This window comes from Ranitomeya imitator, chromosome 8 (genome assembly GCF_032444005.1).
Source record: "Ranitomeya imitator isolate aRanImi1 chromosome 8, aRanImi1.pri, whole genome shotgun sequence".
NCBI lineage: Eukaryota > Metazoa > Chordata > Amphibia > Anura > Dendrobatidae > Ranitomeya > Ranitomeya imitator.
This window is the reverse complement of record NC_091289.1, coordinates 42,542,214-42,686,392: the sequence shown is the minus strand read 5'-3', so window position 1 is coordinate 42,686,392 and position 144,179 is coordinate 42,542,214. Positions and strand designations below refer to the sequence as shown.

Here is a 144,179-nt window from a genome sequence, read left to right as displayed (position 1 = left end):
GGATGGAGCAGCACATAAGGATGGGGACGCAGGATGGAGCAGCACATAAGGATGGGGACGCAGGATGGAGCAGCACATAAGGACGGGGACGCAGGATGCAGCAGCACATAAGGATGGGGACGCAGGATGGAGCAGCAGGATGGGGACGCAGGATGGAGCAGCACGATGGGGACGCAGGATGGAGCAGCAGGATGGGGACGCAGGATGGAGCAGCACATAAGGATGGGGACACAGGATGGAGCAGCACATAAGGATGGGGACGCAGGATGGAGCAGCACATAAGGACGGGGACGCAGGATGCAGCAGCACATAAGGATGGGGACGCAGGATGGAGCAGCAGGATGGGGACGCAGGATGGGGACGCAGGATGGAGCAGCACATAAGGATGGGGACGCAGGATGGAGCAGCACATAAGGATGGGGACGCAGGATGGAGCAGCACATAAGGATGGGGACGCAGGATGCAGCAGCACATAAGGATGGGGACGCAGGATGGAGCAGCACATAAGGATGGGGACGCAGGATGGAGCAGCACATAAGGATGGGGACGCAGGATGGAGCAGCACATAAGGATGGGGACGCAGGATGGAGCAGCACATAAGGATGGGGACGCAGGATGGAGCAGCACATAAGGATGGGGACGCAGGATGGAGCAGCACATAAGGATGGGGACGCAGGATGGAGCAGCACATAAGGATGGGGACGCAGGATGGAGCAGCACATAAGGATGGGGACGCAGGATGCAGCAGCACATAAGGATGGGGACGCAGGATGGAGCAGCACATAAGGATGGGGACGCAGGATGGAGCAGCACATAAGGATGGGGACGCAGGATGCAGCAGCACATAAGGATGGGGACGCAGGATGGAGCAGCACATAAGGATGGGGACGCAGGATGGAGCAGCACATAAGGATGGGAACGCAGGATGGAGCAGCACATAAGGATGGGGACGCAGGATGGAGCAGCACATAAGGATGGGGACGCAGGATGGAGCAGCACATAAGGATGGGGGACGCAGGATGCAGCAGCACATAAGGATGGGGACGCAGGATGGAGCAGCACATAAGGATGGGGACGCAGGATGGAGCAGCACATAAGGATGGGGACGCAGGATGGAGCAGCACATAAGGATGGGGACGCAGGATGGAGCAGCACATAAGGATGGGGACGCAGGATGGAGCAGCACATAAGGATGGGGACGCAGGATGGAGCAGCACATGACAGGATGGGGACGCATGATGGAGCAGCACATGACAGGATGGGGACGCATGATGGAGCAGCACATGACAGGATGGGGACGCAGGATGGAGCAGCACATGACAGGATGGGGACGCATGATGGAGCAGCACATGACAGGATGGGGACGCAGGATGGAGCAGCACATGACAGGATGGGGACGCAGGATGGAGCAGCACATGACAGGATGGGGACGCAGGATGGGAGCAGCGCATGACAGGATGGGGACGCAGGATGGGAGCAGCGCATGACAGGATGGGGACGCAGGATGGAGCAGCGCATAACATGAAGGGGAACGCAGGATGGAGCAGCGCATGACAGGATGGGGACGCAGGATGGAGCACATGACAGGATGGGGACGCAGGATGGAGCAGCGCATGACAGGATGGGGACGCATGATGGAGCAGCGCATGACAGGATGGGGACGCATGATGGAGCAGCACATGACAGGATGGGGACGCAGGATGGGAGCAGCGCATGACAGGATGGGGACGCAGGATGGAGCAGCGCATGACAGGAAGGGGAACGCAGGATGGAGCAGCACATGACAGGATGGGGACGCAGGATGGAGCAGCACATACCAGGATGGAGACAATATACCAATATAAATGCTCGCCACCCGGGCGTAGAACGGGTTCAATAGCTAGTACTTTATATATGTGGGCTGGGGCCATCATACTGTATATATGGGGGAACTGGGGCCATCATACTATATACAAGGGGGAACTGGAGCCATCCTACTATATTCATGGGGGGAACTGGAGCCATCCTACTATATACATGGGGGAACGGCGGCCATTCTACACTATACATGGGGGAACTGGGACCATCATACTATATGCATGGGGAACTGGGACCATCATACTATACACATGGGCAACTGGAGACATTCTACTTTATACCGTACATGAGGGAACTGGGGCCATTCTTCGATATACATGGGGGAACTGGGACCATCATACTATATGCATGGGGAACTGGAGCCATTCTACAATATACATGGGGGGAACTGGGGCCATAATACTATATACATGGGGAACTGGAGCCATCCTACTATATACATGGGGGGAACTGGGGCCATTCTACGATATACATGGGGGAACTGGGGCCATCATACTATATACATGGGGGACTGGAGCCATCCTACTATATACTGTACATGGGGGGAACTGGAGCCATCCTACTATATACATGGGGGGAACTGTTCTGCTCCGTTATCGCTGTAGTAAACTCCATTCTGCTCCATTATCTATGTAGTAAGCTCGGTTCTGCTTCCTTATCTCTGTAGGAAGCTCGGTTCTGCTTCCTTATCTCTGTAGTAAGCTAAGTTCTGCTCCCTTATATCTGTAGTAAGCTCGGTTCTGCTCCTTTATCCCTGTAGTAAACTCCATTCTGCTCCCATATCTCTGTAGTAAGCTAAGTTCTGCTCCCATATCTCTGTAGTAGTAAGCTCAGTTCCTCTCCAATATCACTGTACTAAGCTCTGTTCTGCTCCCATATCTCTGCAGTAAGCTCAGTTCCTCTCCAATATCACTGTACTAAGCTCTGTTCTGCTTCCATGTCTCTGTAGTAAGCTCGGTTCTGCTCCCATATCTCAGTAGTAAGCTCGGTTCTGCTCCTATATCTCTCTAGTAAGATATTTTCTGCTATCTTATCTACGTAGAAATTATTGATGAGCGAGTATACTCGTTACTTGAGATTTCTCCAGCACATTCTGGTGTCCTCCGAGTACTTTTTAGTGCTCGGAGATTTAGTTTTCATCCCCCAGCTGAATGATTTACATCTGTTAGCCAGCATAAGTACATGTGGGGGTTGCCTGGTTACTAGGGAATCCCCACATGTGCTTATGCTGGCTAACAGATGCAAATCATTCAGCTGCGGCAATAAAAACTAAATCTCCGAGCACTAAAAAATACTCGGAGGACCCCCGAGCATGCTCAAGAAATCTCGAGTAACGAGTATATTCACTCATCACTAGTAGTAATCCATCCTTCTCGTGTCTATGTAGTCAGTTTGCTTCTGTTACAGTATCTATGTAGGCAGTAAGCTTGGTTCTGCTCCCATATCTATGCAGCAAGCTCCATTCTATTTGTATATCTATGTACAAGCCTGTTTTTAAAGCCTGTTATCTCTGATGCTTTAATGCAACAGCCAGCGATAAGTAGGGCAAAGGTGGGCAACTGCAACTCGAAGGCCACTGCCTTGTGATTGCCCCCCAGGCTAAAAAGTCCCAGCCAGCCCCGGATAGTATTATGGAGAAATTTACGGAACAGGATATGGAATTAAAAGAAAGATTAACAAAAAGAGGCTACCCAAAAATGAAGTCACAGAAGCTCTGAAGACACGAAGCTCCATATTCTAAAGATGAAGAAAAAAGAATAGAAAATGACTTTTGCTTTTCTTTTAAACACAGTCCTTTACATGCAGCTATAAAATCAGATATTTATATAAAGAAAATGTCATATAATTGAAAATTATCCAGATTTTAAAGTAGTGGCCTGAAACGCAATCACAATAAAGAAAGATATTTCAGTTAGGAACCGCTTTAGTTATAGGAAATCCACCTGGTTAGAAAATTCCACACAAAAAGGAAATTACAGAAGGGGCAATTGCATAATTTATACTGACGCCATGATAGAGTCGGGCCAGATGAAGCGTCAGTCAGTGCGAAACGGCGGTTGCCTCTTAATGTTATCTGCATGCACGTCCCATCTACCGCTGCACATCAATAAAGTATAAGTACATTTTACTTCCAAGGTGACTGACACTCTTTTCTCTTTTCCTTGAATATCCGGTATGTGGATTACACCTTATTCAGTGTCCCGCACCGCCCTTATGGTCTTATATCATGAGAGATCCATTATATACATGACACAGCCGCTCTTCTAATGCAGCCAAGTGATTCCTAGCACCGGACAGTTTCTTTTCAATTTTTTCCCCGCAGTAATAATACAGTAACATTACATCCATAGTGAGATAAAGTCATGCAACTACGTCATCCTATGGCTTCTGCAGGGTATAATATCACTGTGGACAAAACGCCACTAAGTATAAAAACCACTGGAGAATGTGGAGATTTTATATACTCTAGAATGTAGATGAAATGTCACTGTGGCCTCTACACAACACAGGGCTGTGGGATGGAGGCGGCGGGGGCACAATGTGAAATATAAGGATTTGTTCCTATTTTCATCCATGTGCATCACTGCAGATTTGAACCCATCAGCCATAACATAAAAAACACCTGTCTAATATTCTTGGTACTCTGGAGACCTGAGTCTCCAATTGTTATTTTAATATGTTTTTCTTCATATATTATTTTAATGAGATCATGTCCAGCAATTTTGTATATTGAATAAAGAAATATTTATTTATTTATTTGTTTATTAACCTCTGTATTTGTTGCTGCACCAGTTCTTGGTTTTTTTCCAAGTGTTTGCAGTTTTTTGAATAGTTAGATACAAAACCTCAAGTAGGATATTGAAAAATGCTAAATATGTACCTATGAAAAAATAAACTTTTCTTATACTAGTTAATTTGATTGTGCCAAACTTAGTCCTGCAGCAGCAGATGACATCATCGCTTACAGTCTGGCTGATGATGTCACAATGGTGATGTCACAATACTAGTTGATTGTTTTGTTAAGGATTCCGATGTCTCTTTTCTTACTTTACCTTCAACTGTTGGAGAGTGAAGACAACTTTTGCGCACTTAGCAAATTCGTTATCACTGATATTAACTTATCATGGAACGAAAAAGGAAGTGTGGTGAAAAGAATAAGAGGAGGGCTAAAAAGAGATGCACGGAAGAGAGTTTTTCTCAGAGAGGAGAAACTTCTCAGGACATTGTACAGGACGTACCTGTGGAGAAAACAGATGATCCCTGTACAACATCTTCTGAATATCCACCAGAGATGAAGACCCTTAAAAAGGGGAAAAAAAGAGGGAACTCATCTCCAGAGAAGGGAGATGAAACCCCAAATAAGAGAGGAAAAATTGTGGAAACTTCTCAGGACATTGTACAGGACGTACCTGTTGAGAAAACAGATGATCCCTGTACAACATCTTCTGGATATCCACCAGAGATGAAGACCCTTAAAAAGGGGAAAAAAAGAGGAAACGCATCTCCTAAGAAAGGAGATGCAACCCCAAATAAGAGAGGAAGAATGGTGGAATCTGAGAGTGGAAAGGATGTTACCTCTGATAAATGGTTTAGCGGATCAACTAAAACTAGGAGCTCTCACATACATCGTGAGAGAGCTGAAAATCAAAGTTGTAGAGAACAACTTAAGAGAAAGAGGACATCTGACACTGAGACCACCACAAAGAGAAGACGTGAGACTGACAAATCCATCGATCAAGCTCCAGAAGGTAAAGTCTATAGTCATTTAGTCACAGGCCACATCCATGTTTTATATACAGTGTTCATTTATTTTGCAAAATGTAACCTAATGACATAATCTTATCCTATACATCTTACCGTGTACATCAGAGCTCTCCACCTTCTATACTTGGGGCTCTCGAGCCAGAACATGGAGGTAACCAGATTCATCATGGTTCAAAGTTCATGAAATATTGAAAAAAATTGCCAACTTATTGTAGCATTATATGTGAGTGTGACTGTAAGATTAATTGTTGGTTCTTATATCTGTTTTCTTTTCTAGGTGTAATCGGTGCTGAGACCACCAGCCCTTCAGAGCAAGTGACTGCCTGTCTTTCCCTGGAGAGTTTCATCTTTACCAGGAAGCTTGGAGAAGGCAGTTTTGGCAGGGTGATGCTGGCGACACATCAACCCAGCGGACATCAGCTGGCTGTCAAGATGGTCAAGAAGAGGGAGTTGTTGGAGAACTCTAAAGACACACTCCGCGTAGAGAGAGAGGTCCTCGAAATCACTGAAGACAGCAGATTCTTCACACATGCCTATGGCACCTTCCAGACAGCGGTAAGAGACTCCTCGCCTTCTAAAAATTCTCTCTTTTCCTCCAATCATGTCCAGTTGCTTCCATTAGATTGCAAATTCAATCTTTGCCAGTGCAAATGAATAGCCCTGCTGCATGGTCTGTGTGCCTGTATGCCCTGGGCGCCATTACTGGTGGCTATCATTAGAGGATTTTGACTTAGTTTTCACCCTGGACACCTCTCCAGTGTGTGCAGACAAGGAGACATGTCTTCTGGACACACAGTAGAGGTCCCAGAACCATAGTAAATGTTATCAGGATGGATAAAATCTGCATTATTTACAATCATCTTCCCTCCTCTCGCACAGGACTATGCATTTTATGCCATGGAATATCTGAGTGGTGGCGAGTTGACTGCATTTATCAATTCCAGAGCCCCCCTGGATGTCTGCACGACCAGGTAAGAGAACAGCCGCTCTGTGATCTTTGTGGCCACTGTCTCCCCTCATAGTTATTAGTGGTTCAGTAGAACAATTGATGCTGATAGGATTTTTTTTCTTCCTTATTAGGTTCCTTGCAGCAGAAATCTTGAGTGGAATAGAGTTTCTCCACAGTCGGGGGATTATTCACCGGTAATAAGTCATTTCTTCTTTTATACATAGGGAAAGATTTACTATGGGAAATAGTTAAATGTGCCAGAATTGTGGTGTTATTTGTGCCATAAATCTGGTGAACATGACGTGTACCACATTTATGAAGTGTTTTAGACCCTTTTTGGGGCTCACTCGAAGAGGGGTCAAGGCTTTTATGGAAATGGGAATAGTTTGATAGGAATCCATGTGGCTTACAATGTCACAACGTGCAACTAAACTGTAACCAGATTTTTGTGAAAATTATTGGCTGTAAGTAATGAAAACAATAGTGGTGTAACATCAGACAAAATTCTGAAGATGCTCCTAATTTGTCAAACAGCCACTGTGATGAATGTGGCGCGTATTCAGACAGCCTGGTATATGTCTACACAAGATAGGATTAGTGAATCTGCCCCCAGTGTTTAGTGAGTGGTCCTGTGAAGCCCCCACAGTAACCCCAGCACTACAGCTCATCTATGTCTGATTCACAGAACTATTTTTCTTTCTTTTTTTAAGGGATTTAAAACCAGACAACATTCTTCTGGACGGAGATGGACACGCTAAGATTGCTGATTTCGGCCTTGCTGCTATGAATGTATTTGGCTCTCAGAAGATGAGAGGATTGTATGGCACTAATGGCTATATGGCTCCTGAGGTGACTATGTGACTGCTAATATCTCATATTTTATTATCCACCTGCAATTATCACTTAATGTGGAGCTTGTGGAATCACAGATCTATCACCACAGCGGCCCACATTTAGTAACGCTAACTAATAGATGTACTGTGTAAGGGCCCCCATACATATTAGACTAAAGTCAGCCGAACTGGACTATATCGGAAGGATCAACCTAGAGCAGCACGGTGGCTCAGTGGTTAGTACTGCAGCCTTACAGCGCTGGTGTCCTGGGTTCAAATCCCACTAAGGACAACATCTGCAATGAGTTTGAACTCTTGTTTACGTGGGTTTCCTTCGAGTTCTCCAGTTTCCTCCCACACTCCAAGGACATACTGATAGGGAATTTAGATTGTGAGCCCCATTGGGGACAGTGATAATAATGTATGTAAAGCGCTGCGGAATAAGATAGCGCTGTATAAGAAAAGCATAATAAATTATCAGTCTAATGTGTACTGGGGCTTCTCGACTTCAGAGGTAGCCATCAACCAAATGATCTTTTGGCCGACATGTAATACTCTATGTATGGGGGCTTAGGTGTGGAAAAACACTACCAGTAAACATGGACCATGGTTGTTTTCTCTCTCCCAAGATGGACAATAAACTAACTTACTCTTCTAATCTTATGTTTCCACAGATTGTTCGTCGACAGCCCTTTAATTACACGGTCGACCTGTTCGCGTTTGGGGTCATAGTCTTCCAAATGGCCACAGGATCTTCCCCGTTTTACTCTGGTCCGTGTTTACGAAGGACTGCCCGTTCAGTGAAATGTGACAAACCTTGCTATCCGAACACCATGGATTCTCAGCTCAGGGATGTCATAGAGAGAGTGAGTAAATAGACACTTATACCTGGAGACATAGGAAGGATAGATCAGTCATGAGTTTTGATAATACACTGTACATTTCATCACCACTGTGTTGGGTATTTCAGCTTTATCCAATAGAAGAAATGGGACAATGCTGGAGCCCCAGGACAGCCTCTCCTATATGTACAGTGTTCTCATCTACAGGCCAATCTATACAATAAAGAGGCTGCGGCGCTCACCAAAACCTCTCCACACAGCTAATCATCAGGATTATTGGGTATCGTTCCCTGACTGATCGACTACTGATGGCCTATCCTGTACTATCCTGTCCTGTACTTTAATATCCTATCCTGTACTATAATATCCTATCCTGTCCTGTACTTTCCAGTCTTATCCTGTCCTACCCTATCCTGTCGTGTGCGGTATTATCCTGTCCTGTCTTATCGTATTTCTTTTTAGCAATGGTTGTTTTCAATAATTCATCTTTCTGTAAGAAAATTAGAAAATAATTCTGTAACTGCTTTTTTCTGAGATTATTTCTATTATTACTTGTGATATAATAATGGTTCTTATTTATTTGCAGCTCTTGTGTAAAACACCAAAGAAGAGGCAGGATGTTTGCAGCAATTTAAAAGGACATCCATTCTTCTCGCCCATAAACTGGGAGGAATTAGAGGCGGGAATGTCACGTCCACCATTTACAATGACACCTGTAAGTGCACAGCGTTATTTTATTATAATGTCACCTCCTCGTCTGTGTAATGTGATAATATGTGTAAGAAATACTCAAATAATGAGTAACAATCCTACATAGTGTATTCCAGAATGTGTTTATCCTCCCCTGCTGATAAATGGGTGGAATTACAGTATGGGGCAGGATGGACAGGCTTTTACATATTTCTCAAAAGTGTAATTATTGTCCCCAATTCTTCAGAAGGCCACTTAGGGAATAACTTGGATCCGTTAGGCTGCGTTCACACTGTGCTTTATTGCGAAAAAGCCATAGTGCTTTCCCAGTTTGGGGGAAAAAAACATGGCAAAAATATGCATTTTTGTTGATACTGCGACAAAATAACCTAATGTGGCTGCAACGTGTGAACACGGCTTTATGGTGCAGCTGTAGCAGATGTGGATACCGCAGATTGCCGGGCAGCACCAGTAGTTGACTTGTTCTCAAGCTGCAGGTAACGATGCATCATGGCGATTAGCGGTAATCTGCACACGGTTACCACGGCTCATCCACAATCTGTACAGGTGCCCTCAGGAGGGGACGGATATAATTAAATACCTAATGAAGTAACCATACTGATTTGTCTTTCTTCTATAGATCCCAGGTTTGGAAACCAGCGAACAAATTGAATTGGACCAAGTGATGTCTGGCACTGAAGCTCAGAAACCACCTGTAACCCCGGAGGACCAGCAGCTGTTCTGTGGTTTCTCCTATATCAGCAACAGGTGGAAGAGCATTGGAAGCCGCAGAAATAACAGCAATGGAAATATAACGTAGTCCCCTCCCCCCAATACCTGACTACTGGGTCAGGGAGGCGTGGACCTGGGTGTGGTCTGAAGAAACAGGCGGGGTCTGTTGGAATCCCACCCCGAGTTCTTCCATCTACTCTGTTACATATCAGAGACCATAGTGTCCTGCATTCTCTATTGCTGCCCCATAACTCACCTGGCTGGCATGCTGCTTGGAGATGTAGGACCATAATACTACAGGACGGCACGGTGGCGCAGTGATTAGCACTGTTGGCGAGCAGCGCGGTGCTCCTGGGTGTAAATCTGGGACACCACCTGCACAGAGTTTGTATGTTCTCCCCGTGTCTGTGTGGGTTTTCCCCGGGTACTCCGGTTTCCTCTCACAACTCAAAACATACTGATAGGAGAAAAAATAAAATTATTAATTATTGAATATCATCATCATGTATCTCATGTATTTCTGTATTTGTTACCAGTATGTGATATATATAATACATCTGTAAGAATTAAGTGATGTTCAAAGTGACATAAAACATACATCTGTAATATAACCAAAGATCAAAGCAAAAGGTGGCTACTTTGAAGAACCTGGAATATAAAACATAATTTCAGCTGTTTCACACTTTTTTGTTAAGTATATAATTCCACATGTGTTAATTCATAGTTTTGATGCCTTGATTGTGAATGTACAATTTTCATAGTCATGAAAATACAGAAAAATCTTTAAATGAGAAGGTGTGTCCAAACTTTTGGTCTGTACAGTAATGGCCAAAATTTTTGAGAATGACACCAAAATTATATTTTCACATGATCTGCTGCCTTCTGGTTTTTATTAGTGTTTGTCTGATGTTTATATCACATACAGAAATGTAATTGCAATCATATTATGAGTACCAATAGGTTATATTGACAGTTAGAATGAGTTAATGCAGCAAGTCAATATTTGCAGTGTTGACCCTTCATCTTCAAGACCTCTGCAATAGAGTTGAGCGACCTTGACCTTTTTAGAGTCGAGCCGGGTTTTGCGAAACCCGACTATGTCCAAAGTCGGGTCGAGTGAAATCGGCCGATTATGACGTAAAGTCGGGATCGACCGAAACACGAAACCCAATGCAAGTCAATGGGGCAGCATAGTCGGCAGTGAGTGGGGGCCAGGAAAACACCTAGAGTACCCATTTTAATGTCAAAACCATCCATTCTTCTTAATGAAGCTTGTCAAGCGTAATTTACCTTATAATAATTGGAAGGCATTTGAAATTGGGGGTCATTTGGCTAAAGTTGTGGGGGGTAGGGCTGGTTCAAGTAATTAGTGGGCCCAGGAAATCTGGACCACGTCACGGCAGTGGAGCAGGGAGAGGTAAGTATTTCAACTTTGCAAGTGCTGTGAACCTGAGCAAGCAGGGGGGGCCCACTCGTTGGCATTGGCACTGGCACAGGGCCCCTCAAAGTACAGCGGTGTGTTTGCACGGCGGGGGCGCCTCCCACCGGCAGCAACACTTTTGCGTACTATGAGAGGCCCTGTGCCAGTGACGTCGCCAACTAGTATTCCTCCCCCCACCTGATGAAGGAACCTGCACTTTCATCTGCACCTTCCTCTTTGTCCCCGTGTAAGGTGGTATGGTATGCGGGAAGAGCAACCTGACTTTCAGCAGGGTCACAATGTTGTTGTGTAGCGTGCACGGGGAATGTTGCGTTATGGGTCAATGTACCAGCAGACTCATCTATCACTGGCTGGGCAATGGGCACGATGAAGTGGAAACACAGATATAGGCCCAAAGAAGAAAGTGGGCTAAATGCAGTTCAAAATTGGTAACACAGGAATAACCAGGGGGCATTGCAGTGGAGGACAACTGGAATGAGAGGCTGACACAGAGAGTAGGGCCAAATCAGTAAGTAGTCGAAATGCAGTTCAAAATTGGCAACCGTAGTAAACAGGCGGCACAGCTTTGTTCAGTGGAGGAGAACAGCAAGGAGTGGCAGACACCGATAGTAGGCCCCAACCCAACTAGTAGGCCAAATGCAGTCTAACATTAACAACTACTTAACGAGAGGCTGAAAATGGAATTTCAGGACAGGAAACCAGGAGAACAGCAAGGAGTGGCAGACACCGATAGTAGGCCCCAAACCAACTAGTACGCCAAATGCAGTTGTTCCATTTAACCACAATTTAATGAGAGCCTGAAGATAGAAGCTCAGGAAAGGCAACCTGGGGAACACCTTGGAGTGTAACACACCATCTCTCTCCACCCCATACCCATTTTGTAGGCCTAATGCTGTGTACTTTTCTACAACTACTAAACGAGAGTCGGAAGACCGAAGCAATGGCAAGGAAACCTGGGGAACACCTTGGAGTGTAACACACCATCTCTCTCCACCCCATACCCAATTTGTAGGCCTAATGCAGCCTACTTTCCGACACCTACTAAACGAACGCATGAAGATCGAAGTTCAGGAAAGGCAACCTGGGGAACACCTTGGAGTGTAACACACCATCTCTCTCCACCCCATACCCATTTTTTAGGCCTAATGCAGTGTACTTTTCTACAACTACTAAACGAGAGTCGGAAGACCGAAGCAATGGCAAGGAAACCTGGGGAACACCTTGGAGTGTAACACACCATCTCTCTCCACCCCATTCCCCATTTTTTAGGCCTAATGCAGCCTACTTTCCGACACCTACTAAACGAGAGCATGAAGATCGAAGCTCAGGAAAGGCAACCTGGGGAACACCTTGGAGTGTAACACACCATCTCTCTCCACCCCATACCCATTTTGTAGGCCTAATGCTGTGTACTTTTCTACAACTACTAAACGAGAGTCGGAAGACCGAAGCAATGGCAAGGAAACCTGGGGAACACCTTGGAGTGTAACACACCATCTCTCTCCACCCCATACCCAATTTGTAGGCCTAATGCAGCCTACTTTCCGACACCTACTAAACGAGAGCATGAAGATCGAAGCTCAGGAAAGGCAACCTGGGGAACACCTTGGAGTGTAACACACCATCTCTCTCCACCCCATACCCAATTTGTAGGCCTAATGCAGCCTACTTTCCGACACCTACTAAACGAGAGCATGAAGATCGAAGCTCAGGAAAGGCAACCTGGGGAACACCTTGGAGTGTAACACACCATCTCTCTCCACCCCATACCCATTTTTTAGGCCTAATGCAGTGTACTTTTCTACAACTACTAAACGAGAGTCGGAAGACCGAAGCAATGGCAAGGAAACCTGGGGAACACCTTGGAGTGTAACACACCATCTCTCTCCACCCCATTCCCCATTTTTTAGGCCTAATGCAGCCTACTTTCCGACACCTACTAAACGAGAGCATGAAGATCGAAGCTCAGGAAAGGCAACCTGGGGAACACCTTGGAGTGTAACACAACCTCTCTCTACACCACGGAAGGGCTGATTCTTAGGAAGGAAGGCTGTTTTAAATAAGCATTGCGCGTCCGAGGGTGATTATATTCTTATTCGGTATCTACTCACCCTCGGACGCGCCATGCTTCTTGATTTGTAATTAATGTTTATTTGCAATGTGCTTTTGACTTACTCAATTATTTTTTTAATTATTGATTTTATTAAATTAATAGTTTAACATCTCATTGGAAATAATTTAAAGGAGACGCGACAGGACAACACTCGGTGGATGCCATATCTGTGTTAACAACTCCAAAAAACTTTCAGTTAACTTCTTGCAGGAGAAAGAAATTGTAGCTGTTGGACCTTTGTAGTACAGTTCCAGATATTTGTTGTGTGTTTGTTTTGATTGTTAAAATGTCTGCATTTGAGATCTCAACACGATCTTATTTTTTATAATCAAATTATTTTTTTTTATATTTAATGATGTTGGTTCAAGGGGTACACGGGCAGCAATAGACAGGTCAGTGGAGGCCTAGTGGAAGGAGTGACGGCAGACAGGCATCAAAGGCCTAACATTGGGCTGGCTGTAGGCAAGTTAAAATTGGTTCCAGGGGAACACGGCCATCAGTGGCCTGGTCAGTGTAGTTGTAGTTGAAAGAACGGGACGCAGACAGGCTTCGAAGGCCTAACATAATAACATAGGGCTGGCTGTAGGCAAGTTAAAATTGGTTCCAGGGGAACACGGCCATCAGTGGCCTGGTCAGTGTAGTTGTAGTTGAAAGAACGGGACGCAGACAGGCTTCGAAGGCCTAACATAACAAACTTGGGCTGGCTGTAGGCACTTTTAAATTTGTTCCAGGGGTACATGGGCAGCAGTGTATGGTCAGTGGAAGTCCAGTGGAAGGAGTGACCGCAGACAGGCTTCCAAGGCCTAACATAACAAACTTGGGCTGGCTGTAGGCACTTTTAAATTGGTTCCAGGGGTACACGGGCAGCAGTGGTCTGGTCAGTGGAAGTCTAGTGGAAGGAGTGACCGCAGACAGGCTTCCAAGGCCTAACATAACAAACTTGGGCTGGCTGTAGGCACTTTTAAATTGGTTCCAGGGGTACACGGGCAGCAGTGGTCTGGTCTGTGGAAGTCTAGTGGAAGGAGTGACCGCAGACAGGCTTCGAAGGCCTAACATAACAAACTTGGGCTGGCTGTAGGCACTTTTAAATTGGTTCCAGGGGTACACGGGCAGCAGTGGTCTGGTCAGTGGAAGTCTAGTGGAAGGAGTGACCGCAGACAGGCTTCCAAGGCCTAACATAACAAACTTGGGCTGGCTGTAGACACTTTTAAATTGGTTGCAGGGGTACACGGGCAGCAGTGGTCTGGTCAGTGGAAGTCTAGTGGAAGGAGTGACCGCAGACAGGCTTCGAAGGCCTAACATAACAAAATTGGGCTGGCTGTAGGCACTTTTAAATTGGTTCCAGGGGTACATGGGCAGCAGTGTATGGTCAGTGGAAGTCTAGTGGAAGGAGTGACGGCAGACAGTCTTCGAAGGCCTAACATAACAAAATTGGGCTGACTGTAGGCACTTTTAAATTGGTTCCAGGGTAACACGGCCAGCAGTGGCCTGGTCAGTGTAGTAGTTGTAGAAAGAAGGGACCGCAGACAGGCTTCGAAGGCCTAACATAACAAAAATGTCAAAACAATGGTATTGTCAGTGCCAGGCATTGAAGGATGTCAGCGCCTAGACTACACATTGGTGAAGCTGTGAGAGATAATTTTGCTAGTGGTAGAGCACTGTTTGAGCTGGGGGGGGGAACTGTCTTGTGGCCGGCGGTACAGGCACAGGGCCCCTCATATTACAACGGTGTGTCTGACGTTGGGTGCGCACCACCACCGCCAGAGACACTTTATTGTACTATGAGGGACCCAGTGGCAGTGCCGTCGACCAAAAGCGGCCACACCCACCTCTTCAGACAAACAGCACTCTCAAGGGTCCAAGCGCAAAGTGGCGATAGCACGGCCCCGTGTGGGGAGTTTGGCCATTTCGTGAGGTGGAAACATGTCGTATGCTGGACAATCAGGTGAAGAAAATTACGAGATTGGAAAAGTCATTCAGAATAGTCCACAGGCAAGACCTTTTCATAGGAAAGCTAGGTGTCAGCCGGGCAGGGTGGGGCAAAAGATTTTGAAATCCAGTTGTGGTTCATTTTAATGAAGGTTAGATCATCTACATTTTGGGTAGCCAGACGAGTCCTTTTTTCTGTTAGTATTGAACCTGCAGCACTGAATACTCTTTCTGATAGGACACTAGCTGCCGGGCAAGCAAGCTCCTGCAATGCATATTCTGCCAATTCTGGCCAGGTGTCTAATTTGGATGCCCAGTAATCAAATGGGAATGACGGTTGAGGGAGAACGTCGATAAGGGATGAAAGATAGTTTGTAACCATACTGGACAAATGTTGTCTCCTGTCACTTTGAATTGATGCTGCAGTACCTGTCCTGTCTGCGGTCATAGAAAAATCACTCCACAACCTGGTCAGAAAACCCCTCTGGCCAACGCCACTTCTGATTTCTGCCCCTCTAACACCTCTGGTCTGCTGGCCCCTGGAGCTCGTGTGAGAACGATCACGGGCGCTGTGTGCAGGGAATGCCAGAAGCAAACGGTCAACAAGAGTTGATTGTTTTGTTGCTAATATTAGTTCCAAGTTCTCATGTGGCATAATATTTTGCAATTTGCCTTTATAGCGAGGATCAAGGAGGCAGGCCAACCAGTAATCGTCATCGTTCATCATTTTTGTAATGCGTGTGTCCCTTTTGAGGATACGCAAGGCATAATCCGCCATGTGGGCCAAAGTTCCCGTTGTCAAATCTGCGGTTGTGCTTGGTTGAGGGGCAGTTGCAGGCAAATCTACGTCACTTGTGTCCCTCAAAAAACCAGAACCCGGCCTTGCCACGCCACCAATTTCCCGTGCCCCCGGGAAAGCTTCCTCATTAAAAATATACTCATCCCCATCATCCTCCTCATCCTCCACCTCCTCTTCGCCCGGTACCTCGTCATGTACACTGCCCTGACCAGACAATCGCTGACTGTCATCAAGGCTTTCCTCTTCCTCTGGTGCAGACGCCTGATCCTTTATGTGCGTCAAACTTTGCATCAGCAGACGCATTAGGGGGATGCTCATGCTTATTATGGCGTTGTCTGCACTAACCAGCCGTGTGCATTCCTCAAAACACTGAAGGACTTGACACATGTCTTGAATCTTCGACCACTGCACACCTGACAACTCCATGTCTGCCATCCTACTGCCTGCCCGTGTATGTGTATCCTCCCACAAAAACATAACAGCCCGCCTCTGTTCGCACAGTCTCTGAAGCATGTGCAGTGTTGAGTTCCACCTTGTTGCAACGTCTATGATTAGGCGATGCTGGGGAAGGTTCAAAGAACGCTGATAGGTCTGCATACGGCTGGAGTGTACAGGCGAACGGCGGATATGTGCGCAAAGTCCACGCACTTTGAGGAGCAGGTCGGATAACCCCGGATAACTTTTCAGGAAGCACTGCACCACCAGGTTTAAGGTGTGAGCCAGGCAAGGAATGTGTTTCAGTTGGGAAAGGGAGATGGCAGCCATGAAATTCCTTCCGTTATCACTCACTACCTTGCCTGCCTCAAGATCTACAGTGCCCAGCCACGACTGCGTTTCTTGCTGCAAGAACTCGGACAGAACTTTCGCGGTGTGTCTATTGTCGCCCAAACACTTCATAGCCAATACAGCCTGCTGACGTTTGCCAGTAGCTGCCCCATAATGGGAGACCTGGTGTGCAACAGTGGCAGGTGCGGATGGAGTGTTTGTGCGACTGCGGTCTGTGGACGAGCTCTTGCTTCTGCAGGAGGACGAGGAGGAGGAGGAGGAGGAGGGGGTGCGAACGGCTACAGACAACTGTTTACTAGACGGTGGGCTAGGCAGAACTGTCCCAAACTTGCTGTCCCCTGTGGACCCTGAATCCACCACATTTACCCAGTGTGCCGTGATGGACACGTAACGTCCCTGGCCATGCCTACTGGTCCATGCATCTGTTGTCAGGTGCACCTTTGTGCTCACAGATTGCCTGAGTGCATGGACGATGCGCTCTTTAACATGCTGGTGGAGGGCTGGGATGGCTTTTCTGGAAAAAAAGTGTCGACTGGGTAGCTCGTAGCGTGGTACAGCGTAGTCCATCAGGTCTTTGAAAGCTTCGCTTTCAACTAACCGGTAGGGCATCATCTCTAACGAGATTAGTCTAGCTATGTGGGCGTTCAAACCCTGTGTACGCGGATGCGAGGCTAAGTATTTCCTTTTTCTAACCATAGTCTCATGTAGGGTGAGCTGGACTGGAGAGCTGGAGATCGTGGAACTAGCGGGGGTGCCGGTGGACATGGCAGACTGAGAGACGGTGGGAGATGGTATTGTTGCCGCCGGTGCCCTAGATGCAGTGTTTCCTACTACGAAACTGGTGATTCCCTGACCCTGACTGCTTTGGCCTGGCAAAGATACCTGCACAGATACAGCAGGTGGTGCGCTAAATGGTGGTCCTACACTGCCGGAAGGGATGTTGCGTTGATGACTAGCTTCATTGGCCGAGGGTGCAACAACCTTAAGGGACGTTTGGTAGTTAGTCCAAGCTTTCAAATGCATGGTGGTTAAATGTCTATGCATGCAACTAGTATTGAGACTTTTCAGATTCTGACCTCTGCTTAAGGAAGTAGAACATTTTTGACAGATGACTTTGCGCTGATCAATTGGATGTTGTTTAAAAAAATGCCAGACTGCACTCTTTCTAGCATCGGATACCTTTTCAGGCATTGCAGACTGAGCTTTAACCGGATGGCCACGCTGTCCTCCACCAGGTTTTGGCTTTGCCACGCGTTTTGGGCAAGATACGGGCCCGGCAGATGGAACCTGTGGCGATGTTGATGCCTGCTACGGCCCCTCCTCCTCCTCTGCTTCAGAACTGCTGCCGCCTGCACCCTGTTCCCCCAATGGCTGCCAATCGGGGTCAAGAACTGGGTCATCTAATAACTCTTCTTGTACCTCCTGCGCAACTTCGTCTGTGTCACCGTGTCGTTCGGTGGTATAGCGTTCGTGATGGGGCAACATAGTCTCATCAGGGTCTGATTCTTGATCAGCACCCTGCGAGGGCAATGTTGTGGTCTGAGTCAAAGGACCAGCATAGTAGTCTGGCTGTGGCTGTGCGTCAGTGCACTCCATGTCAGATTCAACTTGTAATGGGCATGGACTGTTAACTGCTTCACTTTCTAAGCCAGGGACGGTATGTGTAAAGAGCTCCATGGAGTAACCCGTTGTGTCGCCTGCTGCATTCTTCTCTGTTGTTGTTTTTGCTGAAGAGGACAAGGAAGTGACTTGTCCCTGACCGTGAACATCCACTAACGACGCGCTGCTTTTACTTTTCCAGTTTCACGAGAGGAGGCAAAAGAGCTAGAGGCTGAGTCAGCAAGATAAGCCAAAACTTGCTCTTGCTGCTCCGGCTTTAAAAGCGGTTTTCCTAATCCCAGAAAAGGGAGCGTTCGAGGCCTTGTGTAGCCGGACGACGAACCTGGCTCCACAGCTCCAGACTTAGGTGCAATATTTTTTTCCCCACGACCACCTGATGCTCCACCACTACCACTACCCTCATTACCAGCTGACAATGAACGCCCCCGGCCACGACCTCTTCCACTAGACTTCCTCATTGTTTTAAAAACGTAACCAAACTAACGTTATTTGTTGCAGTCACACAACTTACACGGTGAGCTATAACTTCAGTATGATTTAGCTACCCCTTTACAGGTTGGTGAGACCACAGCGAAAATCAGGCCCAATGTTACACACTCTTTTTTTGGTGGCTGCAAATTAGAGAGATGCCCCACACGCAGGACTGTCACTGAAGCACAAATGTTAATATTAATGTCACACTATTATTTTTTTTTTATTTTTATTTTTTTCAGGAACACTTTAGAAACCCCAAAAAAAAAAAAAAATAGATTTTTGCAGGGAGAATTTAGAAAACAAATGTAACAAACTATATGCTTTCTATGGGCCACTGAGTGAGAGATGACGCACACAGGAATCAGGAGTGGCACACAAGCCCAGAGGCCAATATTTTTCTACCAATGATTGATGGAGTTATTTTCTCTGGTAGATTTTGGAACCCAAATCAAGGAAAAAAAATATAGGCTTTCTATGGACCACAATTGGAGAGAGAGAGAGAGAGAGAGAGAGAGATGGCACACCCAGGAGTCAAGACTGGCACACAAGCAGAAAGGCCAATATTAATCTCCCACTGTTTTTTTTGTTTGTTTTTTTTTTTTTTTTTCAGGGAGACTTTAGAAAAAAAAATAATAAAAAAAATATGATTTTATCAGGAAGAATTTAGAAACCAAATAAAATAAAATGATTTTTTCAGGGAGAATTTATAAAACAAATAAAAACAAAAATAGGCGTTCTATGGCCCACTGACTGAGAGATGACGCACACAGGAGTCAGGAGTGGCACACAAGCCCAGAGGCCAATATTTTTCTACCAATGATTGATGTAGTTATTTTCTCTGGTAGATTTTGGAACCCAAATCAAGGAAAAAAAATATAGGCTTTCTATGGACCACAATTGGAGAGAGAGAGAGAGAGAGAGAGAGATGGCACACCCAGGAGTCAAGACTGGCACACAAGCAGAAAGGCCAATATTAATCTCCCACTGTTTTTTTTGGTTGTTTTTTTTTTTTTTTTTCAGGGAGACTTTAGAAAAAAAAATAATAAAAAAAATATGATTTTATCAGGAAGAATTTAGAAACCAAATAAAATAAAATGATTTTTTCAGGGAGAATTTATAAAACAAATAAAAACAAAAATAGGCGTTCTATGGCCCACTGACTGAGAGATGACGCACACAGGAGTCAGGAGTGGCACACAAGCCCAGAGGCCAATATTTTTCTACCAATGATTGATGTAGTTATTTTCTCTGGTAGATTTTGGAACCCAAATCAAGGAAAAAAAATATAGGCTTTCTATGGACCACAATTGGAGAGAGAGAGAGAGAGAGAGAGAGAGATGGCACACCCAGGAGTCAAGACTGGCACACAAGCAGAAAGGCCAATATTAATCTCCCACTGTTTTTTTTGGTTGTTTTTTTTTTTTTTTTTTCAGGGAGACTTTAGAAAAAAAAATAATAAAAAAAATATGATTTTATCAGGAAGAATTTAGAAACCAAATAAAATAAAATGATTTTTTCAGGGAGAATTTATAAAACAAATAAAACCAAAAATAGGCGTTCTATGGCCCACTGACTGAGAGATGATGGACCCAGGAGTCAAGACTGGCACACAAGCAGAAAGGCCAATATTAATCTCCCACTGTTTTTTTTTTTTTTTTTTTTTTTCAGGGAGACTTTAGAAAAAAAAATAATAAAAAAAATATGATTTTATCAGGAAGAATTTAGAAACCAAATAAAATAAAATGATTTTTTCAGGGAGAATTTAGAAAACAAATAAAACCAAAAATAGGCGTTCTATGGCCCACTGACTGAGAGAGAGAGAGAGATGGCACGCTTAGTACTGGCACACAAGCCCAAAGGGCAATATTAATCTCCCTTTTTTTTTCAGGGAGAATTTCTAAAACCCAAAAAAAAAAAAAAATAGGCTTTCTATGGCCCACTATTTGTGAGAGAGATGGGACGCTCAGGACTGGCACAGATGGCACGCTCAGGACTGGCACAGAAGCCCAGAGGCCAATATTAATCTCCCTTTTTTTCTGGGAGAATTTATAAAACCAAAAAAATATTTAAATAGGCTTTCTATGGCCCACTATTTGTGAGAGAGATGGCACGCTCAGGACTGGCACAGATGGCACGCTCACAACTGGCACACAAGCCCAGAGGCCAATATTAATCTCCCTTTTTTCAGGGAAAATTTATAAAACCAAAAAAAAAATTAAATAGGCTTTCTATGGCCCACTATTTGTGAGAGAGATGGCACGCTCAGGACTGGCACAGATGGCACGCTCACAACTGGCACACAAGCCCAGAGGCCAATATTAATCTCCCTTTTTTCAGGGAGAATTTATAAAACCAAAAAAATATTTAAATAGGCTTTCTATGGCCCACTATTTGTGAGAGAGATGGCACGCTCAGGACTGGCACAGATGGCACGCTCACAACTGGCACACAAGCCCAGAGGCCAATATTAATCTCCCTTTTTTCAGGGAAAATTTATAAAACCAAAAAAAAAATTAAATAGGCTTTCTATGGCCCACTATTTGTGAGAGAGATGGCACGCTCAGGACTGGCACAGATGGCACGCTCACAACTGGCACACAAGCCCAGAGGCCAATATTAATCTCCCTTTTTTCAGGGAAAATTTATAAAACCAAAAAAAAAATTAAATAGGCTTTCTATGGCCCACTATTTGTGAGAGAGATGGCACGCTCAGGACTGGCACAGATGGCACGCTCACAACTGGCACACAACCCCAGAGGCCAATATTAATCTCCCTTTTTTCAGGGAAAATTTATAAAACCAAAAAAAAAAATTAAATAGGCTTTCTATGGCCCACTATTTGTGAGAGAGATGGCACGCTCAGGACTGGCACAGATGGCACGCTCACAACTGGCACACAAGCCCAGAGGCCAATATTAATCTCCCTTTTTTTAAGGGAGAATTTATAAAACCAAAAAAAAAATTAAATAGGCTTTCTATGGCCCACTATTTGTGAGAGAGATGGCACGCTCAGGGCTGGCACAGATGGCACGCTCAGGACTGGCACACAAGCCCAGAGGCCAATATTAATCTCCCTTTTTTTCAGGGAGAATTTATAAAACCCAAAAAAAAATAAAATAGGCTTTCTATGGCCCACTATTTGTGAGAGAGATGGCACACTCAGGACTGGCACACAAGCCCAAAGGCCAATATTAATCTCCCACTGTATTTTTATCAGGGAGAATTTATACACCCCACAAAAAAAAATACAGAAAAATGAAAAGGCTTTCTATGGCCCACTATGTGAGAGAGATGGCACACACAGGGATGGCACTCTAGCAGAAATGCCAAATTGCCAATCTTAATCTCCCACCAAAAAAAAAAAAAAAAAAAAAACAGGGAATGTCCTACAATTACTATCTCCCTGCCTGCAGTAATCTCAGCCAGGTATGGCAGGCAGCTACTATCTCCCTGCCTGCAGTAATCTCAGCCAGGTATGGCAGGCAGCAATAAGGAGTGGACTGATGCACAAATGAAATAAAAAGTGTGGACAAACAAAAAAGATAGCTGTGCAGAAAGGAAGGAACAAGAGCATTTGTGCTTTGAAAAAAGCAGTTGGTTTGCACAGCGGCGTACACACAGCAATGCAGCTATCAGGGAGCCTTCTAGGGCAGCCCAATGAGCTACAGCGCTGAGGGGAAAAAAAAAAAAAACTTCCACTGTCCCTGCACACCGAGGGTGGTGTTGGACAGTGCAAATCGCTGCAGCACAAGCGGTTTTGTGGTTAATGGACCCTGCCTAACGCTATCCCTGCTTCTGACAAAGCGGCAGCAACCTCTCCCTAAGCTCAGATCAGCAGCAGTAAGATGGCGGTCGGCGGGAACGCCTCTTTATAGCCCCTGTGACGTCGCAGACAGCAAGCCAATCACTGCAATGCCCTTCTCTAAGATGGTGGGGACCAGGACCTATGTCATCACGCTGACCACACTCTGCGTTTACCTTCATTGGCTGAGAAATGGCGCTTTTCGCGTCATTGAAACGCGACTTTGGCGCGAAAGTCGCGTACCGCATGGCCGACCCCGCACAGGGGTCGGATCGGGTTTCATGAAACCCCGACTTAGCCAAAAGTCGGCGACTTTTGAAAATGTTCGACCCGTTTCGCTCAACCCTACTCTGCAATTCTCCCTGGCATGCTCTCAATCAACTTCTGGACCAAATCCTGACTGATAGCAGTCCATTCTTGCATAATCAATGCTTGCATTTTGCCAGAATTTGTTGGTTTTTGTTTGTCCACCCGTCTCTTGATGATTGTCCACAAGTTCCCAATGGGATTAAGATCTGGGGAGTTTCCAGGCCATGGACCCAAAATCTCTATGTTTTGTTCCATGAGCCATTTAGTTATCACCTTTGCTTTATGGCAAGGTGCTCCATCATGCTGGAAAAGGCATTGTTGGGCGCCAAACTGCTCTTGGATGGTTGGGAGAAGTTGCTCTTGGAGGACATTCTGGTACCATTCTTTATTCATGGCTGTGTTTTTAGGCAAGACTGTGAGTGAGCCGATTCCCTTGGCTGAGAAGCAACCCCACACAAGAATGGTTTCAGGATGCTTTACAGTTGGCATGAGACAAGACTGGGGGTAGCGCTCACCTCTTCTTCTCCGAATAAGCTGTTTTCCAGATGTCCCAAACAATCTAAAAAGGGATTCATCAGAGAAAATGACTTTGCCCCAGTCCTCAGCAGTCCACTCCCTGTACCTTTTGCAGAATATCAGTCGGTCCCTGATGTTTTTTCTGGAGAGATGTGGCTTCTTTGCTGCCCTCCTTGAAACCAGGCCTTGCTCAAAGAGTCTCCGCCTCACAGTGCGTGCAGAAGCACTCACACCAGCCTGCTGCCATTCCTGAGCAAGCTCGGCACTGCTGGTAGTCCGATACCGCAGCTGAAAGTTTTAAGATACGGTCCTGGCGCTTGCTGGTCTTTCTTGGGCGCCCTGGAGCCTTTTTGACAACAATGGAAGGTCTCTCCTTGAAGTTCTTGATGATGCGATAGATTGTTGACTGAGGTGCAATCTTTGTAGCTGCGATACTCTTCCCTGTTAGGCCATTTTTGTGCAGTGCAATGATGGCTGCACGTGTTTCTTTAGAGATAACCATGGTTAACTGAAGAGAAACAATGATACCAAGCACCAGCCTCCTTTTAAAGCGTCCAGTGATGTCATTCTTACTTAATCATTACTGATTGACCGCCAGCCCTGTCCTCATCAACACCCACACCTGAGTTAATGGATCAATCACTAAAACGATGTTAGCTGCTCCTTTTAAGGCAGGACTGCAATGATGTTGAAATGTGTTTTGGGGGTTAAAGTTCATTTTCTGAGCAAATATTGACTTTGCAAGTACAGTAATTGCTGTTAAGCCGATCACTCTGACATTCAGGAGTATAGGCAAATTGCCATTAGAAAAAATGAAGCAGTAGACTTTGGAAAAATTAATATTTGTCTCATTCTCAAAATTTCTGTCCATGACTGTACTGTATATACTATGTATAATTCTCATCACATTTTTATACTGTGTATATGTAAGGAGGAGCGTCGGCCTTGGCATGTCTTGCCGGGACGAGTCCGGAACCATCGGTGCTATCACCTGAGTTGCAGGGGGGGGGGGAAGTTTAATTCAGACCGACCTTTGAACTTAGGACGAGGGGACGAGGAGAGCTTGGAAGACCGACAGTGCGCGGGAACAAGGAGAGTGGTGGCGGGAAGCTGTAGTGTGTGGAGACTGAGCGTGAGTCCATCCGTCCCTTTGTGGAGTAACGCTGTTATATTAAATACCTCTGTTAACCCTTGCTCTGCCGCCAACCATTACTGCATCCTGATACCTGCTTTCATATATACACTGCACAGTACAACTTCTCCAGTCTTATATACTATATATAATTCTCAGCACATGCTTTTATACTGTTTTACTGTATATATACCATACACAGTACCACTTTTCATTTTTTTGGGGGGGCTGTGAGGCATAGGACTTGGGGCTATAATTTATGGGCTGGTGGGGTTTGTGTACTAGGGCTGCAGAGCAGGATATTAGTCAAGAAGCAGGCAGTGATTACAGCGCTAACTATTCATTACGACAGTCCCACAAGTAGAATATTATGTCATTTTCTCCCTGTAGCCGCTCTTCCAATCAGACTGCAGCACATTTTAAATTGTTATTTTTCTGCAGATTACATCTATAGCTACAGTTAAATACTATTTTATATATTCTTTAAATCTGTATCTCTGTGCTTTGAGAAGAAAATAAGTAATGGTTTTCATTGTATTCTGATCTTTGCTCCACAACCTAGGATTTGTCTTGACCATCCATTTGCCTAGCCCTTTTGTCCTGATCCACTACCTTCTTAGAATATTGGCCTCGGACTGTTTCCTGACAGCACCTTTGTCTCACTGCTCTGTCTATGACATACGCTCTCGGGTTTTGACCTCTAACCTCTTGACTACCCAGTCTCACGGCTTGTTTGGGAGCAGTTACAAGTGTAACAGAGGTTAGAAATAAAGTACTTTATAAAAAAACACAAGTGCCGGAATAATAACTGAAGAGAAATCAAATCACACCACTTCCCATGTGTAGGTTCAAAACACAGTATTTTCCATCTTACTGCTGTCCTCACATGGCCTCAACAGACCTCACACGGTCAGCACACGTATCAATGTTATTCTATAGGGCTGTTCAGATAATACCATTCTCTTTGGTATTTTGGATGAGACTCACCTTCTCAAGCCTATGGCTGTGCAAAAAATCAGTATATCATATGGATGTTTGGCATCCAATTTTAAGGATACATTGGTCTTGTAAATTTTATTTACTGCTGATTTATCATATGGAAGCCATACCAATGGAAAATGGGCGCACAGATAACATACGGATAACATACAAGGATATGAAAAAAGGATAAAAATAATCATCTTTAATGGATTGAAATCACATGAAAATCAGATGTTTTTTATACAATTGTGTGAATTTAGCCTGTGCTAAGCTCATTGAGTGATTCGGAACAACATTGAGAAAAAATTTGTTATTTTCCTGGGACTTTGGGTGTTATAAAAATAACTTCTATACAGGACCTTAAAATTCTCCTTTGTCACCCGCTGCCCGAATCTTATGACCCTTAATGATGACTTGGTGCAGTGACGTACCGTCCTATATAAGGGAAACAAACTATTTCTTGAGCACTTTTAAAGACTTTACATGGCAACCTGATTTCCTTTAGGCTTCCAATGATGTTAAAAGTCTCTACACCAGGATTCTCTATGATGGGGATATTCATGCGGTCCAAGACATCCTGTGTAACACAAATGCAAATGAACAATTGATGGAACTTATCAGTGAAGCATTATATTTCATATTTATTGATAATGCTTTTAATTTCAATGAAAATAGGCATCATCAGGAGATCGGCACCGCGATAGGTTCCCCGTCACATGTATTACACCAATCTTTTATGGCCTTTTTGAAAAGAATTGTATTTGAATCTAATGTAATCCGTTCAGCAAATTTATTATTTTGTCATTGTGTTTATGTTCTGGTACTCACTAACGATTCAACCAGTTTGGTAATGATTTAATTAACTTAAAAAAATTAATATGAAATTCACTAGACAGGTTATTGAGATCATCATAGAATTTGTATACATTTCACTCTATAATTAACAATGAAATCACCCTAAAAACTACAGAAAACTACTCTTTTTTGCTTTAAGAAAGTGCCCATCCTCCACATGTAAAAATCCAATTCATACAATCAATTCTTGAAAATAGGATGTATAAATAACCTAGGACGCAAACCTAGCTGACACTGGGCACTATATTGCAACCCAAAATCCTTTGGTAGCCTTCAGATTTCATGACGCTTTACACACAGCCAAGTGTTGTGAATTCTGTTGTCGAGCTCCCTCCTGTGGTCGTGAATGGTACTTCGGCGAGTTCTGTCCATGGACTTCCTCTGGTGGCTGTGAGTGAGGCTGCTGCTTCTGAGGATCCTTACACAGGTGACGTGGTTTATCCTTTGGTTGGCTGCTCTATTTAACTCCACTCAGATCGTTACTCCATGCCAGCTGTCAATGTTCCTGCATTGGTTCAGTTCGCTCTTGGATCTTTCTGGTGACCTGTCTTCACCAGCAGAAGCTAAGTTCCTGATAGTTATTATTTGTTCATTGTTTCCTTGTCCAGCTGGTTATCATGATTTTGTCTTGCTAGCTGGAAGCTCCGGGATGCAGAGTGGCATCTCCGCACCGTTAGTCGGTGCGGAGGTCTTTTTGCACACTCTGCGTGGTCTTTTATAGTTTTTTGTGCTGACCGCAAAGATACCTTTCCTATCCTCTGTCTGTGTAGTAAGTCTGGCCTCCCTTTGCTGAAACCTGTTTCATTTCTGCGTTTGTGACTTCATCTTTACTCACAGTCAATATATGTGGGGGGCTGCCTTTTCCTTTGGGGAATTTCTCTGAGGCAAGGTAGGCTTTATTTTCTATCTCTAGGGCTAGCTAACTCTTAGGCTGTGAAGAGGCGTCTAGGGAGAGTCAGGAACGCTCCACGGCTATTTCTAATTGTTGTGATAGGATTAGGGCTTGCGGTCAGCAGAGCTCCCACATCCCAGAGCTTGTCCTGTGTGAGTTTAACTATCAGGTCGTGCTGGGTGCTCCTAACCACCAGGTCCATAACAGCCAAGGCACCCAGTGCCAGAGGCAGAAAAACAACCTCAAAATATCCTTGAATCTCCAAGATATTTGACTGTAAGTAATGTATTCTTCTCTTTGTAGGCCTCTTTCCTTTTTCGAAAATAATACAATGATGGGCTTCACCAAAAAGTTTAGTCTCATCTGTCCAAAAGACGCTTTCCCAGCAGGATTTAGGCTTACACACATACATTTTGACAAACTGCAGTGTAGCTTTTTTATGTCTCTGTGTCAGCAGGGGTCCTTCTGGGTCTCCTGCCATAATATTTAATTTCATTCAAATGTTGACAGATAGTTTGCTTCTCAAGTCCTCGGACAGTTCTCTTTTTCTCTTTCTGTTCTCCATGCTTAGTGTGGGACACACAATGCAAACATTGGGTCAACTTCTCTCCTTTTTATCGTTTCAGGTGTGATTTTAATATTGCCCACACCTGTTACTTGCCACAGGTGAGTTTGTACGAACGTCACATGCTTTAAACAAAGTTGTTTACCTACAATTTTGGAACGGTACCAACAATTTTGTTCTGCTAATTTTTAGGGTTTTGTCTGAAATTATGTCCAGTTTGCCTCTTTTCTGTTTTTTTTGTGTTGTCCCAATACACATAAACATATGTAATTGCAATAATTTTCTGGGAGAAATACTTCAATTTCTGGAACAACGTCAAGGATGCCAACAATTTCGGCCATGATTGTATATAAATGGTTCTGCTGCATAAGTGATGCAAATGGACGCAGTGGGACCCTATTGTCTAACCATTTTTAGAAGGAAGAAAAAGGGCATCATGCAAAACTTTTTTGCATTAAAAAACTGGCACAAAATGAAATGCAGACGGACCCCATAATAATTGAGTAATTAGTGGATCCCTCTGGTCAACTCAAGCAGTCCTTGTAGCAAAAGTACAGTAAGCCCATTCATCTTAATGGCCGCCATGAAATACTACATTTTTAATGTAAGTGTAAGTAAGCGAACTGCAAGGCTTGCCACTGCTTCCCCCGGCAAAATCAGTTTACAGCGGTGCTAGGACATGGTCCAGCGGCATCCAGCTCATCATCCCAGGGGCTACATTCTCAAAAAGTTAGTCTTTTTTAAGACACCCTCTTAAAAAAGACACATCACTTGCTATAAGTGTGCATTTTTACCAGGTCTAAATGCAGTTTTTCTCCTGATTCTGGTGTCATCTTTGTATGTGTTACTGTGCCTCTACATCGCTGAGACATGGCTCTTTCTTCTCTGTATGTAAATCTAGTCTTTGAAGCCAAGGGTGCGTGTTCCTCAACTCTTCTCTATGGGTGTCTTTTTTATAGAACAATGTTCCATTGGCTAAGAAGATTAAAAGGAACAGATCACTACAGTATATCTCAGTAAGGCCTCATTCAGACGTTTTTTTTCACGTGTGAGTGCTATCCGTGGTTCACGTGTCCGTGATTTTTCGCCGACAGAGAGATCCTCGACAAATCTTGGAGACATGTCCAATTTGCATTTGAGGGTCAGATCAAAATTGGCAATGCAAGTCTATGAGTCCGTGAAAAAATTGGACTGCATTTCCGTGTGTCAGAGAGAAGGTGGAGCTTTTTTTTTTTCTACGTAGAAGAAAAACAGATGACACTTTTACTACACTCTGATCAAATTTTGATCAAAATAATCAGTCGTTTTTTTTCGTAGGTAAGAAAAACGCATGTCTAAATGAGGCCTGATTTAGAGGAACAGAAACAAAAGCAACAAGTCCAGGTTCAGGAGAAAAGCTGAATTTTGACAAGCTAAAACCAATAACATGTAATAAACCTGATTTATTTATTTTACTTGCTTATATAGCACTTTACATACATTATCATCACTGTCCCCATCGGGGCTCACAATCTAAATTCCCGATCACTATGTAGTTGGAAGCCAAAGAACCCAGAGGAAACCCTCGCAAACACGGGGAGAACGCACAGACTCTTTGTAGATGTTGTCCTTTATGGGATTTGAACACTGGACCCTAGCACTGCAAAACAACAGTGCTAACCACTGAGCCACCGTGCTGATTCACTTCTGGTTTACGTGTCAATAAAATGATGACCTATGACTACCATTTTATTGACTTTTTGTGAGGCTGCAGCGCTTTAACACAACATGTACTTATACATTTTTTTCAGCATGTTTCCCATGAACATTCCCGGGAATAACACGATCAACTTACATGTATTAGCAGTAGCACGCATCCACTTTGTTATACAGGGTAAAATAATTGAGGGGCTTTATGGCAAAAGCCACGCATGCAGCTTTGTTTCAGTGTTTTGATGAAATAGTGGAAACAAACTAAAAGTTGGTGGAATGAAGACAAGCTCGTCAAGAAGGGACTTTATTGATATTGGACAGCACTATGGAATTTATAAATAATAATAATATTGGACATGGATGTGGCAGACAATAGGAGCAGAACCCTGGCCAGATCTGTCTTGTGTGAGTCGTCCTCCTCCTCCTCCAGGGGAGGTACCAGGGATGATCACTAGGAGGGCAGCCTGTTCTGCAGGAGGCTGGAGCACACCCCACACCCCATCACACAACACTACAACACACAGGACCCAACACACACTGACTACACCTACAGCAGCTTGCAGGAAAGTTCTTCTACGCTCAGAAAGTTTTCCAAAAGTTTTTCAGAAGAAATCACATTCCATCAGGGGTCCAGCAGATACCCACAGAAGATGCCCAGGAGACCCTGAGCTAAGCATGGAGCTCCTGGGTGACCAGTGTAGCCCCCTGCGCCCAGCCCGCAGGACCCAGTGGCTGGTGAGTGCCCTCGCCCATCACTACGGGCTGGAGCACGGGCTGGATAATGAGATCCTCGTCCTGGCCACCGGCTTGGATCAGTACCTGCAGGAGGTCTTCCATCACCTGGACTGGCAGGCACAGGGCACCGTCTCCAGGGAGGAGTTCCGCACCCTCTGCCTGGTCCTGGGGCTGGAGCCCTGCACCGAGGAGTGCGAGGAGCTGCTGGACGATCTCCCGGAGAGGGTCACTTTTAGGCAGTTCCATGCCCGGCTGTGCGGGTACTTCAGCTCCAGGGCTGGCACTGCCCGGCTGCCCGTGGGGAGGGAGAGCGAACAGATCCAGGAGCAGATCCGGCGGAGGAGCCCGCAGATGGCGAGGAGCAGCCGGGCACGATCCGCCAGCGGAGACCGGCTCCGGAGGCTGGAGGGGGACAACCTGCATCTGCGGCAGCTGCTGGAGGAGCTGAAGGGGGCGCTGCAGAGCAGTGATGCCCGCTGCCTGGCACTGCAAGTAAGTGGCAGGAAACTGGGGGGCTAGTTAGTAGAAGGGACACTAGAGCAGACCATTGGATTCCAATATTGTGACCAATTTGATATATATCTATATATTATATATCTCCACCATTAGTATTTCCAGGTCAGAGATGCTGCTTATGTGCTAAATTATGTTTTTTTGGACATTACATGCACCTAGTTACACATCCCCTTTATTATTTGCCCAGGATTGGGGACATACTATTCTAGCAAACATCATTGCAATACTCTGTGATGGTGAGTGCAGAGCCTGCAGATGCCCCTATGCAGCTTTAGGGGAACAGATAGGGACACTTTGATGGATATGAGAAGACCTGTGATCATAGATGGGACCTGTTGGAGACTGCTTTCTGGTGAACATCAAGCATCAAGTTATGTCACTGGCTATTGCCTTTATTTCGCTGGGTAAACTTTCCACCATTGAGGGAATGCCTGGCCCCAGGAATACAGATCATGAACTCTGCTATAGCACACATGTACCATGTCAGCAGTGGGAACTACAAGGCTGTATGGAGACCGACCCCCTAAAAACTGACCTTCCAGTGGATTGTCTTCTGGTTGACCTTGTAGGTTGTGTTTATGGTTGTAGCAGATCTGTAGGTGATGCCGTCCGATCCGGAGCGGCAGTGATCTTTGGGGCAAATTAGAACAAAGTTTTGATAATACACAGTCCCGGCGAAAAGTTTTGAGACTGACACTAAATTTGTTTTTAACAAAGTTTGCTGCTTGGGCGTTCTAAGATCTTTTAGTCGGATGTTTCTCTGGTTACTGAAGCGCAATCGTCATAATTTCATACGTTTTTCAACTTTTATTTACAAGTACATCAAATTTATGCAAAAACTCAATATTTACAGTGTTTTTCCTTATTTTGCAAGACTTCTGCCCTTCACCCTGACAAATTGGGCCAAATCCTGACTGACGACAACTTACCTAATCAGTGCTAGAAGATTGTTGCATTTTCTGTATTTTTTTTTGTTTGTCCTCCCGCTTTTTGATGATTGTGCACAGGTTCTCACTGAGGGTAAGATCTGCAGAGTTTCATGGCCACGGACCCAAAATCTCAATGTTTTGTTCACCGAGCCACTTAGTTATCACTTTTGCATTGTGACATGATCTCCATTATGCTGCACAAATTTCTCCTGGATCGTTTTGAGGAGTTGCTCTTGGAGGATGTATAGATCCCATTCCTTATTTATGGCAGTGATCTAAGGCTACGTTCACATTTGCGTCGACGCATACCGACACATGCGTCATGCACCCTTATCTTTAACATGGGGGGCGCATGGACATGCGCCGGTGTGCGTTGTATTGTGTTTTACGACGCATGCGTCATATTGACGCACAGACAGGGCGCAGAGGACGCTACTTGTAGCGTTTTCCCTGCGCCGAAATTCCTGCTCTGTACGATCTTATGACAACGCATGCGTCGCAAAACGCTGCGTTGTGTACATGCATTGTTGGTTGCGTCGCCGACACTGCGCCCAACAACGCAAATGTGAACGTAGCCTTAGGCAAAATTTTGTGTCAGCCCACTTCATTGATGAAAAGCATCTAAACACAGTTGAGTCTTTACTTAAAGGGAATCTGTCACCCCTTGATGATTTTGAGCTATTACTTAGGGCATACAGGTAATAGAATGGTTTAACTATTCTTACCCGTGCACCACCTAGTTTTTGCGCAGTGACTCGCCGGCACATGAGCAGAAGATTGATGAAGATTCTGCCCATAGAAGCGCGGATAAGGTTCACATAACCGAGTGAGGGAACGGCGCATGCGCGGGATTACAGTGCCACAACTGCATGTCACAGGTCGGTATGACGTGCATGGGAGGGGGGTGCCATTATAATGAAGTCAGGAGGCAGGGATTTCTTCCAGACACAACATGCCCCGGAGCCTGGACGAAATCATTAACATAAAACATTATAACTGCATTTCTCAAGATCTACCCACCGCCATGAGGCATACAGGTAAGCATAGTTAAACCATTCTATTATCTGTATGCCCATACTTATAGCTCAGAAATGTCCCAGGGGGTGACGGATTCCCTTTAAACTTGATGTATTTGTCAATAAGAGTTTAGAATGCTATGAAATGCTGACCATTGTAGTTTAGTAACCAGAGCAGTATTTGACTACAAGATCTAAAAACAGTGACCAGCGCAGTTTGTGAAAACAAAAACAACATTTGTGTCAGTCTCAAAACTTTTAGCCATGATTGTATAGCTTATATTCATTCCCCCAAGCCTACAGTTTACCCATGGATCCTTTCATGGGTAAATGTGTTAAGCTGTGTCACACAGCAGTTTTGTGTGATTGAACAAAACCTGACAAGGTCACAATTGAATTAATTCCTACGGGATCAGGAAAGTTTTTTTGCCAGATCTAGTTGTAGTAAAGACCTTCTTGATGTAACTGAGCGAGATCCAATCAAATATACAGAGCCGTAATACTGCCGCCTGCAAGGAAAATCATAATACCAGGCATGTTAATAAAAGGAAAGGCGATATGATAATATAGACATTATATATAAATGTATATTACTTCCTATGAATAATTAAATGTCAAGCTGCCCCAAAGTGGGAAAAATTCACTCCCCTAAAGGTGAAGATGTAGTATGTTGCTGCACATGAATGTCATTTTTCGCAACTTCTGTTATGTCTTAAGGTGCCACCTATTGGAAGTAGCAATCCTAAAAGTCAATATCAACCCTGTAAAGGGCCTTCCTACATGACTTAGAATATAAAGCATGTTTAAGGGTGTTTGCCCCTGATCAGTGCAAAGCAGGAGAACTGGCTGGGCTGAGTCAGAGGCATCTGACAGGGTGCCAGAGGGGTGATGTTTCTCCGTGTTGAGTGCCAAGCTGGAATAGAGAGACTCTTAAAAGCCCCAACACATGTTTCTGCAATTGAAGGTTTTGGTTTGGCCTTTTACTCTATGTCATTGCACAAGGCGTTTTAAAGTATCGATACTAACTTTTACCATTGCCACTTCCACTAAGCGGCACTAAAATTCATGTCTTCTTCTCTAAAGAGGCAATTTGCATATTTAAATTCCTAAGGTACTATTGCATGGCCTATAAGTCTCCCTATACCACAACTTATTTCTCTCTACAAGAAGAAACTTTACTCCTTAGAACCCATTCAATAGAATTAAATTAGTGGTGGGAACACCATAAAACACACTTTCGTTCATTTTGGCTATTACACTTGTGTAAAGAGGACCTTTCACCAAATGTTTCATACTGAGTTGGACATACGCTTTAACAGTGGCCGCAGAACGGAATAAACATTTTTTTTTTAATTATTTTATTTTACTTTTCCATTGAGGAGATATTAGCAATCAAAGAATGTGACACCTAATAAATTAAAGGGAACCTGTCACCCCCAAAATCGAAGATGAGCTAAGCCCACCAGCATCAAGGGCTTATCTACAGCATTCTGGAATGCTGTAGATAAGCCCCCCGATGTATCCTGAAAGGTAAGAAAAAGAGGTTAGATTATACTCACCTGGGTGGGGGCGGTCCGCAGCGTGAAGACAAGAAGAGGGCCTCATCCTATGAAGATAGGAGGCCCTGGAGCGGACCGCGATGCCCATCGGATCGGACTGCCCCCCCCCCCCAGGGGAGTATAAGCTAACCTCTTTTTCTCATCTTTCAGGATACATCGGGGGCTTATCTACAGCATTCCAGACTGCTGTAGATAAGCCCCTGATGCTGGTGGGCTTAGCTCATCTTCGATTTTGGGGGTGACAGGTTCCCTTTAACTTTTCTAAGTCCAAGTGGGTGTTATCAGTTCTCACTGGGGGTGTGTCCTTTTAGCCTGTATGATGCTGATCAATCATAAGCAGGCAGGTAGACTCAAAGGAAAGAAGAATGACCCCCCCCCCCACCCGACCTCATATCTTAGACTTTCTTAGTGTGAGAGATGGTATGACAGGCGGCCCTGATCTCCTGGTCTAAACTCATGCATGACTAGGATGCACAGATGACCAACTACTTTCAGATAAGATCCCTGTGGGGAAGGGGCAGCGCAGCTGAGTTAAGCTGTGTCACATTACAAACCTGTCTATCAGCTCTCCTCGTTGCACTGTCATCTTTGCTGTATTGATCCTCCCCTCACACTGCCTGTTGGGAATGTGTCAATAATCACCCTTATGTCTGCTGTGCTCAGGCAAGTTGTACTTCCTCTGCAGTGAGATCAGACCAGGGTGTCTTTACACCTCACACAATATTACCACAGAACAGACTGCTCCTGTATGAGATGACAACTTTCAACTCACTGCAGAGCGATTACGAATTGCTTGTGCACAGCAGACACAAGTGTGATTAGATTTCACACACTGAGAAACCGGCTCTAAGCTTTCATTTGTGTGTTGCTGCCTACTTATGATTGGTCAGCATCATACAGGGAGGAAAAGTACTCACCCACAGGGAAAAAGGTCTGATAACACCCACTTGGACTTAAAAAAGTTAACTCAGTAGGTTCCAAATACTTTTATCGCTAATATCGCTGCAATGGAGAAGTGAAATAAAAAAAAAAAGCTTTATTCCGCTTGTCAGCCACTATTACATCGTGTTTCCAGTTCGTCAAGTGAGGACGGACTAGGCCGCAGGCCTTGAGGGAGGACGACATGACAGGGTTGAATGGGCCTATAGGGGGTGAGCGGAAAGGTGGGGGCAATATTGTGGAGTGAGATCAGGGTATTATTTGAATTGGGGTTTACGGATTGGCTGAGGGCAAGGTAGGCAGGAAGGTGGGGGCAGTAAAGGGGGGGTTGAATATAAAAGGGGGCACCCATCTTAGAGGAGCAACCATTTTGGTGCCCCTCTGACTTAGATAGCAAGCGCTGTGGGTTTAAGGATAATGGAGGTAGAGGCAATTTTACAGCACCTCCGTGATGCGGCTAAGACCAGGGGCGCAGGTTGGCTACAGGCGTCGCTGCAAGGCCTGCTTCCTGAGGGGGGACCTGGGTCATCTACTTCCCTGACTGAGGGCCGCTGGCCTAGGAGGTCTCGTCCTCCGGAGCGCCTGAGCCCAGAGGTCACCCCTAGGGCCCGTCGCCGTGTGAGGAGCCCCTCAAGGGACCCTCCGGTTCCAGCAGCTAACCGCGGCTCTAGCGAGTGCTGCCAGGGAGCCGGGAGGAATCCCATTAGTCGGCGGGGCCTACAGCGGGGGGAGGTGTCGGCCTCCCCTTCATCTGAAGGATCGTCTTCGCATGTGGATCCAGGGATGGGAGCGGCCGGTGCTCAGCCAGGAACGGGCCCGGCTCAGCGGCGACAAGTGGCACAGAGGAGAGGACGGGGGCCTGCGCGACGGGCTCCTCAGCCAGCGGTACGGCGCGGGGGGTCGGCGCACTTACCGGAGACTGCCGGAGCACAGGAGCCAGGTACAGGAGTGGCGGCGAGCCCATCCATCCGGGCCGCCGCTCAGCGTGGAAGGGAAGATTCTCGGGCGGCAGCAGCACAGGCCCAGGAGCGCAGAGCAGTCAGTGATGGGCGCCGGTTTAGCCCCGCCCACTCGCTGGCTGCTGCTGCTAGTAACCGTTGCAGTGCTGGAAGCACTGCAGTTAATGTGGATCTTTGGGATTGTCAGAGGGGGGTACAATCAGGAGCTGTAGAGGGGCAGAGGGCATTAGTGTATGGGGGGGTTGAGGCAGGTAGTGGGGGCAGGTTGGCGGAGCGTCCCGCTGCGCGCCTTGATTCATCGCGGGCAGCATCTATGGATCGGGACCACCCAGTGGATTCTATCTCTGCAACGACATCTCAGGACTGGCCCATGGAAGTTCGTGGAGCATCAAGCCCGCCTGGACACGGAGGAGCACGGACTGTAGGAGCGCATCTGGACCCGGGATCAGCGGCTGCTGGGATCACAGCGCCCAGGCAGCCAGGTGAGAGTGCCGTTTTACCTTCTTTATTACCATCACTAGCTCCTAGTGTTGATTCGGGTAGAGGGGAGGTTTCTATAGGGGGGGTTAGTGTTGGTGCAGGTATTTTAATGCAAGGGTTAAGAGATTTGTTTCAAATGTGGGAAACAAGGGGTAGGCAAATTGAACCGTCGCCGTTATCGGCGTGGTTGGGGAACGTTCGGGAGAGGGCAGTCCCCGGGGCGGAGGGAGTCGGCGACTCTTGCGGACATGGATCCAGTATTTCACAGGGGGCTCCATTGGCACCTGGGTTGACATCAGTTGGTAGTTGTGAAGTAGTTCAGCAGGGGGGCTCGGCGATAACGGAAAGTGGGAATAAAGAGAAAGACGAATCAACTCGGGTGGATGATTCGGCAAAGGGGGAGGTGTACATATGTTTTGAGGGGCCTTTGGGCGCGCATTTGAAACCTGAGGTAAAAGAGAGAATTTGGAAAGGGGAGTATGTTGAAATTTTCTCGCTACTCCCTTTAGAGCGCTTCAATTTAGACAAAGCCCGTAGGGATGATTCCAAAAAAGAGGACGAGGAGAAGAGAAGGTTTAGATTAATTCCACGTACTTTTTCTAACTGGTTACAGGCTTTTGCGATTTTTGCTAGTGTCATAGGGGAAAAATCGCCGGAAACTTGTGCCCCATTGTTTTGCTATTTAGATATCATTGGGGAGGCATACAGGGTTTATGGGGGTCAAGGGTGGATTAGATACGATGAACAGTTTCGTCAACGTAAAGCAGTACGTCCAAATATTCGGTGGGATCACAAGGATATTTCTTTGTGGATGAGAGTGACAGCACCGGTCAGGCCGAGTCTGGGTTCTCAGTCATTTCTTGGGGGCTCCGGGGGTTCAGGACAGTCGGGGCACTCGGTGGTCATGTAGAAGGGACTGTGTTTTGCCTTCAACGACGGGTCATGCAGATTTGGGGCAAAGTGTAAGTTTAAGCACGAATGTTCATCATGCGGAGGTACCCATGGGGCAGCTAGATGTTTTAGGGGCGGAAAACAAAAAGGGGCAGATGGATTTGAAAAAAGGGGTGACTCCGGTGCGTCTAGCAGAGATGGAGCGGTTCCTAAGTAGATATCCTGATGAAAGGGCAGCGTCAACTTTGAGAAATGGTTTTAAGAATGGTTTTTCAATACCTTTTGTGGACGTTAAGGTGCAATGGTCCAAAAAGAATTTAAAATCGGCTTACGATTTTCCTCAAGTGGTCACGGAAAAATTGAATAAGGAGGTGTCGCTTGGAAGAATGGCTGGCCCATTTCAGTCTCTCCCTATGGAAGGATTGAGAGTTTCCCCATTAGGGGTGGTGCCCAAAAAGGAGGCTAACAAATTTAGGCTAATCCATCATCTTTCGTTCCCAAAAGGTTTGTCAGTGAACGACGGCATTGATCCACAGTTGTGTTCAGTTCTTTATACGTCGTTTGACACAGCTATGGAGTGGGTGAGACATTGTGGACGGGGGGCTTTGTTGGCAAAAACTGATATTGAGGCCGCTTTTCGTTTGCTTCCTGTCAATCCGGATAGTTTACATTTGTTGGGGTGTTTCTGGAATGGGGGTTTCTATGTGGATCGTTGTTTGCCGATGGGCTGTTCCCTGTCGTGTGCATATTTTGAATTGTTCAGTACGTTTTTGGAGTGGACGGTAAAAGATGTATCCGGACTTCGATCTTGCATCCATTATCTGGATGATTTTTTGTTTGTTGGTCCAGCGCTCTCCGCGGACTGTTCAATTTTGCTTCATTCAATGGAGAGTGTGTCAAGCAGGTTCGGCGTTCCGTTAGCCGCTGACAAGACGGTAGGTCCGGTAACATGTTTGAGTTTTTTAGGCATCGAGATAGATACGGTTGCGATGGAATGTCGGCTACCTATGGATAAACTCGTGAGCATGAGAATGGACGTGAGGAGGGTGTATGAGTCAAAAAAGGTGACGTTGCATGTGGTGCAATCCTTGTTGGGGAAGTTGAATTTTGCATGCCGTATCATGCCAATGGGTAGGGCTTTTTGTCGCAGACTGTCTTTGGCTACTGTTGGAGTTCAGTCTCCGTCTCATTTTATCAGGCTTCGAAAGGCCTTAAAGGATGATTTGAAAGTATGGATGCTTTTCCTGGATTCTTATAACGGGAAGTCACTATGGATTGCACCGTTGGTGCCTGCGGAGGATTTGGGTTTTACGATTGGTCCAGTAGACGAGCAGGGTTTTTGTTTGGTCTTTCGAGGAAGTTGGTTAGCGTGTCGATGGCCGCCTTCATGGGTTGACAACGGTTTTTCTACTAATCGATTGCTGTGTATGGTTTTTCCCATTGCTGTTGCTTTATCTTTATGGGGATCAGAGGTCGGTAACATGAAGATTTGTTTCGGTTGTGAGTCGGAAGGCGCCGTGAGGGCGCTAAATTCACTATCATCCGCAGATTCGGCGTTGCTACGAGTTTTGCAGCATATCGTTTGGTTGGGCTTACGGTTTAACTTGTGGGTCACTGCGGAATTTCGGCTGTCTAATGAATCATTGACTGGTGACGCTATTTTTCATTCACAGTGGGATCGGGTTCCAGATGGCATGTCTCAAGTGGATCTCGTGCGAGTGTTCTGCCCGGAGGAATTATGGAAGCTTCCGTTGGGGCAGTAGGAGGGTTAATGTCTAGGTCATTGGCGCCAGGAACTTGGTCACATTATATTAAGGCTTGGGATACTTGGGAGGATTGGGACTTCTCGCTTGGATCAGATATGCATGACGACGAGAAATTGCTGTTGCTTTTGGGTCAAAAATGGGATTTAGGTTGGTCGGTACCTAAAGTCAATCAATTTTTGGCTGGTCTAGCATTCGGTTTTAAATTTAGGGGGTTACAGGACGTCACTAAATCATTTATGGTCCTCCAGGTGATGAAGGGGTGGCGTAAGGGTTGGAAAAGTTTAGATGGTCGTCGCCCTGTTTCCTATGAGATTTTATTGCAGTTAGGTGAGCAATTACCAAGGGTATGTGCTACTCAACCGGAGGTGGTTTTGTTTAAGTTGGCATTTGCTTTGGCATTCTTTGGAGCGTTTCGTTTGGGGGAGTTGGTCAGTCCCTCTAAGAATAAAAAAGGGGGGCTGCTGGGTCGGGATGTAGTTTTACATGGGGATAAGCTGGTGATTTGGCTGCGTCAATCAAAAACTGATTTGGCTGGAAAAGGGTGTAAAATTGTGCTATTCGAGGTGATGGGTTCCCCATTGTGCCCTGTATTATGTTTTAGGGAGTTTTCAGAGGGGAGGGTTTGGGATGATGAGCCACTGTTATTACACAGAGATGGATCGTTTTTATCTCGGTATCAGTTTGTCACTATATTTAAGCGCTGTTTGACGCAAGGGGGTATTTCGGCTGAGAATTTTTCGGGTCACTCATTTAGGATAGGTGCAGCCACGGAAGCGGCGAGAAGAGGTTTAGGGGAGGACGTGGTGCGGAGGATTGGTCGTTGAGAATCTGTGAGGTTTAGGTCTTATATTCGCCCGTCATTGGTTTAAAGGTGGTCTTGAGTTGGGTGAGGATTTAATCGGGTCGTGCTTTGTGATTATTATGTTTTGGTTTGTTGTTTTTTCTTTTCAGGAGAAAGGCCTTTACTTGCATGGATTATGGGCCATTCGTTTGTATTTTGGGCAGCGGTAAGAGCGGACGTTCGCCCTCAAGGGAGACAGCTCGGTGTGGAAAAGTCATCAGCGACCATACGTTGGATTGGAAAACGTGGAATGTATTGGAAGCAGCTTTTACCGGAATTTCATAAGTTTGGGCGTTTGGACCGGGTACCGGATTTACTGGTGATTCATTTGGGGGGCAACGACCTTGGTAAACGCCCCTGTAGAGAACTGATCAACGACATCAAATTTGATGTTTTAAGGTTGTGGGCTATGTTCCCGCGTTTGTTGGTAATCTGGTCGGATATTATTCCCAGGAAAGTTTGGTTTGGAGCACGATCAGTGCAGGGTATCAACAGGGCCAGAATAAAAGTTAATAGGGCAGTTTCCCGTTTTATGGTGCGGAATGGGGCTCTTGTAATTCGCCATTTGGATTTGGAGTCGGGAACCGGCGAGTATTGGAGAAAAGATGGAGTACATTTGAATGCTATCGGTTTGGACTTATGGTGTCTTGCGGTGCAGGAAGGTATCGAGAAAGGGCTGCGGGTGTGGCGGGACACAAATGTCTGAGGGGTCAGGACATTGGTGTTGGTGGCGGGGGGAATGGGGTCCTCGAAGTTGGTGGTGTTAAGAAATGGCGGATTGGAGGGGGGGGGATGTGTGAGATCCTGGACTCCCCCTGGTGTGGCTTAGAGAATCGGTGGTTATACAGTCGAGAAGACTGGGGACGTGGGATTTTTTGGAGGATATTGGCCGGGCGAGTCTTTAAGCGTCTCTGAGCTGGTGCCTAACGGCTGGGGGCAGGGACACGACCTGGAGGCCAAATTTATGGAGATTGGATACGAGTTGGTTGACTCTTGGGGGCTTCGAGGACCGCCTTCCCTGGGGTTTTTCAATGTTAATAAATGTTATGTTTTAAATGTTAATAAAAGATGGCTGCTGTGGCCAAATTTATCCAAATGTTTTACGTGTAGTTATTGGGTAGGGGGGCCACGACAGTGTGGGAAGTCAGTAGATACTAGTAAATAAGGTTATTGGTCAATTTAAGCGAAACTCACAGGCATCATGAATACCTAATGTCAAGTGAGGACGGACTAGGCCGCAGGCCTTGAGGGAGGACGACATGACAGGGTTGAATGGGCCTATAGGGGGTGAGCGGAAAGGTGGGGGCAATATTGTGGAGTGAGATCAGGGTATTATTTGAATTGGGGTTTACGGATTGGCTGAGGGCAAGGTAGGCAGGAAGGTGGGGGCAGTAAAGGGGGGGTTGAATATAAAAGGGGGCACCCATCTTAGAGGAGCAACCATTTTGGTGCCCCTCTGACTTAGATAGCAAGCTCCCACCCACCCTCCCTTTTTGAATGGGGTAATTACTGGTTGGATCACAATTTTGGAACTTTAAGGTTAATTTAATGATGGCAGCGAGGGTTAAATTCATGGCGCTAAAGGGAATTAGTTATGCTTCGTCGCGGCAGCAGGGCGGGGGGAATGGGGTCCTCGAAGTTGGTGGTGTTAAGAAATGGCGGATTGGAGGGGGGGGGGGATGTGTGAGATCCTGGACTCCCCCTGGTGTGGCTTAGAGAATCGGTGGTTATACAGTCGAGAAGACTGGGGACGTGGGATTTTTTGGAGGATATTGGCCGGGCGAGTCTTTAAGCGTCTCTGAGCTGGTGCCTAGCGGCTGGGGGCAGGGACACGACCTGGAGGCCAAATTTATGGAGATTGGATACGAGTTGGTTGACTCTTGGGGGCTTCGAGGACCGCCTTCCCTGGGGTTTTTCAATGTTAATAAATGTTATGTTTTAAATGTTAATAAAAGATGGCTGCTGTGGCCAAATTTATCCAAACAAATGTTTTATGTGTAGTTATTGGGTAGGGGGGCCACGACAGTGTGGGAAGTCAGTAGATACTAGTAAATAAGGTTATTGGTCAATTTAAGCGAAACTCACAGGCATCATGAATACCTAATGTCATGAAAAATTTGGTGAAAGTCCCTTAATCAAACTGGATGAAAGACAAAAGATCCCCCTGGGCTTATCTTGTAAATCTCTACATGCAGGCACATCACGTGCTTCTTTAGCCTCTTGTATTAAACCATCGGTGGGAATCTTCTCTCATTAGTGGATGAAGCAACTTTCAGAAGAATGAAAGGTCTTTTGGTAAACTTGTTGTTTATTATGCTTGAAATCGTCCATTTCCATGAAATTTAATTTAGTGTGTACAGACATTGTTAGGCCTCTTTCACACTTCAGTCTTTTGGCGTCAGTTTGAATCCGCCGTTTTCATCAAATAGCGGATCCGCCATTTCTTTTGGGCGGATCCGCTATTTTCCCATAGACTTGCATTAACGACGGATTGTAGCGGATGGTCGTCCGTTCCATCCGCCATGTGACGGAGCCGATGAAATTTGGTAGAAGTCATCTAGACATTGACGGACATTGCAACGTTTTTTGTCTGCGCCGAAATGGTGGTTCATGACGGATCCGTCGCGTCCGCCATTTCCTAGAATGGCCGCCTATGGGTGACCGATCCGTCGCGACCGCCATTTGTCGGATCCGTCACCCCAATCCGCTTTTTCAATTGAGCATGCTCCAAAAAGTAGATACTTTTCCCAGATACACGGATGCGTCAAAAAACCGGATCTGTTAGAACCGTTTTCTCAACAATTTTGATGGATCCGTCGATCCGTCACGATATCGGAGCAGACTGACGCCAAACAACTGAAGTGTGAAAGAAGCCTTAGCAAACTCTTTTGGAAGAGTAAAAATGTGCTGTAGATTATGATGTATACAAATGTCTTGTCATTAGTATGGCTTACTCAATTCAAGTGGTTAGCCAGGGTCTCAAGCCTGGGATCCCTCTCTGATAAAAGCCCCTTTTGAACACTGGAGTAACCCTTGAAAATAAATAATCATAGGACAGCCAGGCATTTTCTCGCAGCTGCCATAGCTGCGAGGATTCACCGGTTTCAGACCCGAGACCTGAGGTTATGTATGCGTTATACATACTTCCGGCCAGGGGTGCTGCCTCGCTTCTATACATTTGTATGGAGCGAGACCGTGCTCTCAAATCGGCCACGACCACTGGCCAGGAGTATGTATAACTCATATATACCCTCCGGTCCCCGGTCTGAATACCTGCATCACACTGTGCGTGCACTGGAGGGGAATCATAAGTCTGCAGTCACACAGACTGACTGCAGACTTATCGATTTGGACAACCCCTTTAAATCCTTCCATTCTTGTTTTTTTTTTTTTATAAACTTGCATTTTTTCCCATTTGGGATATTGAGACGACTTCTTTAGGTTTAAATTGTGCAGAAATGATAAAAAAAAAATAGAAGACACTAAACAATAATATTTCCAAAGGACAGCTTTTGGCAGCTGAGACTGGTGTCAGAATTTCACAAGTATTTTTGTTTTACTTGAGTGCTACTTTCTAAGGCTACTTTCACACTAGCGTCGTACGACGCACGTCGCAATGCGTCGTTTTGCAGAAAAAACGCATCCTGCAAAGTTGTCTGCGGGATGCGTTTTTTCTCCATAGGCTTGCATTAGCGACGCATTGCCACACGTCGCAACCGTCGTGCGACGGTTGCGTCGTGTTGCGTCGGACCGTCGCCACCAAAAAACGTTGCTTGTAACGTTTTTTGGTGCGTTGTGTCCACCATTTCCGACCGCGCATGCGCGGCCGGAACTCCGCCCCCTCTTCCCCGCAATTCACAATGGGGCAGCGGATGCGTTGTAGTAATGCATCCGCTGCCCCCGTTGTGCTGCGTTGTGACAGGATGCGTCGGTACATCGGGCCAACGCACTGCGACGGGCCGACGCTAGTGTAAAAGTAGCCTAATTTGCTACAAATAATAACTTACAGTTTGTACCGTATTGTTGATCCTACACCTGACAATGGGCGCATACTAATAAAGGGTACTGAATCTTAACTTCACATGGGTACTGGTGACTGAAGGGAACCAAAGGTCTTTTTGTTCTGTAAAATGTCTCCAGTACTGTATGATTCCCTGACTTGGGGGTCGCTGTTTCACATTGAGCGATGAGGCCAAACAGCTTCAAGTTACGTCTCTGTCTGGTATAACCTCCAGTGTCTGCTCATTACATTAGATGATTGTAAATTAAATAGCATCTATAGTTTAGCTTCCGAGATTAGATGGTAAAGTTACCTAATGTCAGATTGTGTTGGCAGATACCACTCCAGATTGACCTCGTGCCCTGCCGGTGCTTCATGTACACAGACTCCCCTCCTTTGACATCTGGATTGAATAGACATATGTCTCCGATTGATTTTTTTTTTCTTTATAAAGCAGTATTTGCCAGTTTTAGGGTCAGTTGCATAAAATGTGGGGAAATTGTATTCCATATGGTACAGATTATATACCGGAATACCGGCTCCTTACAGCAGAAGACTATTACTCACAGTCACAATTCTGGCTTTGTAATGGCTTATAAGTGTTTACCATATGGAGGGAAAAGCAGAAAATCCAAGACAAAACTAAACATATGCAAAATCAAACCACACATGTGGAATACAGAACACAATGTGATGTGCGGCCAATGCAACATGTCTACCTTTATACGAGACATGCCCGTAATGGCATCTCTGAACTTGGTCCTTGAGAGTAGATGCAAAGGATTATTATAGTTTATAATACATCTAAAATGTTGGTTTTCATAGCCTTATCCATGTATGAAGCTTTTTTTTAGGGCAAAGACCCCTTTTGGAAACGTCACACTTCGTAGTTTTGCTGCTTTTGTAGCGTCACAGAAATTTACAGTAGGGTGCAGATGTTACAGTGTGGATGAAAGGGTTTCCCATTATTCGTTCTTAAGAATTAGACTGCCATGAATAAAACTAATCTATAGGATTCGGCTTATTGACTTTTTTTTATGAATGTTGTGTATCTATAAGGGTAGGTTCACACTAGGCTTCTTTCAGCGTTTTCCTTGTTTTTTCTTTTAGTTTTTCGTGGCGTTTTTGATGCGCTTTTGTAGCGGTTTTGGCATGCTAGATTGATAAAGTTTAGTGCTGAAAAAAAAAAGTTCTATTCCATAAAATCAGGTTTCAGCACAAAGAAACGCAGCAAAACCTGATACCTGCATTTTTGGTGCGTTTTTCGTTACCCATTCAAGTCAATGGGTGAAAAAGGCTGAAAAAGCGCTGAAAGAAGTGACATGCTCTATGTGCAAAAAAAAAACATGTAAAGCACAAAAAAATGACAAAAAAAAAACCAATGTGTGTGCATAAGATTTCTGAAATTTCATAGGCTTTGCTGGTACTGTAAAACGCTGCTGAAAAGTAGCATTAAAAAACGCAGCAAAAGCGCATAGTGTGAATTTAACCTAAATAAAAATCAAAATCTCCAGAGACTTCTAATTAACTAATATATGTGTCAAATATGTTTTTGCTTTCTGATATTGTAGGTTGGCCTGTATAGAAGTCGTACATCGCAGCCCATGGAGGTGACAGCTACCACCGCTAACAAAAGGGTTTTGTCCCAGAGCTACACTGTTACAACCAGATGTGTCCAGAGGGAGATCAACGTGATACAGGGCTCCAAAGATGGACAAATAGAGGACGCAAGTAAAATGAAGAAGGACTTGGAAGAGAAATTGAGTAAAACTGAGAAAGTTTTGGTTTACTTGGAGGAATCTAACCAGCAACTGTTGAAGGAACAGACAGAGATGAGACGGAAGGTGGAAGATGCCCGTCAAGCAGTCCTGGCATGTTATAGTAAAGTGAAGGACCTGGAAGAAAAATCAAGTAAAGTTCCCATTCTCCAGATGCATATAGAACAGCTGGAAACTGAGCTACAGTATTATAAGTAAGTGATAACATAGCTGGAATTAGGGCATTTTGAAAAGTGCAGAATATTGTTGGGGTATGTTGCAACTTAAGGTACCTTCACACTCAGCGACGCTGCAGCGATACCGACAACGATGCCGATCGCTGCAGCATCGCTGTTTGGTCGCTGGAGAGCTGTCACACAGACAGCTCTCCAGCGACCAACGATCCCGAGGTCCCCGGTAACCAGGGTAAACATCGGGTTACTAAGCGCAGGGCCGCGCTTAGTAACCCGATGTTTACCATGGTTACCAGCGTAAACGTTAAAAAAACAAACACTACATACTTACCTTCCGTGTCTGTCCTCCGGCGCTCTGCTTTCCTCTGCACTGTCAGCGCTGGTCAGCCGGAAAGCAGAGCGGTGACGTCACCGCTGTACTTTCCGGCTGGCCGGCGCTGACACAGGATGCAGGAGGAGTGCAGAGAAGCAGAGCGCCGGGGACAGACAGCTGAAGGTAAGTATGTAGTGTTTGTTTTTTTAACGTTTACGCTGGTAACCATGGTAAACATCGGGTTACTAAGCGTGGCGCTGCGCTTAGTAACCCGATGTTTACCCTGGTTACCAGTGAAGACATCGCTGAATCGGCGTCACACACGCCGATCCAGCGATGTCAGCGGGAGATCCAGCGACGAAATAAAGTTCTGGACTTTCCTCAGCAACCAACGATCTCCCAGCAGGGGCCTGATCGTTGGTCGCTGTCACACATAACGATTTCCTTAACGATATCGTTGCTACGTCACAAAAAGCAACGATATCGTTAACGATATCGTTATGTGTGAAGGTACCTTAGTGATTCCACTGCCCGGACAGATCTCTAGGATGCAGAAACTGTGATAACTTTGTTTTAGCTCCTCCAATCACCACCCCCAACTTGGACATGTGCATAGAACTGCAAGCAAAGTCCCATTTAGTTAATTCACAGTGCCAAAAGGGTCATTAAAATGTATTACTACTGTGTCGGTTAGTTCTAGGAACTGGTGAAGTTAAACCACCATCAAACATTAATATTAGACATATCTTACCAATATGTCCTAAGTTAACTTAAAGGGTTATTCTCATCTTTCTTCACTTCTCCCCTGGCTCCTGGCTTCCTCGAGATCTGGCTTCCATGGTTGAGCCTCTCACCCGAACTGCACACTATCCAATGCTACCAGCAAAAGCAGGAGCACAAATACTGGCGGCACCCAGCAATCCAGCCAGTTAGCTTCAAATCAGTGCTTGCAAGCGCTAGAGCAAAGAGCTTGTAAGTGCTGCATTCTGTGCCTAGGAATCCTTTTGCCTCTGATAGACTACAGAGGTGGCTGGTAACCTGAGCAACAAACAGTAAACCTTAAAATTAAGAGTCACTCTGTTTTTGAGGCCAGAGAAGATTTTTAATAAAAGGTATGTTGAAAAATTGCTTATTTTTACAAGCAGTTTTCAATTTTACCCATCTATGATTATGAGTAAACCCTTTTTAAAGGGCATCTGACAGCAGATTTTTGAGCAGGAGATAGAGGCTGAAGCACAGAATTCTGGGATATGTCACTTGTCAAAGTGTGTGCTGTTTACTAACTGTGAAGGATTTATCACTAAGAGATTAACAGACTACAGTAGTCTGGTAATGCCCCCTCATGTGATAAGCAGCTCACTGTCTATGGACTTTGTGCACAAAGAGCCTTGTGTGGGCGGAGTTAGCTGTGGTGTGGGCGGGGTTAGCTTTCTCAGCTCTGCTTTATTCTAGATTTAAAAGCTCTGATTGTGTGAGAATGGCTAATCTAGGTGATACATTGATGGATTAAGCTTCTCTTTGCCTACATCATACTGATCTCAGATGATGTAAAAAAAAAACCTTGCTGATGGATTCCCTTTAAATAGTGTGAAAAATGTAAAATAACAAAAAACCTCAGCAATGAATATACCCTACATCCTTTTATCGATTTGTTAAAAAATTATCTTAGATGTTTTTTAGTAAAACACTCATTGGCCATCAACACAGCTCCCACATGGGTTACCATAAACATTTTTTAATGAGACTCTTGAAGGGTAAATCTTCATACTATGGTAATATTTAGCTATACTCTCCCTGACAGAAGTTATGTCACTTATCCATGTTATGTAAATAAAAGCTTATAACCTGACGTTACATTCATCCATTGGTTGTGTAAATAATTCTTTTGAAAGCTGAAACCCTCCGAAATGTGGTTTAGGTTAAGAAAATAAATTGGCATCAATGCAGAAATATTGATCAGTTAATGGACACAGAGTGGTGAGATTTTGGCAAGGCAAAAGTTTTGTCGCGTGGTCATATAATGTACCCAATCCTAGTTTGCATCCTCACTTGTGCTCAGTAAATGATGGGTTAATTATTGTGTGTGTATAAAAAGAAACACAGCACCCCAGACCTTCAGTTGAACTGCAACTTCAGCTTTGACAACATGCCAAAAATCCACCCTGCGACCAAAGCCTGGATTATCAGGAGGCTGAAGACCAGATCCACTGCAGAGGTTGCTGTCACCTTTAATGTGTCTGAGCGTCAAGTACAAAAAATTAAAAAAAAATTTGAAGAGACTGGTGATGTGTTTGACAAGCCCAGGTCCGGAAGACCCCGCAAGACAACTACTCAGGAGGAACGTTTGTTGGTTAGAAAATCCAAAGCAAGCCCCTCTTCCACTGCAGCAGAGCTCCAACAGGCCTGGTCACCTCAAGTCCCTGTGTCAACTAGAACAGTTTGTAGGATTCTTTCTCGAAATGGCCTCCATGGTCGAATCAGTGCCCAGAAGCCAGCACTAAACAAAAGACAAATAAAAAAGTGTGGCATTTGCAAAGTCCCACAGCCTGCTAAACAGATGGACGCTGGAAAAGTGGCAGAAGGTGTATTTCTCTGATGAATCTTTAGTAGGATTACACCAAAGCTGCCGCAAATACTGCAGGAGACCTACTGGAGCCCCTTTGGATCCAAAATACACCCAGAAAACAGTTAAATATGGTGGAAAGATCATGGTCTGGGGTTACATTCAGCATGGGGGTGTGCGAAACATTTGCAAGGTGGAAGGCAATATCAATAGCCTAAAATATCAAGAAGTAATAGCTGCCTCTTATATTCCAAATCATAAAAGGGGCCAAATTCTGCAGCAGGATGGTGCTCCATCTCATACATCCATCTCTACAGCAAAGTTTCTCCAGGCAAAAAAGATCAAGGTGCTCAAGGACTGGCCAGCCCAGTCACCAGACATGAACATCATTTAGCATGTTTGGGGTAGGATGAAAGAGGAAGCTTGGAAGACAAAACCAAAGAATCTAGATGAACTCTGGGAGGCATGTAAAACTGCATTCTTTGCTATTCCTGATGACTTCATTAATAAATTGTATGAATCCTTGTTGAACCGCATGGATGCAGTCCTTCAAGCTCATGGAAGTCACACAAATATTAAGTATGACTCTAATAGCACCACAACTTCATTCATCAATGTTATGCAACATATATTTGTATTTTAAGTAAATTATTTGTTTGAATATTACATTACTTTCTGTGGGCGACAGAACTTTTGTCTTGCCAAAATCTGACCATTCTGTGTCCATTAAATGATCAATATTTCTGCATTGATGCCAATTTATTTTCTTAACCTAAACCACATTTCAGAGGGTTTCAGCTTTCAAAATATGCAAATTGCCTCTTCTGAGAAAAAGAGGACTTAAACTCTATAGCGCCACCTGTTGGAAGTAGCGATCCAACAAGTCACAATCAACCCTTTAACGAGTCGTGCAATATGACTTAGGCCGGGGTCACACTAGCATATTGCATTGGATGCGAGAGCATCGGATGCGATATGCTAATGACACTCGGCTCCTGCTGGCAGCAGAGCAGGAGCCGAGTGTCATGCGTCTGTGCTCCAATTCTCTCACACAGGGAGGATCGGAGCACAGCTGCGGAGGAGGCGGAGAAATGAATTTCTCCATCTCCTCCATTGCTGGGGTCTGCTTATAGCGCACATCACTCAGATGATATCCGAGTGGTGTGCGCTGTCTCACTCGCACCCATAGGCTTATATGGGTGCGAGTGAGCTGAGAGTTTTCCTCGGTCCGAGACAATCGCAGCATGCTGTGATTGTCTCGGACCGAGGAAAACGGCTGACAAAAAGTCGGCTGCTGGGAGCTGCCCCATAACTTATCATTGGTCCGAGTGCAATGCGATTTTTTTATCGCATTGCACTCGGCCGTTTAAAGCGCCAGTGTGACGCCGGCCTTAGGATGAAAGCCAAATCAGTATCTCAATTCGCAGACACGGTGTTTCGGGCTGTTGGCCCTCGTCAGTGCAAAGCATGAGAACTGATTTGGCTATGGGAGAGGCTCTGGACTGGGGTCTAAGGGGTATCGTTTCTCCTTATGGAGAGTGACATACCATCTCTGGCTTGCTTCGCACTGACGAGCGCCAACAACCCGAAACACCGTGTCTGCGAATTGAGATACTGATTTGGCTTTTATCCTAAGTCATATTGCACGACTCGTTAAAGGGTTGATTGTGACTTGTAGGATCGCTACTTCCAACAGGTGGCTCTATAGAGTTTAAGTCATCTTTTTCTCAGAAGAGGCAATTTACATATTATATTTCCCAGAGGAGCATTGCACGGCGAATAAGCCTCCTTACCTTGACAAGCAAGAGATGGTATGTGTTGTGAATTCTGTGGCCAAGCTCCCTCCTGTGGTCGTGAGTGGTACTTCGGCTGGTTCTGTCTATGAGCTTCCTTTGGTGGATGAGAGTGGTACTGTGGCTTCTGAGTTTCCTTCCTCAGGTGATGAGGTTAAGTCGTTAGGTGCTGCTCTATTTAACTCCACCTAGTGCTTTGATCCTGGCCTCCAGTCAATGTTCTAGTATTGGTCTTGCTTTCTCCTGGATCGTTCCTGTGGCCTGTCTATCCTGCATAAGCTAAGTTTTGCTTGTGTTATTTTTGTTTGCTATTTTTTCTGTCCAGCTTGCTATATTGGTTTTTCTTGCTTGCTGGAAGCTCTGGGACGCAGAGGGAGCACCTCCGTACCGTTAGTCGGTGCGGAGGGTCTTTTTGCCCCCTCTGCGTGGTTTGTAGGGTTTTGTGTTGACCGCAAAGCAATCTTTCCTATCTTCGGTCTGTTCAGTAAGTTGGGCCTCACTTTGCTAAATCTATTTCATCTCTGCATTTGTATTTTCATCTCAACTCACAGTCATTATATGTGGGGGGCTTCCTTTTCCTTTGGGGTATTTTTCTGAGGCAAGGTAGGCTTATTTTTCTTTCTTAGGGCTAGCTAGTTTCTCAGGCTGTGCTCGAGGCGCATAGGACTGGTCAGGAGCGCTCCACGGCTACCTTTAGTGTGGTTGGATAGGATTAGGGATTGCGGTCAGCAGAGTTCCCACGTCTCAGAGCTCGTCCTATGTTTTTGGTAATTGTCAGGTCACTTTGTGTGCTCTGAACTTCAAGGTCCATTGTGGTTCTGAATTACCTGTTCATAACAGGTATGTCACTCTCCATAAGGAGAAACGATACCCCTTAGACCCCAAATTTCAAAATAATAATTTATACAACCAATGGATGAATTTAACGTCAGGTTACAAGCTTTTATTTACATAACATGGATAAGCGACACAACTTCTGTCAGGGAGTGTAGGCTCAGGCACATGTATAAGTGCTTCAATGGAAAGGGCCGCTTATAATGTATTTTAAAGCAAATCTGTCACCAGGTTTGGCCGATAGGAGTTACGGCGACCGCCTTTCAGGGCTTATCTACAGCATTCTCTACAGCTTTCTATAATGCTGTAGATAAGCCAACGATCCAACCTGCAAGAGAAGAAAAATAACTTTTATTATACTCACTTGCGGGGTGGTCTGGTCCGATGGGTGTCGCTGGTCTTGGTCCGGCACCTCCCATCTTCTTGCGATGCCGCCCTCCTGCTTGCTTCATGCTTCCCCGGCATTGGCTCCTGCACAGGCGTACTTATCTGCCCTGTTGAGGGCAGTGCAAAGTACTGCAGTGCTCAGAGAGGCCCAGCGCCTGTGCATTGCAGTACTTTGCTCTGCCCTCAACAGGGCAGACAAGTACGCCTGCGCAGGAGCCAATGCCGAGGAAGCATGAAGCAAGCAGGAGGGAGGGATCTTAAGAAGATGGGAGGCGCCTGAGCAAGACCAGCGACACCCCTCGGACCGGACCACGCAGCAGGTGAGTAAAATAAAAGTTATTTTTCTTCTCTTCCAGGTTGGATCAGGGGCTTATCTACAGCATTATAGAATGCTGTATATCAGCCCTGAAAGACGGTGGCCGTAACTCATATCGGCCAAACCAGGTGACAGGTTCCCTTTAATTTACTGGTAATTGCTTGGTTTTAGTAGAAAATGCTTTTTAAGTAGGAATCCCGCCAGCATCAGACACAAACTTCCCACATCACAGCAGTGTCACAAATTGTATGTTTCCTGATATTACTGACTTTAGCTGGTGATTTTATAGGAATAAAAAAAAAAATACAAAACTGCCACTGGCAAAAACCAGGAGGCTTTACAGCACCTCAATTTAGAACCATTATCAATGATTTCTGGCTCTTGATGCCTCTGGGAGTTAACATGTTCTCAAGCAAAAGAAATAAATCAATAACTGTTTTATCTGCAGCAGACTCCTGCCACGGGCGCCACGACTATAAAACTAATCTGTAAATTATAGCTGCACACAAGGAGAGGCGTTGCACCTAAAATTGTCCTGTTTAAATGGGATTAAATCTAAGGCATGCTTAAAGGGGTTTTCCCTTTTCATAAAGCAATGGTATATTGATTTATGTTTGGTGGGGGGTCTGAAATCTGAAACTTTCATTTTCTGAGAATAAAGGGTACACAGCCTTGTTTAGCGCTGAGCCCTCTTCTAATTTTTGCTCTAGCACAGTGATGCTCCCAACCATCCACTTATGCTGGGAAGTGAAATTTTACCCTTCTCAACGAAGGAGGAAGAATAGTAATGGAGATGCAGCCCATTACCAGCCTGTTGTGGCTATTTTTGTTCTGATACAAAGTCAGATATGGCGGCTCACCAGTGAGGCTGAATTAAGTGATTAGGTCCTCAAATAACGAGCGCTACGAGAAAAGGATGACACTTGTTGTGAGCAAGACGATTTCTGTTTATTCACACAAGAATGCTGTCTCTTATACCATTTACCACAATGTAACGTATGGAGCCCCCCTCCTTTACCCTGTTACCAATGTCATGATAATTTTATTTACCATGTACCATAACATTCAGAATCTTAAAAACATTCCATATGAGATAAGATGTATAAACTCCTTGACTATGAGACTACTCTTAGCCCCAGGTCCTGGCTGATCCATTCCGGGCCTGTTTTACTACTTCAGCCAGCCCCCTCCTCTATCACTGCTGATAAAGAAACAGAGAAGTAGGATGACTTAGCTATTAAAGTGAGTCAGTCAGCCCACCCCTTTATGCGCATCACTGGTCATGTGCCGACACGGGATGTTCTGCTTTGCGTTAAAGCCAATGAGAAGAGGACAACTCATTTAAGCCATGATTTCTGCGTGTGCACTGTCAGCAAAAATCACGTTGTGGTTTGGTTTCCATTCGGTGGGACCATTTGCAGTTGACCCGCTAAGTGTATGGTCAGACATCATAAACCGTACCGTTGCATAAATCTGCTATTAAAGGGAGCGTCAGAAACACATGGGCTACTTGCACAATGAACAAGTCTGTAGGAACCAGTTCACACCACCAAGAAACTCAAATACACAAAAGAGCACAGTGAGGTCAAAAATTACTATGTTGTAAAAAAAAAATCACAGTAATAAGCAAGTGCTAGTCAAAAGATGGAAAAAACAGGGTATTTAGTTGATCCATTTTTTTGCAAAAAAATGTATACTAAGCTGCTCCACCAATCGTCAAGGTATACCCTTATAGAGCAGTCCTACCTAATGTATATAATCCCTATCTGATGTATTTAAAAACCTGAACACAGTTTGAAAAGCCTTCCAGGGACATGGGAAGTCCAGGCTGATCCACGGGCTGTCAGCCCCTCTTCACTTGATTGGTAGATCTCTATGTGCACACGTGAGAGAGGCCTGTCAATCAGCTGGAGCAAGGCGAGGAGATGCCAGCCAGGGACACATCCGGAATAGTCACTGCTCTCCCTAGACATACATGGTAGCAATTGTGCATCTCTGTCTTAATTCATGCTGCCTGTGGTTTGGGCAGCATTAATCTATCGATAGGTTTAAGTTAAGCTTTACCACAAGGCGTAATCGTCTCTGCTTTCCAATACAGTTGGGGCTGTAGGATACCATCCATAAGAGGGCCAGGTAAAGGCGAAAACGGCCACTTGTGATGGTAGATGACAGTAGTCACAGGAAGAGCAATCATGTGACTAATTAATTTATATCCAATAGACAACTCTTCTATGCAGCCAATACCTTGTGCATGAAACCCAACAGGCACCACCTGGAGTATCCTTACATAAATCCTCCAGTCCCAGACACATAAAATTCAACAATAGCCATCCGTTTCTATTCATATTAGCTCGTGAAAAATGCAATAGCCAGACCAGATCCAACGCTGTACACAGACCATATGTTGCTTATCTGAAGATTAATACAAGTTTGACTCAACGCTTTTGGTTACGGCCTGACCACATCTGCTCATTTGTGTAATTAACATCACATTTCTCACAGTTTGTCGTGGCTCAGTGAGAATGAATGGTGACGGCTTTGTTCTATAGATCACAGCCACATCCATCATCGGCATAATAATACTCATGTTGGCAGGAGCAAAAATCTTCTTGGGACAATATCCTAATGACTGAGTGTTAGTAATATAGATTTTACTTTTCAGTGTCTTTCTCCGTAAAGTACCATATATACAGTATTGTGTTGTTTAAAAACAAAAAAAGCAAACAAACAGTGAGATTGGCAAGTTTTACTCTTGGAGTAACCGTAAAGGAGTTGTCTACTTTGGACAGTCCCATTTTATAATATGACAACGTGTTCCACATCGGAGTGTCTCAGCAATCAGCTGCAATATCAATGGAAACTATATTCTTTGATATTAGAGAATCTTTTAAAATTCAAACTCTTTATCATTATATTGTATAAAGATCTGTACGGAGTAATCGCATCCATTACAGTTATGAGACACAAATGGTTAAATGCGTGTCTATTCACCCCAGCTACTATGACAAGTCCACAAATTATATTTTTGCTGTGTTTTTTTTTTTTATTATTGAAACACTGTATTAATAACATAGAGCTATTGTGGTTTCCAAAAATCGCAGCTTATCACCACAACAAAATGTTGAGTTGTGACCTCACCCTAAATCATTACTAAACACCCACTTGGTTTCAGAAGAAATTACTGAGGCAGATTGTTTATTTATATCCATTGCTTATATGTCACCAACATATTCCACAGCGCTTTGCAGACTTTGTCATTATTGTACTGTAACCAATGGCACATTCTGAGTTCACTAACACCCTAACACCATGTCTTTATATTATGGGAGAAAATCCACAGAAAAATGGAAAGAACATACAAACTCCATACAGATGTTGTCCTCGGTCGGATTTAAGCTTAGCACCCAAAAGCTGCAAAGCAACAATGCTAACCACTGGGCCACCATGCTGTCCAAAATGGGTCACACATGTGACACAAATGCAGCGCCCCAGAGATCTAGTCGTTGCAGTATGACGCTCTGCCACTAAGGGAAGTGATGGTACGTCTGATGGCACTGAAGGAATTCTACTGACCAGGTATCACCAGCACACATTACACTTCACACTCCGGCCACTAGGGGGAGAAAAAGGCTTTATTTATTGGGCCACTCCTCACACTGGTAAAACTAGGGGTTGGGGAGGAAGTTAGTCAGAAGCTGACTGGGTTGGATTCAGGCAACATCCCGTGGCAGGGGGTGTTGCAGGGAGAAGACACAGGGGGTCCCTGTCGGGCATGGGAACCTGGCAGGTGCCTAGCGAACAGAACAGAATGTTACGGAACGAACAGAACAGAACGTTACGGAACCGCGCCTGCACTACCTTGCGGCGGTATCCTAAGAAAGAGATAAGAAAGGAAGGATATTGTGGAACAGTGTAAACGAGATCAAGCAAAAACGAGTACCAGTAGGAGTCGTGCCGTGAGACCGAGGCAACATCCTACTGAGGCGCGGAGTAACTGACTCTAGGCCTTACTTCAAACTCCGCAGGACAGTTAATTATAGGTTGGCTGTCTACCTTAAATTTCCTAAGACATAGGGGGCAACATTGGGAGAGGGGCGTCTCTAAGGTCCCGGAAAACCTCCAAGCCTTCCCGTCATACGGGTGCGTCCTAGCCAAAACATACTGGGGGACGAGAAACTAGTAACATCTGGAACTAAAGAGAGAGAGAGCTGTAGAGAACGAACGAACGAGAACAGCAGTTGTGAGGACTATTCTGAATGCTCAGCAGGGTAGGACTACAACACACAGGCGCTAGTGCTGGGCAACGATTTCCATCTGCGAAGGAAACTCTGGAAGTGCCCATCGGACCGGCCGCTCTCTGATAGCCCTGTTAAACGTGCTCTGGATTGAGGATCCTGAAGTATTCAGTAAAGAGGTAAAGAGACTGCAACCTTGTGTCCTCGTTATTGACTGCACCTCACACCATCACCATCTACCCTACTGGGAAGCCCTGGGGACATACTTCACCTGTGGGAAGGTATACCATCCAGCTGCTATTCCATCACCCCAGTGGACCCCACAGCAGCGTCGGTCACCCTGACCGAACACCACAGGTGGCATCACGAATCCCTGACAGACTGTACCACCTTTATTGGGCGCCCCTTAGCAGGGTCGCGGACCGGGTCTAGCCACCGTGACAGCCTCAGAACCGAACCAGAGAGGCCCGGTTCCGAAACGCGTGGCCCTGTGTCTGGGGGCGATCCACAAACATATGCCAGTAGTATGGGACATCAGTTTTATTGCAAAAAAAAAAAGTCAAAGTAACACATGAGACAACTGGAAATTGTTAAAAAGTGTTAACCTGGGGGGAAGTGAAAATATTATAATTCATTGCAATGCAGCCAAAAAAACAGGGAGTACTTTTCCTGTTTGTGTTGCACATCTATTTGGTTTGGCACCAAAGGTTCGACATACAAAATGGCTATTGTATAATTTTTTTGCTTCTTTCATATGAATTTGACTGTACTTATGACCATGTTTCTCCAAAAATAAGACAGGATCTTATATAATTTTTTCCTCCAAAAAATGGGTTAAGGCTTATTTTCAGGTGATGTCTTATTTTTTTTCCATGACCAACAATCCACATTTATTCTTGAAGGATATAATCAACATTTATCCAAATCTAATCGTCATCATACACACATATATACGCACACACTGCACATACTCATGTATATACAAACACCCACTGTACATATACAGTATATACACACACACTGCACATACTCATGTATATACAAACACACACTGCACATACTCATGTATATACAAACATTGCACATACTCATGTATACACACACACTGCACATACTCATGTATATACAAACACTACAAATACACATGTATATACATACACACTGCACATACGCATATACAAACACTGCACATACTCGTGTATATACAAGCATTGCACATACACATATACCCACACACACACTGCACATACACACACTGCACATACACAAACACACTGCACATACTCATGTATATACAAACACAACAAATGCACATGTATATACACACACACACTGCACATACTCATGTATATACAAACACTGCACATGTATATACAAATACTGCACATACACATGTATACACACACTGCACATACTCACGTGTATACAAGCACTGCAAATACACATGTATACACAAACAAACTGCGCATACTCATGTGTATACAAACACTACAAAGACACATGTATATATACAGTACACACACACTGCAAATACTGATGTATATACAAACACTGCACATACAGTACATACCTGACCGTTAGGTCTCCAAAGGTCCTTAAGTAGTTTTAGCATCGAAATAAAAATGCTGGGATGCTTATGAGAATGGGAGCCCTGTGCAATTGACCAGTTTGCCCACCCACGCCCAAACGCCGGTCCTGACTGTAATTATGGCAGGTCTTATTTTTGGAGAAAAACAGTAGTTTTATAAGGGATCAACAATGCCATTTTAGCTCTCTTTTTCACTCTATTATTTTTTTTTTCTTCCAGTCACTGTTATTATTTTCTGATTCCAATAATAACCCATGGTGCTGGCCTTGTATCTTGAGCCATGGTTAGTAAATATATTTCAACATTCTTTCCATAAAAAGAGATGATGTAAATTGGGAGGACTCCAAGTGTCAGCAGATGTGAACTCCACTATGTTTTTTTCAAATCAGAAGAAAAGCTGAGCTGTTTTCACATTTTATATTGAATAGAGCCTTTAATGTTCCAGGCTTTTTTTATAAGATAAAGTCTTTCTTTCTCCCTCTTGATATGTATATAGGACATATTGGCAGCACTTGGGGTCAAGCAGCAGCTGCAAAACATCTACAATTTTAGTATGTGTAATAACAATTCTAAAGACCTTGTAAGACCTCACCTTGAATATGGGGTGCAGTGTGGTACTCAGCACCCCAGTAATGATACAGGACACCTCACTTGTTTTGGTAACAGTTCCTGGCTATGCTTGGCATAGAGCATGGGTGGGGAATCTTTTTTCTACCGAGGGCCATTTGGTTATTTATATCATCCTTCGGGGGCCGTACAAACTCCGCCCACAAAGTGCATCCTGACTCTGGCTCTGGTTTCAGGACGTAATCTTTCATTGCATGCCCTTCAGTGTTCAGTAGTGAACACTGCGTGTGCGCACTAACAGAGCAAGACTAACAGAGCAAGAAGAAATTAATGAACTGGCTGTAATCAAAATACACCTCCCTGCCCAAGAATGCGATCCCTGAGTATCTGCTTGGGGGCCTGATAAAAGGTCATCGAGGGCTGTAAATGGCCCTAGGGCCTGAGGTTTCCCGCCCCTGCCATAGAGCATGGATTTCCCAGAAGCGGTAGTATTTCGTTTTTGTCAGCTTCCTGGGTAGAAGGCACTTTGGAAGGTGCTGGATGATCACCTGGACACTAGTTGAGTTCATCAATCTTCGTCTTGGCTCTGAATGTCGGAGTAGTCAGTGGCTCACCATACTTGTGAAGTATGATGACTCTCTCATGACAGCAGTAATACACCTTCTGAATTAGTGAGGGATGGCCTGATATCTTCACCATTGGTTCCACATCAGATGACTTGATTCTCAACAACATCACTTTTTCATATCAGTGATCACCTCCAATGCCTTGATTTACCTTCGTTCCACATAAATTACCCTTCATAGAGAGATCTTTCCCTTGATAGTGGAATGCCAGGATCAAGTGATCCTTCAGGGGTTGTCCTTTTCATTAAAGTAGATCACAAATGTTTTAAAATACCTAAAATAAAAAACACAGCAGGTACTTACCTTCCTCAGGTCCAGCACGGGCTCTTCCCTTCTGTTCTTGGAAAAGATGAGAGTATCAATGCATTCAATTATCAAAATAATATATCACGATTTCTATAAGATCAGCTCCTCTTCGAAATCTGTAATAAAAGATGAATATCTAAAATGATTTTGCCACTGTGAAGCTTCAAAGTGAGACTACAGCGAATTATCAAGTAGGTATTGCTAGTTGGCCACATTGCAATTCCTCATAGTATGCCTACCTAGTGTAGACAGTAAAGCTCAGAGTTGGTATACATTATGTTGCACAAAAGATCCCATCTGTAAGGGCAATCTTACTGTAGTTGGCACTGTTATGAGGAAAATGTGAGAAAATAGCAACAGTTCGTGAGTAAAATTGTTCCAAACTCATTATAGGCAAAAGTGGGATATCATCAAGTCTATCGGGAACTCTTAAATCCAGTTCCCCGACAACGATGATTAAATGAAAGTTGTTTTTTCTAACTCATTTCAAAGTCACATCATAAAGTTCCATCATGGCAGAAGAACATGTAAAAAATGCAATAAAATACAGGGCAGACAAAGTACGCCGGAGCCGCAGCGTGAAGACAAGAAGAAGACGTCATTGTAAGAAGATGGGAGGCCTCGGACTGGACCGCGACGCCCATCGGACCTGACCAGCAGCGGGACCGCCCCTGGGTGAGTATAATCTAAGACCTTTTTCTCCTCTTCCAGGATACATCAGGGGCTTATCTACAGCATTCCAGAATGCTGTAGATAAGCCCCTGATGCCGGTGGGCTTAGCTCATCTTCCATTTTGGGGTGACAGGTTCCGTTTAATAACCTCTGTTCAAACTTTTCAATCATTCTATCATTGTGTTTATCTTACTCATTATCAGTAATGCCAGGGCCGGCTCCAGGTTTTGTGCGCCTCATGCAAAAAAGTCTGAATGGGCCCCTTTAACACATACCACAATTCATGATGCACAGATACTGCAGAGAAATATAGGTATAGTACAATGCCAAAGATTTCACTTACCGTACTTCTTACATTACATGAGTGATATCTATTGTAAACTCTACAATAGCTCAGAAACCGGTGAACCCTTGCAATGCAGAGTGTGTGTGCTGGGGAGATTAAAAAGTCTGCAGTCAGTGTGACTGCAGACTTTTCAGTTTAGACTGGATAGTATAGTCATCCATACAGTAATATGTGCACCACATAGTTCTCCATCCAGTATTATGGGCACCACATAGTGATCCATTCAGTATAATGGACCCGTATATTGCTCCATTCAGTATAATAGGCCCCATATATTGCTCCATAAAGAATAATGGACTCCATATCTTGCTCCATACAGAATAATGAACCCCATATATTGCTCCTTAGGCTACTTTCACACTTCCGTTTTTTTTAATCCGTCACAATGCGTCGGCGCAACGTATCGACGGATGCGTCAAAAATAGTGAAAAACGGATGCAACGCATCCAGCATTTCGATGGATCCGTTAGATGGTTCTGTCGAAAAACTGGATCCGTTTTGTCCGTTTTTACCATTCGTTTCATCCATTTTTTTGATGGATCCATTTTCCATGCCTAAAAATGGGAGTCTCCCAAATGTGATTGGCTACTGGAAAATAGGGAAACCAATATATTGACTGGCTGGCTGTCTTCAGGCTGGCAGGAGTCTTGCTGGCACATTTGGGGGTGATGCCCCAGGCCAGGTTTATGTAGATTTGGGGCCGGTCTGGCCAATTGGCTACAAATTCCTGATTCTGAGCATGCTCAGTGTAAAAAATCGGATTCCAGCGCTGGATTCCGTCATGCGACGTGTCATGACGGATCCTGCGTCCATAGTCTTCCACTCTAGTCAACGACGTATGCCGCAGGATCCGTCGCGACACGTGTTCCCGACGCAGACAAAAAACGTTACATTGAATGTTTTTTCCAGATGACGGTCTGCCAAAACACGACGGATCCATCGCACGAAGGATGCGACGTGTGGCCATCTGTCACGAACCGTCGCTAATACAAGTCTATAGGGAAAAAAACGGATCCTGCGGGCACATTTGCAGGATCCGTTTTTTCCCCAAAACGACGCATTGCAACGGATCTGAAAAGACGGAAGTGTGAAAGAAGCCTTACAGAGTAATGGGCTAAATATAATGCTTTATACAGAATAATGGACACTATATAATGCTCCATACAGCATAATGGACCCCATCTAATGCTCGATATAGAATAATGGACCCCATTTAATGCTCCATATAGAAAAATGGAGCCCATATAATGTTACAAACAGAATGTGCCCCATATAATGCTGCATACAGAATAATGGAGCCCATATAATGCTCCATAAAGAATGGGCCCCATATAATGTTCCATACAGAATAATGGACCCTATATAATGCTACGTACAGAATAGTGGATCCCATATAATGCTCCATACAGAATAATGGACCCCATATAATGCTGTATACAGAGTGGGCCCCAATGTCCCATTTAATGCTCCATACAGAATGGGCCCCAATGCCCCATTAAATGCTCCATACAGAATGAGGGCACAGTATAATGAACCCCATATAGTGCTCCATACAGTATAACGAGCCCCATATAGTGCTCCATACAGTATAATGAGCCGATAATAATGCTCTATATAGTATAATGAGCTCCATATATTGCTCCATACAGAGTAATGGGCCCCATATAATGTTCCATACAGACTAATGGACCCTATTTTATGCTCCATACAGAATAATGGAGGCCATGTAATGCTCCATACAGAATGGGCCCCATATAAAGCTCCATACATAAAAATAAATAATCAAATACTCACTCTTCCTTGTTCCTTGCTGGTCATCTCAGCATATTTTGACCCTCTGCAGAAGATGCATAAGAGACCAGAGCTGAGAAGAAACATGGAGTATTTTAAACAGTTCAAAGCACAATGGGAGGTGGCGCCCGCACTACTATTGGGCTCCTCCAACTCACAGACCCCATAGCGTGCAGGTGTCCTCAATGGTAAGTGGACACCCCCCGCTTGCTTAGGGCACCAGCACTTGCTCGGTTGCATTGGCTGGTGACACCGACCCTGAGTAATGAAAATGTGACATTCCAAAATGATCTGGCTTTTTGGAATGCTGGTGAATGTTTGATGTGAATGAATCTACAGTCTCTTGTTAATAAAGTATTTTTATCAGTGTGCATGGAAAAAAGTGGTATCCATAAAAACAGTTAACCTAGTCCTCCTTACTCATTGGGCTACGTGGACATGGAGGTCCTGATTCATAAAGACTGGCATTGCTCACGCTGGTCTTGGTAAGTGGTCTTGCTGGAGTCAGACATACCTTTTAATGAATTAGGAGCATCTGACGAGTAGCATGCGCCTCTTGCACCATGCCACAAATGTTATTAAAGCCAGGGACTGGCTTGTCATCATGAATTAGACAAGTTGTGGCGTCACATCCCTACCTTGCCACAGCTCTGATCATTCTGGTTGGAGCTGGAGGAAACTGTAGTGAAAATGCCCAAAGTCGTAAAATTTTGTGACTTTTCAAAGCAATTTATGACAGAATTCTGGCATAATCGCATTGCAAAATTAAGACTATAGTTTTTAACGGAATCTTTTGAGTAGAAACTTATCAGAAACTCTCCAAATCCTACTTCTCAAAACTCTGCAAAAACTTCTCGGTTTCCTCTCAGTTTCTGCTCTGAAAACTCAGGAAAGTGACTCTGTGTGCACATAGACTTACTTAAACGTCCTTAATCATATTACCAGGTCATTTTTACTGCAGCTATGCTTATCACCAGTTGCCTAGTGGCTGAGTTTCTAACAGTATGTGAATAGGAAGAGGCAAGCAGGCAGCCATGCATTCTCCTGCAACAAGTTTATTGGCAACTGTGTAATACATGACCATACCTTAGGCTGGGTGCCAACGATTCGGAACTAGCTGCGCTTTGGACAGACTTTTGGACTTTGGCTCATGTTTGCGGCGTTCAAAGCGCCGCTGTCTATTGAACGTAGATAAATCCGCATGTGTTCACTGAACCGTGCGTATTCACAGTGTTCAATACATTCCATAGCATCTCCGCAAGAGAAATTGACATGCTGCGGTCTGGAAAGACGCGCCGCATGTCAGAATCCGCAGGGATTTGTGGACACATAGTGGGCATGGGATTTTTTGAGATCCCATCCCCTATGCTGTAATATCTGTACGCTGCGGTTTTGACACTGCATAAGTACGCTGTGCAAACCTGCAGAAACTCTGCATCGTGGGCACATACCTTTATTCTTTTTGTAGCAGTCCGTGGACTTTAGGAGGTGTCAGACTGCGGGTCCCTCTCAAGGGCATATGCATGGAGTTGTCCATGTGATTTTTGGGTCACTGTCTCAAATGCAATACTATAATGTAACAAAATTAAGAAATCGAAATTCTAAGTGTGGAAAAAAAGGTATTCTACCTCTACAATATTTACAGTTTCCTTCTTTTAATGACTGATGTAACCTGGGCAATAAAATAAATCAAATGAAAAAATCCAGTACATAACAAATTGGAGAGTTTTATCCAATGAAAGGAAACATGTTTTTAGCTTTAGATAAACATCCTTCATGGAGCTGAATCATGGCCTTATCCTGACCTGCGAGAGGAAGGGTTTAAAGCCCGCCGCCAGTAAAAAAAGAAAAAGTGGAAAAAACACAGAATCTGTAGAATAAAAGGGGCGCGGAGCATTGTTAGAGGGCGATCACCAGCTGGAGACAGATGAAAATGCTCAGCTGTGTGTTCCTGCTTTTTATTATCACACAGTGCAAATGTTTCACAAAGGTTCTGCCAAGGAGAAGAGGCTTTTCTGCGCAACAATAAAGTCTGGAAAATGGCAGAGACCCTCAAGCTTTGGCCTAAATCTCTAGAGTGGGACAAGGGCCAGGGAACAGGGGAGCTGTTTGTCTCACCCCTCGACACTGCCAGACAATGGGGTGGAATAATCAGCACTGACAGCTCCAGGAGTTACATTTCATTGGTTTCCTCTTTGTAAATACAATAAAATAGTAGAGAATGGTAATAACCCTTTATTTAATATGTTGCTTCCTAGAAAAATCAAGTATATTGATGCATTCCAACACTGATATTTCAGGACATATTACAAGTGTTATTTTGTCAAATGGGGCATTGGAATAGACCTAGAAAAAAAAAAAGAAATAAAAGGCATTTTGGTATCAGAGTATTTCCATAGCTTAGTCCCAAATTTTGGCTAACCACCAGAAGAAATCTAGGACATTTTAATGAACACTAAAATGGCCTTTAACATTTTCTAACAATTGGATAAACCTAGTGTAATGATGACCTAAGGGAAATAAAAGATATAATAAAGGAACCTGTAAAAAGAACTTTGCAATATAAATATACTGTATTTTTTTTTCCGGTGCAGAAATAAGTTACATTGGTGGCAGTGATAACGCCACTAGTTTGTTGTCTTGTGTCCAACATCAGGCCGTGGTGGACACATATGTGTCATTGCTGTTCTTCTTCCAGTTCCGACTCTAAAGTAATCCACCTTGGTAATGCGACCCGTGCTTTTTCTCTACTTGTCAGTGTAGAAGTGGACAATATGCAGCCGCATTTTCCTTCTTTTACATATGAGGAGGTCCTGAAGGGAATATAGTGGGCTGGAATGTATCTGCACAATGGATTATTTTATGGCTGCCTGGGGGAGGGAGCCTAGAATACAAAACTTTGGCGCAGCATCAAGAGTGTGACACCCACAAGATAACAACAGGGCATAGGAAACAGTAATAAACAAACTAAGAAGAGAAATGTAAAAACTGGAGTTTAAAATTATTTGTTAAAGGGGTTTTCCCGGACTATATTAATTTTTTACTGTGGGGCTAAGTAGTAATCCAGGCCAGATCACTGCCGGCACAGAGCAGTGACTGAAGGCTCCTGCGGAGATTCTGTGGCTTCCACTGACATGACGTCAACGGAGCAGCGGCTTCTCTTCCAATCTGCTCAATTGACAGGGCATGACTGCCGATGTCATGCTGATTGACAGCCGGATCCCTGCTTCATAACTGTAGGAACCAGCAGTCAATCAGCATGATTTCGGCAGTCAGTCCCATCGATAGAGCAGCCCAGAAAGGAAGCTGCTTTGGTGACGTGGACCAGCTGAATTGCCGGCAGTAGTTGTCAGTGACCACATCGAGACTGCACTGGATAGTTTTTTGGTTCATAGTAAAAAAAATAATTTAGTCCCGAATAACCTCAGGTACATGTATCTGTAGATACTTTGCAAAATATCTGGTTTGTATGAACTGACCTGAACACACTCCACCGAATTTCACATATCCAAAACAGATCCTACTATGATAACATGTCCTTCCCCAGCTGGAATCAACAAACTACAATAAAGTAGGAGTGGTGGTAGTAATAGGGTTAGTGACTATCTAGCTGACCACAAACGTGAGCTTTTCAGTAGATCCATTCAAGCTGAAAATCCAATGTCTGCAGGGACAGTCCAAATCTCTCACAATGTCTTATGGGGAAACTTGAATTTGTCAGGATGGAGAGAAAATTTGAAAGCGAATACATGACAAGTTGTAGTGGACTATGATGTATTTGATAGATTCGTAAAATTAGAATTATCCATTTATTTATATTGAACCTTTGCCAAGTGGCTATTCCACACTGTATGTATGTGGTTTATGTTCACCGATGAAATGACTTCAGTATATTATTTTCACAAGGACCATCCTCTTACTGGTTTTTACTTGAATTTTAGCTTGATGTTATGGTCAAGACGATACTCTTACATGTACAAACTATGCTACTGTATGTACTTTATAATGATTTCAACAGTTACTGGTTCCCTATTTTGCATTTATTTTCAAAAGGTAGAAGTATTTTGGTTGCTTTAATGTTTTCGAACCCTGTCTGATCTTATTGCTTTCAATAAGATGAGCAATGTCAAAGATCTATGGAAGCCGCTAATCTCATTTGGTCAACTGAAATAATTCAAGAAAGATAGCTGTCAGCTGAACAGTCATTAAGCCAACAACTGTTTTATGTCTACTCTACTGTCAAGAACATAGTACCAAAGGTAAAGGAAGACAATATCAGCAATTTGTCTCCTTCCCTTGTTCATATTCAGTTTCATCTTCCAAGTAAAACTAAAAAATATGTAAATAAATCTTTATGTGACTGAGGATGTCAGCCATATCCCCCCTTCCATCTTGATGGTACTGTATCAGACTGGAAGACAACTAGTTGCAGCTGGAGCCTCCCCCTCTGCCTCATGAAGGACACAAAAAAATAGTTGGCTTAGGGCCTCCACCTTATTTATTAGCAATGTCTACAAAAATAACAACTGATCAGTAAGAAATGAACCACAGAGTTCTCTTCAGAATTTCTACAAATCATGCTTCCATGTTTCAGGAACATGAAGAAAATCCTTCATATTGATAAAGAATGGGGAAAGTTTCCACCTATTTTCCTGGTTTTCTTCATTTCTTGGCTTAGGACTGTTCAAAAATAACCTGTCATCTCCTAAAATGCCATGTACCTGCACATATAGCAGAAATCAGATAAATAGTATTTAACCCATTACTTGCGAAATTAGCAATTTTCTTTTTTTTTTTTTTTTTAATGACAGATTTTTAATGATTTGGGTCCTAATGAATCAGAAACATAATTTGCTAAATTTTTTCAAGTACGGATTTTTCAGAAAAGGATTTCCTATTTTGTAAACAATCATTTTACAAACACAACACAAAAAATTGGACCTAATTGTATAAAATATAAAATCTTAGTTGCTAGAAGCTAAAGATTAGGCGTCCCAAAAAAGGACATTGATAGATAATGGGTTAAATCATGTTCGTCTGACTTAGGCTGGTGTCACACTCGCAACTACAATGCGAAAAACTCTCTCGCCTCATTACCCGGCACTGCCGCCGACACTCGGGACAGAGTATGCGGCTGCATGTATTTCTATGCAGCTGAACGCTCCGGTCCGAACCGCTGGCGGCAATGCTGGGTATTGAAGCGAGAGACTCGCATTGCAGTTGCAAGTGTGACACCGGCCTTACTAGAAGTGGTTCGCTCCCATAGGGCCGTGGGGTACTCGGTACCAGGTCTGGTACTTCACAGGGGGATGTCACGGTGGCTGACCCGGTCCATGGCCCTGGGACATCCATGTAAAAGGGAAAGGTCTTTAAAGGGATAAAGTTTGTGTTTGTGACGCCACCTGTGGTATTCGGTCAGGCTGACCGACGCTACTTTAAGCGGTCCGCTGGGTTGATGTTATGGCAGCTAGATGGTATACCTTCCCACAGGTGAAGTATATGCCCAGGGCTTCCCCGTGTGTAGATGGTGAGATAGATAGAGGCGCAGAGAAGAACGAGGACACAAGGATGCAGTCTCTTTACCTTTACTGAAGACTTCAGCATCCACAGTCCAGGGCACGAGATCACAGGGCAGGCAGAGTCCGGCCAGTTTGGAGGCAAGTTCGGAGTCCCCTTTGTCCAGGTGGAAATCAATAGCCTTCCCTTGCGCTGCAGTGGTGTAGTCCCTTACTGCCTATGGCTTCACATAAGGGTCTTTCTCTCTGTCCCCCATAAAGGATAGGACAAACCTGTATGACTGGTGACTTTAGGCTGTTTATAGGGACTTTAGCATGCCCCGGCCTCCATGGGTTGCCACCGTGCCTCCTGGGTATAGGGCGGACAGGTAACTTGCAATTACCTGTCCTGCTGGCCTCTGGAGCAAAGCATAAAGGTCCTTAGTCCCTCGGTGTTCCGGCCACTGGGATTCTGTACCTCAGAAGGAGGCAGCCTTTGTAAGGCTGGTCCCCTTCTGGTATCCTCTTCTTTGCTGCGACTTCCTTCACGCTCGCTGCAATACAGTTCTGCCTTCGATGTCTCTTCCTAGGAGCTGCAGCTCTGAGGGCATGCACAGCTCCGTGTCCTTTCTCCTTCGTTCACTGACAGGATCCCACCCCCTGCCAGGGACCAAGTAACTGAGCTGAGCTCAGCCAGCAACTGACTAACTTTCCCTACAGGCGACCAGTTTTACCTATGTGGGGAGTGACCTAATAAATAGGAGCAGAAGCTCCCCCTGGTGGCCTGGAGTGTGAATGTGTTGCATGTTTGTGATACCTGGATGCAGTTATCCTTCATTGCCTCCAAACGTAGCATCACTCTCCCTGAGAGGAAGCAATACCACTGCGACGAGGGTCACCGCAGAAGCATGGCTACTGGAATCACGGCTACAGGGAGAAAATGAAGTTATATTCTCCCAGCAGCCGCTCAGCTCCAGTCATCTGGGCGGTGCCGGGAGCCGTTATTGTCACTGCTGAACATACAGTAAATGTGATGTAGTCAGGCCTCTGCATATTGGCTGACAGCCTGTTCTGCACACATCAACACATACACATGTGCTGCATGGCAAACTGTCAGTCAAGGTGCTGAGGAGTAATAACAGCGCTCTATATAGTGAGCGGTGACTGTAACAGCTTTCTGCACCGCCTTGATAACTGGAAGTAAGCAATTGCAGGAAGAGTAACTTCATATTCTTCCCTTTTTGCTGCACATCCAGTAAACCAGACAAATAGTATTTAAATGCTGTTTAATTGCAGATTACCACTAACGATAAATAGCATTTTTGGTGGTGACAGGTTCCCTATACATTCCTGCTGATTAGTTTCTTGAATGTAAGCCCGCACCTGTAGACTGTAAACCCTCTGTATCAGTGTGTCATTGTTAGTTTGTTTACTGTAAGTGATATCTGTAAGGCTACTTTCACACTAGCGTTGTTTGCTGTACGTCGCAATGCGTCGTTTTGGAGAAAAAAAACGCATCCTGCAAAGTTGCCCGCAGGATGCGTTTTTTCTCCATAGACTTGCATTGGTGACGCATCCGTCGTGCGACGGATGCGTCGTGTTTTGGCGGACCGTTGACACAAAAAATGTTACATGCGCGGCCGGAACTCCGCCCCTTCCTTCCCGGACCTTACAATGGAGCAACGGATGCGTTGTAAAACTGCATCCGCTGACCCCGTTCATTTACGGACGGACCCGTACCGACACTAGTGTGAAAGTAGCCTAACTTGTATGCAACCCATTCTCATGTACAGCACCATGGAATCAATGGTGCTATATAAATAAATAATAATAATAATAAAGCCCCCAATACACATTAGATTAATATCGGATGAAACTGCTGACATCAATGAGTTCTTCCGACACTAATGTGTATAGCAGTCTTCTCCAACTCCAGTCCTCAAGACCCACCAAAGGGTCATGTTTTCAGGATTTCCTTAGTATTTCACAGGTGATGAAATTCCTGCCTGTGAAGGTGATGCAATTATCACCTGGGCCATACTATGGAAATCTTGAAAACATGACCTATTGGTGGCTCTTGAGGAGCGTAGTTGGGGAACACTGGTGTATAGCTTAGACATGCATCATTTTCAGGAGTGTACGACTTCTGGAGGCAGACACTCATGCATAGTATACGGCGTCTGGGTGACCACCTCCAGTAGGCGTACACTCCTGAAACTGAAGCACATCAGAGCAAACGTTTGCTCTGCCGGCATCATTACAGTCTATGGCCCTGCCGGCATATACGTCTGTAATCTGTTTTGCGATTGGTTCGGACGTAAACCACGACGGGGCCACTGATTGCAATGTGAAAATGCCCTAATACAGAGCAATCTAGAAGAAAATGCAGGATACCATTGCTGCTGATAAGGACCATCCAAAAGAATAGAAGATGACGTCAAGGAGCTTTTTGTCCTGATGAAGACATCAATTTGGTATTAAAACGCATTGTCTGTATATCTTACCAAAAAAGGAACCTTGCCTACATCTTATATTCATAAACAATGGAGGAAAGTTTATCTCTTGTTCTCCTCTTTTCTTTTTTCGAGCCTTTGTGCGCCTATAATTAAAAATACATCTGAAACTGTGGGTTCGAGAATCTTACATTTTAACTGGCTCATGAAATTGCTTAACATTAATCTTCGTTAAAGTCATTTATGAAAGAAGATGGTTTTACTTAGGAAATATTCAGTGTCTATTCAATTTAAGATGCCCCGAATATACAGTATGTCTGGGAATTGTGTTTGTTGCAGATGTTTTCTAGTGATAGATTAATTATATCGCGGAACGTTTTTATTGAAAATGTTCGTAGTGTTCTATCAAAGAGCAATTAGCAAACCCAGACTTTTCCCTTAATTTTAGATATTAAAAATAATATATCCCTCTGGGGTTGGTAATTTTAAATAGAGCCCTAAATTGCCTCATTGTCAGCATATACCGCTTTCAGAAGTAATATACAAGCTGTGCTGAGAAGCCAGACTGACTGCAAGCGAGGGGAAACCTTTTATATCTGGATTTATGTTGTGGGCTATTAAACTTTGCAGCCTTTCTTATATTATGGTACAAGCCCGGTCTATGATAAACACAGGAAGTGGTCTGTCTGTGTAGCCCCTAACTGCTAACATCTGGAGTCTGTCCCATCGCACTCCTGTACTGAGGTCTGACATAGGCCAGGTTGTCCTAAAAGCAAACATCAAAGCTTGAAATGTACACACAAGTACATCAACTTATCAAAAGTCATCAGAGTAAAAAACAAAAAAGTTTATGGTCATTTGTGCGATACTTAAAATAGATCTGAGCAAGTAGACAAGGGTGAGCAAAATAGAGCAATCTCTGTGTAGCGGTTCCATCAGTTTTCATTCAATTTTTTTAAACATTTCAGTATATTAAAGAGACTGGGGGAGATTTATCAATACTAATTTTTAGTAGACAGTCCTAAAATGCAGCAGATTTATTATAGTGGTTCATTCTGTTTATTAAATTTGCTCTATGGTTAGATAGTCTAGTCTATGTTTACGCCACCTTTTGGTTGGCTTTAAGGGGTTATTATTATTATTATTATTTATTATTATAGCGCCATTTATTCCATGGCGCTTTACATGAGAGGAGGGGTATATATAAAATAAAAACAAGTACAATAATCTTAAACAATACAAGTCACGACTGGTACAGGAGGAGAAAGAACCTGCCCGCGAGGGCTCACAATCTACAAGGGATGGATGAGGATAAAGTAGGTGAGGATAGAGCTGGTCGTGCAGTGGTTTGGTCGAAGGTTTCGATGGTAGGTGAAAGTCTGATATGCTGTGGTAGAGAGTTCCAGAGTAGGGGTGATGCGCGAGAGAAATCTTGTATGCGATTGTGGGAAGAGGAGATAAGAGGGGAGTAGAGAAGGAGATCTTGTGAGGATCGGAGGTTGCGTGCAGGAAAGTACCGGGAGACGAGGTCACAGATGTATGGAGAAGACAGGTTGTGGATGGCTTTGTATGTCATGGTTAGGCTTTTGTACTGGAGTCTCTGGGTAATGGGGAGCCAGTGAAGGAATTGACAGAGGAGAGAGGCCGGGGAATAGTGGGGGACAGGTGGATTAGTCGGGCAGCTGAGTTTAGAATAGATTGGAGGGGTGCAAGAGTGTTAGAGGGGAGGCCACAGAGCAGGAGGTTACAGTAGTCGAGGCGGGAGATGATGAGAGCATGGACTAGGGTTTTTGCAGATTCTTGGTTTAGGAATGTACGGATCTGTGAAATATTTTTGAGTTGAAGGCGGCAGGAAATGGAAAGGGCTTGGATATGCAGTTTGAAGGAGAGATCAGTGTCAAGGATTACCCCGAGGCAGCGAGCTTGTGAGACTGGGGAGAGTGGGCAGCCGTTTACTGTAATGGATAGGTTCGTTGGGGGGGTCGCGTGAGATGGGGGAAAGACAATGAATTCTGTTTTGTCCATGTTAAGTTTTAGAAATCTAGCGGAGAAGAAGGATGAAATAGCAGATAGACATTAAGGGATTCTGGTTAGTAGGGTGGTGATATCTGGTCCAGAGATGTAGATCTGTGTGTCATCAGCAAAGAGATGATACTGAAAACCGTGAGCTTCTATGAGCTGTCCCAGGCCAAAAGTGTAAATGGAGAAGAGCAGGGGCCCTAGAACTGAATATTGCAGGACTCCAACAGATAGGGAGCGAGGTGAGTGAATGGGAGACGCTGAATGTTCGGTCAGTTAGGTATGACGAGATCCAGGATAGGGCCAAGTCTGTGATGCCAAGGGATGAGAGGGTCTGTAATAATAGGGAATGGTCCACTGTGTCAAAGGCAGAGGACAGGTCCAGGAGGAGGAGGACAGAGTAGTGTCGCTTGCTCTTGCCAGTTAATAGGTCATTGGTGACCTTAGTTAGGGCAGTTTCAGTGGAGTGGTGTGACCGGAAGCCTGATCGTAAGCGATCGAAGAGGGAGCAGGAAGATAGATGGGAGGACAGTTCAAGATGGACGTGTTGTTCCAGGAGTTTTGAGGCATAAGGGAGAAGTGATATAGGGCGATAGCTAGATACAGAGGATGGGTCAAGAGAGGGCTTTTTGAGGATAGGTGTGATTGAGGCATGTTTAAAGCTTGAGGGGAAAACACCAGTTGTTAGTGATAGGTTGAAGAGATGGGTTAGAGTTGGGATGAAGACTGTGGCGAGGTTTGGGATGAAGTGGGAAGGGATCGGGTCAAGTGCACAGGTGGTGAGGGGTTGTCCAGGGTTGTATTCAAGCAGTGGCGGACACAGACAGAAGAGGGCCCTTGTGTAGTAACAATAATTATGCACAATTCAACTTGTATTGGAGGTGGTAGTGAGCCCCCTTACATCTTACAGGTTAAACTGATGAAATGTCCTCCCTGGTTCAAGTCCGCAGTCACTCTATGTGACTGTAGACTTGTGAATCCTCGCCGCACACACACTGCACGCTTTCAGGATTCTCCAATGATGGGAGTGGGTGGTAACATGACAGCAAGTATGCTATTTGTTTACATGCAGTCACATGCTGTCTGGACATACGCAGCCTCACTCAATACAAGTGAATCGAGTGAGGCTGGGTATGTCTAGTCGGAATGTGACCGTAAGTATGCAAATCGTATGCTTGTGGTGACATGATTGCCTGCATCGGAGAACATGGCAGCATGCACTGTGCGCACTGTGAGTATTCATAAGTCTGCAGTCACGTAAAATGACTGCAAATTTGAACCCCAAGCCTGGACACCCCTTTAATTTTTGGCATAAATGCGTACCACAATTTTGGCACATGGTGTGACACGTTGAGCCATGCCAGCAAAGCACGCCTCTTTTCGTCAATATCATGCCCCATTGTTGAGTAACCTACAGAAAGTGTCTATAATAATAAATAATAATAATAATAAAACACATAACCAAATTTCCAAGGGGAGCATTGCATGACCTATAAGTCTCCTTACAATGCCATGTCAGACATCTCAGTGAAAAGATCATTTCACCTGACGAAGCAGCGTTTTGTTCTTTTTGGGTGATCGTCAGCCTATTTACACTGAAATATTATCGTAGCCACCTCTAATAGGTTACAATTGAAAAACAGAGTTGTTCCTTTTGGAGGAGTGCCAATTTGCATAAAGTAACTTGTAAAGAATAGATGTGTGTATTTCTCCTACGTGGGATACAGAAATGTAGCCTACTTGGCAATTCTTTGTAATGTGATGCAGCAAGAGCAAAAGTAGGTGAGTTATGGGCTTCAATTAAGGATTGCAGGGGCATTTAATTATTGCTCAGTGACAGTCCAGGCTGTTTAACTATGTCACTGAAACTGATGGGGGAAGAAATAAGTGGTGCATTATTTGTGCACACATTGCACTTCCAGCATCTGTGCCACTCACAGCGCCAATAAAACTGTGCTGACACCATACTAGGCTGTACATCACTCTGCCGCACACTGCTCAGTAGCAAAACCTTTACTTGTACTATTTGCTAAACAGGCTTGATAGATTTACTCAAAAGTAATAATGAACACTCAACTATAATTCCTGTAATACAGATAATATTTTGTATAAATTGGAACATAAATCACTGCATGATGTACAGGAATATGATTTGTGTCAAGATCCACTGAATTAAATCTTTGGGCACCTTGCATTCAATTTATAGCTACCGTAGTTTCTATTAATGAACTGTTCTTTTTTTTTATTACTCTATTTTGCTAGGCACTGACAAAATTTGCACTTGCCATTTGCCTTATTTATGATTGGGCAAGATTTTTTTCAGATCGGTGCAAAACATAATTTTTTTTTCTGTTTAATTGACATGGGTAGAGGGCTAACCAAAGCTGTATCTTGTCAAAAAAAGGTCTCTGTCTTTTGTAGATGATCACAGATTGTTTTTTATTTTGGATGAAAGAATAGACACTGAAACATTACATACACTCGAAGCAAGAAAATGCTCGAGTGTTATCCAAGTATTTTGGGGGTGCTCAAATAATGTGTTCGAGTCCCAGCAGCTGCATGTCTCACGGCTGTTCGACAGGTACAACACATGCAGGGATTTTACCAATACTTTTAAAGGGAACCTGTCACCTCAGATTGGCGGGCTATGTAAATGCCCTGTGTCCGGTCCGATGGGCGGTGTTTCGTCTTCTTTCCTCCACCCCATCCTTCCCCGCTGTCCGCAATATCTTCGGGAATTTGAGTAGGTGTCCTCCATAGTTCGCGCGTGCGCAATGCAATCTTGCCTCGCGCATGCGCAGTATGCTTTGCCCAACTGCAGGCAAAGCCGAAAAGCATTACTGCGCATGCGCCCGCGCACTATGTCCCGGAAGTATTTAGCTGTGTTCCGGGACATAGTGCGCCAGCGCATGCACAGAAATGCTTTTCAGCTTTGACTGCAGCTGGGCAAAGCATTCTGCGCGTGCGCGAGGCATGATTGCTTTGCGCACGCGCAAACTATGGAGGACACCTACTCAAATTCCCGAAAATATTGCAGACAGCGGGGAAGGATGGGGTGGAGGAAAGAAGACCGGCCCATTGGACCGGACACAGGTCATTTACATAGCCCGCCAATCTGAGGTGACAGATTCCCTTTAACAATAAAGAACATGCATCGCCGGTTTCTATTTCATGCATTCAATTTATATTTATGTATATTCATTTTTAGTGTTCATTTCCACTTGAACACAGTCAGCTCAGACAATAACTTGTTAATACATTTTTTACTATTTTTGATGTATAATGATTTATTTACAATGTTCATCTTGTAACTTGGCATTTCTAACTGCTGACATGGGCTGAAACGTCATCATGTCATATGATCTTCCTGACCCCCTTTTTTTTCTCTTTCTTTCTTGCGCCTTTTCTCAAATGTCCTATTTATACCTGCTCATGCTGTTGGTATCTTTATTGTGGTTGTCCTGATGAATTACCATAGTTGTGTACTTTGAAACGCGTTGATGAATAAACCACATGTTACTGTATTGGCATCCTCCATTTTTTCACGGCAGCGCAAAACAACCCGTTTGCTTCTTCTTTTTATGTATTTATAGGATCTAGAACACTACAAGGGCCCATACATCTGTCCAACTCGCAGCTGGGAGCCCTGGTCCAAATTTTGCATCAGAGCTCATAGAACTGAGGTTGCTCAGCTGCGGACTGTTATTTATCATTGTCTCTCATCTGATTTTTATCAGTGTTTGGTTCGTGGGTCAGTTTTTGCCATCAGTGTTTCATGTGTGATTTTCACTTTTGAAAAACTAAGAAAATTGCAAAGCTTCCCCAATTCATCGCAATGTTGATTACTGACTGCACACTGATGACATCCATGTGCTGTCCATTATTTTCACGGACCCATGTACTTGAATGGCTCATTTTAATCCATGACACGGACCAAGAATGGACATGTCTCTGATTTTTTTTGCAGACACCCAGTCCGCAAAAAACAAAACAAAACACGGACATGTGAACAGCCCCACTGATAATAATGGGTACGTGAAGAATCGATGAAGAATATTAATAGAACACGTGCGTGACTCACTGATGTCAAAATTATGCCTTATAACGCTCTGGCATTTCAGAAAAAATTTGGAAGAGACCTGACTAGTCTGATGACGTCTGTGGCCGACAACTTTGTACCCCATTCCAGATGATTGACAGGTGGCATCCATGTGGTATCTGTTCATATCATGGACACATTGGATAAGGGTCTGACATGCCCTTAGTTTTTGTTTTGTGGATATTACGCAAAAAAAAAAAGTTTGAGTTAATACACCCATAAGTTATAATGTATGATAGCGAATAGCACACATATACAAAACTAACTGTGTGAATGAGGCCTAACACAAGATCAGTAACAAACCCAATTTTGTGTTCTCCTTTTATCTGCTGCCAGGGGAGAGTAAGGAGACCTCCTTATACATTAGTTAATGGCCGATCCCAAATAAATCTGCAGACACAAAGCTCTTTTATCTAATATATTTGACCTGTCATGATCCAGTTCTGAGTTTATGTTCAGCTGTCTTATCTCTGGACTGGTCATGTGAGAGTTAATTTCCTCTGCCTCACTTTGAAGCTGGCTGAGCTATTTAAGTTCGCTGCAGCCTGTGGGCCAGTGTCAGCTATAGTTCATGCTGCGCGGTTTGAGCACCTGACCTGGATACTTGTACTAGTGTTCCTTTTGCCTCTGTCTGCCTTCACCCGTTTATGACTTATTCTGACCTCTGGCTTGTACCCCGACTCCGTCTTACGTCTCCCGTTTTGGTTACCACGTTCCTCGTAGGCTCTGACTACTTGCTTGACCCCGACTATTCTCTGCTCGCCCCTTCTGTACTGCGCTGCTATCTCCGTGCATGACCTTGGCTTGTCTGACGTCCCTTAAATTACCTGTGACACCAGTGTTGTTGTTCAGCGTTGCTGCGCTGTGTGTACAACCTCTTTTCCTTAAACAGCACCCCCTGGTGGAGGTTGCTCTATACTGCACTGCAGCAGCACATTACATGACCATTTTAGGTTTTGGATGGAAATCTTGCTGAGAGCTGGTCTGGATTTGGTTTACCTAATCTGTAAAGTATGTACGTCAAGTTTGTATAAAGTTATGAAGCAGTAAATCATTATTGGAATTATTAAGTATAAAAATAATCATTTTTTTGCACATACGACAGCCTGTAGATTAAAATGAGGAACTCTAATTAAAAATAAGAGCAGCACAAATTCACCAGAGCAGAATTATCAGCCGCATTGTAATTAAGTCTAGTAGTAATTACCTGTAATTATCTAAAATCTGGCCCACAAGAAATAAACGCCTTCACCTTCCTGCAAGAGTTACACCGAAAAGAATATAGTTAGAGAGCGGAGAGAAATCCCTGCACAATGTAAACACCCCCAAGAACAAAGATGGAGTAGAATAATAATAAAGCACACGGGTGACAGACTGACACGTATAGAGTCACTGGCTGACAAGCGCTGACCTTTTGGCTTTTGCTTTCCATCCAGATGGGAGGGCTGGTGCGTGGACAGACTCTCTGATGAGCTTTGGAGTTGATCAGGAAGGCAGGTCTGTCAGCCAGAAGGCCAGGACACTGCATGCTCCTCAAGGTTATGGAAATCTTTGGGAAAAGAATTAAGTTTAATGCAAGTCTTAAAAAGTGAGACGTGTAGTACATACCGTATATCTATCTTGTTTTTTTTGGAAATGATGGATAAATGTTGGCACAAACTTGCTGGTAAGGGGAAGGATCTAATAATATACAACTTTCGGACAAATCTCTAAATCGATCAGCAAATAGTCTCTTCAGAGAGGAAGAGGACTAGAACTCTAGTGCCACCTATTGGAAGTAGCAATCCTAAAAGTCAATGTCGACCCTTTAACGAGCCTTGTCACATGACTTAGGATAAAATCCAAACTATAATCTCAATTTGCAGACACGGTGTTTCGGGGTACTGCCCCGCGTGAGTGCAAAGTGTGAGATCTGATTTGCCTGGGTGAGAGACGTCTGACCGGGCTGCAAGTAGTAACGTTTCTCCTTGCGGAGAGTGACATGTTAATCATGCAGAGATGAGGAGACTTAAAGCCGCAATGCTCCTCTGGGAAATATGCAAATTGTCTCTTCAGAGAGGAAGAGGACTAGAACTCTAGTGCCACCTATAGGAAGTAGCAATCCTAAACGTCAATGTCGGCCCTTTAACGAGCCTTTTCACATGACTTAAGATAAAAGCCAAACCAAAATCTCAATTTGCAGACACGGTGTTTCGGGGCACTTCCCGTCGTCATTTATAAATCAATCAGAAAATGCATACAAACATTTTCACAGTCATTAATTTTAGTAGATTTAAACAAAGGATTAGAATTAAAAGCAAAGACTCAAAAAGAGGAATAAAAATTGTCCAAAAATTCAAGATTTAAAACAGCAAACAAAAAAAAGAAAAGGGGGGCAGCAGTATTTACCTGCCCAAGTCTCAGAACTAGTCCAGCAAAATTAAAATTGCATAAAAGGCAAAATGGCCTCTCCTTACTCCCCGCAGTCAGTGCCCGCTCCATAATCCCCTCCAGTCAGCACTCACACAGGGTTAATGGCAGCGTTAGCCGACCGCGTTATGCCTCAGTGTAACACACTTCGTTAACGCTGCTATTAACCCTGCGTTATATACTACGTCTCTGTGCTATATACTACGTGGCTGAGCAATATACTACGTGGCTGGGAAATATACTACGTGACTGAGCAATATATTACGTGACTGGGCAATATACTATGTGTATGTACTATATACTACGTGGTTGTGCTATATACTACGTGGCTGGGCAATATACTACGTGTCTGTGCTATATACTACGTGTCTGTGCTATATACTACGTGGCTTGGCAATATACTATGTGGCTGTGCTATATACTACGTGGCTGAGCAATATACTACGTGGCTGAGCAATATACTATGTGGCAGGGCAATATACTATGTTGGCTGTGCTACATACTACGTGGCTGTGCAATAAACTACGTGGCTGGGGAATATACTACGTGGCAAGTTGAACCACGCTTCTCTAATTGCTCGTGGCTGGCCGAATCCTGTGTGTAAATTGCATTATTCTGAAATCTTTGTAAATAAACTACATACAGATTCTAGAATACCCGATGCGTTAGAATCGGGCCACCATCTAGTAGTGCAATATTGTAGCAATATCAGAATGTTTGCTCCGTTGTATTTAAGCTTTTTAAATGGGTTGCCGCTACTGTGATGTTGCTGAGCTATCTTTAGAAGATGGGAAACCCTTTAATCTATCTAGCGATTGCCACATCCAACGAATATTTAAGTGCTTTCCAAACACCACTCCTTTTCCTGTATCCAGACTGAAAATGACAACTTGACACTTTTCGGCACTCCTCCTCTGACACAGCACACTTGGCTCCTTCCTCACTGTGAATCACAACTTGTATCTTCGTCAGTCACAATGTCATTATTACTCAGTATCATTATTTGGCTGGCACTAGGGAGAAAAAGCAAAACCAGTCAGCATCTCCTTTTCAAAAGTCTACAGGTCTAGGGCCTGGGAATTTCGGTTGAAGGAAGAGGCTGCCATGGATCACAGTTAGGGGAAAAGTAGTGACCTGAGCATATTAGCGGTGCGTGGCGGCGGCTTTTCTCTAATGGCTCATTAAGAGGTCAGTTTTTCTTTAACAAATGCTATCCATGTTTTTCACTTATAGCACTTGTGCCTATGGTAGCCTTTGGGGTAGTTCACATGTCCAATTTTATCCTCGAGTGGCCTACAGAAAATTCCACTCGGAGACTTGTGCAATATTGATCCGAGTTTCGGATCAAACTCACCAATGCAATTTTATGGCTGCGTGAAAAAATCAGACAGCACTCGGATTCTTGTCTTAGACTGTTTGATAGGAAATGCTTGAAAAACCTTTTTTTTCATCCCAGAAAAACTGGTTGACCTTAGACCAAACTCTGATGGTAAAAACTGCCACTGACCAAACTCTGATGACACTGATCAAAAGTACTGATGAAACACGGAGCCTTTTTTGAGTATGAGAAAAATCACTGACTTGAAAAGGAGCCCTTAGCATATTTGATGTCTGGAGTAGGGATAATTTTGTTGATGTCCAAATAATGGAAACTTACCAAGTTATCTGTTAACCATGGGTTATGATCCAAACCTTTTTAACAAAGTTGGTTATAAAGTTAGCTGTGTAAAAAATAAATATATCTAACTTGCTTGATGGATATATTAAAATGATGACATCTATGGTGGCAGTAAACATTTTGGAATTGGTCTAGGCTAGGGGATATCTACTAATGCATAATATAATGTCACAAAAGTAAAGTTGCTTATCTTTAAATTATATTTTGATCTTGCATAGTTACCACAACCAGATTTTCTCATTTGGATCCTCTGCAAGAAGTGGCTTTCAATTGCTTCCATAACCAAACTACTCACTCTCCTAAAGAAAATGTGCCCCCTAGACTCTAATTTAAAAGAACTGACCGTCACATTCAAACATAGACTAGGTGCGAACAGGTGCTAACCTAGAGTCACCAACTCATATACAATCAAATAAATAAGGTAGCACTCTGTAGCGCCATAGCTTGCAAACATGAAATCTGAAAATTGAATTGCATTACTGCACTAGAAATATGAAAAATTGAGAAAGCTTAATGAATTAATTGGCCAATACATGCGTACCTGGTAGCCATGGTAAGGCGTTTCTCGTTACCAGTACCTAACTTAATGCCAATCCTCTCTTCATCTGTATGGGAACCTGTGAGTCCTCTCTTAGACTGAAATCTATATCTCTGTGGAGGGGTAGGGTCTTGCCTTGATTAAAAACACCTGAACATAAAGATTTTGGAATTGGTCTGGGAGATATCTACTAATGCATAATATGATGTCCCAAAAGGAAAGTTGCTTATCTTTAAATTATATTTTGAGCCAGATTTTCTCGTTTGGACCCTCTGCATAAAGTGGCTTTCAATTGCTTCCATAACCAAACTACTCACTCTCTTAAAGAAAATGTGCCCCGCTAGACTCTAGACAAGTTATCCAGTTAAGCCCCAACTGGCAAAATTACATTAATGTTGGTTAAACCCACCGATATCAAGAGATTCAGCCGACAGTTTAATGTGTATGGAGACACCGGTCACCTGATGTTTGGGAAAGATGTCGATCATGCATGTCCGATTTCGGATTGCCGATCACATAGTTCTCCTGGAGATGAGCCACTAGCCGACATGTCAGTCAATAGCTTTCTCATAGAGTACACAAGAGTAAACAGGAGTGCTCGGCCAAACGACAGCTCCTGTGTATGGGAAAGTGGACGGAGATGACTGTTGGCTGAACCATCGGCCGAAGCATCGTTCTACCGTTAGTCATCTAATCTGTATGTCTGTATTTAGGCTCTTATTGCTTGAGGTGCAGCCCACCGATCCCGGGGGAAGTCAGATTCCTATGGTGTAGCTGTTTTCTATTCTCAGGATAAAGATCAGACCTGAGCACTCCTGTGTGATCGCATTTTGCCCTACCATAAAGAACAGAAGACATACCGTTCTTCTTTTCTGCCTCTGTTATGTGAACACTGTGGTATCTATCTTATCTTCAGCTTCTTCTTGCTCTATTCTAGCTGATTGACAGGTCTCTCCCATGTGTGTACATAGGAAGAGACCTGTTAATCACCTGGACTGCGGCGGGGAGAAGTTGACCAGGGACATCACCGGACAAGTCTCGTCTATTCCAATAGTCCCTTTCTGTTTCTTCAAACTATGTTTCTCTCAAACACCACCAGAACATTTCAAAGAAATCATACCTGGCTGCAGTCATGCCACCAGGCTCTTAGTCATGCTGCCTGTTTTTTGGGCAGCGTGAACCTTTAATTCCCAAAGATATAATTCTTTGCAGTATTGCTAATCAGAGTAGTATCTATATAATACAGTAGTATTTGTTTTATATGACCGCAGCGCTCATACAGTAGTGCCTGCAGGATATCAAACTATGAAACTTTTTCCATAAAACCACTTTGATCTCACCACTGAGCCCTTGGATATTCTAGTGGGTCACGTAAACTCGCCGTCTGTGCTCTTATGGAAGAACTTCCAATATTCTAAGAAATAGACATAGATTTAGCACAGAACCAAGAAGATATCAGAGAGAAATGGCATCTGCCATGGTGCAAGGTTGTTTAGGGACCACAGCCTGTCCCAATATAAATGATACGAAGAACAGCTGGAGAATACCGTCGATTTTCTGTAAATATGTTTCCTACTCTCAGAAGATTCAGTAGAGTAATCCAGGACCATGAAGCGTTAATACACAACAGGAACATGATCTGCCCTGGGTGCAGCTCTGTTCTTAAGAGAATATATTACAAGTCTATATTTATTTCTTTTCTTTCTACAGAGATAACCACGATTTCTGTAGTCCGACAGGTTGTACACTTAATTAACTAAATGTTGCATTGGCAAAGTGGTATCTCAGTGACTTAGCTCATTCCGTTATCCTGCACAAAAGAGAAAGAAAGTCTAAATAGATCTTAAATATTATAATTAGGGGAAAGCAGATTTGTAGGCAGAATAAAGGAGAGCAAGCAAGCACACAGCTAATTTCATGCCTGAGAGTCTTCAGCATAAACACAAAAAAACAGCCAGAGAATAAACCATCATTACAGCTCTAAGTGAGAAAACATATTTCCCCGAGAGGCTCTGACATCCACAATAGCGCTTGCTAATCCTATTTTGAAAATAGGCATTTTCCGCATTAAAGCTTTGAAAGTCTAAGAATGTAAATCGGACTTAAAGCTGTAAGTGATATTATTGACTCGTCCCTTATTTTTATTTGATTGGAAATAATACAATTTGCAAGGTGATGAAAATGCTTCCTGCATTGAATGGCTGTATGCTCCGCGGTGCATCTGTGTGATTGGCTTCTATTACATATCATTGTATTATGTTACAGACGGATTTACATTAATCAGATGTTTGGGCAGAAATATGAGCTTTATCATGCACTCCTTAACATTGAATTTGCAATACCAAGTCTTGGGATTATGAAAATAACTGGATCGATAGACAAGTTAATGATATTCAAATGAATAAAACGTGGAAACAATGGCTTTGATTAAGACTGGCTTTCTGTACGCTAGCCTTAGTGAGGTGCGTGCAGCAATAACATGCGCCGTAGAGATGCACGCCATTTAATAAATTGGTTTAATCTTCTCAGTGTTCATCTCTAAAAATGTTATTCAACTCAGGAAGTGAAGTAGCATTTCTGGTGTAAAAAACACAGCCACTCCTCAAAAGTTGGACAGGCAGATATAGCCAAGTCCCGAGTCACCCCGGGTCTTCTCCGTCTCCAAATATTTTTGTGCAATTTTGCATTACGTAAGTATTTCTTGACTTTCAAAAGTGTTTGACAGCAGTTTTCTCCTTAAACACTTTGATGAATCGTTGTCAATTTTAAAGCTTGATAGTGAGGGATTATTTGGGGTTCTCCCCAATTTGTTAATAATTAATGTATCCCTCCAAAGCCTTTTTCTATCCTTTAATTTGGAGTTTGTTATGTATTACTAATCATGGCTTTCAGAGAGAGTGTTATTACTATTTAAGGCACTATGGGGGACTACTATTTCAGATGGGGGTACTCTGAGAAGATATACTATTGATACCAGTTTGAGTGGCTTTATTACAATTGGGGCGCCTTGGTAGACTTGCTATCGGGGGTATTATTGAAGAGCACTCACTGTTGAAGTCATACTGGTTGGAACAATTGATGGCACAGTAAGGGTGCATTATCACTCTTGAGGGCACTCTGCCTGGCACAATTATCTGGGAGTGTTGTGCGGGCACTATTACTATTGGGCACACTCTTCTTCTCACACTCTTTTGAACGCATGGTCATTGTTACTGTCAGCCAGACACAAATGCAGCTACTGAGTACAATCGAACAAGTACAAGCAATGCCATAAACATTGGATAGGTTGGGGTCCGTTCTCTGAGACTCCACTCTTTGGAACATGGAGGTATTGAGAGATCTAAATCTGTGACCCAGGGATCAGGGTTGTTTATTATAGCTGCCAGAGGCCCCAATGGACTACATGTTTGGCTTAGGCTTCTTTCACACTTCTGTCTTCTGCTGTGCGTCGTTGTGCAGTAAAATGACGCATCGACGGACGTCACAAAAATAGTGGAAAACGTGTGTGACGCATCCAGTGTAATGACGGATGCGTCGTTTGCGATGATGCCATGTCAATGGAGAAATTTCCGGGAATCAAATGTCTGGAGACGAGAGAAAGAGATAGAGAGATTGAGACTTTTTCCCAGATTGGAAAATCTTTTCGGGCATGCTCAGAGGGGAAAAACGTGATACGTCGCTGGATTCCTGTGTGTGACGGTCAGCGATGGATCCTGCGTCCATAGGCTTCCATTATAGCTGACGACGGGCAGCGCAGGATGCGTCGCTCACCAATTTTCTGACATGCAGAAAAAACGTTCCTCTGAACGTTTTCTCCGCACAACAGACCGCTATTTTCCAACGGATCCAGTGCGCGACGGATGAAACGTGTGGCCATCCATCACAATACGTCGCTAATACATGTCTATGGGAAAATGCAGGATCCTGCATTCTCAAAAATCGACGGATTGTGATCTGAAAAGACGGAAGTGTGAAAGTAGCCTTACTCAGCAAGGTAAGTTTTGCGTGACTTTTAGAGTATGTGCACACGATGCGGAAAACACTGCGGATCCGCAGCGTTTCCGCAGCTGCAGGTCCGCAGCAGTTTCCTATGAGTTTACATTACAATGTAAACCTATGGGAAACAAAAAACGCTGTGCCCATGCTGCGGAAAAAAACGCGCTGAAACGCAGCGGTTCACATTCCGCAGCATGTCACTTCTTTTTGCGGATTTCGCAGCGGTTTTACACCTGCTCCAATAGAAAACCGCAGCTGTAAAACCGCAGTGAAATCCACAGAAAAGCCGCAGTAAATCCACGATAAATCTGTAGCAAAAACGCAGCGTTTTTGCCCTGCAGATTTATCAAATCCACTGCGGAAAAATCTGCAGTGGACTATTCTACGTGTGCACATACCCTAAGAGTTTACATAAATGAGAAATACACTTTAAAGTTTACTGTGCAGGAATATAGAATCTGTATTTCCAGCTTCAGCAAAATAATTGCTTTTTAGCTTACGATGATTAATGCTTTCCATTAATCACTACTTTCTGTATCCTTAATTGGTTAATTGGTTGACATTAACAACTACAGGCAAATTAATTTATCATTGGGTCATATTACCAGCAGAATCTGAAAACGCAATGAAGAACATAATTACTAAGTGCATAAATTTAAGAAAAAGGTTAAATGTCACGTTCATTCGGATAATAAAGTTTGTGATTTTATAAACTAAGAACTAAATAGCCTACGGGGGCAAAAAATACAGTCTAAGATTATTGCTGTTTAGGTGAACCTATTTTTTTAAATCTACGTATAAATAATATAGATAAAGTAAGTTTGATTAAAGGGGGTGTCCAGCCACAGACAACATGGCAAGGTGCTGCTAGCAGCTTCTGCAGGGGAATTATAGTATGACTAGATGGTGGCCCGATTCTAACGCATCAGGTATTCTAGAATATGCATGTCCACATAGTATATTGCCCAGCCACGTAGTATATTCCCCAGCCACGTAGTATATTGCCCAGTCACGTAGTATATTGCCCAGCGACGTAGTATATTGCCCAGCCCACGTAGTATATTGCCCAGTCACGTAGTATATTGCCCAGCCACGTAGTATATTGCCCAGCCACGTAGTATATTGCCCAGCCACGTAGTATATTGCCCAGCCACGTAGTATATTGCCCAGCCACGTAGTTTATTGCCTAGCCACGTAGTATATTGCCCAGCCACGTAGTATATTGCCCAGCCATGTAGTATATTGCCCAGCCACGTAGTATATTGCCCAGCCACGTAGTATATTGCCCAGCCACGTTGTTGCCCAGCCACGTAGTTTATTGCCTAGCAACGTAGTATATTGCCCAGTTACGTAGTATATTGCCCAGTGACGTAGTATACAGCACAGACACGTAGTATATTGCACAACGACGTAGTATACAGCACAGAGCCACGTAGTATATTGCCCAGTCACGTAGTATATTGCCCAGCTACGTAGTATATTGCCCAGCCATGTATGTCACAGGTTAAAAAATAAAAAATAAACATATACTCGCCTTCAGAGGGAGCCCTTGTAGTCATGTCGCCTGTGTGCGGTGCACTCGGCAGCTTCCGGTCCCAGGGTTGGTAGCGCAGGACCCGTGATGACATCGCGGTCACATGACCATTACGTCATGGCAGGTCCTTCTCGCACAGGCGCGCAGGACCTGTGATGAGGTCACGGTCACATGACCGTAACGTCATGGCAGGTCCTTGTCGCATACCATCCTTGCCACCAGAACCTGCCGCTTGCATGGAGCGGTTACCGGAGCGTCGCGAGGAGCGTGAAAGGCGGCGGAAGGTGAGTATAAAAAGATTTTTTGTTTTTTTAAAAATTATTTTTAACATTAGATCTTTTTACTATTGATGCCGCATAGGCAGTATGAATAGTAAAAAGTTGGGGACACACAGGGTTAATAGCAGCGGTAACAGAGTGCATTACCCGTGGCATAACGCGGTCCGTTACCGCCTACATTACCCCTGTGTGAGTGGTGACTGGAGGGGAGTATGGAGTGGGCACTGGGCAGTGACTGCGGAAAGTAAGGAGCGGCCATTTTTCCGCCGGACTGTGCCCGTCGCTGATTGGTCGTGGCTGTTTTGACGCGACCAATCAGCGAGTTGGATTTCCATGACAAACAGAGGCCGCAACCAATGAATATCTGTGACAGAAAGACAGACAAAGAGACAGACGGAAGTGACCCTTAGACAATTATATAGTAGATATGGAATCTCTTGACATTATTATTCATCTTTTTACCCTTTCTTGAAGGCTGAAAAATATTTTTATTATATAAATATATCATTGTAAGAGTATAACAAAAATGTTTATAATATATTACAATTTTTATTGGATTATATGATTTATTTAATATATCCTTTAAAACTACTAAAATTGCCTTAATAGGTTGGATTATTGCGCTGTCTTTTGCCTATTATGCATTGCCATTCATATCCACTTTAAAGGGAACCTGTCATGTCTCCAGATGCTGTTAACCTGCAGATATAGGGTTAATCTGAAGGTTAATAGGGTTACAAAGCTGTCTGGAGTGCATCTGCCTCAGAGCAAGCTGTCAATTAAAATGCTTGGACATGCTTGCAGCTACCGCTCACAATGTTGTAACTGATGACTGTAGTCGTTCCGGGCACTCCTCTATGACTGAAAGCCAGCGTATGCCGGGAGGAATAAAGTTAACTTCCGCCTGGTAGCTGCGTTTTTACTAAGGAGGCCTGAAACCTTTGTAACACTATTGTCCTGCTGATTAACCCATATTTACCTGCAGGTTAACCCTATATCTGCAGGTTAATAGCAATTGGGGACATGACAGGTTTCCTTTAAAGAAGTTCTTTCACCAGTTTTAGCATGTTTATCTGGCCACATCATTGGATAATGGCTGCAGAGATTAATTAAAAGTATTTTTAGTTTTTACACTCTATCTATATTTTATGATAAACCCAGAGATGTTTCTGAGGGGCGTGTACTTTGTCCCCTTCATGATATTAAAATGTCATAAGCAAGAGGCGGGGAAAAATATCATAAGCAAAAGGCAGGGGAAAAAGAACACACCTTTCTCTCAGCTCTGATCTTTTCAGCTAGTGTGTAATGCAGAGCAGAGCAGTGTAATTGCAAACACTTCTAGATCTCCTCTCACAGCAGTCAGTGTGGGGATAGAATATAGCAGAGGTAAATTTGATTACAAACACATCCAGATATCCCAGCAGGGAAGTCAGTGTGGGGGAGGGGTACAGCAAAGCTGAGTGTGAGTATAAATACTTCTAGATCTCCTTTCACAGCAGCATTTGTGTGGATGGAGGGGAAGAGCTGCAGTTGCAGAAGTGTTTGTAATGAAACTGTAACTAGGACAGACCAGATTACACTTTCATCGTCTGTAAGGTGCATTAGTTCTACTTCTGAGTTTCAACTAGCTGATTTATGACCGCATCAAAGATCAAAACAGCGGAATGGAATTCAGAAAAAGACAGATAAAATAGTGGAAAGGTTCAAGGGTTTGGCCATTTTTTTTTACAAATATGTTGAAGTCATCATTAGAGATGAGCGAATTTTCTCAGGTTCCTCTTATTTGGCAAGCTATAGCTCTTGCTGAATAAGCTGCAGAGGGAACCCGGCTTCCTGGATTGCGCTGGCCGATCTGCTAAGTCACAGGCCCAACAAACAGTCTCTGCATGTATCCAGCTGATCCATGCATCCCACCACTCTATTAATGGAAACTTATTTCATATCCATAACCACTGTTAAGACGTCTCTGTATTATTTAATGACCTTTTCCCAAACCCTAGTTTATAATATCTTTCACATTTTTCATTTTATCCGTATTTTCAGCAGTATGCAAATTTCAATGTTAATTATTGTGGCCATTTGTAAAAATGAGTTGTCCAGATGCAGAATCACGGCTAGGAGTTTCATGCCTGGATTCTTAGAGCCCAGTGTTATTTAGTCATATTTCCATGGTTAATGCTTCAGTACACCAGACAATCGCTGAGGTTTAATTGTGCGGAATCCTTATTATAAGTGTGAATAATATTATGAAGGAGTCTGCCTTATTTCCAGTGTCGTGGATAAAAAGCAAAGGTTTGTGTTATGAATAAAGTGCTGGCGTCCTGGGTTCGAATCAGACTAGGGCAACATCTGTATGAAACTCGCATGTTCAGGCTGTCAAGGTGGCATTTACATGGCTTTTTATTCTAAATTATTTAATCAAATACCGTGCTCTCTGTACATATGTACTTATGCATATTACTGAAGTTCGTTGCTCTATCCAATGATACCTTTAGATAGGGCATCAGCGATGGTTTAATGGTTCTGCTTTTTTGCTGCCTTTTAATATTGTATCAGTCCTTCTCGTGCCACCAGATGTGTTCTTCTGACCCATGGTGGCATCTACTCTACAAGACTTCTGAAGGCAGATCCTGTAAGTTGTGATGTGGGACATTCATGGATCAGACTTGGTTTTCCAGCACACACCACCAGATGATCGATCAGATTGAAATATTGGGAATATGGAGACCAAGTCACGACCTTAATCCCTCTTGTTCTTTATACCATTTCTATTTTCTTTTTTCCAGTATGGCAGGGTACATTATCTTGTCACCATGAAAGGGTATATTTGGTAATGTTAGGCAGCTACGTGTCAAAGTAACCTTTACATAAATGCCAATACTAGAAATGAGCAAACCAATTTGCGTCCAGCTGCTACTTCAGTATTCTGTGGCTGCTGGACCGAATTTTAGCAAACCACCTCCTGCCTGCCAGCATCTCAGGTTCTTCTTTTCATTAGTTGGCCTGGCTCAATGTCATCATGCACACATGTCACCGCACCATGCGAGCTACTCAAAAAAGAAGCTGGAGATGCCAGCAGGTAGGAGGCAGTTTGCAGGGCTCCCATCCAGAACAATGGAATACTGACCCGGCAGCTAGACCAGAGTCCTTCAAATTTGTTTTCTCATCTCTAGTCAGGACCTAAGGTTTCTCAACAGAACATTGCCCATTACACTGCCTCTGTCGGCTTGCTTTCTTTCCATCCTGGTTCCATGTCTTGCTCAAGTAGGGCACACACACATCCAACCGTCCACATTTTGTAAAAAAACATGATTCCTCAGATTAGACCACCTTCCTCAGTTGTTCTATAATCTATTTCTGGTGCTTACATTCCAGTTGTAGGTGCTCTTAGTGGTGGATATGGGTCTGCATTGGCACTATGACTGGTCAGTGCATGTACAGCTGTGATGCTCTATGATATTTTTTCTTTTATGACCTTGCATAACTTTTTTAGCATTTTCCACTATAGTAGCTTTTCTGTGGGTTCTGAACCAGGTAAGCTAGCGTTTGCCCCCCATCAATGATCCTTGAGTACCCATGACCCAGTCAGTGGTCCATTAATTTTCAAACTTTGAACAACTTTTAGCACCAGCAGCTCCCCACAAAACTGCATCAGCACATCTCTAAAATGGCAGCATTTTGGAAATGTTCTAACCCAGTTAAGACCTCACAATTTGGCCTTTGTCAAAGTTGCTCACATCCTTATACTTGCTGTGAAAATCTGAGGTTGTGGGTTGCAATAATAGGAAGGTTAACAATGGAACTATTTTTATTCCTTACATCCATGGTCACCGCAATTACAGCAATTCCGGGTAGATGGTCACAATGCAACGCAATTGCCAGTCCACAAGATCCCATCCTGGGGCTTATAGTTCCACTGCCCCATACCAGGCGATATCCACTGTCTCGAACCAGGCGATATCCACTGTCTCGCAACTTTTGGTTGGCCCACAGCTTTTGAATCTCCCAACAGTATAGTCTGTAGTCACAGTCCATGCTCCACTCCATGACCGTAGCACATATCTCCCCCTCCAGCTGGCAACAACAGTCCTTAAGATAGTTCCTCACATCTAGATATCATGACCATAGCACATGTATCAAGCTCCAGCCGGCAATCCATCTCCAATCTCTGTAGGCCATCCATGCAGGGGCACCAGGATCTCACCAACAGATCCTCACCCTGCAGCATCACTGAACTAACTCCTCACTAAACATCTGGCTTATTGTTCCTTCTCTCCTGGGATCAGCCCCCTGGATGAGCAAATAGTTTTCACTCCCTCCCCATAAACATTTGCTTTTAGCTCAAAGAATGAATAATATTAAAGAATCCCAATCTCTAGGTTGTCTGCAGGGTTGTTTATTAGGGATTCCCCCTGCAGAGAAAAACAAAGACATACATGCTTCCGCCTGATGCAGGACAGAAATGTTAATGTAAGCCTTATATATACAACCCAGTAATCAAGTGGCTAGAAGTATTGTGAGAGCGCAAGAATTTTTCACTGATCTCGAAATAATTCTGTGCTGCCCGTCCATTAATTGGCCTATTAAAGGCTTATCATTAATGGACGCAAAGTATGTGCACTGTGGTTACAGGATGAGCCTTCTATCCCCAAACTTCATTGACCCTTTGTATACTAGTACATTATCGGTTGGTGTGAAATCTTGCAACTGTTTATATGTGGTTTTATTATATTCTGTATCAGGGGTGTCAAACTGCATTCCTCGAGGGCCGCAAACCACGCGTGTTTTCAAGATTTCCTTAGCATTGCACAAGGTGCTGCAATCATTATGTGTGTAGGTGATTAAATTATCACCTGTGCAGTACAAGGAAATCCTGAAAACATGACCTGTTTGCAGCCCTCGAGGAATGCAGTTTGACACCCCTGTTCTGTATGATCCACATATGGATGTGGTGATAGAAACCTAGGGTGCCATATATTAGAAGATGCCCGCCATGTTACAACCTGCCAAAACTATTTTGCATGAGTGGAAAAAAAAATATCTTAAAGGGGATCTTGACAGTTGATTCATGCTGCCTGAATTACAGCTGCAGCATTTCCAGGAAAGCATATGGTCATTTAAAACACAGACTGGGGACAAGGTGTGGATGACTAGTCATAGAAGTAAGTCCTTTCCGGCTTCTACCCGCCCCTTTGTAGCTATATTGACAGGTCTTTCCCTATACACATACACACTGTCATGCCTCGGGATTCAATGGGATTCGGTCTGGCAGTCCTGTGCTCTTTGGTCAGCATCTCTTTTGCCTTTTGTGTAGCACCAACTTTTCTACAACTTCACCTGAAGAATAAAATGCTGCCCATGACATTAATACTGTACCAAGTAAGAGTCTAAAGGTACCTTCACACTGACCAACTTCACAACGATATCGCTAGCGATCCGTGACGTTGCAGCGTCCTGGATAAGGATATCGTTGTGTTTGACACGCAGCAGCGATCTGGATCCTGCTGTGACATCGTTGGCCGGAGCAGAAAGGCCAGAACTTTATTTCGTCGCTGGATCTCCCGCAGACATCGCTGAATCTGCGTGTGTGACGCCGATCCAGCGATGTCTTCACTGGTAACCAGGGTAAACATCAGGTTACTAAGCGCAGGGCTGCGCTTAGTAACCCGATGTTTACCCTGGTTACCAGTGTAAATGTAAAAAAAAAACACTACATACTTACCTTCTGGTGTCTGTCACGTCCCTCGCCGTTAGCTTCCCTGCACTGTCAGCGCCGGCCAGCCGTAAAGCAGAGCACAGCGGTGACGTCACCGCTGTGCTTTACGGCCAGCCGGCGCTCACAGTCAGTGCAGGAAAGCACAGCGCCGGGGGACAGACACCGGAATGTAAGTATGTAGTGTTTTTTTTTTTTTTACATTAGCACTGGTAACCAGGGTAAACATCGGGTTACGAAGCATGGCCCTGCGCATCGTTGTCTAGATCGCTGCAGCGTCGCTAAATGTGACGGTACCTTTATACTTAAGCTACAGAAGCAAGGACTGGGGGACACTATATGCAGATAGACAAGGAATTGGCTAAATAACCGGAAACAAAGAGTCGTCATAAATGGTACGATCTCTAAATGGCATATAGCCAGCAATGGGGACCGCAGGGCTCTGTGCTAGGACTGATTCTTTCTAACCTCTTTATTAATGACCTTGTGGATGGGATTGAGAGTAAAGTGTCAGTCTTTGCTGACGACACCAAACTGTGTAGGATACTGAAATCTGACCTTGACATTACAATATTGCAAAACGATCTCAATAAGAAGACTGAATGGGCAAACACTTGGCAAATGAGGTTTAATGTAGATAAATGTAGAGTAATGCACTTAGAATGGAGTAATCCTATTGCTGCATATACATTAAATGGGAGTATACTCGGGATTACAGAACAGGAGAATTATTTAGGTATTCTGGTTACAGCAGCAGCACTCAATGTCAGGCAGCAGCCGCAAAAGCAAACAAGATTTTAGGGTGTATAAAAAGAAAGATAAAATCCTGCGATCACAACGTATTATTACCCCTCTATAAATCGTTTGTGAGGCCACATCTAGAATATGGGATCCAGTTTTGAGTTCCACATTTTAAAAAGGATATTCAGAAGTTAGAGTCTGTTCAAAGGCGGGCAACTAGATTATTACAAGGAATGGAGGATTCTCATATGATGAGAGGTTGGAAAAGGTGGGCTTGTTAAACTTAAGGTACCGTCCATTTAGCGACGCTGCAGCGATCTAGACATTGATCCTGATCGCTGCAGCGTCGCTGTGTGGTCGCTGGAGAGCTGTCACACAGACAGCTCTCCAGCGACCAACTATGCGAAGTCCCCTGGTAACCAGGGTAAACATCGGGTTACTAAGGGCCGCGCTTAGTAACCCGATGTTTACCCTGGTTACCAGTGTAAATGTAAAAAAAACAAACACTTCATACTTACATTCCGGTGTCTGTCCCCCGGCGCTGTGCTTCTCTGCACTGTGTAAGCGCCGTTGGAAAGCAGAGCGGTGACATCACCGCAGAGAAGCAGAGCGCCGGGGGACAGACACCGGAATGTAAGTATGAAGTGTTTGTTTTTTTTACATTTACACTGGTAACCAGGGTAAACATCGGGTTACTAAGCGCGGCCCTGCGCTTAGTAACCCGATGTTTTCCCTGGTTACCAGTGAAGACATCGCTGAATCGGATGAAACATTGCACTTATGGCACAATAAAGTGTTTCTTTTCTTCACCTGGATTGGATGCTGTCCTTCACTTCAATACATTGGTATGTACCTCTCCACTTGGGTCCTGTGGAGTTAGGACGAGCAACCATTTTATGGTGCAGTAGTGCTGTTGGCCGCTATTACATTATTTGGACAACCTCTTTAACTTATTTCCCACTGCCAGTTGTCAAGTGTAATCCATCTTCAGCAGCAAAGATGCTGAGACGAATAACAGGAAGTTGGGACACATCTTAGTCTCACGGCTCCTACTCTCCGGTGTATCAAACTACATATAGCAATAACAGAGGCACACTTTGATTGGGGCGGTAAGTCATTTCGACAATCGCCGGAGCAATATATGCTGTGAAGTGAGGGAAAGCAAGTATACAGATGAAGAGGAACCACTCACTCCGAAAGAGTGGAAGCCAAGATATACAGTAGAACATGAGAATCAGGACAGGTCCTGGACACATTAATCCTTGTTCACGCGATGCGTTCCAAATGCGTTTGTTGTCATTTTCCAAAAATGCTATAAAATTGCTGCAATTTTCTGGAAATTGCAGTAGAAAGAAGCTTCACCATACACATCATATGACTACGACCTTAGACTGTTAGAAAGAAATAGTTTATAGCTGTTGTTGGAGAAAGGCGCTATGCTTTTTTGCAGGTTTTGTGTGTAGGGACTGGTAAACATTAGCGCTTCTTATGCATGTTAGTTACTAATTCCAAAACAGTCATTTCCGTAAAGCAAACTAGAGAATGGCACCTGATTTATAATGATTTTTTTCTGCCTTGCATTGAAATGTGTGATTCAGGTTGATTTGTGGATGGTAAGTTATTAAGTAGCATGCTGTGAGCGGTAATACAAGCGCCTACAAAAGAGCACTTTACATCAATGACATCAGCATGACTGTTTACATACAGTAGCGGGATATCCAGAACGAGATCTTTTCTTGTTCTCCGCAGTAGATCTCTTATTCATTTCTGATCTTATACACCATCAAAGAGAAATATAATTTTATCTGGATTTATCACAGCAACCTACTGCTGGCAGTAATGGACATGCTAATGTGGTCAGTGAAATGACTTGCCTTCCATGCACAAAGCGAACAATGGCTTCAGGATACATATAATTATTCCGAGCAGTCAGTGGTTTTATTTGATATTAAAAATGTGATTATGGGATAAAGAAAGCATAATTTTCACATACTGTGGTATCACTTGGTTTTAATATTCTGATATGGTTTTCACTGTCCTGCTGACTTCTCAGGTAGATGCCAAAAGATTGATCTAACCAATACAGTTTTACCCACTGCTCCTCCTGCCAGTGCCAACTTTCGTCTCTTTTTCTTTTCTTGTCTGCATTTGGTAACCTGCATTGTTGCTCAGATCTCCCCAATTCCTCCTATTTCTAAGTGATGTGATACATTTGTCTCTGTCTTTAGACCAATTCTCCAGTTCTATTTCTTTTCCTTGTTGGGGATCTTTGTCTTGTCTCTTAGAGCTGGTGTAGACGGCCATAGATTATCTCTTCCGAGAGAATTGGGCCAATTATGGATCAGAGCGTCAGCATAGTTTTCTCTGATTCTCTTGGATGAGGAGACGATGGAGAAAACAATTCTCCATCTTCTCCACTCTGTGGGTGCATGGAAATCGGACTGCTCTCAGATGCCATGCCCTTTTGGTTTTGCATGGCTGAGTGCGATCCCAATGTCGAATCAAATTCGGGCATGCAGCAAGGAAAAAAATTGGAAATGTGCACGGCGCCATAGCATAATCAAACAAGAGAAAATCGGCAAAAAGCCGTAGCCAGCTCACCAACCAGACCATCAAGCACGGAGCACGGAGGTTCGTCCTGACCCAGACGCCAAGCAGCTGCAATGTACGAAAAACGTAGATACTCCAGCTCCAGTAAAATGATGAAAATTCTTTATTGGTCCAACGTAGTAATAAAAAGGACAATCCTTACAGATAGTGGGTAAAGACAGGTGATTACATGGATATTGGCAACGCGTTTCGATCACTGGGGATCTTACTCATGCCATCAGTAAGATCCCCAGTGATCGAAACGCATTTCCAATATCCATGTAATCACCTGTCTTTACCCACTATCTGTAAGGATTGTCCTTTTTATTACTACGTTGGCCCAATAAAGAATTTTCATCATTTTACTGGAGCTGGAGTATCTACGTTTTTCGTACATTGCAGCCATAGCATAATATTGGGCTAGGTGTGATCTGATGTTTTGTCGAATTGCATTCAGACCGAATATACACTCGTCGGCATCTGCCCTTAGAACAAAACAAAACTATCTTAGATTTGATGGATATAGCTGGTCAATATGTCAATATTCAACACTTTAACATGTCTTGCAACATGACCAAGAATATGGGCCAAGTCAAAAATTCATCTACAGGTAGTTGTTCCAGGGGGCTAGCCCCATTTAGTATAGAGCAAAGTTTGGCTGGATGGATGAAACTCCCTTCATGTAGCTTTCTCCTTCTCAAGGTTTTCTAGGACTAACATTGACATCGCTGGGGGTTGTCTGGGACTAACATGTGAGATTGTGGGGGTCCAACACTTGGCACACCCACCAATCAGTTTGTATTTGCTCAGGTATTGGCCGGATGTAAGCAATGTATGGAGCAGAGCCCCGCTGCCGAGTACCGTAGTTTATTTCCCATTCAAATGCATTGGAGATAAACTACAGTACTCAGCAACGGCCACTAAACATGGCTTACATGGGAGTGGGGGAGTCGGACGCCTACTGATCTCATATTGATGAGATTAAGTTATCAATGTATCAGTCTTGGACAACCTTTTTACAAGAGTTATTCACCTTTGGTGAAATCCTCAGCAGGTGCAGCTGCTTACCAAATCCTACCAATGGGTAATGACCACACCATGAGGATTCGCCTCTGCTTACCAATTCCGGCGGTCATCAAGTGATCCCAGTTATGCAATTTGCTTACTTGTGGTTATGTACTGACTAGTCTCATCCGACTTGTCTCAATAGAAGAGAATTGAGAGAAGCCGGATGAGACTAAACGGCATGTAACCACAGGTATGCAAATCGCATGGGACACAGTGTAGTACAGCAGGGACGGCTCCAGGTTTTTGTGCGCCCCGAACAAAAGTCTCTGTGGGCCCCTTTAACACATACAGTACCATGATTCATCATGCACAGATACGACAGAGAAATATAGGTATAGTACAGTGCAAAGAAAAATTCACTTCTTACAACAGAGATCACTAATGTAATATATGTAAATTCTACAGTAGCGCAGAAACTGGTGAATCCTTGCAGCGCATAATCCGTGCACTGGGGGAAATCAAAAGTCTGCAGTCACACAGAGTAACACACATACAGTATATTCCTCCATACAGTATTATGTGCACCACACAGTGCTCCATACAGAATAATGGACCCCATATATAGCTCCATACAGCATAATCGACCCCATATATAGCTCCATACTGTATAAAGGGCCCCATATATTGCTCCATACAGTATAATGGACCCCATATATTGCTCCATACAGTATAATGGACCCCATATATAGCTCCATACTGTATAATGAGCCCCATATATTGCTCCATACATCATAATCGACCCCATATATAGCTCCATACAGTATAATGGGCCCCATATATTGCTCCATACTGTATAATGCGTCCCGTATATTGCTCCATACAGTATAATGATGCCCATATATAGCTCCATACTGTATAATGAGCCCCATATATTGCTCCATACATCATAATCGACCCCATATATAGCTCCATACAGTATAATGGGCCCCATAGATTGCTCCATACTGTATAATGCGTCCCATATATTGCTCCATACAGTATAATGATGCCCATATATAGCTCCATACTGTATAAAGGGCCCCATATATTGCTCCATATAGTATAATGGACCCCATATATAGCTCCATACTGCATAATGAGCCCCATATATTGCTCCATACATCATAATCGACCCCATATATAGCTCCATACAGAATAATGGGCCCCTGTCATGATCCCAATGGCAGGGGATCACTAAAGGACAAGCACAGATACAAACAAGCTCTAGGGCGATGGAACCTGAGCTGACCGCGACCCTGAACCTAACACACAAATAAAAGTAGCCGGGGAACGTGCCTACGATGATCCTAGACGTCTCGCTCCAGCCGAAGATCTAACTTCCCCTATTAGAAGAAACACAGACCTCTCTTGCCTCCAGAGAAATCCCCCACAGAAATAGCAGCCCCCCACATATAATGACGGTGAAATGAGAGGAAAGCACATACGCAGTATGAAAACAGTTTCAGCAAAATGAGGCCCGCTAAAGCTAGATAGCAGAGGATACAAAAGTGAACTGCGCGGTCAGCGAAAAACCCTTCAAAAAACCATCCTGAAATTACTTGAACTCATGTGCCAACTCATGGTACATGAGGAGCAATTTCAGCCCACTAGAGCAACCAGCAGCAAGAATCACATATCTGCAGGCTGGACTAAAAACCAAATAAAGCAAAACACCAAAACAGGAAAATCCAAACTTAGCTTGACCAGAAGGTTCTAGGAGCAGGGAGCAGAGGTAACAAGACACACTGGATACATTGATAACCGGCGAGGAAATGCCAGCAAAGCCAGGTTAAATAGGAAACTCCCATATCCTGATGGAACAGGTGGAACCCAGAGACCCAGGAAAGACAAGTCACCCAGTACCATCAGTAACCACCAGAGGGAGCCCAAAAACAGAACTCACAACAGTACCCCCCCCCCTTGAGGAGGGGTCACCGAACCCTCACGAGAACCACCAGGGCGACCAGGATGAGCCCTATGAAAAGCGCGAACCAAATCATCAGCATGAACATCCGAGGCAACCACCCAAGAATTATCCTCCTGACCATAACCCTTCCACTTGACCAAATACTGGAGTTTCCGTCTGGAAACACGAGAATCCAAGATCTTCTCCACAACATACTCCAATTCTCCCTCCACCAGCACTGGAGCAGGAGGCTCAAGCGAAGGAACAACAGGTACCTCATACTTCCGCAACAACGACCGATGGAACACATTATGAATAGCAAACGATGCCGGGAGATCCAAACGAAACGACACAGGGTTAAGAATTTCCAAGATCCTATAGGGACCGATGAACCGAGGCTTGAACTTAGGAGAAGAGACCTTCATAGGAACAAAACGAGAAGACAACCACACCAAGTCAACAACAAGAAGTCGAGGACCCACGCGGCGACGGCGATTAGCAAACTGCTGAGCCTTCTCCTGGGACAACTTCAAATTGTCCACCACATGACTCCAAATCCGATGCAACCTATCCACCACCATGTCCACTCCAGGACAATCAGAAGGTTCCACCTGACCAGAGGAAAAACGAGGATGAAACCCCGAATTACAAAAGAAAGGAGAAACCAAGGTAGCAGAACTAGCCCGATTATTAAGGGCAAACTCGGCCAGCGGCAAAAAGGTAACCCAGTCATCCTGATCAGCAGGAACAAAACACCTTAAATAAGTTTCCAAGGTCTGATTAGTTCGTTCAGTCTGGCCATTCGTCTGAGGATGGAATGCAGACGAAAAGGACAAATCAATGCCCATCTTAGCACAGAACGTCCGCCAAAATCTAGACACAAACTGGGATCCCCTGTCAGAAACGATGTTCTCAGGAATCCCATGCAAACGAACCACATTCTGAAAAAACAGAGGGACCAACTCAGAGGAGGAAGGCAACTTAGGCAAGGGTACCAGATGAACCATTTTAGAAAAGCGATCATACACAACCCAGATGACGGACATTTTTTGAGAGACAGGGAGATCCGAAATAAAGTCCATGGAAATGTGCGTCCAAGGCCTCTTCGGGATAGGCAAAGGTGACAACAATCCACTGGCCCGAGAACAGCAAGGCTTAGCCCGAGCACAAACCTCACAAGACTGCACAAAAGAACGCACATCCCTCGACAAGGAAGGCCACCAAAAAGACCTGGCCACCAAGTCTCTAGTACCAAATATTCCAGGATGACCTGCCAACGCAGAAGAATGGACCTCGGAGATGACTCTACTGGTCCAATTATCCGGAACAAACAGTCTCTCAGGCGGACAACGATCAGGTTTACCCGCCTGAAACTCCTGCAAAGCACGTCGCAAGTCTGGGGAGACAGCAGACAAAATCACCCCATCCCTAAGGATACCAGAGGGCTCAGAATTTCCAAGGGAGTCAGGCACAAAACTCCTAGAAAGAGCATCCGCCTTCACATTCTTTGAACCTGGCAGGTATGAAACCACAAAATTGAAACGAGAGAAAAACAGTGACCAACGAGCCTGTCTAGGATTCAGACGCCTGGCAGACTCAAGGTAAATCAAATTTTTGTGATCAGTCAAGACCACCACACGATGTCTAGCACCCTCTAGCCAATGACGCCACTCCTCAAATGCCCACTTCATGGCCAAAAGTTCCCGATTACCAACATCATAATTCCGCTCAGCCGGCGAAAACTTTCTAGAAAAAAACGCGCATGGCTTCATCACTGAGCCATCGGAGCTTCTCTGTGACAAAACCGCCCCCGCTCCAATCTCGGAAGCATCAACCTCAACCTGAAAAGGGAGCGAAACATCTGGCTGACGCAACACAGGAGCAGAAGAAAACCGGCGCTTAAGTTCCTGAAAGGCCTCCACAGCCGCAGGAGACCAATTAGCAACATCAGCACCCTTCTTAGTCAAATCCGTCAAAGGCCTAACAACACTAGAAAAATTAGTTATAAAACGACGATAGAAATTAGCAAAGCCCAAGAACTTCTGTAGACTCTTAAGAGATGTAGGCTGCGTCCAGTCACAAATAGCCTGAACCTTGACGGGATCCATCTCAATAGTAGAAGGGGAAAAAATATACCCCAAGAAAGAAATCTTCTGGACTCCAAAGAGACACTTTGAGCCTTTTACAAACAAGGAATTGGCCCGCAGGACCTGAAACACCTTCCTGACCTGCTGAACATGAGACTCCCAGTCATCAGAAAAAACCAAAATATCATCCAAATACACAATCATAAATTTATCCAGATATTCACGGAAAATATCGTGCATAAAGGACTGGAAGACTGAAGGAGCATTAGAAAGTCCAAAAGGCATTACCAAATACTCAAAATGGCCCTCAGGCGTATTAAATGCGGTTTTCCACTCATCACCTTGCTTTATTCGTATAAGATTATACGCACCCCGAAGATCAATCTTAGTGAACCATTTAGCCCCCTTAATGCGAGCAAACAAATCAGTCAACAATGGCAAAGGATACTGATATTTTACGGTAATCTTATTCAAAAGACGATAATCTATACAAGGCCTCAAGGAACCATCTTTTTTGGCCACGAAAAAAAAACCTGCTCCCAAAGGGGACAAAGATGGACGGATATGTCCCTTTTCCAAGGACTCCTTAACATAATCCCGCATAGCAGTATGCTCTGGCACTGACAGATTGAACAAACGACCTTTAGGAAATTTACTGCCTGGAATTAAATTTATAGCACAATCGCAATCCCTGTGAGGAGGAAGCGAACTGAGCTTAGGCTCCTCAAAAACATCCCGATAGTCAGACAAAAACACAGGAATCTCAGAAGGAGTAGATGAAGCGATAGAAATCGGAGGTGCATCATCATGAACCCCCTGACAACCCCAGCTTAACACAGACATTGATTTCCAGTCAAGGACTGGATTATGAGTTTGTAACCATGGCAGACCAAGTACTAGAACATCATGCAAATTATACAGTACCACGAAGCGAATCACCTCCTGATGAACGGGAGTCATACGCATGGTCACTTGTGTCCAGTACTGAGGTTTATTCATAGCCAAAGGTGTAGAGTCAATTCCCTTCAAAGGAATAGGGACTTCCAGAGGCTCCAGACTAAACCCACAGCGATTGGCAAATGACCAATCCATAAGACTCAGGGCAGCGCCTGAATCCACATAGGCATCGACGGAAATGGATGATAATGAACAAATCAGAGTCACAGACAGAATGAACTTAGACTGTAAAGTACTAATGGCAACAGACTTATCAACCTTTTTTGTGCGTTTAGAGCATGCTGATATAACATGAGCTGAATCACCACAATAAAAGCACAACCCTTTTTTCCGCCTATACTTTTGCCGTTCACTTCTGGACTGAATTCTATCACATTGCATTATCTCAGGTGACGTTCAGACGACACCGCCAAATGATGCACAGGTTTGCGCTCCCGTAAACGCCGATCAATCTGAACAGCCATAGTCATACACTCATTCAGACCAGCAGGCGCAGGGAACCCCACCATAACATCTTTAATGGCCTCAGAAAGGCCATCTCTGAACTTTGCAGCCAGAGCGCACTCATTCCACTGAGTAAGCACCGACCACTTCCGAAATTTTTGACAAATTTCTGCTTCATCTTGCCCCTGAGAGAGGGCCAACAAAGCTTTTTCAGCCTGAATCTCTTGGTTAGGTTCCTCATAGAGCAAACCCAATGCCAGAAAAAACGCATCCGCATTAAGCAACGCAGGGTCCCCTGGTGCCAATGCAAATGCCCAATCCTGAGGGTCACCCCGCAGGAAAGATATAATTATCTTGACTTGCTGAGCAGGGTCTCCAGAGGAGCGAGATTTCAAAGAAAGAAACAACTTGCAATTGTTCCTAAAATTCAGAAAACGAGATCTATCTCCAGAAAAAAACTCTGGGACAGGAATTCTAGGTTCAGACATAGGAGCATGTACAACAAAATCCTGTATATTTTGAACCTTAGTGGCAAGATTATTCAGGATGGAAGCCAAACTCTGGACGTCCATGATAAACAGCTGGGATCAGAGCCATTCAAAGATTAAGAGGAGGAGGAAGTAACCAGGCTGCAATAAGGCTAGGCAGCGAACTCTGAGGGAAAGAGAAAGAAAAAGAAAAAAAAAAAAAAAAAACTTCCTCAGACTACTTATCCTCCTACTTCAGCCAATACAATTAACACTTTGTGGGCCGGTTATACTGTCATGATCCCAATGGCAGGGGATCACTAAAGGACAAGCACAGATACAAACAAGCTCTAGGGCGATGGAACCTGAGCTGACCGCGACCCTGAACCTAACACACAAATAAATGTAGCCGGGGAACGTGCCTACGATGATCCTAGACGTCTCACTCCAGCCGAAGATCTAACTTCCCCTATTAGAAGAAACACAGACCTCTCTTGCCTCCAGAGAAATCCCCGACAGAAATAGCAGCCCCCCACATATAATGACGGTGAAATGAGAGGAAAGCACATACGCAGTATGAAAACAGTTTCAGCAAAATGAGGCCCGCTAAAGCTAGATAGCAGAGGATACAAAAGTGAACTGCGCTGTCAGCGAAAAACCCTTCAAAAAACCATCCTGAAATTACTTGAACTCATGTGCCAACTCATGGTACATGAGGAGCAATTTCAGCCCACTAGAGCAACCAGCAGCAAGAATCACATATCTGCAGGCTGGACTAAAAACCAAATAAAGCAAAACACCAAAACAGGAAAATCCAAACTTAGCTTGACCAGAAGGTTCTAGGAGCAGGGAGCAGAGGTAACAAGACACACTGGATACATTGATAACCGGCGAGGAAATGCCAGCAAAGCCAGGTTAAATAGGAAACTCCCATATCCTGATGGAACAGGTGGAACCCAGAGACCCAGGAAAGACAAGTCACCCAGTACCATCAGTAACCACCAGAGGGAGCCCAAAACAGAACTCACAACAGGCCCCATATATTGCTCCATACAGTATAATGGGCCCCATAGATTGCTCCATACTGTATAATGCGTCCCATATATTGCTCCATACAGTATAATGATGTCCATATATAGCTCCATACTGTATAATGGGCCCCATATATTGCTCCATACAGTATAATGGACCCCATATATAGCTCCATACTGTATAATGAGCCCCATATATTGCTCCAAACTGTATATTGGGCCCCATATATTGCTCCATACTGTATAATGGGCCCCATATATTGCTCCATACAGTATAATGATCCCCATATATAGCTCCATACTGTATAAAGGGCCCCATATATTGCTCCATACAGTATAATGGACCCCATATATAGCTCCATACTGTATAATGAGCCCCATATATTGCTCCATACAGTATAATGGGCCCCATAGATTGCTCCATACTGTATAATGCGTCCCATATATTGCTCCATACAGTATAATGATCCCCATATATAGCTCCATACTGTATAATGGACCCCATATATAGCTCCATACTGTATAATGGGCCTCATATATTGCTCCATACTTTATAATGGGCCCCATATATTGCTCCATACTATATAATGTGCCCCATATATTGCTCCATACAGTATAATGATGCCCATATATAGCTCCATACTGTATAATGGGCCCCATATATTGCTCCATACAGTATAATGGACCCCATATATAGCTCCATACTGTATAATGAGCCCCATATATTGCTCCATACATCATAATGTATTTGTAGATTGTGAGCCTTCGCGGGCAGGGTCCTCATTCCTCCTGTACCAGTTATGACTTGTATTGTTTAAGATTATTGTACTTGTTTTTATTATGTATACCCCTCCTCACATGTAAAGCGCCATGGAATAAATGGCGCTATAACAATAAATAATAATAATAATAATAATCGACCCCATATATAGCTCCATACAGTATAACGGGCCCCATAGATTGCTCCATACTGTATAATGCGTCCCATATATTGCTCCATACAGTATAATGATGCCCATATATAGCTCCATACTGTATAATGAGCCCCATATATTGCTCCATACAGTAAAATGGACCCCATATATAGCTCCATACTGTATAATGAGCCCCATATATTGCTCCATACTGTATATTGGGCCCCATATATTGCTCCATACTGTATAATGGGCCCCATATATTGCTCCATACAGTATAATGATCCCCATATATAGCTCCATACTGTATAATGGACCCCATATATAGCTCCATACTGTATAATGGGCCTCATATATTGCTCCATACTTTATAATGGGCCCCATATATTGCTCCATACTATATAATGGGCCCCATATATTGCTCCATACTGTATATTGGGCCCCATATATTGCTCCATACTGTATAATGGGCCCCATATATTGCTCCATACAGTATAATGATCCCCATATATAGCTCCATACTGTATAATGGACCCCATATATAGCTCCATACTGTATAATGGGCCTCATATATTGCTCCATACTTTATAATGGGCCCCATATATTGCTCCATACTGTATAATGGGCCCCATATATTGCTCCATACAGTATAATGATCCCCATATATAGCTCCATACTGTATAATGGACCCCATATATAGCTCCATACTGTATAATGGGCCTCATATATTGCTCCATACTTTATAATGGGCCCCATATATTGCTCCATACTATATAATGGGCCCCATATATTGCTCAATACAGTATAATGGACCCCATATATAGCTCCATACTGTATAATGAGCCCCATATATTGCTCCATACTGTATAATGGGCCCTTTATATTGCTCCATACTGTATATTGGGCCCCATATATTACTCCATACTGTATATTGGGCCCTATATATTGCTACATTCAGTTCTTTAGACAAAACTGCACAGAAAAAATGTGACAAAAACATCAAAAACATACATTCCCTTGTTTCCAAGAGCTAAAGAAATACTACCATCAGTGCAAGGTTAAAAAACACAAAAAAACAAGTTCTTTCAAATCTGTTCAGGAGGAGAATATGGGGGATGGGAAACTTTATCTATTGAAGTGTTGCGTAAAATCCTTTTCAGGGATAATACAAATAGGCTTGTGAGGTCAGACATGTCAAAGTCATGATGTATTCTATAGGCTTCCGCATGGCTGTGTCACAATGAGCCCACACACATGCTGCATACATAGGCATCAATGAAAATGTGGATCTAAGAGATCAAAAATGAATCCATAAAAGCATCATATATTATGTCTGTAATTTACGTCCTTAGGCACCAGGGGTGAGCTGCCCCTTGTATTTAATGGCTAACTCATGGCTATGCAAACTTATTTGACATGTGCTAAGGGTCTCCATAAATACCCAAAATGTAGAACTCAAAATGTTGGTACGGTGAGAGAGGAGCCTAACGTTGGGCAAAACGCACAGTCACATTATTTATACCAAACGCTTAACAATTTATCAAATTAACTTCAGAATTCATCTCCTTTTAGAGGAAAATGCGGAATAAAGGATTATAACAGAATTCTATTATTGTGTTTTCTAAACTGGAATAACCAAAGCTATTATTATTTCCGCATAAAATCCAATTACGACTCTATTATCTCTCTGAATTTTCGCACACATTGATTTCTACTGCAAATTCAACCATCATTTTCCAAGCACAAAGGAAGCCGGATGAATGAGTCCTGTTTAAAAATTGCCATAGAAACGTATCCCCATCCCAAAATACCCCCATCTCTGCCAGATAAGATGCATTCTTTGGGTTCTTAGGCAGATCCTTCATTGTGAGCCATGATCTTTGCCTTAAAGAGAAGCTATCATAACAAAATGACCTATTGTTTAATTCAGGTTTCTGTGTTACATGTATTTTTTTTTTTTTTTAAATTGGCATTTTTTTGTACCATTTATCACAATTTTGATGAAAAAAAGTTGTAATTTTCACACTGACCCCTTGGACTTTTTAGACTATACTTCCTGTGGTTTCAGGAAGAGTTTTCAGCAGGCTCCTTATCATCACAGGCAGGATTACAATGACAGGTAACACCTCCATTCCCAGCTGATAACACAGGATCCACCATTCACAATAAGCGAAGTCACAGATGAAACTGTTCCCTTTACAATGACCATTGCATGCTCATTAGATGTTTCAATACAAAGCATAGGATCTTAGTCATCACTCTATTGCTGGTAATGGACATGTAAATTGCCTGAAATAACTGAAAGTGAGAGTCTAAAAAAAAGCCCTTACGCTCAATGTAAAAATTGGAAAATCTCTATTTTTATTTTTAATATGGGTTGCGATATGGAAAAAAAAAATGACCAAAAATGTTCAAAAAATACATTTAACCCTGCTGTTGTCTTCGGTCTGGGGAGACCGATTTTGAACTTTGGTATTTTTTGGGGTGTTCAAGATGCGGTTCTGAAACTTGTGGTCGATTGACTTAAATGAGGATGGGTCGGTCGGCCACGGGTTTCAGAGCCGCATCTTGAATATTTTAAAGAATATTGAAGTTCGAGGTCGGTCGTTTTTGACCGAAGACAACAGCAGGGTAAATTATTTCCTGATGATAACTACAATTCAAGGCAATAGATTTTAGGAGACTAAACTAACTATCAAATTAAAGAACTTAGTAATGCTATATTAAATATGTAAAATCTGTTGTCTTATAGTTCTTGAAAAAAAGTTTGAAAGCAGTGTCCCCTATATGTAAATTGTTCACCAAGAGTCATCTAGGCGGCGCTGGTGGGATAGAGAGTCATGGTGTCCTGGCTGTTGTTAGCATGCCCATTCTGCTTTGATTGACATCTAGCTTAGCAGAGGTAGTCCTGATATCGAATGCCCAGGGGGATATTATCATCGCTTTGGTTTTCTCTCTCAAACTCTAGTGATAGGTTCCCTTTAAAGCAAAGATGATGGCTCACCGTGAAGAAGCATTGAATGAATTCTGTCTAGCCCGCACTTATATTCCATGTGAGATTGACGTTGTTTATTCACGACGCTCATAGTCATCATTCTCCTGTATACTGCTTAAGGGTATGTGACGGCCCCCGCTGTGTACAGGTGAGACGTCTCCTGTAATTACAGATGGTCCTGTCACTTTTCGGAGAAGATGCCTTGTCTTGTGATGATGACACTTGGCAGCTCTCACACATTGTTACTTACAATAAAATTGTTGAACAGGTGTCAATTTAATGAACGTAATAAGCAAAATGAATCATTTGTTTTCCGTACAACTTTCATACTCTCTCTGCCAAAGTAAATAGAATTTTCTCTTCTCGATCCCTCGAGGTCTCACCAGATGCAGAGATTTATGGTAGATTTTGGCTAATCTTTTACAAACTGGTAGCATCTGTTAGATTAAAACTATTTTTCTCCATTTTATCTGAGCTTTAGACCTTTTTAGCAATCATTATTGTCTTGTCAATATCATTGAAAATTGGCCAAATGGTGATTTTTTTTGTTGTTGTCGCAGTTCTGTCTGCTGGCTTTGGACATGGTGGTATTTAAAAAAAAAAATAATGAATAGTTCTCATTTTTGTGGTTGCTGTAAATCTAGTTAGCAACTCATATTTTTTAAATGGTGAAACCATTGTGTCCTCAGGGATCACGAAAAGGAAATGGCACAGGTGTCAGGAAAGGGTTGTTTTGCTTTGTCTCATGTTCTTTTTTTCAGAGGAATCCAATGCCAATACTTACAGCTGATAAGAAAAAAATAATCCTCTTTTCTAGGCTTTAGCTTTGATTTAGAAAGTTCATTATTTTGATCTATTGATTATTATTTCAATTCCAACTTTTTTTTGACTATTGCCATTTAAGTTACTGTATAGTAGAAGTAGTAGAGCAACGTTCCCCAAACCCAGTCCTCAAGAGCCGCAAACAGATCTTGTTTGCAGGATTTCCTTAGTATTGCCCATATGATGGAAATATTATCAAGTCACCAGAAATAGTCACAGGTTCTCTCACCTGAAAATCCTGAAAACATGACCTTTTAGTGGCTCGTGAGTACTGGAACTGTGGGGCGACTGTAGATGTTGACATTGCTGCAAGACCATTATGACTTGGGGGCCATGGACAGATCTGTCCATAGTGCATCATTCTTCTGTACTTAGAGCATTCCTCCCTTGTGTACTTGATTCTGGAATACACTGTATTAGCAGTACACGAATTAGAATCAATTAAAGGTACCTTCACACTCAGCAACTTTACAATGAGAACAACAGCGATCCGTGACATTGCAGCGTCCTGGATAGCGATCTCGTTGTGTTTGACACGCAGCAGCGATCTGGATCCCGCTGTGAGATCGCTGGTTGGAGCTAGAAGTCCAGAACTTTATTTGGTCGCCAGGTCGGCGTGTATCGTCATGTTTGACAGCAAAAGCAACGATGTCAGCAACGTTTTACATGGAGCTAACAACCAGCTACAACGATAAGTGAGTCGCCGTTACCGGCTGTTGCCGGTGTTTGACGTCTCTACAGCGACCTAAACAGCGACGCTCCAGCGATCGGCTCGTTGTCTATATCGCTGCAGCGTCACTGAGTGTGACTGTACCTTAAGACATAACATAGTAGATTGAGCCCAAAGACAAAATCACAAGTAGTCCCTCCATGGCTGGGCCAGTGGCACCATCTAGATAAGATCAAACTTACCCTTATAGACTTCTTACCTTCTCCATACCCTTAGGAAAATGTCTTGCTTGTTTTTTTTTCTCTGAATAGAGTTCCTCTGTAAAAGGGAGACCTAAGAAGGTGTGGGCCATGTAATAAAAAAGTGATGGGACCAGCCAAGGTTAGGCCTCCTCTTTCCTAAAGCCTTATATCAGCGACTCGGAGTGCCTCAATACTATGTATGCCCAGTGTTTTATAAAACCAGTTTTATACAGGTATCTGATGTAGACATCTTTTTACAATGGTTTCTTACATATTCATATTATTCCAGGTCGGAAGATAGCAAGGTAAAGCTAAAGCTGACAAGCCCAGAAAAAAAGATGATGACCATGAAGCCATATCAATCACTTTTCAAGGCAGAACACAGGTCGCCAAATGAAGATATACATGCTGATCACAATGGTATGTGATACTTTCCATTCTGGCGCTTTGCTACTTACTATTGATTGGGAGATAAATATACGAAAGGTCATGTCTAGTGATGAGCGAATATACTGATTACTCTAAATTTCCCGAGCACGCTCGGGTGTCCTCCGAGTATTTTTTAGTGCTCGGAGATTTAGTTTTTTTCGCCGCAGCTGAATGATTTACAGCTACTAGCCAGCTTGATTACATGTGGGGATTCCCTATCAACCAGGCAACCCCCACATGTACTTATACTGGCTAACAAATGTAAATCATTCAGCTGCGGTGATGAAAACTAAATCTCCGAACACTAACAAATACTTGGAGGACACCCGAGCGTGCTCGGGAATTTTCGAGTAACGAGTATTTTCGCTCATCACTAGTCATGTCTTATTGATGACACATGGAGTTTCAAATCATAGTCAACTTTAATAATTATTATAAAAATTCTCATGCTGGCAGATAAAGATTGGCTACTGCCTCTTTTATTGTAGAAAGGTGGTTTATTAAACCGTCAGTTAAAATATATAAATCGAGCTTCAACCATAAAATAACTTGTCGTCTTAGCTCTAAATTTGAACCTACACCTAATGTCAAAACTTTTTCTAGCCCCTATTAAATTCAGGTAGAGAGACAGCCCAGGGTTTACATGGCTTTTTTGTCATTACCTACATTGTCACATTTGGGTACTATTGACTAATAAATGCAATGAAGAACTTCTATCTCTCATATAGTTATTTTTTTACATTTGAGGTTATCATAAGGAAGATTTTGGGTTCTGACTTATAAAGTGACAATATTTTATTTTCCTTAATAATGAATCATTGACCTGAATTATAAAATGTGTTATTGTAGCAGAAGATCAGATATTTCGCTCTGTGGAAGGACAAGCAGCATCTGATGAAGAGGAGGAAAAGTGGGCAGGGTATCCAGCAGATGCAATGCAAGGGATTTTATCCAGCATTTCGTGCTGTGCAAGCGGGTATGTCATTTACAACCCTAGATATAAGATGATACACAAGGTTATTCTTGTGTAATATGGATAAAGGTGTTGTTAGTTTTAGCTATAAAAGAGATAGTTACAAAGTAAGATATAACAGATTCCCTTTAAAAATATATAAGCAAATATATTCATATTTACTAATGTACACACATTTTACAAACATATTAGACTAACGACAATCTAAAGTGTATGGAGGCCTCCCCAAATCTCTTCATGAGAGATGACATTGGGTGTAGATAAGGGTCCGACATGTCCAATTTCAGAAGGCCAATCCTTTTGTGCTAGGTGAGATAGCCAGAGACCAAGGTCTATGGTCATGTTTTGATTTTTTGACTTCAGGGGATAACTTCAGTCTTGAGAAAACCCCTTTGAAGGATAAGTCATGAAAGCACAGATCCTATATAAATGTATGGGTGGCACTGTGGAGCATCCAATCCAACCAACATGTCGGTCGGGTGCTTTTACTGCCAAATTCTTTAAATGGAGGCCATAAAACATGGTGTGAACCTTATTTATGAAAATCCGTAATGATAAAATTGTTGATCAAACTAGTTCACAATCGGCTTCCACAGCTAAGAAATGCTCTTTCTTAACAGCGATTTTTCAACAAAATATGTAAAAGTTTATGAGGACCTTTTTATTTGACATAAAAATAAATTATAACAATAGTAGATAATTTACAAACATTTTATCTGTGTTTCTGAAAAGTTCACATTTCCATTCATGACATGAATCACGTCTCTTCTGTGCAACCCGATGATGTACTGTATATTCCCCAGAGCTTCCCGTAATGTCCTACCATAACACCTGTATTATGCGGAGTTATCCAATATCACTTTAAATGCAGTAATAAAAAATAATGTGACGTTCCTTGTATTCATGTGGGATTTTATCATCTCAGGTGCGAGGACAGGAGGATATGGAAGCTCTTGACTGATATTATTGGAAGCGATGTTATTGATCCCCGGGATGTGCCTGCGTTATTGGTGGAAAGGATCTCCAAACTGACTGAAGAGCTGACAGTTAAAGAGCAGGAACTGAGGGATCTAGAAGTGCTGATGGAGGAGGTAATTAAAAGGCAGCGGTAACCGGTGATCCATCCACAGGTGATGACAGCAAGCATCACCGCTGGCTACCTCTAACTAGAGCCAGCTGGGACAACGCTTACGATGTGTTACCAAGATATACGGGCAGTCATTAGGAAAAAGCAGTTTGTTTCTATAAAGAAAGAAAATCATTCAAACAAATACCCAACTGTTCTGTAGCCTTCAAATGCGTCCTTTCATGCCATTATACATGCAATTATATTACTCTGCAATTTAGATTTAAAGGGGCACTTGCATCCACGGAATATGCCATAATTGTGCACACCTCAATAGCGCCAGCATCTAATTCGAGAACGGGGCCCAGTTGCGAGATTTTGTTAGTAGAGAGGTGGACCGATTTCTCCTACAAATTTATGGAAATTCCAACCAACTCTCCACCGGCAGTGTCACACATAAGGGTGCTGTTCCTTCTGTTTTGTGCAGATCCCATTACTTGGATTCGCATATATCTGCATCATACAACATTTGTTTTTTTCTAGAATTATTACCTACTTGAAGCATTAATACGGACATATTAACCTTTTAGTACAATGGTTAGCATGATCAGGTAATACTAATACTGATTGGCAGCAAGATCTAAACTTCTTCATCGTAGAGCCACGTCAAGAACGGTTCTTCATACTTGTGTTATGGCATCTTTACACATTAGATAAAAGTTGGTCAAACCTGTCTATTTGGGCAGAATTGGCCAACCATCTACTGTGTATAGGGGACTCCTCACTGTTCCCTCACAATTTGTATCTGTAGATATGAGGATCGGGCATTTGAAATTCAATTGCCAGATCCTTTTGTTGGAGATTTGCCGCTCCTGGCAGAAGCTCTCTCAACGAGAACACAAAATGCTCACCCCAGCCGAGTGTTTTTGTGTATGGTTCAGGCTACAGCTATCTAATGTGTGTGGCTAGTTTTAATTCAATCAGTGGATACCCATTTTTGTGGTGGCTTCTTAAGGTTTTGGTTACTATCTGGATCACCTTGCCTTATCAGCTGATTATGAAGGTCTTAGGTGGCATTACCCATCAGATAGCTGGAAGAGAAAGCTATTTCTCCTGATTCACCCATAAACATGCACGCTCATCTTAATCAGGCTTTTAAATTCCAAATGCCCGATCCATGTTTTCTTTCACATCATCTGTTGGGAGAGAGCTATAAGGAACCCATTCACATTAAATGGTCCTGCCAAATTTAAAGAGTCTGGTCAACTTTAAGGTACCTTCACACATAACGATATTGTTAACGATATCGTTGCTATTTGTGACGTAGCAACGATATCGTTAATGAAATCGTTATGTGTGACAGCGACCAACGATCAGGCCCCTGCTGGGAGATCGTTGGTCGCTGAAGAAAGTCCAGAACTTTATTTCGTCGCTGGACTCCCTGGAGACATCGCTGGATCGGCGTGTGTGACACCGATCCAGCGATGTCTTCACTGGTAACCAGGGTAAACATCGGGTAACTAAGCGCAGGGCCGCGCTTAGTAACCCGATGTTTACCCTGGTTACCATGCTAAAAGTAAAAAAAAACAAACACTACATACTTACCTACCGCTGTCTGTCCTCCAGCGCTGCGCTCTGCTCTCCTCCTGTACTGTCTGTGAGCCGGAAAGCAGAGCGGTGACGTCACCGCTCTGCTTTCCGGCTCCCAGACAGTACAGGAGGAGAGCAGAGAAGCAGAGCGCAGCGCTGGAGGACAGACGGCTGTAGGTAAGTATCTAGTGTTTGTTTTTTTTTACTTTTAGCATGGTAACCAGGGTAAACATCGGGTTACTAAGCGCGGCCCTGCGCTTAGTTACCCGATGTTTACCCTGGTTACCGGCATCGTTGGTCGCTGGAGAGCGGTCTGTGTGACAGCTCTCCAGCGACCAAACAGCGACGCTGCAGCGATTCGGATCGTTGTCGGTATCGCTGCAGCGTCGCTAAATGTGAAGGGGCCTTTACTAATGGCTACAGGTGCTTATATCTTTAGTAAATATGCCTTCAGTAGATATAGATCAATTGGTCTACTAATCTAATCTAATGTCTATAGACATTAAATGAATGTTAGTGGACTCTGACAATTTAGGGGCCATCTGCTGAGAGGTGCCTGTCTTGCCATTGTAGATTTTGAGGGAACAAGTATGGACCAGATGTTGGTTATCATTAAGCCCGATCCTGAGTTTCTTTGGAGGATAGGAACTGCTAAAGTTAAAGTTGTTTGGCAGCTGCATAAATTCCTGTCCAATCCAGCCATATCTATGTGTTGTGGTTGGCTATCTAATACTTTTATTTTTATTTATATTCCTTTATTCTTTACACAATTTGAGTTGCTTTTTGGTATCCACAGATGTGTCTTTCCTTACCTTTCCTTTAGGCTTTACATATCGCAAGAACAGTAGTGTGAGCGAACAAGCTTTTAAAAAAAAGATTTTTTTGATACTCTGTCGGGAGTTTATGCTGTCAGTGTCTGTTTGTGTCCAACCTATGGTTGTGATGTGGGTTGCAGACTTTTAGGTAATGTGATATTGTATTGAATTTGTATCTCGAGAAGTTAAAGTCCTCGATGAAATTCTGTAAAGGATAAGGATGGACACACCTAAACATCAACCTTTCGCATAGATATTGATATTATACTTTCCATTTTGCTAGATCAAGGAGCCATTCATTGACGAATTGGAAAGAAAGGTCGAGGATATTGAAATACTAAGGATAGACCTTCAGATGCTGGAGACAGAGAGAGTCCGTCTTTCGTTAGTTGAAGAAAAACTTCTTGATGTTTTACAGCTTCTTCAACAGCTACGGAATCTGGTAAGCAATTTGTCATCCAAGCTAAGCAATGCTAACATGATGTCTCATCACAACGACCCGTTAGATGAAAGCAGGCTCAGTGATTGACTGATTAAAGGGACTCTGTCACCTGAATTTGGAGGGAAAAATCTTCAGCCATAGGGGCGGGTTTTCGGGTGTTTGAATCACCCTTTCCTTACCCGCTGGCTGCATGCTGGCTGCAATGTTGGATTGAAGTTCATTCTCTGTACTCCGTAGTACACGCCTGCACAAGGTGCAATCTTGCCTTGCGCAGGCGTGTACTATGGAGGACAGAGAATGAACTTCAATCCAATATTGCAGCCAGCATGCAGCCGGCGGGTAAGGAAAGGGTGAATCAAACACCCGAAAACCCCGCCCCTATGGCTGAAGATTTTTCCCTCCAAATTCAGGTGACAGAGTCCCTTTAACTGATTTCTGTCGGTTTGGTCGGAAAACCACCTGATGATCAGCAGTTTTAGATGGTGAGAGCCACAGCTGGGGCATAGATTGTACTTTATTGACCATACAATATCATTATTGACAGGTTGACACTACTACACATGAGTTCTATATAAACTAATGATGAAGTCAGGGGTATATTTGTATTTGGCTAATTAAATATTTGTAAAATATAAAATGTCAAATGAAAAAAAAAATAGAAATTGCCTTGGAATGTGCTTGACTCTGCTATTCTACAGTAATACGATCAAAGAAGGTGACAGGAACCCTTTAAAAGGAATCTGTCAATAGGATAAACCAACCTTCCTAAGTTATCTATATGGGCATGTAGGACATAGAAAGATAAATAAAATGATACCTTTATATATGCGATCTGATGTCCTATTCTTGATACATTACGGTTTTTTTCATATGTAAATGAGCTTGTAAGATCTAGGAGCCGGACATAGATGTTCCTGAGAATCTGCCTCCAGAGCTTATTGTAAATGAAAGAAGCATTGCCAGTGTGAGTCATGTAATGACTGACAGTCTGCTTTCCTGTTCTACATGTCTCACACTGGCAATTCCTACTTTCATTTGCAATAATCTCTGGAGGCAGATTCTCACGGAGATCTTAACAGCTCTTTTACATATAAGAAAAACATGGATTTATCTTGATTTATCTGCATTAAGATGTCAGATCGGAGAAATCAAAGTATATATTTATCTCATCAATACTTTTTATTGCTTTTTAACATCTGTAATTATACAATAAAATTATATACACTTAGTTTACAAACTCTCAGGTTTAGTTTCCTTTCTTCCATTTTCAAAATGAAAAAGAGAATTAAAAAAACATAATTTCTCAACTACCCTCCCTATACCCTGACATGCAGGATATACTATTTATTTTTCCAGTGCTTACCTCTATTCTATCATCCTCTTGACCAAAGAAACCCTTCGATTGTTGCCCTTCCTTATTTAATCTCTATACATCAGGGTATCATGTTATTCAGCTTCCCATCACCTACAAGCCCATATAGACGGCTTAGGAGGGTTTATCCTACTGACAGATTCCCTTTGGGTCAACGTAGTATGACTCATTAGATGCATGAAATTTTTTTTCAGTTTTCATATGTTTTTAGTAGAAACTCCAGGACAATCTTCAAGAGATAATCTTGGGTTTCTTTAAATTGGCATACGTTAGCGATGCGTTAGATACTTTGCGGTCAATGGCTGGGCTAACGGATCCGTTACATTGCGTTAGTGGCGCTATGTAACGGATTCCGTTAGCGGACTGCCACTAACGCAATGTGAACCCAGCCTTTACTTCTAATTTTTCCAGCACCCACCATAGCTTTGGCCATACCCTTCTTTGACTCTGCTCATTTTGTTTTTCTCTTCATTCCATTGTTTTCTGGAAATATTTTTCTTCTCTGCCCAAGGAAAAGAAAACCCTAGCATTAAGTTTTTTTTTTATTATGAAATTCTACCACAAAACTTGAAATATTTGCTTGGTCCATAATGGGTTTTATTGGATTTGATAAGTCTAGCAGTGTTTTTTTGAACACTCATAACAGCCATTACTACGGCATCAGAATAAGAAGTTCTCAACTCTTAATCCTGTTGTATATCCCACAAACAAGATAATATTTGCAGCCACAACCAGCAGAGAACTGCTCTTCTCCAGGACAGTCAGAAGCTGCCTCAGACTTGTTGATTTAGAATATTAATACATAATAAAAAATAGATGCTGTGGAAATTCTGAAGAGCAAGAACTATCAGAATATGTAGCACTTGACTTTCAGGATTTGGACTTGTTCAATTTTCAGCTCCCAGACTCGGTTGACCCTAGTCTGTCATTCAATAGCGTTTTATAGATTTTTATAGTCCGTCATCAAGAATATTTCAAATATTCTGTCAATCCCTCTGCATCCCTCCGCTGTGACTTTCTCAGTCGTTCTCTATGAATATGTATGTGTGTGATTCTCTAGAAGCGCTGAGTCGGAAATAAATATTGTTCTTTTAAATATAAGTAACGGCATGGAGAGAAGCTGGAGGATCCTAAGACAATGTCGGACCATTTACCGCTGAGACACGCTGTAAATATAGTGTTTTCTATGGCGTATCTTTTCTTCAGGACGTTTCATGGAAATGAGACTTTACTTAATGGGCGCCGCAAATTACAGTATTTTAATACCTCTATTTATATGCAGTAGACTTGTTAACATTCGCAGCCATTCAGTGATCCATTCTCTTCACCGAGAAACACATTAAGGTAATAAATGTAGAGCATTTCATATTTGTAGCCGTTTGCATAAAACAGGAGGAAAAGTTCACTACGAGTCTTGAGGGTTTTATGTGGCAAGTAGCCATTAGCGAGGATTGCCAAAATTCGATTTGGGCCAAATTTAATATGGCGAATCTAAATTTTCGGAAAAATTAATAGTGGATTAAAATTGTCACACATGGGTTCACTTATTTCTAATAGTTATTGTTCCTTTGACTAGACTTAGATAATAAAACCTAGAATAATAAAAACATACAGCCTACTAATAGGTATAAATATACTTTTGTTGAGTGAAAATATATATTATAAAACATAAAAAAGTCATAAAACCAATGTGGAGCTACATAACAAAATATGAAAGTTAAATCAGCTATGGGGCCACACCTAGGAGTATGTAAAAAGCATTTGAAATTGTTACCATCCACCTCTCGTGTCTCCCCTTTTCCTCATAGTTTGTAAGCTTGCGAGCAGGGCCCTCACTCCTCTTGGTATCTGTTTTGAACTGTATTTCTGTTATGCTGTAATGTCTATTGTATGTACAAGTCCCCTCTATAATTTGTAAAGCGCTGCGGAATATGTTGGCGCTATATAAATAAAAATTATTATTATTATTATTATTTGAAATTGTGATAGACGTAACATACAAAATACTATATGTATAAGAAAGGAGCATTGGGGCGCTGAGTCACTTCTCACTGAGAAGTCAAGGAGTCTGAGGTCAAATTCCAGGAGGGTAAGTCATAGAAAAAGGGGGAAAAAAAGGATCGTCAACGGTAAAATCTGGGGTCAGGAAACCAAGTTCAGAGTTCATCAAAGCAAAAAGGGGTCATTCAAATGGGTAGTAAAAAAGGTAACTCCAAGGTCCGGCAACAAAGATCAGAATGCAGAGTTCAGAGCAAACATATCACCAAGCTTAAAGCTACAACTGGCAATGTCTGATAATAGCCAGCTATATACTCTGGTAATAACCCATAACGGGTGACATCTGGTGAACCCTACAGGCCCAGCCAGATTGGGCAGCTGGATTGTCAATCACAATACTGACAGCGCTGTCACTCACAGCGTGGTGGAATTGTGACAAGTATGACCAAGGTATATATGGTATCTAGTATAAGCAATGTATAACAATACATCTCAGAAATAAGAAATGGAGAACCAATAGTAAATACAGCTATAGAAAATAGTATTGTTAATCGAAAATTATCAGAAACATAGCTGACCCTATCCAATCAGGAGCTCCCACTCCTACGTATGTTTCACCTGAGCTTTCTCCAGGATTGAGGGGTACGTTTCGCCTGAGCTTTCTCAAGGAGTCATTCTTTTGCTGCTTTTGATACCCACTCGTAATATATATACTAAGATTACTGTGTTTTGTTTTTTTGTAGGTTATTAGCATTAGATTATGTCTGATAGGATAATTTTTCAGTGTGGATGCTAAATAGACCATTAAGTCTTCTCCTGCCATCAATCTTCTATGATGAGAGCAGGTAGTATGAAAACTACCTGTTTTATTGTAATAAATTATTATTGTGCTTGATATATTGTAATACATAAAGTTAAATGATAAAAAAATTGAATAATTGGGGTGCAGTATATTCAAATATATCTGGTGGCCCAAGTTCCTAAATGACTCCTTCAGCATGTATGTAAAACCAAAATATTATACTTATAAAGTTCATAATAGCTCAGTGCATAAAGTTTCTGATATAGCCACCCATAGTATAACTTTACAGCCGAAGTGCACAAATAATAAGGCTTATAAAAGTGTGAGTCAATCTGAATATACAGTATATTAACCCCTTTGCGACCCAGCCTGTTTTCACCTTTCTGACCCGGCCAATTATTACAATTCTGACCACTGTCCCTTTATGAAGGTAATAACTCTGGAACGCTTCAACGGATCCCACTGATTCTGAGATTGTTTTCTCGTGACATATTGTACTTTATGATAGTAGTAAAATTTCCTCGATATGACTTGTGTCTTTTTGTGAAAAAAATGGAAATTTGGCAAAAATTTTTAAAATTTTGCAATTTTCCACTTTCAGTTTTTATGTCCTTAATTCAGAGAGCCATATCGCACAAAATAGCTAATAAGTAACATTTCCCACATGTCTATTTTACATCAGCACAATTTTGGAACCACAATTTTTTTTTGTTAGGAAGTTATAAGGGTTAAAAGTTGACCAGTGATTTCTTATTTTTTCAACAAATTTTACAAAACCATTTTTTTTAGAGACCACATCACATTTGAAGTGACTTTTAGGGGCCTATATTATAGAAAATGCCCAAAAGTGACACCATTCTAAAAACTGCACACCTCTAGGTGCTCAAAACCACATTCAAGAAGTTTATTAACCCTTCAGGTGCTTCACAGGAATTTTTGGAATGTTTAAAAAAAATGAACATTTTACTTTTTTCCACAAAAAATTTACTTTAGATTCAATTTGTTTTGTTTTACCAAGGGTAACAGGAGAAATTGGACCCTAAAAGTTGTTGTACAATTTGTCGTGAGTATGCTGATACCCCATATGTGGGGGGAACCACTGTTTGGGTGCATGGCAGAGCTCAAAAGGGAAGGAGCGCCATTGACTCTTTCAATGCAAAATTGTCTGGAATTGAGATAATAATAATAATTTTATTTATATAGCGCCAACATATTCCGCAGCGCTTGAGATCGGACGCCATGTCGCGTTTGGAGAGCCCCTGATGTGCCTAAACAGTGGAAACCCCCAATTCTAACTCAAACCCTAACCCCAACACACCCCTAACCCTAATCCCAACCCTAACCATAACCCTAACCACAAACCTAACCCTAAAGGTACCTGCACACATAGCGATTTCGTTAACGATATCGTTGCAACGTCACGCTTTTTGTGATGTAGCAACGATCCCGCTAACGGCCTCGTTATGTGTGACAAGGACCAATGATCAGGCCCCTGCTGGGAGATCGTTGGTCGCTGGGGAATGATCAGGACTTTTTTTGGTCGCTGATCACCCGCTGTCATCGCTGGATCGGCGTGTGTGACGCCGATCCAGCGATGTGTTCACTTGTAACCAGGGTAAATATCGGGTTACTAAGCGCAGGGCCGCGCTTAGTAACCCGATATTTACCCTGGTTACCATTGTAAAAGTAAAAAAAAAAAAGTACATACTCACATTCCGATGTCTGTCACGTCCCCCGCCGTCAGCTTCCCTGCACTGACTGTCAGCGCCGGCCGTAAAGCAGAGCACAGCGGTGACGTCACCACAGTGCTCTGCTTTACGGCCAGCGCTGACAGTGCGGGAAGCTGACGGCGGGGGACATGACAGACATCGGAATGTGAGTATGTACTTTTTTTTTTTTTTTACTTTTACAATGGTAACCAGGGTAAATATCGGGTTACTAAGCGCGGCCCTGCGCTTAGTAACCCGATATTTACCCTGGTTACCCGGGGACTTAGGCATCGTTGAAGACAGTTTCAACGATGCCGAAGTCTTTCCCCTGATCGTTGGTCGCTGGAGAGAGCTGTCTGTGTGACAGCTCCCCAGCGACCACACAACGACTTACCAACGATCACGGCCAGGTCGTATCGCTGGTCATGATCTTTGGTAAGTCGTTTAGTGTAACGGTACCTTAACACACCCCTGACCCTAACCCCAACCCTAACTCTAATCCCAACCCTAACCCCAATGGGAAAATGGAAATAAATAATTTTTTTAAATTTTATTATTTTTCTCTAAGGGGGTGATGAAGGGGGGTTTGATTTACTATTTATAGCGGGTTTTTTAGCGGATTTTTATGATTGGCAGCCGTCACACACTAAAAGACGCTTTTTATTGCAAAAAATAGTTTTTGCATCACCACATTTTGAGAGCTATAATTTTTCCATATTTTGGTCCACAAAGTCATGTTAGGTCTTGTTTTTTGCGGGACGAGTTGACGTTTTTATTGGTACCATTTTTGGGCACATAACATTTTTTGATCGCTTTTTATTCCGATTTTTAGGAGGCAGAATGAACAAAAACCAGCAATTCATGAATTTCTTTTGTGGGAGGCGTTTATACCGTTCCACGTTTGGTAAAATTCATAAAGCAGTTTTATTCTTCGCATCAGTACGATTACAGCGATACCTCATTTATATCATTTTTATGTTTTGGCGCTTTTATACAATAAAAACTATTTTATAGAAAAAATAATTATTTTTGCATCGCTTTATTCTGTGAGCTATAACTTTTTTATTTTTCTAGTGATGGAGCTATATGGCAGCTTCTTTTTTGTGGCACAAGATGACGTTTTCAGTGCTACCACATTTATTTATATCCGTCTTTTTGATTGCGTGCTACTCCACTTTTTGTTCGGCGGTATGATGATAAAGCATTGGTTTTTTGCCTTTTTTTAATGGTTTTCACTAAAGGGGTTAACTAGTGCGACAGTTTTATAGGTCGGGTCGTTACGGACGCGGCGATACCAAATATGTGTACTTTTATTGTTTTTTTTATTTACATATATATATGTATTTATTGGATTTATGGAATTTATTTTTCTTTATTTGGGATTTTTTTTACACATTATATATATATATATTTTTTTACTTTTTACATTGTCCAAGGTTGGGACATTACTATATGAAGTCAGATCGCTGATCTGACACTTTGCATAGCACAGTGTCAGATCAGCGATCTGACAGGCAGTGTAGGAGGCTTGCCGGTACCTGCTCTCATCAGGCGCTAAAAAGCCACCTCACTGAAGGACCCGGAAGGACCCCGCGGCCATCTTGGAGCCGGGGGTCTCCATGGAGACCACAGGAACAGCGCGATAGCATCGCGTTGTTCCAGTGGGAGAGCGCAGGGAGCCCCCTCCCTGTGCAATTGTCCTCTATACTGACAGCGGCATCAGAGGCGTTAAATGCCCATAGTAACATAGTTAGTAAGGCCGAAAAAAGACATTTGTCCATCCAGTTCAGCCTATATTCCATCATAATAAATACCCAGATCTACGTCCTTCTACAGAACCTAATAATTGTATGATACAATATTGTTCTGCTCCAGGAAGACATCCAGGCCTCTCTTGAACCCCTCGACTGAGTTCGCCATCACCACCTCCTCAGGCAAGCAATTCCAGATTCTCACTGCCCTAACAGTAAAGAATCCTCTTCTATGTTGGTGGAAAAACCTTCTCTCCTCCAGACGCAAAGAATGCCCCCTTGTGCCCGTCACCTTCCTTGGTATAAACAGATCCTCAGCGAGATATTTGTATTGTCCCCTTATATACTTATACATGGTTATTAGATCGCCCCTCAGTCGTCTTTTTTCTAGACTAAATAATCCTAATTTCGCTAATCTATCTGGGTATTGTAGTTCTCCCATCCCCTTTATTAATTTTGTTGCCCTCCTTTGTACTCTCTCTAGTTCCATTATATCTTTCCTGAGCACCGGTGCCCAAAACTGGACACAGTACTCCATGTGCGGTCTAACTAGGGATTTGTACAGAGGCAGTATAATGCTCTCATCATGTGTATCCAGACCTCTTTTAATGCACCCCATGATCCTGTTTGCCTTGGCAGCTGCTGCCTGGCACTGGCTGCTCCAGGTAAGTTTATCATTAACTAGGATCCCCAAGTCCTTCTCCCTGTCAGATTTACCCAGTGGTTTCCCGTTCAGTGTGTAATGGTGATATTGATTCCCTCTTCCCATGTGTATAACCTTACATTTATCATTGTTAAACCTCATCTGCCACCTTTCAGCCCAAGTTTCCAACTTATCGAGATCCATCTGTAGCAGAATACTATCTTCTCTTGTATTAACTGCTTTACATAGTTTTGTATCATCTGCAAATATCGATATTTTACTGTGTAAACCTTCTACCAGATCATTAATGAATATGTTGAAGAGAACAGGTCCCAATACTGACCCCTGCGGTACCCCACTGGTCACAGCGACCCAGTTAGAGACTATACCATTTATAACCACCCTCTGCTTTCTATCACTAAGCCAGTTACTAACCCATTTACACACATTTTCCCCCAGACCAAGCATTCTCATTTTGTGTACCAACCTCTTGTGCGGCACGGTATCAAACGCTTTGGAAAAATCGAGATATACCACGTCCAATGACTCACCGTGGTCCAGTCTATAGCTTACCTCTTCATAAAAACTGATTAGATTGGTTTGACAGGAGCGATTTCTCATAAACCCATGCTGATATGGAGTTAAACAGTTATTCTCATTGAGATAATCCAGAATAACATCCCTCAGAAACCCTTCAAATATTTTACCAACAATAGAGGTTAGACTTACTGGCCTATAATTGATCGGTACTAGCACCAATTGTGGGCATTGCTGCGGGGTGTCAGCTGTCGCATACAGCTGACACCAGCACCCGATCACCGCGGTTCTCAGTGTGAGGCCGCAGTGATCGTGCCGCCGTACCAGTACTTCTCTGGATGGAAATGCAGTTCCTGCAGAGCAGTATTAGTGCGGCGAAGGTCGGGAAGTACTGGGGGGGAACCAGTGGGCCCCTCTGAAAAATTCATGATGGGGACGTCAACGATTTAAAGGGTAGTCTCAACATAGAGCGATGATTGACAGTTCAGACCAACAAGCATGGTTGAGCCACTGGCCAGAACTGTGCACTTTTCAAATGCGGAAGCAGAGCGCAGGGGTACAGCGATTAACCAGCTTCAGGCCACCTCTGATAAGACTGCAGAGGTGTCCGATAACATAGACAATAAGCAGTAAACCGTAAGATTGAAAATACCTCCGTTCTTTGGAATGGAAAGGACGTTTTATAAGATATATATTGCAAAGTTACTTGTTTCTATGAGCACTTTGAGATTTTACTGATTTATGATGTTGAAACAGCACCTTTAATTGTCTTGTATGGCTCTGCTGACCTCGCTTTTGTTGCAGAGGTGCCTTAGGGATCACTTAGACATTAGGGTCCGAGGAATCTATAGTATACATTATGATAATGTCCCTCCTAGCTTTAACGTTACAATGTCGATTGTGTCCAATATTACTGGTGTCCTTGATCCCAACTATTGGGCTCCCATAATAATAAACATATAGAATAATATCATCCATAATCCCATCATAACATTTAATATTATCAGTCATAATCCCATCATACTGTTTAATCATTTCAGTGATAATCCCGTCATACTGTTAAATATTACCAGCTATAATCCTATCATACTGTTTAATAATACCATCTATAATCCCATCATACTATTTAATAATACCATCCATAATACCATCATACTGTTTAATAATACCATCCATAATGACGTCACACTGTTTATTAGTTTCAGTCATAATCTCATCATACTGTTTAATAATACCAGCTATAATCCTGTCATACTTTTTAATAATACCAGCTATAATCCCGTCATACTGTTTAATAATACCAGCTATAATCTTGTCATACTTTTTAATAATACCAGCTATAATCCCATCATACTGTTTAATAATACCAGCTATAATCCCATCATACTGTTTAATAATACCAGCTATAATCCCATCATACTGTTTAATACTTTCAGTCATAATGCCGTCATATTATTTAATAATAGCAGCTATAATCCCATCATACTGTTTAATACCACTTATAATCCCATCATACTTTTTAATCCCAGCTGTAATCAATTTATACCATTTAATACCAGCTATAATCCCATCATACTGTTTATTCCTAACTGTAATCCCATCATACTGTCTAATACCAGCTATAGTCCCATCATACTGTCTAATACCAGCTATAGTCCCATCATACTGTCTAATACCAGCTATAGTCCCATCATACTGTCTAATACCAGCTATAGTCCCATCATACTGTTTAATACCAGCTATAGTCCCATCATACTGTCTAATACCAGCTATAGTCCCATCATACTGTTTAATACCAGCTATAGTCCCATCATACTGTCTAATACCAGCTATAGTCCCATCATACTGTCTAATACCAGCTATAGTCCCATCATACTGTTTAATACCAGCTATAGTCCCATCATACTGTTTAATCCCAGCTATAGTCCCATCATACTGTCTAATCCCAGCTATAGTCCGATCATACTGTTTAATCCCAGCTATAGTCCCATCATACTGTTTAATCCCAGCTATAGTCCCATCATACTGTTTAATCCCAGCTATAGTCCCATCATACTGTTTCATCCCAGGTATAGTCCCATCATACTGTTTAATCCCAGCTATAGTCCCATCATACTGTTTCATCCCAGCTATAGTCCCATCATACTGTCTAATACCAGTTATAATCCCATCATACTATTTAATCCCAGCTATAGTCCCATCATACTGTTTCATCCCAGCTATAGTCCCATCATACTGTCTAATACCAGTTATAATCCCATCATACTATTTAATCCCAGCTATAGTCCCATCATACTGTTTAATCCCAGCTGTAATCCCATAATACTCTTTAATCCCAGCTGTAATCTCATCATACTGTTTGATATTAGCAGCCAGAGGGCCCCATACTATCAGTGGTACTGTCGTATCCTCCCAGCCCTGTACTGCCACCATAATATACTCCATATCTCTCCATATTTTCCCTTAAATATATATATTTCCCTGTAAAATGTGCGGGAGGAAACCATAGAACCAGCCGGTGTCAGACAGCAATGGATGCCAGATGGAGGACAGAACAGAGGTGTGACCAGAGCCTGCTTTCTAGTTGTCCCACATTGTATTGAATTTGTCTGTGATTTCTTTGCCGCCATCAATCAAAATATTAAGAAATCAGCAAAAAAAAACCCCTTCTGTAATATTCTATTAGGCATGAAGCAGCGACATGTCATTTAGTTCCAGCTGAGACAGTACGGAGTAATGCGCAGCACTCATTATAGTGTGCCGATGCCATTGTGTAATGCCGCCATATATCAACACGCCGTCATTTGCATCTTGTCCTTGCTTTGCATTCTGTGCTTCTTAGTGATGGATTGTCACAAGTCACTCATTTCATTTTTATGGTTTTATTTTAGGAAATCCCTCATCAGGAATTGGGAAGAGTTTTATTGAATACCTTGGAGAGATGCAGAGAGCCGAGGCACGGTAAGAGAATAGATGGACGGACGATGGCCGCTGTCCATACTGAGGATAATACTGGCCAGCTGGACTTTTACATGGTGGCACCATTTCATTAACAGGTCTCAGTAATGGTAGTTGTTAATGTCTCACAATGACTAGGGTGGTCTTTTTCCCTTCCCGACATGGCAGTTTTCTTTTTTTTGCTCTATCTTTTTTTCCTATTCTTCTTCCAAGACCCATAACTTTTTTTCCATCAATATATTTGTTTGAGGGCTTGATTTTTTATTATTTTTTTTTATTTTACGGGACGACTTGCAGTTTTGAATGACCATCCATTTTATCAAGTGAAGTACTTGAAAGCAAGAAAAAAAATTGCAAATGCGGCTAAATTGCAAAAAAAAACAAATGCAATTCCACAATTGGTTTTTGAGTTTTGCTTTTTTTCAACGTTATTTAAAAGATAAAAATGACTTATTATATGACTTAAAAAATTAGGGAATTTGTTAAAAAAAAATCGCTTTTGTCATCATGTTCTGAGACCAGTAAACATTTTCAATTTTTGATGGAGCTGTGTATGGGCTTGTCTTTTGTGCCCTGAGCTGATGCGTTTAGTGAATCCATTTGGGAGTAGATAGGATGTTTTGATCGACTCTTATTGTATTTTTTTCACTGTGTTGCAGAGGCTGAAAAACTGCAATTTTAGTGCTTTGATTTTATTTCTCATTACGCCATTTACTGATTGGGTTAATTAATTTTGTATTTTGATGCTGTAGATAAGCCCCTGATGTATCCTGAAAGATGAGAAAAAGAGGTTATATTATACTCACCCAGGGGCGGTCCCGCTGCGGTCCTGTGAAATGGGTGTCTCCGGTCCGGTCCGGCACCTCCTATCTTCATTCCATGACGTCCTCTTCTGGTCTTCACGCCGCGGCTCCGGCGCAGGCGTACGTTGTCTGCCCTGTTGAGGGCAGAGCAAAGTACTGCAGTGCACAGGCGCTGGGCCTCTCTGACCTTTCCGGCGCCTGCGCACTGCAGTACTTTGCCCTCAACAGGGCAGACATAGTACTCCTGCGCCTGAGCCGCGGCGTGAAGACCAGAAGAGGACGTCATGGAATGAAGATGGGAGGCGCTGTTCCGGACCTGAGACACCCATCGGAGCAGGACCGCCCCTGGGTGAGTATAATCTAACGTCTTTTTCTCCTCTTTCAGGTAACATCGGGGGCTTATCTACAGCATTACAGAATGCTGTAGATAAGTCCCTGATGACGGTGGGCTTACCTCATCATCGATTTTGGGGGTGACAGGTTCCCTTTAAATGTAGCTGTCATAGATTGACAGTTTAACAGCCGCAGGTGGAGCTCCGCTTTCGCAGCAGATGATGGCTGAATAAATGCGGAGACTGAGAATCTGTCAAGTTCACTATAATGTTCTGACGATTTTCTTTGTGGAGAGTGACAAGCCAGGCTTTGCATGTCAGAGTGAGGAGACTTATAAGCCATACATGCTCCTCTGGGAAATCAAATATGCAAATTGTCTCTTAAGAAAGAAAGAAGACTGGGACTCTAGCGCCACCAACTGGAAGCAGAAACTTTTAGAGGCAATGCTAGCAATAAATGGCACTAGAGTTTTAGTCTTCTTTAGTGGTGTGTTTTCTTGAATTATTTTCACCAGGTAATGATTTTGTCAGAATGAACTTAATTATACAGTAACTAATATAACCTTTTAATGCCTTTTCTTTTCTTTTTTTTTTATAGGAAAAGAACACATCTTTGATGTTTTGGACACTTTATACCATGAATTATCAGTCTGCGAATTACTTCATCACCAACACAGCGAAGAAGAAATAGAAGAAGAAGAAGAAGAGGAGGAGAGCGGGCAGTCGCTGACTGGCTCCATAGTCATATCTTGCTAAACAACAGCACCATCTATGGGTCATTCGTGACAGTGCATCTCGGGTGAAGGCGGAACTACACCGTGAGAAACTGTGAGTTTCATCAGGGCAATAGGATCGGTTGACAAGGAGAAACCAACACTAATCAATCTCCCTCAAGCTCCACTATCTGAATCACACAGTGTTCGGGGGCGAAGAATTTCGGGGAAGCAAATGAGCGCGTGAACCACTTTCATTGGCCGACAGAGATGAAAAATTATTTATTCTGCTCTACCTGCAGATTCTCTACGTGTCTGAGAAGAGTTCATCACTCAGCGCTGCCGGTGACACAGTGACAGAAAATTGGAATATATTTCAAAATTAAAATGAAACTACAGCATTAAAAATGACAGATGTCCCCAGGCGAGGAGCGCCCGGCTGTAATGGACGGCAGAGCTAATAAACTTATGGTTCAACAGTTTACACTTCCCATGACTGGGACTAGCGATGATGTATGATGTATGATGAAAAGATCGATAAATCTCACAAATGGCTCTGTAAGGGACAAAGCTGACGGAGCAATGAAGTGATGACATTACATGTCACTATAAGCTACCCAACTTCATTTGTTTCTCCCCTGCGATCCTTTCTCACCTACGTATTCTATTGTATATACTGTATAAAAGGGTAAATGTCTGAGGCCGGGATCAGAAGAGCAAATGCAAAATTGTGCGTATTTCATCAAGAAAAACAGACAATTATTCATCTCTATTGACCATTTTCTACATTATGGCTGCAGGATGATTTGTCTGGGAATGTATCAGTGAGCTCATTCTGAGGGGGAGTTTAAAACTCTGATCTTTGCAAACTCGTTTGTGCTGATTTATGACCACAGATCACATCAAAGTTGAGCTGAACATCGATGTGGTCATAAATCAGCTGAGAAGAGCTCAGAAAAAAAGATAAAAGCGTTAGAAACTCTCCATCAGAATGAGCTCCCTGATAGATTTTTCAGATACATCATTCTGTAGTCATCATTGTGCAGGAAAATAACTAGATGCTAAAAGACAATTGGTGCAAAATTTTTAATTAAACCTAATTTTTTTTAAAGGGACTCTGTCATCTGGTTTTAGCTACCTCATCTAAGAGCAGCGTAGTGGAGGCAAAGAGAAGCTGAATCCAACAATGTATCGCTTAGATTGCTGGGTGCAGCCGTTCTCACACAATCAGAGGTTTTAAATTTAGAATGAAGCAGAGCTGAGAAAGCAAACCCCGCCCACACCACAGCTTACCCCGCCCACACAAGGCTCTCCATGCACAAAGTCCATAGACAGCGAGCTGCTTATCACAGGAGGGGGCGTTGCCAGACTAGTGTAATCAAGGTTAACCTCTTAGTGATAAATCCTTCACAGTTAGTAAACAGCAGCACGCACTTTAACAAGTGACACATCCCTGAATTCTGTAGTTCAGCCTCTAACGGCTGCTGTCTTCAGATTATATAGTAAAACCTACCGATAGATTCCTTTTAAAGCCAAATTTAAGTAAAAAAAAAAAAAAAAATTCCCCATCACGGATATGAACATTATGTAGACATTACTCTATCTTAATAATAATAATAATAATAATCTTTCCATTAAGTAAAACTTCAGCTAAACAATCCAACAACATTCCCATAATCTGTGCAAATTGGTGACATGTAGAAATGTATTTATATCTGACAGACCATTACATTAGAGTTTATATGTAGATTACATTCCATAGAACTTGATATTTTAATAAAAAAAGGTTAATAAAGAATATTTTTTTTTTCATCTTTTTCACCCCTGAGGGTATTACAATAGAAACGTGCTTTCTTTTTTATGAAATATGTCTTAAAAGTATTTGATCATCTTGAAGCTTGGTGCCTATAATCATATTCTCATTCCATGCAGGTCTATTTTTACAGAGCCTCCCGACTGTGCCAGTAAATTAAATATGCATATATTTCATCGGAGTTAATAATATCTGTTGTGTTCAATAAATGATCTTGTTTTTTGGACAAGTAGTCATAATTATATACGACATAAATCATTATGATAAAGCACTTTTTTTGGTGCTGGTTGGGCGGGGGTGGGGTTCAACTTTATCAAAACCAAAGAAATGAGCTGTAACATATATTGGGACAAGTGCTGAGTATAGGTGCACATTCGCACTGTGGCCATTAAACAGGTCAAAACCTAAGATAAAAACAAAATGAGCAAATGCTCTGTATTAAGTACATAGTAATAGTAAATAGCATAGGGTACTTAGATAACACTATCTTGATAAAAAAAAAAGCAGAAAATCCATTCTACTGCGACAAGGTGTACCCAATCTCTAATATTGAATCTTTCGATGGGTCATCCTACCCTACCCTAACATGGATGGGGCAGAGCATGACCCAGGCCCGACTGTTCAGATAACTGCCTATGGGAAGCTATATACTGAACATGAAATATCCATCTATATTCATAGTAGCCTTTTTGGCTACTATGTTACCCCCAGGTTTTAAAATTTCAGCCAGAAATTTGTCCTGATATAACATAGGTAAAAATGTATTAATAATGCCCTTGATGCTATTAATCTGGGAACTATATTGGATATATAAAATACCGTATATACTCGAGTATAAGCCGACCCGAGTATAAGCCGACCCCCCTAATTTTGCCACAAAAAACTGGGAAAACTTATTGACTCGAGTATAAGCCTAGGGTGGAAAATGCAGCAGCTACCGGTTAATGTCAAAAATAAAAATAGATACCAATAAAAGTAAAATTAATTGAGACATCAGTAGGTTAAGTGTTTTTGAATATCCATATTGAATCAGGAGCCCCATATAATGCTCCATACAGTTCATTATTGCCCCATAGATGCTCCATATAAAGCTGTGCCCCATATACAATGCTCTGCACCATTCATTATTGCCCCATAGCTGTGCCATATAGTGCTCTGCACCATTCACTATTGCCCCATAGCTGTGCCATATAGTGCTCTGCACCGTTCATTATTGCCCCATAGCTGTGCCATATAGTGCTCTGCACCGTTCATTATTGCCCCATAGCTGTGCCATATAGTGCTCTGCACCGTTCATTATTGCCCCATTGATGTGCCATATAGTGCTCTGCACCGTTTATTATTGTCCCATAGCTGTGCCATATAGTGCTCTGCACCGTTCATTATTGCCCCATAGCTGTGCTATATAGTGCTCTGCACCGTTCATTATTGCCCCATAGCTGTGCCATATAGTGCTCTGCACCGTTCATTATTGCCCCATAGCTGTGCCATATAGTGCTCTGCACCGTTCATTATTGCCCCATTGATGTGCCATATAGTGCTCTGCACCGTTTATTATTGCCCCATAGCTGTGCCATATAGTGCTCTGCACCGTTTATTATTGCCCCATAGCTCTGCCATATAGTGCTCTGCACCGTTCATTATTGCCCCATTGATGTGCCATATAGTGCTCTGCACCGTTTATTATTGCCCCATAGCTGTGCCATATAGTGCTCTGCACCGTTTATTATTGTCCCATAGCTGTGCCATATAGTGTTCTGCACCGTTCATTATTGCCCCATAGCTGTGCCATATAATGCTCTGCACCGTTTATTATTGCCCCATAGCTGTGCCATATAGTGCTCTGCACCGTTCAATATTGCCCCATAGCTGTTCCATATAGTGCTCTGCACCGTTCATTATTGCCCCATTGATGTGCCATATAGTGCTCTGCACCGTTTATTATTGTCCCATAGCTGTGCCATATAGTGCTCTGCACCGTTCATTATTGCCCCATTGACGTGCCATATAGTGCTCTGCACCGTTTATTATTGCCCCATTGATGTGCCATATAGTGCTCTGCACCGTTTATTATTGTCCCATAGCTGTGCCATATAGTGCTCTGCACCGTTCATTATTGCCCCATTGATATGCCATATAGTGCTCTGCACCGTTCATTATTGCCCCATTGATGTGCCATATAGTGCTCTGCACCGTTTATTATTGTCCCATAGCTGTGCCATATAGTGCTCTGCATCATTCATTATTGCCCCATTGATGTGCCATATAGTGCTCTGCACCGTTTATTATTGCCCCATGGCTGTGCCATATAGTGCTCTGCACCGTTCATTATTGCCCCATTGATGTACCATAGAAAGCTGTGCCATTGCTGCTGCTGCAATAAAAAAAAGCCATACTCACCTTTCTTGCTTGCAGCTCCCAGTGTCCGGTCCCGGCGTCTCGTCCCGGCGTCTCTCCGCTCTGACTGATGAGGCAGAGGGTGCACACTATATGTGTCATTGCGCCCTCTGACCTGCACAGTCAGAGCGGAGAGACGCCGGGAAGATGGAGCGGCGCCGGGAAGATGGAGCGACGCCCAGCGTGTGGATCGTGGACAGGTAAATATGAGATACTTACTGTACCTAGTCCCGGCGCTCCTGATGCTCCCCCTGCCTGTCACACTGGCTTCGGAGCCGCGGCCTCTTCCTCTATCAGCGGTCACCGTTACCGCTGATTAGAGAAATGAATATGCGGCTCCACCCCTATGGGAGTGGAGTCCATATTCATTTTTCTAATGAGCGGTCCCACGTGACCGCTGAAGAGGGGAAGAGCTTCAGCACCCGAAGACCGTGGGACGGCAGGGGGAGCGTCAGGATCGCCGGGACTAGGTGAGTATGCCTCAGCGCCCTCTCCCCCTCACCCGCCGACCCTGCCACTCACCGTGACTCGAGTATAAGCCGAGAGGGGCACTTTCAGCCCAAAAATTTGGGCTGAAAATCTCGGCTTATACTCGAGTATATACGGTAGTTTTCGGTATTATACTAGAATTATTAAAGAAGAATTTATTTTTTTGTATTGTAGTCAATTAATTCAATCCTATTTTTGGTTGCTATAATATTTGTAGCACAATCCAAGGTCCATTTAGGATAACCTCTGTTAGTCAATATTTCCTCGGTGTTATACATTTCACGTTTGCAACTTGCATTGCCGTTACAATTACGGAGAACCCTTGTAAATTCACCCACCGGAATGGATTTGGTAGTGTGCCTAGTGTTATGATCCGGTGACCTTGGAGCAGCATGAAAAATTTCACTGGAGTAGGTGGTAACTATACTGACCGCACATCCTGATCTTAACACCGCAACTAGAAGTAGCCGTGGGGTGTACCTAACAAGCCCTAGACACCTCGTCACAGCCGGAGGACTAAATACCCCTAAAGATGGAAATAGGAATACTACCTTGCCTCAGAGCAGAACCCCAAAGGATAGGCAGCCCCCCACAAATATTGGCTGTGAGTAGGAGAGGAAAGACACACACAGTCAGAAAACAGGATTTAGCACAAGAGGCCACTCTAGCTAAAATAGGAAAGGATAGGACAGAGTTCTGTGTGGTCAGTATTAAAACTCTTCCAAAAATATCCACAGCAGATTATACAAAAAATTCCTCCATCTAACTAAAGACGTGGAACGTATATCTGCAACTCCAGAGACTACTAAACTCAGAGCAGGAATACAATCAAAAAACAAGCACACAGCTTGTGTGCCATAGAAAAAGAAACAGACACTTATCTTTGCTGAATTGGCAGCTAAGCAGGAGAAGCCAGACAGAGATCCAACACTTCCCAAGAAACATTGACAACTGGAAAGGACTAATGAGTATACTAAATACCCCAGTCAGAACTGCAATCAGCAGCTACACCTGTCCAGGACTGCAGCCCAGAGACAACTGCATTACCACCTACAACTACCGGAGGGAGCCCAAAAGCAGAATTCACAACAGCCTAGGGTGACAACTGGTAGTGCGCAAGATGGTATTGCCCACAACAGGCTTTCTATACATGAATGATGAAATAGTATGATCGGAAACCCTGTAAATTGTAAGTATAAAAAGGTGTTATTTGTGAGATCTGAAAAATACGTAAATCCAAGATTGTATTCATTGGTATTAATATAATGGAAAAAATGTAGGAATATTGGATGTTTCTCCACATCAAATAAGTAAGAGGTCATCTATAAATCTCCCATACCAATGAATCCTATCAAAGAACGGATTATGTGAGTGATATAGAAATTCTTCCTCCCAAAAGACCATGACCAAATTGGCTAGCGATGGTGAAAATTTGGCCCCCATCGAAACCTACCTATGTTGTAGATAATATTTGTGAACAAAAGCATAAAATTGTGATCCATGAGAAAATGTGCAACCTGAATATTATAAGATTGGCTACAGTTAGTCGCCAGTTACCACTTCAGGGCTGTCCAACTGATCGTAGGGTCAGAGGCACGGGCCTGCGGTACAGGAGGGCAAAGACAAAAAAGTGGCCAGACGGTCCAAGGTCGAGGCTGATAGCACAGGTTCAGGATATGTAACTGAGATCTGGGGCAGAGAGGTCAGACAGGAAGGGTACGCAAGCTGGGTCAGTAACTGAAGAAACAGAAACACACAAGCACAAACAGATCACTAGCAAGACAAACAGGATAGGAACCAATGTTTGGGACAAAAGTGGTGGGAGGAGATGCCAGATATAGAGCCTGTTGACACGGGATTAGCCGGGGAACCTAATCTCTGCAGGACATAGCAGTGTTAAATTCCTAAAGAGACCAGTCATGCCCCCTAAAACAAAATGAAAACCACCCTGTCATTTTTTATCAGGGGGGTTGCAGACTTTTTATAGCCAATGTAACCTATTAACAAACTTTTATTAGCTCTTTATGGGAAGGAATGTAAATTAAATAGCAATTCTGCAGTTGCTTTTTATGTTTTAAATTTTACTCTAGTCGCCGTGATGCATAATTAACTCTGTAGGTCAGTATGATTATGAGGATGCCAAATTTTTATTTATTTTTAATTATTTTTGTACGATAAATTTACTGTTTGAAAAAAATATATATTTTTCTCTCTATATGCCATCAGCTCTAAATGGTAAAAAATTCCATTAGCAGAGCTGTATCAGGGCTTATTTTTGTGTAATAAAAGTTGTAGATTTTATTGGTGCTCTTTTGTAGTACTTGCAATTTTTTTTGTCACTGATTATTACACTTTTTGGGAGGCAACATGAACTATAATCCCAAAATTCTATATATATTTTTTTAACCTCTATTAACCATTAAGTTTAATTGTTATATTATCTTTATTTTGTGGGTTAACATGATCATGACATTTTCACATTTATATAGGTTTTCCTTGGTCAACAAAGTCTGATACCCCTAACTGTTTTATTTTTACATAGATAATAAGTTTAACAAGGGCTTGTTTTTTGTGGGACAAGCAGTACTTTTTACTGATATAATTTGTTGGCGCATAATGGTTTTTAGCACTTTTTAATTCTTTTTTTTTTCAGGCATCAACAAAAACATTAAAGAGGTTGTCCACTACTTCATCATTGATGGCCTATCCATTATTGTCTAATCAGTTGGGGTTCGAAACCCGGTACCTCCGCAGATCGGCAGCTACCGGTGTTGGCAGTGGAGAATGCTGTCTGGAAATGCTCAATTGCAGAGCATCCAAGAACGCACATCCAGTTGAAGTAGGGGCTGTCATCAGCATCTGCACTACGGTGCCATTTTATTGAAAACACTCTTCAGTAAAATGGCGCCATTGTGTGGGTATGCGCAATCGCTAACACCAGCGCAACACTGCGCAGGAATCAAGGCTCCGGATAGAAAGACACATCTTAAGTTACATTATAGATGTATATTTTATGTCACTGTGGCGCTCATAGGAAGGCTGTAATTCTACTATATAGAGGTGATCTGAGCATCGCCTCTATGTAGCAGAGCCAATCATGCTGTGGCAGCTTCTAGCCTCCCGTGGAGGCTATTGAAGCATGCCAAAAGTAAAAAAAATGTTAAAAAATATGAAAAAATAAAAAAAAATAAAAAACTTCAAATCACCCCCCTTTCGCCCCATTCAAAGTAAAACAATAAAAAAATTCAAACCTACATATATTTGGTATCGCCTAGTTAGCCTAGTTCGCCCGATCTATCAATAAAAAAAGGTTAACCTGATCGCTAAATGGCATAGCGACAAAAAAAGTAAAAACACCAGAATTACGTTTTTCTGGTCGCCACGGCATTGCATTGAAATGCAATAATGGGCGATGAAAAGAACGTATCTGCATCAAAATGGTATCATTAAAAACGTCAGCTCGGCACGCAAAAAATAAGCCATCACCAGATCATGAAAAAAAAGGAGACACGTATTCTTGGAAAATTGCGCAAATTTTTTTTTTTAGCAAAATTTGGAATTTGGAATTTTTTTCACCACTTAGCTAAAAAAAACTAGACATGTTTGGTGTCTATGAGCTCGTAATGACCTGCAGAAACATAAAGGCTGGTCAGTTTTAAGCATTTAGTGAACGTAGCCAAAAAGCCAAACAAAAAACTAGTGTGGGATTGCACTTTTTTTTGCAATTTCTCCGCACTTGGAATTTGTTTCCCGGTTTCTTGTACATGACATGGGAAAACCAATGGTGTCGTTCAAAAGTACAACTCGGCCCCCCCAAAATAAGCCCTCATATGACCATATTGACAGACAAATAAAAAAGTTATGGCTCTGAGAAGGAGGGGAGTGAAAAACGCAAAACCGAAAAAAGCTCCAGGGGTTAAGGGTTTAAATCATTAACAAACTGGTTGAATCGTTGGTGAGTACCAGAACATAAACACAATGAGAAAATAATAAATTTGATGAACGGATTACATTAGATTGAAATACAATTCTTTTAAAAAATGGCCATAAAAGATAAGATTGGTGTAATACGTGTGACGGGGAACCTATCTCCTGATGATGCCTATTATCATTGAATTTAAAAGCATTATCAATAAATATGAAATATAATGCTTCACTGATAAGTTCCATTAATTGTTCATTTGCATTTGTGTTAAACAGGATGTCTTGGACCGCATGAATATCCCCGTCATAGAGAATCCTGGTGTAGAGACTTTTAACATCAATGGAAGCCTAAAGGAAATCAGGTTGCCATGTAAAGTCTTTAAAAGTGCTCAAGAAATAGTTTGTTTCCCTTATATAGGACGGTACGTCACTGCACCAAGTCATCATTAAGGGTCATAAGATTCGGGCAGCGGGTGACAAAGGAGAATTTTAAGGTCGCATATAAAAGTTATTTTTATAACACCCAAAGTCCCAGGAAAATAACAAATTTATTCTCGATGTTGTTCTGAATCACTGGATGAGCTTAGCACAGGCTAAATTCACACAAGTGAAACATCCGATTTTCATGTGATTTCCATCCATTAAAGATGATTATTTTTATCCTTTTTTCATATCCTTGTATGTTATCCATATTTTATCTGTGCGCCCTTTTTCCATTGGTATGGCTTCCATATGATAAATCAGCAGTAAATAAAATTTACAAGACCAATGTATCCTTAAAATTGGATGCCAAACATCCATATGATATACTGATTTTTTGCACAGCCATAGGCTTGAGAAGGTGAGTCTCATCCGAAATACCAAAGAGAATGGTATTACCTGAACAGCCCTATAGAATAACATTGATACGTGTGCTGTCCGTGTGAGGTCTGTTGAGGCCATGTGAGGACAGCAGTAAGATGGAAAATACTGTGTTTTGAACCTACACATGGGAAGTGGTGTGATTTGATTTCTCTTCAGTTATTATTCCGGCACTTGTGTTTTTTTTATAAAGTACTTTATTTCTAACCTCTGTTACACTTGTAACTGCTCCCAAACAAGCCGTGAGACTGGGTAGTCAAGAGGTTAGAGGTCAAAACCCGAGAGCGTATGTCATAGACAGAGCAGTGAGACAAAGGTGCTGTCAGGAAACAGTCCGAGGCCAATATTCTAAGAAGGTAGTGGATCAGGACAAAAGGGCTAGGCAAATGGATGGTCAAGACAAATCCTAGGTTGTGGAGCAAAGATCAGAATACAATCAAAACCATTACTTATTTTTTTCTCAAAGCACAGAGATACTGATTTAAAGAATATATAAAATAGTATTTAACTGTAGCTATGGATGTAATCTGCAGAAAAACAACAGTTTAAAATGTGCTGCAGTCTGATTAGAAGAGCGGCTACAGGGAGAAAATGACATAATATTCTACTTCCAGTCATCGGGGTGGGACTGTCGTAATGAATAGTTAGCGCTGTAATCACTGCCTGCTTCTTGACTAATATCCTGCTCTGCAGCCCTAGTACACAAACCCCACCAGCCCATAAATTATAGCCCCAAGTCCTATGCCTCACAGCCAACAAAACATGAAAAGTGGTACTGTGTATGGTATATATACAGTAAACCAGTATAAAAGCATGTGCTGAGAATTATATATAGTATATAAGACTGGAGAAGTTGTACTGTGCAGTGTATATATGAAAGCAGGTATCAGGATGCAGTAATGGTTGGCGGCAGAGCAAGGGTTAACAGAGGTATTTAATATAACAGCATTACTCCACAAAGGGACGGATGGACTCACGCTCAGTCTCCACACACTACAGCTTCCCGCCAACACTTTCCTTGTTCCCGCGCACTGTCGTTCTTCCAAGCTCTCCTCGTCCCCTCGTCCTAAGTTCAAAGGTCGGTCTGAATTAAATTTCCCCCCCCTGCAACTCAGGTGATAGCACCGATGGTTCCGGACTCGTCCCGGCAAGGCATGCCAAGGCCGACGCTCCTCCTTACATATACACAGTATAAAAACATGTGTTGAGAATTATACATAGTATATAAGACTGGAGAAATTATACTGTACAGTGTATATATACAGAACCCTATCTTATATAAATGCACTTGCTTTTTATTTATCTAGTTACAGCAGGGTATTTTGCTCATTTTGATTCTTGTAGGTTTTGCATGCTTTATGGCCAATGTGAACATGTGTTTATGTGGTGCATGTATACCAACTTAAACCAAGCTAAAATTTTTTTGTTTTTTTTTCTGTATTTTTGTATTCTGGGTGAGCAGGGGTGTGGCCTCCCTCTCCTGAGCTGGAAATTACATTTAAAGGCTTCCCCAGACTGGTGCCCACAGGTCGGGAGTTGGTCCATTTTTCTGCCCTTATTCACACTCTGAGGTCAACTCTGACACTATAGGTTTTGTATAGTGTATATACACAGTATAAAAGCATGTACTGACAATTATACATATTATATTAGACAGGAGAAGTTGTACTGTGCAGTGTATATACTGTTGTGCTCAAAAGTTTACATACCCCGGCAGAATTTTTGCTTTCTTGACATTTTTTCAGAGAATATGAATGATAACACCAAAACTTTTTCTCCACTCATGGTTAGTGGTTGGGTGAAGCCATTTATTGTCAAACTACTGTGTTTTCTCTTTTTAAATCATAACGACAACCCAAAACATCCAAATGACCCTGATCAAAAAGTTCACATACCCCATGTTAGGTGTCGAGTTCCTGCCGCTGCACAGGGGGAATCTTGAACCATGTCTGCTGCAGTCTCCCATTCTCCTCCAGCCACAGTGGAACCTGCTCAGCAGAGTCATCAGTCCCAGTGTCTGGCTCGGGCTGATATTGTGCAAATGGTTACTGCTGCCTTTCCAGGCGCTGCCCTTGTGGCCAGCACTGATCAGCGGCAAGCAGGCCTTTCTGGCACTAAGTCCTGCTTTTCCAATACTGAGCATGCCCACGGGACGACCTCCCATTGGAGGTCGGGGGTCACATGCTCAGGTCCTGTTGCGGCTCCTGTTGGGCCATCAGGAAGGTCCTGGAGCGCTACTGCTATGCCGAGTGGCCATGCACTAGTGTAAACTTATTTACTTGTGTGTAGATGAATGCCTGTCGATGAATGAAATCTCCGAATCATTCCCATCCCTAGTGTTGCGTGCTCACGAATGGTGGAAGCTACCTAGTGCCAGACAGTGGTACTCTGCACATCCAGCACATAATTTAGCGTCTCTCAGCAGCGACCGCCAGTGTGGCGCCATGCGCTTAGTGCGCTTTCCGGGCCCTGGTTGGGTGGTTAGGGGCATCCGCCAGAGCGGCGTTGTACGCACTCTTGTGCGATAAATTATTATTATTAGTTCAGTTCTATCCCTGACACCACAGTAACGGTGTCGAGCGTAAGAGGTCTAGAGGAACTTTTTCCCTGTGTCTTTGGACAAAGTTCTGTGACCCTTTACTTACGCTCTCTGTGCGGTATCGTGGCCCTGTGATGCAACAGGGTTCGCTTCCTTCATACTGGGTGAAGCTAACCCGTGTGTGTATTCAGATTATACTGCCATCTAGTCCACCATTACCAAGCAGCAGGTGTCCTTTTTGCACGAACGCACCTCATATCCGCTCGGCCATGCGCTAGTATAATCTTATTTACTTGTGTGTAGATGAATGCCTGTCGATGAATAAAATCTCTGAATCATTCCCATCTCTAGTGTTGTTGCCTGCTCGCGAATGGTGGAAGCTACCTAGCGCCAGACAGTGTTACTCTGCACATCCAGCACATAATTTAGCGTCTCTCAGCAGCGACCGCCAGTGCGGCGCCGTGCGCTTAGTGCACTTTCTGGGCCCTTTCCAGGTTCTTTATTTTTTCAAATGGTAAAGCTGCTCACTCTTCTTGGCAAAAAGCCTCCAGTTCCTGTAAATTCCTGGGCTGTCTAGCATGAACTGCGTGCTTGAGATCTCCCAAGAGTGGCTCAATCATATTGAGGTCAGAAGACTGAGATGGCCACTTCAGAACCTTCACTTTGTTCTGCTGTAGCCAATGACAGGTTGACTTGGCCTTGTGTTTTGGATCGTTGTTATGTTGGAACGTCGAAGTACGTCCCATGTGCAGCTTCAGGGCTGATGAGTGCAAACTTACCTTTAGTATTTGCTGATAACGTGCTGCATTCATCTTTCCTTCAACTTTGACCAAGTTTCCAGTGCCTTTGTAGCTCACATATCTTCAAAACATCAGCGATCTACCTCCATGCTTTACAATAGGAATTGTGTTCCTTTCATCATAGGCCTTGTTGACCTCTTTCCAAATGTAACGTTTGTGGTTGTGGCCAACAAGTTCAATTTTGGTCTCATCACTCCAAATTACCATAATTCCAGAAGTTTTGATGCTTGTCTTTGTGCTGTTTTGCGTATTGTAGGAGAGATAATTTGTGGTATTTGCGCAGTAATGGCGTTCTTCAGGCGACTCGACCATGCAGCCCATTTTTCTTCAAGTGCCCATATATTGTGCATCTTGAAACAGCCAGACAGCTAGTTTTCAGAGAGCCCCGTAGTTCAGCTGATGTTATTTGTGGTTTTTTCTTTGCATCCAGAACAATTTTCCTGGCAGTTGTGGATGACATTTTTGTTGGTCTACCTGACCGTTGTTTTCTTTTTACTGAGCCCCAATTTTCCATTTTTAAGCACAGTTTGAATGCTGCTTTCTGGCATTATCAATTCCTTGGATATCTTTTTGTATCCCTTTCCTGTTTTATACAGTTCAACTACTTTTTCCTGTAGATCCGTTGACAAATGTTTTGCTTTCCCCATAAATCCAGAAACATCAGTGGCTGGATGAAAGATGAAAAAGTCTGTCTGGATCCCAGAAACTCACTCACCTTTTATGCACACACACCGATTACAAGCAAACAGATCACAGGTGTGGATGTTACCTTTAGTAGTCATTCAAACCCATTTGTGTCAACTTCTGGGCATGTTATCAGGTCAAAATCACCACGGTATGTGAACTTTTGATCAGGGTAATTTGGATGTTTTGGGTTGTCATTATGATTTACAAAGAGAAAACACAGTAGTTTGACAAAAAAATGGCTTCACCCAACCACTAACCATGAGTGGGGAAAAAGTTTTGGTGTTATCTTTCATAGTCTCTCTGGAAAAAGGTCAAGAAAGCAAAAATTCTGCGGGGGTATGTAAAATTTTGTGCACAACTGTATAGAGTTAAAAAAAATGTACTGAGAATTATACATAGTATATAAGACTGGAGAAGTTGTATTGCGTAGTGTGTATATATAGAGAATAATACAGATATTGAGAATTGCACTGAAAACAGAAAAATGGGCCAACCCATCTGTTGGTATAAGTGCAGTGTGTAGGTGCGCATTCACACTGTTTCTATTAACAAACAAATTCTAGTATAAAAACAATGAGAAAATACCCTGCAGTAAGCAACTAAATAATGATAGTATTAGCCCCTTAGTGACGGAGCCAGTTTTTACCTTTAAGAGCCAGTCAGTATGCACATGCGGTGACTCTGGCGCCACACGGCACATGGCCCTACAAGACCGGTTGGCATGCAAGAAAGAAATGACACAGCACAAAATATAGTGGATGAAAAATGGCCGTGAGTTTTATTTTGGGTTACATAAATTAAATAAATAACCAAAATCCAATAAATAATCCGAATAAATACTCATTAAAACTGTACCAATTGACCAATCCGCCCAGGATCAGGGCGATTTTCCCTCAAATAAAAACTCACAACAGGAAGTAGAATCCAATCAGGGAGGGAGGGCGGGGAAAAACTCTTTCTTCTCAGGAAACCGTTAGGTATGAAAATATTCCCTCAGAACGGCTTTATATAGTGCAAAAATACCGCCAAAATGCTCCAGACCAATCACAGCCCGTAGAAACGGCGCCAAAACAAACTAGTGTTAACCGGTTTGAATTGCCTGACAGGCATCAGAAAAAGGTTTAACCCTTGATTAACCATTTTGAGAGGGAACAAAATAAAACATTAGCAATAATAAACTTGCAATTAAAATTGACGGCCTGTATGGCCATGAGACCCCCCCCTTTATTACATTTCATGTCCGGGGGAGGGCTGCCAGGAGTCGAGGCTTCGGACAGAAGGACACATCTCTGGTTATATTATAGATATATGTTTTATGTCAATTTGGACATCACTCAATTCTTACAGATGTATATATATATATCACATACTGGTGACAAATACAGAAATACACGAGATACATGATGATGATGTTCAATAATTAATCATTTTATTTTTTCTCCTATCAGTATGTTTTGAGTTGTGGGAGGAAACCGGAGTACCTGGGGAAAACCCACACAGACACGGGGAGAACATACAAACTCTGTGCAGGTGGTGTCCCAGATTTACACCCAGGAGCACCGCGCTGCTCGCCAACAGTGCTAATCACTGCGCCACCGTGCCGTCCTGTAGTATGATGGTCCTACATCTCCAAGCAGCATGCCAGCCAGGTGAGTTATGGGGCAGCAATAGAGAATGCAGAACACTATGGTCTCTGATATGTAACAGAGTAGATGGAAGAACTCGGGGTGGGATTCCAACAGACCCTGCCTGTTTCTTCAGACCACACCCAGGTCCACGCCTCCCTGACCCAGTAGTCAGGTATTGGGGGGAGGGGACTACGTTATATTTCCATTGCTGTTATTTCTGCGGCTTCCAATGCTCTTCCACCTGTTGCTGATATAGGAGAAACCACAGAACAGCTGCTGGTCCTCCGGGGTTATAGGTGGTTCCTGAGCTTCAGTGCCAGACATCACTTGGTTCAATTCAATTTGTTGGCTGGTTTCCAAAACTGGGATCTATAGAATAAAAACAAATCAGTCTGGTTACTTCATTAGGTATTTAATTATATCCGTCCCCTCCTGAGGGCACGTGTACAGATTGTGGATGAGCCGTGGTAACCGTGTGCAGATTACCGCTA

The 144,179-nt window shown here is 43.1% G+C and overlaps 1 protein-coding gene across 1 annotated transcript; it reads left to right on the top strand.

Moving 5' to 3' along the window:
* The first annotated feature begins 29,893 nt into the window (after positions 1-29,893).
* EFCC1 (EF-hand and coiled-coil domain containing 1) lies at positions 29,894-130,595 on the top strand. The gene is made up of 8 exons (XM_069736795.1): positions 29,894-30,801; positions 45,777-46,177; positions 109,907-110,037; positions 110,896-111,022; positions 111,945-112,110; positions 114,774-114,932; positions 126,636-126,705; positions 128,436-130,595. The coding sequence occupies exons 1-8, from the start codon at positions 29,935-29,937 to the stop codon at positions 128,591-128,593; spliced, it is 2,079 nt and encodes a 692-aa protein (XP_069592896.1). The 5' UTR covers positions 29,894-29,934; the 3' UTR covers positions 128,594-130,595.
* Positions 130,596-144,179: the final 13,584 nt, after the last annotated feature.

Coding starts and splice junctions, on each gene's coding strand:
- EFCC1 (XM_069736795.1), top strand. CDS start 29,935: ATGTGGCAGACAATAGGAGCAGAACCCTGGCCAGATCTGTCTTGTGTG. Junction 112,111..114,773: donor TAGAAGTGCTGATGGAGGAG/GTAATTAAAAGG, acceptor CCATTTTGCTAG/ATCAAGGAGCCATTCATTGA. Junction 126,706..128,435: donor ATGCAGAGAGCCGAGGCACG/GTAAGAGAATAG, acceptor TTTTTTTTATAG/GAAAAGAACACATCTTTGAT.